The 131,949-nt window shown below is 37.4% G+C and overlaps 4 protein-coding genes across 5 annotated transcripts in view; 2 read left to right on the top strand and 2 right to left on the bottom strand.

Annotated features, from left to right (window-relative positions):
- LOC107602013 (uncharacterized protein C4orf22 homolog) overlaps window positions 1–20,668 on the top strand; it is a 62,714-nt gene extending 42,046 nt beyond the window's left edge. Inside the window, exons 4-6 of the mRNA XM_016294392.1 lie at window positions 13,372–13,514; window positions 19,091–19,220; window positions 20,474–20,668. Coding sequence (XP_016149878.1) covers window positions 13,372–13,514; window positions 19,091–19,220; window positions 20,474–20,596 — 396 coding nt within the window. The 3' untranslated portion in view covers window positions 20,597–20,668. The remainder of the gene's footprint in view (window positions 1–13,371; window positions 13,515–19,090; window positions 19,221–20,473) is intronic.
- A 2,609-nt stretch (window positions 20,669–23,277) lies between these two features.
- On the top strand, window positions 23,278–28,696 carry LOC107602012 (bone morphogenetic protein 3-like). Its single transcript, XM_016294391.1, has 3 exons — window positions 23,278–23,892; window positions 25,456–26,354; window positions 28,030–28,696. Exons 1-3 carry the CDS (start codon window positions 23,625–23,627, stop codon window positions 28,219–28,221), a joined length of 1,359 nt encoding a protein of 452 aa, XP_016149877.1. The 5' UTR covers window positions 23,278–23,624; the 3' UTR covers window positions 28,222–28,696.
- Window positions 28,697–31,866: 3,170 nt separating this feature from the next.
- Window positions 31,867–50,625, bottom strand: LOC107602032 (cGMP-dependent protein kinase 2-like). Of its 2 annotated transcripts, XM_016294420.1 has the most exons (20): window positions 50,562–50,604; window positions 49,851–49,984; window positions 46,509–47,005; window positions 43,067–43,233; window positions 42,796–42,909; window positions 41,982–42,087; window positions 41,258–41,321; window positions 39,840–39,917; window positions 38,363–38,457; window positions 38,046–38,114; window positions 37,862–37,960; window positions 37,262–37,415; window positions 36,615–36,751; window positions 36,235–36,324; window positions 36,018–36,159; window positions 35,775–35,938; window positions 35,087–35,209; window positions 34,907–34,969; window positions 34,272–34,338; window positions 31,867–32,614 (listed from the first exon to the last, which is right to left on the bottom strand). In XM_016294420.1, the coding sequence occupies exons 3-20, from the start codon at window positions 46,988–46,990 to the stop codon at window positions 32,519–32,521; spliced, it is 2,310 nt and encodes a 769-aa protein (XP_016149906.1). In that variant the 5' UTR covers window positions 46,991–47,005; window positions 49,851–49,984; window positions 50,562–50,604; the 3' UTR covers window positions 31,867–32,518. The 2 variants fall into 2 exon arrangements, with proteins under 2 accessions (XP_016149906.1, XP_016149907.1); XM_016294421.1 differs by lacking the exon at window positions 49,851–49,984 and having other exon boundaries at window positions 50,562–50,625.
- Window positions 50,626–53,800: 3,175 nt separating this feature from the next.
- On the bottom strand, window positions 53,801–117,383 carry LOC107602004 (ras-GEF domain-containing family member 1B-A-like). The gene is made up of 10 exons (XM_016294380.1): window positions 116,776–117,383; window positions 101,465–101,512; window positions 91,732–91,782; window positions 60,604–60,786; window positions 59,990–60,112; window positions 59,720–59,857; window positions 55,969–56,181; window positions 55,741–55,815; window positions 54,598–54,693; window positions 53,801–53,992 (listed from the first exon to the last, which is right to left on the bottom strand). The coding sequence occupies exons 1-10, from the start codon at window positions 116,842–116,844 to the stop codon at window positions 53,801–53,803; spliced, it is 1,188 nt and encodes a 395-aa protein (XP_016149866.1). The 5' UTR covers window positions 116,845–117,383.
- Between the last annotated feature and the right edge of the window lie 14,566 nt (window positions 117,384–131,949).

Genomic DNA, 131,949 nt, shown 5'->3' with positions numbered 1-131,949 from the left:
ATTTGTATAATGACATGGGTATGACATAGGTATTACAACGAGAAGGTGATTTATGAGGACATTTTGAGTGTCCCCCTATTTCAAAAGGCTTATAAATCATTCAGAATTAGTTTTTTTGAAAATCTAAAAATGCAGAAAGTTTCCTGCAAGGGTAGGTTTAGGTGTAGGGCAATAGAAAATACGGTTTGTACGGTATAAAAACCATTATGCCTATGGAATGTCCCCACAATTCACAAAAACAAACCTGTGTGTGTGTGTGTGTGTGGCTTTTTCAGTTACATATCATACATATAAAGGGACACTGTTACTCATTTGTGTTCCAGGATTGTGTTCTGGGAGCTACTTCATCTTGTATTTAAATTTCAGCCTCTAAATAAATTTGAAGCCGACAACTAAATATCCGGAGGCTAAACATTATGTCTTAAGTGAAACCAGAAATCACTTTATTTTGAGTACAGTCAGCTGCAACCATCAGACCAGTGTGCTTTGATGCTTTTAGCAGCCATTATGAATGAGATGCAGGGTGCAAACTACGGGGGAGCTCGGCTCCCCTTAATAAGACATGGGCTCCCTTGAAAACGGGATTTGTGAAATTTTGGGGGGTCTCAAAAAATATTGACAATGTGTTATTTTGACGTGCAATTTCAGTTTTGTGTAATGTGATCATCGTGGATTATTATGTGTAAAATTACTATAGGGTAGGGTAATCCTGTATAGTGATTTATCCTATATAATTCCCCCCCCCCCCCCCCATTAAATATGTTAAAAATTTTAACTTTATGATTTAATTGAATGTTTAATTAATTGTATTACATTTTTACTCCAAAAATGTGGACAAAATGTCTAACACATGGCAAATAGAAAAAAATGACATAGGCTAGTGGATTGTATATTCATTGCATATCCTTTCAACAGATCAGTGTGAATTAAAATGATACTGTAAATCTTCTAAAGAAACATGCAATTGTAAAAATTCTTGAAATAGCATATTGCATAAATATGCAATATAAAGTTATTGGTCTTCATAAAGTTAAGCTCAGTCTTACTTTGTAAATCATCAGTTTAGACTCAATACTCTGTCCTTTTCTGTGGGTGGTGGTGGTAAAGCTCCACTGTGGTTGTGGTAGGTGAGGTTTAGCCTGGTTTACCCATTAGTCACAGCGCTAATAAAGTTATTCATGTCTTCAACACTATGTCAGTCTACTACATTCTTTCAAACTCATATTCTGCCATATGGCTCATTGTCATCTTCACCGTTGTGTCTTATAAAATTCATTTAAAGTGATTTTCACTCTAAGGAAGAAGCCAAATTGGATGAAGTAATGGATTCCGTCTTAAATATAGGGCAAACTTGTCTTCCTTCTTAGGCCTATCATGCTTTTCAGTGGTCTAATCATAGCCTTGTTTCTCTACTGTTTATTTTTGTCTTCCTAACCTTTAATTACCAAGCTAAGAATCAATCTTTAACAGGTCTGTCATTTGTTAAATTGTTTTTGACCACTGAAATTATTATCTGGATTTAGCCTCCAATAAAATGTTACCACATTTGCAAGCACTTATGCAGACAAATATTTTTTTTTTTTAAGAAGATTGCAGATGGTTCAGGATTTAGATTGTTTCAGTATAGTAAATAATTGATCAAATTAGAATTTTCTAATTAAAATAATTAGCTTATAGGCCTGCTTGCTTGATTCTTGGCAGTTTTGAAACTTGTAAATTGGCTTGTATATTTGAAACATAATTCATCCAAGGACTATGCACTTTATTTTTATCCCTGCAATCCGTTTTATAGGTTCCCAAATGTAAGTTTCTTTTCTACATTGTTTGTTTTGTTTTGTTTTGAAAAATCCAAATATTGAAACAATTATTAAGTGTGTAATGTGTAGGAATTTACATTTATATCAAATTTACATATCTGTGGGATAGTCACTATGTCTGCTGTTAATTACACTGTAACTTTGTAACTTTTTCTTAAAGAAAACAAATTTTTAGTGTTAACTCAATGTTTATGTATTCTATAAGACTACTGCTAAATACGTGCCATCTGCAAACAGATCTTTTCAAAGCATGGATTTGAACCGAGGGTTTGTGTGCAGATTGTACCACACAAGTACTGTAGATATGGGAATTAGTCATCAAGAGCCCTGTTATGCCACTTGCTCTGTCACACCAATTAAATATAAATAGCACCACATGCAGTCCAGTGAAAGTAACCCTATGCTTAACTGAATGCATTTGAGTTTTATGGAAAACTGTAAAGGTGTTTACAGATGTGTGGCAACCACACTCAAGAGAATCTCATTTTAGAGTGTGATAAAAATCATGCATTAATAAACATTTTTATTACTTTCTTTTTCAAGTACTTGCAAATAACGATCTTTGCTTTCCCTACCATGACTGTTGGTATAGTCTGTTTGGAAGAATTGTTTCAAGGTGATTTTGTGTCTGTCTTTATTTAAGAATACAGTTTACCTTATGTACATAAATAATATGTAACAGGGACCAATTAATTCATCCGAAGCAGATTTTTTTCTTTTTGTGTGTCAGTTTGACAAAGTGAAGCTCTATAGAAAATAAAGGGAGCCCGTTGCAGTGAATGCATCCCTGAGGTAACATTATTTTAGACCTAGTAGCAGGAGTGGTCATTTGAGCTTCAGACTGTTGTATTAGGTGTTTAGGAAAATTAATTGAGGGATTAATATAACTTGAAATGAGAATTTCTGAGAGAAGTGTGTGATGTATTTCTTTTAAACAGTAGATCGTTAGATTGTTCAGAGCAGGGCCGCAAAGAGGCAAAAAATGAGAGGAATACAAGGAAATTCATGTGAGGTTAGAAATCATGAGAATGTTTAGGGGAGCTGAACAGAGGCTGCATAATGTTGAACTAAGAGCTGCTTTGATTATTTCATAATAAGCAAGTTTATAAGAACAAATGCCAAAAATAAATTAATAAATATCTATCTATACTTATACTTTTTCAAGTCATATTAGCTGGACTATGTTATTTAAGAAAGAACAACACTAACAGTTAGATACATTTGATGTAGAATCATAAATAAGAGTGTGTTTGATGACTTTTATGAAGTTATTTAAGGGACATTTTAATAATAGATAAAAAACCTTAGCTCTTTTAAGTAGTTTTTAACCACAAGTTCAAATTAGTCTTTTACAGTTATCAGATCTTCATGTATTATCAAGACTTCTTATCATAATGGGTAATGATGCTTAACATAAGAGGAATATATGGGGGGGGTTCTTAACCTTGTTAAGATAACAATGATATAAACATTTTTGGGTGGAAATTACACATTACACTCCACCCAGTGCTTTGAAGCCATGCATCATTTGTTTTGCATGCATCAACAAATCTTTCTTTCTTTTTCTTTCTTTCTTTCTTTCTTTCTTTCTTTCTTTCTTTCTTTCTTTCTTTCTTATCTTTATTTCTTTTTATTTTGCACTAATACATTTAATAATAAGATCTTGATATCTTTCTTTCTTTTTCTTTCTTTCTTTCTTTCTTTCTTTCTTTCTTTCTTTCTTTCTTTCTTTCTTTCTTTCTTATCTTTATTTCTTTTTATTTTGCACTAATACATTTAATAATAAGATCTTTAGTGCTCGTTAGAGCTTAAATATACTACTCACTGCTTATGTAAAAAATTGAGCTGACAATTTTTATGAACATTAACTGTGATCAGTTGGTGGTATGTGGTTCTGTATTATTATATCATATTATATTATACCAAGCACAGATAATGAAAAATTGTTTTAGTGAAGATTTCCATATTTTTTCCATGTGGCCATGGGGTTTAAACCATGCCATAGATTGTAATAATCTTTGCTTTCAGCTAAATTACTTGACCAATCTGAATGCAGTCCTAGCATTCCCCAAATGAATCCCCCAGGCCCAAATGGGCAGATGAAAAGCATTCCTTAACCTCTAACAGTACAGTAAATATCACAACACCCAACCCCATTTCATCACTATTGTGTCATTTACGGTCAAGAACATCAAAGATGACTTTAACCACATTGAGGGGAAAAAATGTGTGTGGCTTATTTTCAAACCAGTATGACCACTGCAAAAATGACTTCACACTGTCAGTAAATGAAGGCAGACAGTTAAACTGATCAAAAAGACAGTCTGTTATTACATTTTTTTTTATTTTTAAATTGTATATATATTGTATTGTTTTAATACATTTATTAGATTTTTTTATATTTACAGTATTTACATTTTAATATTGAACTAATATTTTCTTCAGTTTGTTGAAATGAGCTGTTTTTCTCATCATTAGTAGTTATTAAGGGATGATGAAATATAAAGTAATGTTTTCTTAACCAGCCATTATTTCCTTTTCCTCTTCAACTTTGCTATGGCTGAATATCCCTTAAAAACGATTTAAATACTCCAGTGGGTTGTTCTGAGCAGCCGTGTATGCTATACCCTTTGCACAGTGCTATAGCGAAAAGCAAAGCATTTTCCAAGAAAAAGAAGAAGGGAAAATAATTGCTTCTCAAGGGTTTTTGACAAGAGGCAGAGCGGACAACACCCTACTACCCCTTACAGTTTTAGTTTTTTTTCTTTCTTTCTCACCCTCTCTTCCTCTCTCCTAGGAAAAAAGCTGCCTGCACCTGTGTGGGCTCTTTTTAACACCTCCCGTGGCATTTCATAACCGCACTTCCCTCTGATCAAAGTGTCCAAGAACCGTCTTGAGCAGAGATATTAGATCTCACCTGCGATAAAGACAGTTGGTGTTTTCTTTTTTCAGTCTAGCTGAGAATAATGAGCCGCTGTTATAATAGACAGTTGAAGTGGCCCAGATGAACTTCTTCCCTCTCTCTTGCTGAGTGTTTTCTTTGTCAAACCACCTGTAGGTATGTAAACAGTCAGATGCAGAAAAAAAACATGCAAACGAACCTTCATGTGCATTGAGAACAGAATTTGAGTCCGTAGTCAGCATGGCAGAAGACCGTCCTGTGCGAGGCAGGAATGTTATCACGGTGCATTTGGGACTAGCCCTCCTAATTACAGGAGGGTAAGTTTGGTTAGGCCAGAGGCACTGTGTAATTACAATGATTGCAATGCTTTAGACATAAGTCTATCCTGGCCTACAGTTCCTTTTGAAGAATGAGGCCCAGAAAAGACACACTGTGTTAACTATATAAAATGTGTACCTTTTATTGTTAAAGCAGACACAGGCAGAGCAGTTATGAATTGAATGACCGCTGAATAGTGGTGATTGACAGTTGACCCCATAAGGGCACTGTGTATGTAATCAGTGTTTTCTGAAACCTAGAAAATGTGATATCATTTTACAGTGAGAAATGCATATTGAATATGAATTCAAAAGCTTTCTAATGTGCTATGAAACAGCTACAGATTATTCTGTCAAATATGAAATTAGTAGAAATCATCTGATGATAAGTCATATCCCCAGCAGCCTGGTTATTATAGGGTGACCATAAATCCTCTTTTTCCTGGACATGTTCTAAATTGCTTGATCCGGGTTTTATCTTTTTTTTCATGGCACCTTCTTGCATGCCATGATTGGCCAATTATGTATAATGCCTGCAAGCTATTGGTCAAACTACTTTACAGTCATTGCCTTCAGCAAGTATGAAAATAATAGAAAAACAAAGCCAGAACCCAGACATTTTAGGCAATTTAGAAAAAAATTGGATATAATGGTCACCCTAGTTATTGGAAACTTTCCCCTTGAACTGTTATTGCAAGGTTGCAAAGCAGTTCATAATTGCTTTCTCATTATTTCTTTATAGTTACTTTATATTATACTTAGTTACTTTATCGGTAACACTTTAAAATATTGTCCCATTAGTTAATGTTAGATATTAATGTAATTAAAAATCTTTGTTCATTGTTAGTTCATTGAGTTCAGGCCTAATAAATAAAACAATTGTATTAGGAAATATTAAAATGTACATTAAAATTAATAAATGCTTTAGAAGGTTTTTATTTTAATTTTTTTTATTAGTTCATGTTAACTAATTTTGTTAACTAATGTTAACAAATGGAACCTTTTTATTAAGTGTTACCACTCATGTCCAGCTAGTAGACATGTAAACAATAAAGACTGAGGTGGAGAGTTCAACATGATTTAGTTTAAATTACATCAAACATCACACTATATGAGCTTCATTTTTTGTTCTGCTCTCAGTTTAACACATTCTTCTCAAATAACAAGAAGGGAGTGCATTCCAAAATAAAGTTGTTTGTGGCCACCATTTATGTCCAGCCGAAGAATTCAAACTTTTTTATGCAGAAGTTCCTGCTACATTCAGTCAGGGGACACATAGCAGCTGTGAATGTGGTTTCAACCCTAGAACATTAAGTTTTAGTAACATGACTCATTTATCATTCTACTCCATTCATAAAAATTTTGAAGTCCATTGCATCAGACTTTCCTCCCAGTTCTTTGATTCACCACTAGTGGAAACCTTGTAATATTGTATCAAGTTAAAATCATAGCAACGGCCCTGCAGGTGTCTGAAGCAAAAATATTAGATTTTAACTCATCGTTAAACACGGCTACTGTTTGTTAAGTAAATGTTCAACAAAGGTCTGGTTACCTAGCTGCAATCCACAGGAATACAGAGCCCAGTATATAGCATGATCCTCTGAAAAATCAAGGGGGAGGTTATAATGAAAACAAGCCATGTGTCCTACATATGATCAGATTCATAAGCTTTCCCATCTTGACAAATTGCAGCACTACAGCTGGTCATTTGTACCCTGAACCAGCAAGGACAGCATACATATACACCATAAACCCGAGCAGTACTGCTAAAGGCTGGGATACACTACAGGATTTTTGCCCCGATTTTCCGCCGATTTAGTCTGGAGAAGTTGATTCAGTTGACAGATTTGATAGAAAATCACGTAGTGTATGATGGTCACATCTCAGGCTCCGATTTTTTTGTTTCAGGGGGACCCCTCACCCCGGACAGGTGGAGTACCCCGTGTTCGGGAGGAATTACCGAGCTCGGAGCCCTCTCTCCGGACAGGGGGACTACCCCAGGTTCGGGAGGAATTACCGAGCTCAGAGCCCACTACCCCGAACAGCACGCCAAATACGCATAACCTTTACTCTGTTTATTATATGTAAGTGTGAACTCGTGAAGGATAAAATGAGGAGTGATGACAGTGAAGGAAGGAGAGAGGACCAGGACTGGACTATTTATGTTGTTTTGGTTGTCGCTATTTTCAGTTTTGTGTTTTTTATTATTAAAGTTATGTTTAAATGTTCACCAGTTCTTGCCTCTTTCCCGATCTACGAACTTTGTTACATTGGTGCTGAAACCCGGTACTCGAGACCCGAGATAAGGTGTCCCTCCTTATCTTTCACTCCACCGGCCTCGCTCCGCTCCCACGGCTCTCGGCCCCGCCCCACTCGTCACATACCCCCATCGTCCCTCGCAGACTGGGGGGTACCCACGAGTCCCCCGTTCTCTGCTCCTCCCCATCATGGTGTATGGCAGCAGGCTCCGGCCTCAGGTGAACGACGGTTACTCCTCCGCTCCCTCACGGACGGCAGCCGTCCCTCCACATCCCAGGCGGCCGGCAGCGAGTTCGTCCGTCCTCCCAGCAACTCACTCCAGCCCACCGCCTCGAGCGTCCATGGCAGCAGTTTGCTCCGCCATGCTCAATAGCACCGCGGATTCACCACAGCGGCAAAGGATCTCTGGCAGTGTGTCCCTCCTTCCTACCGGATTTCGGCACCAATGTAACAAAGTTCGTAGATCAGGAAGAAGGAGGCGGAAACTGGCAAACATTTAAACATAACTTTAATAATAAAATACTCACAAAACTGAAAATAGCGCGACAGCCCCTCATGGACGACTGCCGCACACAAACAAAACCAAAACAACATAAATAGTCCAGGCCTGGTCCTCTCTCCTTCCTTCACTGTCATCACTCCTTCTTTTATCCTTCCAGAGCTCCTCCGTGGGACTCGAGACCGGTGTGTGGCGCAGGTGTCCCTCATTATCTTTCACTCCACCGGCCTCGCTTTGCTCCCACGGCTCTCGGCCCCACCCCACTCGCCACACTCAGTTGATGCAATTTAAACAATTACATTTTCTGAACAAGGAATTTAGTTTTACTTTTGTGTGGCGCACCATTTCTGATGAGACAAATCTTCAATTGTACAACTGCAGTTGTGATTCTTTTGTTTATTCTGAACTTCAGCATAAGTCTATGAGTTATGCATACAGGTGTATTTTTTAGGTTAGTATTTGTATTCAACAAAGTACTACTGCATCAAAATAATTGAAATTAAAAGCATTATGTATGGTGTATGTATTAAGTACAGTGCACTTAAATATTAGATCAAATAAAATTTTAACTTTTAAGTTTGACTTAATTGTAGTTTATAATAATTGTGTACTTAAAAGAATTTAGTTTTTTACTTTTATGTTTTGAGGTAATCGGCTACATCTGATTGATTTAAATGAGGGGGGGGGGGTTTAATGCAGGGGAAAAGATGAACTTTAAAGAACTTTCACTCAGATGACTCAAATCTCAAGCCCTGCAGTATTTGTATGAAGAGTATATGGAAAAGTGGTTATGTTTGTTTTCCAATTATGTCATTGTGAAATTATTTTGTTAATGAAACAGTGAAAATTATGTTCTTTCAGAGTTATTCATGCAGTGTCTAGGGGAGCTTAAGAGTTTGTTAAGCATTTTTGCATGTGTTCAGTCAGCTCTGGTTCACCTCCACTTTGCTTCGCTTCATGCGCTTGTGCAGGTGGTGTGCTTCAGTAATAAAGACAGGCTTTACAAACAATATTGTTTTTGTCTGTAGCCAAAAGAGAATTCTTGCTTAGTTTGCAAAAGGAATCCAGATTCACATAAGCAAGCCAGTCTGATTTTGGTCATTTTCAATGCCTTCTTAAATATAAGGTGTGTTATGTTAAACATTGTGATTGAAGGAACATTTGTAAGCCCATTAAAATATATGATGAATAAATATGAAGTTCTTCACACTCAAAAAACAAAGAGCAGAACATTGGGAAAATCTAAGTTGTTCATGACCTGTGGTGTTTTTTTTCCCGTGTCTGTGTTTTGTACTACCACTCAATGTGTAAGAAACATAAAATGTTATGACTTAGGAAAATTGATGAGCACTTAATCCATAAATGTCAGTCTTTGGAAAGGTTTCTCACAGGTTCATATATATGAATCTCTAAGTCCCTAAGGGCAGTGCTTTGCACATGTTTCAGATAAACTTACATTTTCCCAAAAGTAACATGGAAGCCAAAAGAATGTGGAAAAATGTTGTAGTAGTAGCTCTGCTGGGGAAAGCTAGCTGCGTGGAGTCACATTGGTATAGGAAATCTCAAAAGAGACTTAAACTCAACTGATTTGTGTGCTGACACTTTTGTTGACCCAAGGTGCTAGTTTCTGAAGCTATAATTCTCAACATATTTGAGCTTTTCCCTTGACAGTAGATACGCTGACTCTCCTCATCAATATAGACCTCTGAATTTAGCATTCAGATGGATTTTACTCAATCTGGAACATTTCCCACCTGTTGCACAGGCATTTGGTATTTAAAAGCTGTGTCTCTTGCAATTTATGCATGGTTTCTTTCTTTAAAAATGCATGAGCATGCATGTTTTTTTCAGATTGTTTAAGCAATGAATTGAAGTAAAACTTTTTTTTTTATCTGGATTGTACCATACAGCTTTAAAAAGCCCCCAATAATGGTCATTGGCAAAACATTTAATTTCATTAAATGAAATATAATTTATATGTTGCTTGGAAGAAGAAAAAAAGAACTTGATTAATTTCCAATGGCTGCCAACTAAGAAAATATAATTTTTGCCCCCATAAAGGTGTAATTACAGCATTTACCAGCAGGGGTTGTCTTAACCAGGCTGCTAACCAGCCAAATCTTGACCCCTTTGGTTAAAGCCACCTATTTTGTGGTTTGGTCTCTACTTGTTCAAATTCTGCTCCAACACTGTCTTTTTGCTTAGCTTTCTGCCCAACAGTGTCCACAGTTGTCGAACGCCATCTCAGTCCTCAGAGTGAAAACCAGCTCTTTTCAGGGTGTTTTATAGATGGCCAGAGGACACCTGCTCAGGCTCTGTTTATTTTCTTGCACAAACACCCAAGCAATGTGTTTATGATTGGAAAAGCCAAGCACATGAGTAAACATTTGCTTAAATCCCATCTCCCCTTCAACCTCTGTATAAACAACCCTATTTTGTCCTTTCCTCCTCTTTTTCTTTTTTGGGATTTTCTTGATATACATTCTTTTCTTCTCACAACCACAAAACTCGAAGCAATCCTATTTCTGTATTTCCCAAAAAGTCCTGTCCCAGTTCCACCACCTGCTTTGAATTTGCTGTCCCACAGTAACAAGATTTGATTCCTTTCTTTTCTTTCCTTCTCTCAGTTTCTTCTTGCGAATATATATCAAACTATTTTTAAAACTCAGAATTTCTCAAAGTAAATCCAGATTTGAATGTCCAGCTGCCAAAATGAGCAACCAGTCTTTCGGTATGGTTAAGTTGTACATTTTTGTTCCTCGTGCCAGAACATCTGTCTTCTGACACACCCTGTCATTATAAGAAAAAGGAAGCAGCATCTTTTGATTATTTTCATTCGTATTGCATAGATTGTTGTAGCCTCTCTCTGTGGTTGTGTCCTGTATTGAGATTTTTCAACCATTTTGAACACACACTGATTGTCAGCTATAGGCTGAGTAGGTTTGAAACGGTCAGATAAAAAAAAACCTTAAAAAACCCCTAAACACTTCAGTTTTTCAAGAAGCACTATTAAACACATTAAACATTTTTACTTCTTCTGTGGTCCAAAGATTCATGCACATGTTGGCCAGATTTAAATCACATGTACAGAATTACAGCCTTCTGTCAATGCAGGCTAAGAAAATTCCTGTGTGTGTTTATATATACACACATATGTTTCCACAGTATAAATATATAATTTATTCTATAATATTTTTATTTAATTTTAATATTTACCAACATATATGTATAACATATGTATATGTCTATGTATTCTTAGCCCTATAGGATAATGGCAAGTGGGTGGTTATGTGAGTTCAGAGGTGGTGCAATTTCTATGTTTTGAGTGAAAAGAAAAAAATGTGCATCACATTGCCAGATTAGAGGATTTTTGTTTGAAGTCCTGTGACCCTGAAGAGCACTTCCAGGCCCTCTTAGTTTTCTAAAGGCCAAATGCGATTCTGGCTGATCCCAACAGAAGCAGAACACCTCAGCACATCTGGATTCACCGCTGCATCTATTACACAAGCCCCACTATGTGAAGTCACGTCCAAGTCAAATAAGCAACTCCCCCTCCCCCCCTCAAGGAACACCTAAAGAGGGACAAGGGTAAGGCTGCCAAAAAAAAGGACTCCGACCTCAAGCATTCCTCTCATCCAGGTCATGTTTTCATTACCCCGACAAATTTACACAGTTGTTAGTGATGGCCTGGGATTCCTCCTAAAGCACAGCCCACCAATAATAAACAGAGGCCAGCTGACACCCTCAGACACCTGCAAGCCTCCCTGACAGTGCAGGATTGTTCCCAGGTGGAGAGCACCAAGAGGCCCTGCTTTCCTCTCAAAGTGTTATCCATTCGAGAGGGTGCCACCATACCACCTGGACACACACGTCCAAGCCTTGAAAGAAATGCGTCATCTGTAAATCCTACCGGAGGAAACATCCTCATGAACCATCCAGGCCGGTGATAAAAACCATTCAGTGCGTTCTCTTCATTCAATGCCACACTGCTCAAGAGTGGGTTTGTGAGAGTATCTCGCTTTCTTGAGTCGTCAGTCCTTTGACACTATCAAAACAGAAGCAGATGGATATTATGGATATTTTTGGATGTATTGTAAAATTGCTGATTTTAACTTTGTTTACTAAATTAATATTTAGAGACATTTAGAGAGAGCACAAACATAAAAATGCTGGCCGATATGTGAAGATGATTATTTTCATTAAAATGTATATAGTTGCAGTACTGTTCAAAGGTTTGGGGTCAGTAAGGGGTCTTTTTTCAGAAATGAATACTCTTATTCAGTAAGGATGCATTAAATTGATTAAAAGCCTTCAAAAAATGTATCAGATGTAAAAATAAATAAATAAATAAAATTTAAAAAGCACAACTGTTTTCAGCATTGATGAATTTTGCTTGAGCACCAGTTAGAATGATTTCTGAAGGATCGTGTGATAATGAAGACTGGAGTAATGGCTACAGGAAATTAATTATTGTGTTAAGTATTGTATACTATTTTGTCTAAATAAATTAAAAGATGAAAAAGTGAAAACTAAAATAAATTTAGTAAAACAAAAAAAACAAAAATAGGCATGGTACAAATGTGTATCCCTATTAATGTAGGAAGAGACAAAGACCAGATTGTAGTTTTGTGTAGTTTTGGTGAAGTAGATTTCTACAATTGAAAAAATTGTATTCTATCAGTACAATTCTCACCCCTTTCATTCTTTACTGACATAGTTTGTAAGTAATGTTTGCTCGTAAGAGGCTGATTCTTTATCAGATACAGTCAAAGGGGAAACTTCTTGAACGTGCAACACCTGTTCTGTTAAACTACAGGAAACTGGTGGAAACTTGGCCTGTGGACTTATGAGGGCGAGAGGAAACCTTTCTGCCATTGTATGACTGTGGGCTAGAGTGTTTTGATTCCTCTTCGGCAATCAAAAGATGATCTTCAATCCTTGCTCTGCCCACTGTAATTCCTCACCTTTGCCTGATGATTTCTTTTCAAGACTGACGGGGGCGCGCAAAAGCCACAGATAAGGTAGCTGGATCAGCCCCTGGCCAGCTGTGAACCTGATAGCATCTGTTTAAGGCATCTAAAGGAGGGCCGTTCCTTTTCAAGTCTGCAGTGCTACTTATCTCACTTTTATCCTGCACATGTAAGGGAAATCCACAGAAGGCCAGGGATCTGATAGAAATACAAATGTGATATCATTGCCTATGCTATCAAAAAAGGATGATTTCACAAAAGAAGTGTGACTCTGTATCTCGCTGTCTCTTAGAGGTAAACAGACAAGCCAAAACAAAGATCCTCTTCACAGCAGATGTGGTTGGAAGTCATTCTTTCATCATTAGCATCCAGACAAAACAACTGCTGACTGAACTCTGAACTGTGCAGTGTTTCTGTCTTCCATTCTGAATAACACTTTTTTAAAACTGATTCATGGTATGGGCTGTTACACAATTTTACTAAACGTGCATTTGTAACAGAATATTCTCTATAGAAATTATTTATATCTCTCCATTGTCTAGTTTGTCAGTATAGCATATTGCACTCCAGATTATTTATACAGTATGTCCTCCTGTTTTTCTTGCAGTCCATCATTTTCATAAGGGACCGAAATTCTCACGGACAGGAAATATCTGGGTATATAGACTACTCCCACCGACTAAAATTTGAAGACTTTGAACCATATTTCAGCGGAAAGAAAAGGCTTATGCCAAAACCAACTGACTTAAGGTAAGCCTACCTATATTATGACCCATCCGTGATGATTTCCGGTTACTATTGTTTTAGTAGATGTGCTGCTGAACATCTCAAAGGTTAGATGTTGTCAGATTAATGTGCATGCATCCTTCTGATCCCTGAAGCATTTGTCTTTCGAAAAAGAATATCCTCTCCAAAATATCAATATGCAGGGAATACAGTGAAAGCAAAACAGACTTCCTGTTCATAATGGAGGAAGAGGAGGCATCTTTTTGCCCTGGCCAGTGCATTAAAGGGGAGTGTGTCCATTATGAATAATTTAAATTGTAATAATATCTTACAAAATTACTGTTTTTTTACTGAACTTTTATCAAACATAAAACACTAAACATAAAACATATTTAAAAAACATCTTACCCCAAACTTTTGAATGGTAAAGTGTAGATGGACATATGGATAAAATATATATATATATGATTTCTATATATATATATACATGAAGTAGTGAACCTCAAATAAATATTGTAAAAATAAACTAAAACACAGTAAAATACTGCAATGGAAGATTGCAGTCTGCAATGCATATATTTAAGATTAAACTAAATGCAATAATTTAATATTGGGTTTGTTAAGACATCTAAAGCTGGTATATCCAGTATGCAAGTAAAGCCAGGAATAGATAGAGCTTGGAATAGCCAGGACAATTTTTAATATAACTCTGACTGGATTCATATACACCTGGGATGCTTCGAGGGTGAGTAAAACACAAGCTAATTTTCATTTTTAGGTGAACTCACCCTTTAACTGTCACAGCACATGATCTATTCAGAATAGGTAAAGGAAGTACACTACAGCATAAGCTGTGTACTCTCGGCCCCGTCTCTCTTTCTCTCCCTATTTCTCTTTTGGTCCTTTTCTCTCTCACTCGCTCTCTGTTCTCTCTTTCCTCCAACATCCTTCTCACGGGAACAATAACAGGCCGTGCTTGTGGTTGCCATTAAGATGGAGCAGATGCTGTGTTCTTCCCGTACAGATGCATGAATCCACACTACAGCTGACAGACTTTGACTGCCTCACCACAAAAATAAAAAGTACAAAAGTCATGGCCACCAGCTGAGGACAATCACCAAACCTTTAGTAATATAGACATACCTAGATGGGTAAATGGATGGATAGGTGGATAGATAGATATTTAACCCTCCTTTATATAGAGTAGACTGGTTTCTTTGGTTATATTGACTCAAAGCAGCACCTTTACAGATTTCTCACTAATTCTAGGTTACAAACCAGACTATTCTCTTTTTCCTTGATCCATAGTTACAGCTGGTGGATTTTTAAAACACTCTTAAAACATTCCTTCAGGCTTTAGTCTGGTAACTATGGAGCACTGAAGTACACAAACAGCCATTTCTCTGTCAGTGTTGTGTAGTGTAATGTTAAAGACACAGACCTGTTATTAACAGTACAATAATTGTTTCCACAAAGCCCAGGTCTTTCACACATTAGTAAGTTAGTGTGGGTGGGGTGCCATTCAGCTGCACTATGAATATTAAGCATTTCATGTTACTGTGCGACATCTCTGCAGGGACAAAATGGGACCAGAAGTGCCAAAGAATATGTCCAAATCACGTGTTGCCATGCTCATGCGTTTTCAATCACAAAATGAATAGCTCAGAAAGCCCAGCCGGTCTTCAAGCCTCTTCTGACTTGAACATTTAAAGGCTTTGGAGTATTTTTCTGCCCATCTTTTCATGTTCTCTGTTAAAATATCTCACATCTGTCCCGTTTCTTTGACCTAAAGTAAGTGGTTCGCCATTGCATAAAAGTGGTCAACCCAAAAATGCTAATTGCTATATGGCGTTTCAGTATAAATAGACACAGAAGATGCTGTCAAACATTATTTTAAAAAGGAGGAAGTGAATATGCATCTTTGCTTCTAAGTCCCTCACAGAGTTATATCGTGTATATGTTATAAACCATATGGAGGGAAGAAAAGTGAGGACCTTCTATTTTTTGTGAAGAGAAATCTATGTAGGACTAGAAAGTTTGATCCAAAGGCAAACAGAACAAGAGCTAAACTTGTCATTTCATGCATCACTGCATTTCTCCACAAAATCTGGCTCTTTGTATGGGTCTGCCATGTTTACCATGACGGCAGTCACTCCGATGGCAACCGAAGGAAGTCTTTCCTGTGATACAAAATGTCAAGCGGAGACCCTGCGAGGATGTTTAATTCAGACCATTACTTTTTGTTTACATCTTATTAGCCAGTATTTTCATTTTGTTTGCTTTGGTGACCAGCACTATGGTTTCTGGTTACCTTGACAGAAAATAGCGGACAGGGAAGTGTGAGGTGTCTTTCCATCATACGTTCTCTCTCTTACACACAGAGCCATATGTAATAAATTATGATAAACTGGAGTTCTTTCAAGATGGTACAGCCATAGGATGGGCCTACAGAGCACTAAAAAATGGGCTTTAATCGTTTCCTTTTTGTTAGATTTACTTACATTGGGTGTGTAAGAAAGAGCTGATCCAGACCAAGTGTTGCAGGGATACTAGCAACTGTCTTCCTGGGTTTTTAAGACTCAGAACATATGTTTAATTTGTATAGATACTTGACACCACAATGGAATTCATTCTGATCTAGTTAATAGATATATTAGTCATATATTAGATTAATGTCTCAGTGTCCAAATATCCAAGTGTCTTTATACTGCATCAGGGATTGTTACTGAACCAAATCCTCCATAACTTGAAATCAATCGAATGAGGTTAAAGTCATAACTTCTTATAAACAGCATCTGTTAAATGTTTTAGTAGCATTGCAGCAATACAAAATGTATAAAGCTTTGGCTGACATCCACAGTGTTATCATGACAGAAAATGAAATGCTCTTGCATACATGTGCCTCTCCCTTGGACTTATAAAGAGCCTCTCCCCAAAGTCCAGCTTTGTTCTTGGACCACAAACTACTGCTTGGGAAAAGCTGAGGTCCATTTGAGTAACCCTCGCTGCCTCAGAGTGTGACATTTGGAGTTGGTGTTTCTGCAAAGCAGCTGTCTTCCAGCAGTTGAGCTTGTGATGAGAACCACTAACACGGGCCAGACAGTCTATTTTTTTGTTATTGCTCATTGCGTGCATTAATTACATTTAGATCTTTTCTCACTGCCATTTTGAGTGGCCTGCTGGTTCTCAATCTTTACATTGATTAGTGCAGACGGAGGAATTTTTTGGTTGTAGCTGTGAGAAAGTGTTTTTTCCCTTTAGCCTGGAATGTCTTGAAAGCTTTGTAGAAGCTCATGTGTGAACAGATTTTTGAAGCTGGACATCTATTCTTGAACATCATTCAAATAAATATCCAAGAGTCTCTGTATTCAGTTAGAGGAAAACTGATATGTCATTGAAACTACTGTCTATAAAGGCCAAAATAGTAAAATGGCTACCTTTCCAAGTAACAAACCTTCCCTTTAAGAATTCACATGAAAAATTGAAGCACGTACACTGTAAGAAAAAAAAATACACAGAAAAGCAGAAAAGGTACTTGTAATTTTATGCCAGGCCCAGGACATTATTGCGATTTTACTTTTTTAATGTTAGTTAGTGTGTAATGTTGCTGTTTGAGCTAAAACAATATCTGCAAAGTTGCGGCACTGAAAGTTCAATGCAAACGGAGATATCATCTTTTAAAATTCTGGCAAATTAATGCCTACAAAAACGGCTGGCAGGGACTACAAGAAGTTACTTCCCGGGTTTATGACATCACAAACCCAGACAAACCCCGCCCCCAGGAGCATGCAACGAAGGGGGCGGGGCCATGCTGTGCTGCTTTAGAGAAGAGGAAAAGAAAACTAGGGGTGCACGTAAAAATCTATTCATATGAATCACGATTCTGTCTTCTAACGATTCTAATGGATTCACAAGTTTCAAAATCAATGTTCTAAAGCAGCGGTTCTTAATACTGTTCCTCGTGTTATAGCGAGCTCTACACACGCTCTGCATCTCTCTCTCTCTCTCTCTCTCTCTCTCTATTCATATGAATCACGATTCTGTCTTCTAACGATTCTAATGGATTCACAAGTTTCAAAATCAATGTTCTAAAGCAGCGGTTCTTAATACTGTTCCTCGTGTTATAGCGAGCTCTACACACGCTCTGCATCTCTCTCTCTCTCTCTCTCTCTCTCTCTCTCTCTCTCTCATTCAGCTCAGCTCCAACAATGAACTGTTCCATCTATACACTTATTTTCACATAGCTATGAGAAGTGTTATGCATGGACACACGTGCGGTTGCCGTACTGTATTAAACCTTTAATCAGCGTTAAATAAAACCATATATTAAAAGCTAACTGAAGCAGTAGCATTTACAAATAACAGCGTATCTAAAAGTATGAGACAACAACAAAAAACATACCATTAAGAGCCGTGCTTGCACAGGTTCTGCGCGATCCTCTTCACTAATATCCAATGCATTTCAATCGGACTCAAACTGATAAGCAATATTGACGATGCCATTGTTTACAATACAACCGGAGCACATGCCGCTGGGTTGAGGGGCGTGATGTTCAGATGCGCACTAGAGGCAGTTTAGTGAATCACAGCACACTGGGCCAGCTAACCAATCTGAGCCCATCACGCATTTCTGAGGGAGGGGCTTCATAAAAGCAGGAAATGATCATCGCGTTTATGGGAGAAGGGACAGAGCGGTGTAGAATAAATGTAAATTATGTGAAAAGTAATGCGTTTTTTTTAAACGAAGCATTAACACATGTTAGACTGCACCACATAAACACAATCAAGCCTAGAATAAAAAACAGTGAACCACCCCTTTACGTTTATGGACATTTCACACATGTGAAAAATCAATACAGAAATTTCTTCATATTTACACAGTACATGAATGACAAAATATACTAATCTTAAACATGTTTTACATTTAAAATACATGGTTTAAAACCCTGCATTTCTGATTCTTTCTGACACTGAAAAATCCTGATGTCTTGTAATTTGTGCTTAATACATTTAATAGCTATCAGTTCACCTTTCACTATTAGAATACATTAGTCCCTGCAGTTAAAAAATAATAATGCATTGTTTCCTTTCTTTTAACTGAATATGTTCTCCAGCCAAGTTTTTTTCGGTCATTTTCATAAAGGTGTTTCAGAAAGCAAACAAGCAACCCTTATATAATTTTGTGGATGTCAAGAGCATGATTGTTCACTTGTCTTCCACTTGTATCAATAGTGTAGAACAAGAATAGAGAAACACAATGAATGGCATTTGCTAGCTGGCTCTCTATTTTGGAGTCTAGAACATTGAACAGACTGAATTCCTTATATAGCCTACAACTTTACACCTGGCTTTCCAAGTGCTCCTTTTATCAAACTGGGAACAAATGTGTTATTTCATCTTTCTGTGAAAAGCACACAAAACACATGCTGACATTTTGTCAGGTGAACATTTTTTTTTTTTTACTTCGTAGTTTATATAATTCACTATATTCATCAAAGCCATTCATCCATTCTGTAGAGTTTTTCTGTCAACTCCTTTAAGCCATGCATTTTATTATCTGCAAAGCATTATAAACTCATTAATCCTAACTTTTTCTTCAGCTTCTACAACTGGGGTACACAGGTGGCCAAACATAATGCCAGCTCAAACTATGAGGTAATCACAGAGAATCCAAGCGGCCTGCTCTTCAAGTGCAAGAACGACAGGAAAATCTTGAATGTTGACCCAGAGGTGAGCATGTTTGATCTCAGCAGAACTTGTGAGACACTGGTAAACAGAGACTGCTGACCTCTCTCAGTCGTGCTTTATCTCTCACTTAACATCCATGAGTAAATGAACACCTGAACTATGTTAAACCGAGTATTTGTTTAATGAATAACTCAAGACTGATTACGATTTAATCAGGAGCATTGTATTGTCTCTGATACTACTACTATTAGATGCAGTGTCTAATCAGTTGATCATGACAAATAATCATGTACACATAAAAGCATAACAGCAATGTGAAGCATTTTTGGTCGTGATATCAAATAGCCTCCGTGTGAAGTGGAAAGATTGTATTGTTGCACCTGGGTAGCATTTTTGTTCCAATCTCTCGAAATATCCATCAGAGTGGGTTAGAACGAACCGCGAAATTCAGTCTTGGAACCTGTGCCACTATTTTTTTGCCTGTGTGCCCAGGAGCTATGGGTGCATGCTATTTTGGAAAAGAGGCAACACTGCAGACTGGCCTCTTGAACACAAACTCACCCAGGCTGCCTCGTTGAGGGCGAGATGGCAGAGGCTAGTATTGCCTGTGGTCGAGCACACCCCGACCAGGCCGGCTATTAAAAACGAGGGGAGGCTAAGGAACCCAGACACTGAAACCGCCCGTGCACCCAGAATCCAACCTCAGGCCCCCACCAGGCATGACCCTCATTGCCCATGTGGATGCATTCCTTCATACAAACTGAATTTGATTTGTTTGTTTGTTTTATCGCCCCTTTAGATATAGCCAATGTTGTGAACATTTCACAATTATAAACCCAAATTCTTCTTCTTTGGGTTATGTTCGCGTTTGATGAAAATATGTCCAAAGTAGCAGTTGGTGGTTTAGTTTGATAACAAGTCCTTATAACAGCTAATGCTTTATGCTGATTTTCAGCATATGTTTGCATTTATCTGTGCTCTAAACAAAATGAGTATGTTAGCTCAGACACGATGTACAGTAAATACATAGAATGAATGTAAACCTAAATCTTCTGACAGTTACCCTTCAATAACAGATCCCAGCTGGCTTAAGATCTTATTTATTCTTGGTGGAGGCACCCTATGGAGTATCAACTATTTTCATCAATTTAAACTTACTGCAGTTATGGAAAAATACAGTTATAAAGTACTTTCTTCTATTGCAATAAATTTGATCTGACATATCAAAACCTAGCCTATAAATGAAATTGTTCACATTTTAAACACTTTTTATTATTATTTCTTTAACCCAACAGGCAACACCTGGCGATAGCTCCATCCGAACTCCTGTCCAATGTGACCTATATGTGCATGTTGTCATTTATGACCACGTCACCAGAAAACCCGCAACCAGTTCCTGTGCACCGCTCTCCAATTAAATGTATTAAAAAGCACTTGGAGCCTCTAATTTCGTCTACATTAAAACAGTTTTCTATACTTCTGACTTCATATTGTGCACAACATTTGGATGTGTAGAGTGGCATAGCTGTGCATTTTGATATTCAGGGCCAAATGGACAGATAAAAAAATGAAAATAATAATAAGTTGCTATATTAATAAACTGACTTATTCATTTATATAAAATATTTCTATTCATTTAACAATGTCTGAATAACATTTTTTTATGTCATGTTATTTTTATGTTTTATTAATCACTGTGGCCATTTTAAAATATTTATCGTCTACAATCACACATTTGAGGCACTTATTTATATGGCTCTCGGAGACTGTCTGATGATGCAGCCACTTACTTGGGAACCTGAGCTTTTTATCTTATCTAAACAACTCAACAAATCAAAGATAAAGCCCTTTAGAAACTTAGTGGTTCTTTCATGTCCCCGCATGACTGCTTGAAGCTTCATTTTGACTAAAAGCTGCTAAACACTCCATGAAATGGACAATGACACCCATTCTACATGATTTCAAATCATGAGATATTGAAGTTCCGACATTAGATATCCATCAGTCGATAATTTTGTCTCTGCGAGTTTACAAAAAGGAGTCAGCAATATATTGCTATGGTGGTGGCTCATTGTACTTGTTGGTGTCATCGTGGTACTTGAATGGCTCCAGTTTACACTACTTTTTTTTTTTTGATGAAAAGAACTGCACTTATTTGAAATATAAATATTTTATACCATTTTAAAAGTCTATACCAGGGCTCCTCAAATCTTGCCCTGGAGGGCCAATGCGCTGCAGAGTTTAGCTCCAACCCTGATCAAACTCACCTACCTGTGACTTTCTAATGATCCTGAAGACATTGATTAGCATGCTCAGGTGTGTTTGATTAGGGTTAGAGCTAATCTCTGGAGGAAAGTGGATCTCGTGGGCCAGATTTGAGGATCCCTGGTCTATACTGTCACTTTTGATCAATTTAATGCACTTACTGACTTTTGTGTATATATTTCTAACAATATATATATATAGGCTCAAGAAGTGGGTGGTGATTCACCCACATTCATAACTGTTTTACTTAATAGGCCATAGTCCTCATTCATGTGGTGGAGTGGCAGTGTGATGAAACTGCCCACTCCAATCCCTCTCAGCGGCACAGCTCATTCAAACACCTACAAATCAACATAGCAGATGTGCTTGTGAAAATCTGGCTTCTTATCCTAAAGTGGACTTAGAGAGTTTGGTGGGAAATAAAACATGATAAATATAGGTTACTGAGGCAGGCCACATAATTTCTCACTACAGCAATTACACCTCGGACAGATCTGACAAAAGAAAATGTCTTGAAAATATGTCCACTGGCATCAGATGTCTGGGGTGGGAGTCAATCACCTCCTCCTCAATAATCCTGAAAGAGAGACTGTGACAGAGGATATTGAAGCCGTGCGCTATAGTGCGGAGGGGACGCGGTGCAGCTTCCGGATCAGACTCTGCTGTGCAGGATGTGTCTGCTCATCGCCACTGAGCTCAACTAAATGGGACAGAGAGCCCGTAATGCTCCCCATAAGCCATGTCATTCAGCGCGTCAGCCCAGACACACAGCTTTGCTGAGAGACGTTTCACGGATCTCACTATCGAGCATTATAAGTTAACACAGATCCACATGACTCACACAGTCGCTCAGAGACAGCTGAGAGAGTGGAGAGTGTACGAGGAAGATGTAAACGTTTGTTTTGACGCCCCAAACGTCCCCTAAGACGATAAAGAATGCATTTTTCACTTCGTGTTGTATTTTCAGTTTGGTAGGCTATATATTGCGAAAATAGCCTAGTTACTCCTCTCTTATTCTTTATTCTCATCTTAAATAATACATGCTTAAACTTTCCTCTCGCATTCTTCTCTTTGCGAAGAAGGGTGTCCGATTTTAGCAATCGGATCTTTTCAGGTAATCATTTGATAAGGTTCACAAAACTGGTCTAAAACGATTCGTTGTTGAATCGGACTGAGTGAGTAAGAACGGTTCTCTAACCGAGTCGATCGAAGTGGATCTTTTGAACAAGTCTGATTCTTAGTTGACAACTGAATCATTGAACCGAGAACTTTGTATTGACCAATGGTGCGAAAAGTACTACTACCGCTACTACTACTACTTCCGTAGCTGAATTTAATTCAATATTTTACAGCAATGTAATAATAATTTAATAGCAGAATTGAAAAGATTCTGTAGCCTATACAAGTTTAGAATTGGTTGTATGACCGTTTTATTAATAGGCATTTGAAACGGAGTTAGTTTTATTAGGCTACATTAGCTTTTATTAAACAAGCAAACACTTTTTAAACCAACGGACTTTAGTAGTGCTTAGTGTAAATGCAATTTACATATAGTTTCCAAATGGATTTATGTTTTTCTAAGCTGAATCATAGCTTCAGCAATGTGAGCAATGCTTACAATAAACACTCTCTAAACTAGTACAAAAAGACGAGGTTACAAAAAGGGACGCGTGATGACAGCAGAGTCTGTTTAGTGAACCGGTTCATTGAAACGAACCGTTCAAAAGAACCGATTCGCGGAAATCAGTCGGACTTCCCAACACTGTCCGACTGCTCTCATAAGCCCTATATATTACTAGCGCAACAAGCTTTACCTTCAATGAACGCAGGGAAGAGGCGCGATTGGCTGAGAACAGCATCGCTCAGACACAAAACCGAGGATCAAGCCTGACCATCCGGACTACAGCAGATCAAACTCACACGGACATCCTTGCACATTTTGCACAGGGACTGTGATAACTGCTGCATGAACGTCGATCTTTGGGATCGTGCATCTGGGCTATTCTTTTTGAGTACACCAAAGTGACATCTTGTTTAAGTTTCTCCTTTTTTCTCTCGCTCTGTTTGCCTTATTTTGGGGGTCCGTGTGATGCTCTCTCTCTCAAGAGACAAGAGTTTGGGAACGCATTCAGCACTGATATACTACACCTAGATCAGCTACAACAGTCCCGTACCACCAGCATGGATCTCTGTCAACGACTGTTTATCCTGCTGTTGGGATGGGGTTATCTGTTCTGTGGATATTGTGCTGTGCTTAAAACACCCTTCATGGGTTTCTCAAAAGACGTGCAGTTTGTACAAAAAGTGGAAGCGCAAGATAAGCAACACGCAAATAATAGCGAGCAGGACACGCTGTCAGAACACATGCAGATGCTCTACGCCAAATACACCAGCGCGGGATTCCCTCTCAAAGATGGAAACACTGTCCGCAGCTTCAAAGGACATTTGGGTAGGTGTTCAATTCGTTTGATAGTAAATGACTAAATGCAGTAATTGAGTTGTTAATACCACCTCACTTTTTCTCTTAAATTAGTTAAAACGCTGGTGTATTTATTTTGCGCTTGATGTCTTAAAGGGATAGTTCACCCCCAACTGAAAATCTCTTGTCATTTAGTCACCCTATTGTTTTTATCAAAATCGTGTTTAAGTGGAGGCGCAAGATAAGCAACATGCAAAGAATAGCGAGCAGGACACGCTGTCAGAACACATGCAGATGCTCTACGCCAAATACACCAGCGCGGGATTCCCTCTCAAAGATGGAAACACTGTCCGCAGCTTCAAAGGACATTTGGGTAGGTGTTCAATTCGTTTGATAGTAAATGACTAAATGCAGTAATTGAGTTGTTAATACCACCTCACTTTTTCTCTTAAATTAGTTAAAACGCTGGTGTGTTTATTTATTTTGCGCTTGATGTCTTAAAGGGATAGTTCACCCCCAACTGAAAATCTCTTGTCATTTAGTCACCCTATTGTTTTGATCAAAATCGTGTTCCCCCCCCCCATAAAACGCAAGAGAGATGCTTGGCAGCACGTTTACACTCACTTTAACGGCATCCTTTTCCAAATATGACAACGACTGAGGCTGTCAGTCCCGAACTTCTCCTGTATGTATAAATTACAGTTTTAAGTGAACTGACAGCTTGTGTTGCAGTCGGTAGAGTTACACCTGTTGATTTCAATTTGCGTGAGACATCAGCTCGAGGTGAATAGCTCATCCTATAGCGTTGAAATAGTTGTAGATGTTATTTGTAAGGCTTTTAAACGGATGTTATTAGATGTCGACAGACGTAATGACCCAACTCGTTGATCGTAAAACTAACGAGCGTTCGTCTTAATGTTTTTGCAAGTGTACTCAGCTTTTTTTTTTTTTAAATAAAATGTACTTTTAATATACTTTGTTCGCTGGTATGACTAGTAATGACTTTTCGCTCGCGCGGAGAAGTGCTGAGACGCTCGTATGATAGTCACACTGCGCCAGTGTTGCCAGATCTCTCATCAAAACAAGCTCAATTAAGCGACTTTCCACACCAAAGTAGCGTAGTCTCTTCAGTTATTATATAGTCATACAAATAAACTAGCATCGAAATCACTTAATAAATATATTTCGTGTACATTGATGCATCACTAAGATCGTGAAAGATGAATATGACATTATGTAAAGTGCAAGGTTTTAGTTATATTTTCGTACATAGTTCGAAAAAATCCACCCAAAAGCGCAACACGCGAATTTCCACATTTCCACAAGAGACTGACAAAATAAACAAGCCCAGAGTTGCTGATATCTAGTGGGCCAAGGCCGCACAGTACTGCACTCATACCGCCCTCTGCTGTTCAGTTCTCGACTAATTATGTTTGACATATGCATTGATTTCTTTCTTTATTAAAACGCAGTGGTCATATGTCAACGAGAAACCCATAGACAAAGTTTGTCTTTTGAAATATGTGTTTCAGCTGAAGAGCGATAATAATGCAATGCTTTTCTGAATTTGTGTGGGGGTTTTTTTCCTGTTAGGCACCATCAACGATAAGCAGTTACAGATCTTCAACCTCACCTCCCTCTCTAAGTCCGAGGACGTTCTCTCAGCAACGCTGCACTACTACATTGGTGACCTGCAGAACAGCAGCCACAGATGCACAAGGCACAAGAGTTGTGCTCACCATAACCTCAGAAGACAAGGTCATATTCACCTTAATATCTGGAGCTTCAGCTTTGTGAATAACACCACCAGAACAGTCGGCCATTTCTCCATTAACATCTCCACAATGTACCAGGACTTCATATCATGGCAGTGGAAAGACATTACTCGTGTAGTCAACCAAGCCAAGCGACACGGCCAGCTTCTCATAGGCATTGGCATTGACTCAAAAGGAAGTCAACCTTGGAAGAAACTCTTGTCTGATAGGTCTCCTTACATTCTGGTCTACGCAAATGACTCGGCTATCTCAGAGCCCGAGAGTGTCGTGTCCACCCTGCAGAGACACAAAAACAGACTGGTGCCAAATCTTCATATGCTCGAAATACATAATGGCAGTGCCTCCTCACAACATCGGTCCAGGCGGTCCGCCAACATCCTGCTACCGCTACAGAACAATGAGCTTCCAGGCCCAGAGTACCCTTATGAGATACCTACATGGGATGAGAGCAGCCCTTATGATCCAGTGGAGAGTAAACCAGTCAAGCGCCCTCGCAAGAAGCCTCGCAAGAATCCACGGCACAAGAACCCTCTCCTGCAGTTCGATGAGCAGACCATTAAGAAAGCACGTAAAAAGCAGTGGAACGAGCCAAAGAACTGTGCTCGCAGATATTTAAAGGTTGATTTTGCAGATATCGGCTGGAGCGAGTGGATTATCTCCCCCAAGTCTTTTGATGCGTACTACTGCTCGGGGTCATGCCAGTTCCCCATGCCAAAGGTATGTTACTTATTTATGGCTACAAAAATCTTACATTCCATACGTTTTTGTAGAAATCAGTTAGCTGGACTGTTTTGTTTTTAATTTAGCAAGAAGTCAAGCTGTTTGGTTAAATGAAGCATCCATTTTGTTGACACGTGCAACTTTTATTTGTTGTAATTCAACTAACTTAAGTATCTAGAGCAGAGGGGAAAAGGACGGCTGCAGGCATGAAAAGAAGTGATTTATAAGCACCACCTAGTGGCAGTCAGGAGAAAAGATGTAAATCATTCAGCTCGACACTGTGGGCAGCACAGCAGTTCATTACGCTTCCATTAGTACACCATTTATGTCCTCCTCGTTGTAAAACCTGCCCATTGCCACTTTGAGATGTTGCTAATGGTTTTCCCTCTTAAGTTAAAGAAACAAGAAGTCTTCAGTAATGTGGCAGTTTTACTAGGTTTTTACTACAGTTTTATGTTTCTGTAGTAAAGCTGATTATAGAAAACCAAGATCCAGTTGTTTCATATTCTAAAATGTGTGTGGCTGAACCCCTTACCATCCCTCCAGATAATTTACATTTTGATCTTGTTTTAGCAAATTAGGGATGCAGAGTGTATCAGTACCATATGAGATAAATGAGATATTAGAGATTTAAATGATCAGTGTCAGTGGTTCTTTAATAGCACATGCCCATTTCCTCTTTTTTCAGATGACCATTGTCTTAACAGTCACTTAAAGTTCATCTTTAAAAACCATAATAATGTAATAAGACACTTGATCAATCTCAAAAGGAATATCCGTTGTGACATTCACTTTTAGCTTTAAAAAAAGGTTTATTTTAGTTTTTAGTGTTTTATAACTAATTTATTTCGATCAAATATTATAGCATTTTAATTTCTGCAATTTATCAGTTATTGGACAAACTTGTAACATTGGTGCATTACCAATGTTATTTTTTACACACTATGTATGTACTATTATGATATTTATTTTCAGTTTAGTTTTAGTATTTGTATGTTTTTGTCATTTGTATTTGTTTTTGTTTTATTAAAAAGTACCAACATTTCTCATTTTCATTGCGTTTTCAGATATATCCGTTGTGACATTCACTTTTAGCTTTAAAAAAAGGTTTATTTTAGTTTTTAGTGTTTTATAACTAATTTATTTCGATCAAATATTATAGCATTTTAATTTCTGCAATTTATCAGTTATTGGACAAACTTGTAACATTGGTGCATTACCAATGTTATTTTTTACACACTATGTATGTACTATTATGATATTTATTTTCAGTTTAGTTTTAGTATTTGTATGTTTTTGTCATTTGTATTTGTTTTTGTTTTTGTTTTATTAAAAAGTACCAACATTTCTCATTTTCATTGCGTTTTCAGATTGTTTTTCTACTGTTTTTTATTTTATTTTATTTCACCTTTATTGTATTTAGCAATTTCTTAAGTAGTCTGTTTCAGTTTACAACACCTTGCATCACTACGGCAGACAGCCGTCCCATGTCAGGCTTGCTTTGCTCTTCGAATGATTGTATTGTGTATTGGAACATGGCTGGAATAGCCTGAACCCATACACAATGTTTTACTTCTTTTTACACCCCATGGTGCTTTTAACTGGTTTACCCAAAAACGAACTGTACTGTCCTAAACCCAATAATAGCTTCTGATCTTTTTACCTCCACCAGTCTTTGAAACCTTCAAACCACGCCACCATTCAGAGCATCGTGCGGGCAGTGGGGGTGGTCCCGGGCATCCCAGAGCCCTGCTGTGTACCGGAGAAGATGTCTTCCCTCAGCATCCTCTTCTTTGATGAAGACAAGAACGTGGTCCTCAAGGTCTACCCAAATATGACAGTGGACTCCTGTGCCTGTCGGTAAAAGCTTTGGTCTTTTCCACCAGCCTCCCTCCCTTAAACTGATTCCAAATGTTTGCACTGGAAGAAAGACTGAAGATGTTCATTTCATAACCCTTGAAGAACTATCTCCAGCTTTAAGGATTGTGAAGAGCAAAGTGCTTTTCCAGAAGGAATTCATTACTGTTAGCAGGAGGCGTCAAGCATCAGTAGAGATATGAGCATATGAAGAGACTGTCTGTCTGCGTTTGACCAGGATGTTCTCATGTTTCTATAACCTCAGCAGTTAAGCATACAGGGGACAAACATTTGCTGTCATCAATCATGTTTCTGTACAGTTTGTATAATCTGTCATTATTATAGCTATATTTTTGCTACAGAGGCATTGATTGACTCTTATTGTTCATATTCTATGGCTGCTATACTGAGGTAGATTTTACTCCAGAGCCCAAATATGCTGAAAACTGGACTTTTGAAAGAAAGAAAAAAGGAATCTTTTTTATATTAAATTTATATTAAAATGACTGCCTATATAAGTTACATATTCAGTTTTCCACATTAAGCATAAAACAGTGTTTGATTTCTGGGTGATTCTGTATTGAATGTCTTTAATCGTCAGAAAAAAAATATATATATATATATTTATTTTCTCCAAAAATGTGCATTGTTAGAAGTTTTCCTGTAATAGTGTTACATCACATTTTGTAAACGTAATTGTTTAGTCAGGCTTACATATTCAGTTTTCCACATTAAGCATAAAACAGTGTTTGATTTCTGGGTGATTCTGTATTGAATGTCTTTAATCGTCAGAAAAAAAAAAAAATATATATATATTTATTTTCTCCAAAAATGTGCATTGTTAGAAGTTTTCCTGTAATAGTGTTACATCACATTTTGTAAACGTAATTGTTTAGTCAGGATTTTATGCAATTGTAAATATGTTCAATCATGTTTCTGTCTGACCTACTAATACAAGGTTGCATCCTCACGTTCACCTGAATTCATAATGCATATGCACGCATTCAGAAAAAACAAAATTCTGTCATTCCTCTGAAAACTGCAAATAGATTTCAAAAGACCAGCCGCTATATTACGAGCAATGTTTCAAATGATATGTTCAGGAAGACGATTATGAAAATTGTATGTAGATTATATTAAGCATTTGTCTCTTTAACACAACTGCCTATATAAAGTGCCTTACCACATTAAAAGGATTCATCATACATTAAAATGAATATTCTACTAGAATATTTATATTTCACAAAGATGAGTGTAACTTATGTAATGTTTTATTTTTGCAGAATATTTTTAGTCTATCACTTTATTTAGATCAAATCTGATATTTTGTTCCAATGATGATTTCTGTATACATTTTGTACTGTTTTTACTTTGAAATTAGCATAAAACTAAAGCAAATACATATCATAAGCTGCATGTTCATGAACGGGGTGCGTTCAAGTTGGAGTTTTTTCTTGCTGTAAATTCAGCCTATGGACAACAGAGAAATGTACACATATATGTAAAAGTGGGCTATTATCTTAATATATAATACATACGTCAAGAAACACTATGTAAAGCACTCCTCTAGCATTTGTGTAATATATTTTTTGGAAGGCTTCCACCACACTGTGCGTTTTGTAAATGTTATGATGTGGGTGAAAGGATGTGCTTTGTATTATAAGCCTCATAAGAAATTATATTTGTATATGGAAATGACCTTTAAAAGCATTTATTTATTTTCTGTACGGTGCCTTCTGTATCTTATTTTTGTGAAGCACAGAGGGGCTTCATTAAATATTCATTGAGCTTTGCTGCACAAAGGTCAGACGGGGTGCAAAAGGAAGCAATCACACGACTCGTCAAATGAGTGAGAATGCTTATATTTGTAGCACATCTCCCTAGTTGAAAGAATCCCTTTTGGCAGAGCATTCAAAGAAAAAAAGTCAATAAAGTTTTACGAATTATGTAGCCACGTGTTTATTTGTCATGTGTTAAAGAACTCAGAACTTTAGTGAATATCGATCGCATTGTTATGCAATCAAAAATTATGTTGAGACTGTTGCATCATGGAACATGATGTAATTTGCTTAATGGGTCAATAAGGCCTTAGTTACCACACAAGTCCATTATTTAATAGATATTCTCATTTACAAATCGATACTGTGCAATGACTGCTGAACTTGAAATGTCCTGGGAACAAAAATGTAGATTTTCGCTGACATTTTTATATGCAGTTACTGTAAAACATCTTGTAGAATGACTTAAAAGAATCTAAATTCTCACGCTAAAAATGAAACATTTTCCACCTATTCACAAGGATAAAATAAGCAAGCTTCAAACATTACATCAACACAAACATATTTGGCTCAGGTGCAGAGGTTAGAGTCACCTGAAGTTCTTGAACTCTAGGAAAAGTCACTAAAAGACTACTTTTCACATAACTCTGCTTGAAATGTACAAACTGCAGTGCCAGTCACCCGCTGAGGTTAACCTTTGAAACCTCATCAGTGGCATTCACAGTCACAGGTGGTTATTACCGTACCTTCAGGAGCTCAAATACGTGACATCACCAATGCTTCTAAAACAAGGAACATCTCACCTTCCTGCCAAACCACAAACCCTTCTGCACTTCTAAAGGTAAATATTACCAATAGCTTCACACCAGCCTCTATGATGCCCCGGCTACATCATTCTCACAGACTGATCCTGCTCTGACATCTCAGTGGTACGGTTTCAGTCAAATACATTAATCATAACGATGTATGAGTACATCTGAACACTATGAAACAATTCCCTTCTTATGTCTGTGCCTCCCACAGCACTAACGGCAGCCTCCGGTCAAGGAGTCCACTGTTGCGACACATACACTGCTTCTGTTGGCTTCATGGTCTGAGGTTCCTTGGAAGAAAGGCTGGCATGTTGGAGATGACAAATGGCAGAAGGGTTCTGTTTAACTCACACTGTTTGAACACATGGGTGCACTGGGGGTTATGATGTAGGTGAAAGGATGTGCTTTGTATTATAAGCTTCATAAGAAATTATATTTGTATATGGAAATGACCTTTAAAAGCATTTATTTATTTTCTGTATGATGCCTTCTGTATCTTCATTTTGTGAAGCACAGAGGGGCTTCTTTAAATATTCATGGAGCTTTGCGGCACAAAGGTCAGACAGGGGTGCAAAAGGAAGCAATCACAGAATGCTTATTTTTGTAACATCTCCTTAGTTGAAAGAAGCCCTTTTGGCAGACCATTCAAAGAAAACTCAATAAAGTTTTAAGAATTATGTAGCCACGTGTTATCTGTCATGTATTGAAGGACTCAGCCCTCCGGCCAGCACAACTTTACTGAATATTGATTGCATTGTTATGCAATCAAAATTATGTTGAGACTGTTGCATCATGGAACATGATGTAAATGGCTTAATGGGTCAATGAGGACTGGAAAGTTACCACACAAACATCAAACTCCATTATTTAATAGATATTCTCATTTACAAATCGATACTGTGCAATGACTGCTGAACTTGAAATGTCCTGGGAACAAAAATGTAGATTTTCGCTGACATTTTTATATGCAGTTACTGTAAAACATCTTGTAGAATGACTTAAAAGAATCTAAATTCTCACGCTAAAAATGAAACATTTTCCACCTATTCACAAGGATAAAATAAGCAAGCGCCAAGCATTACATCAACACAAACATATTTGGCACAGGTGCAGAGGTTACGGTCACCTGAAGTACTTGAAAGAGCTCTAGGAAAAGTCACTAAAAATACTATTCACATATGTCTGCTTGAATTGCTAACCTTTGAAACTTCATCAGTGGCATTCACAGTCACAGGTGGTTATTACCTTCAGGAGCTCAAATATGTGACATAACCAGCAACATCTCACCTTCTTGACAAACCACTGACCCTTCTGCACTTCTAAAGGTAAATATTACCAATGGTTTCGCACTATCCTCTATAATGCCCCGGCTACATCATTCTCACAGACTGATCCTGCTCTGACATCTCAGTGGTACAGTTTCAGTCAAATACAGCAATGTTTATCATCACAATGTATGAGTATATCTGAACACGGTGAAACAATTCCCTTCTTATGTCTGTCCTCCTCTGCTGTGCCTCCCACAGCACTAACAGCAGCCTCCGGTCAAGGAGTCCATTGTTGCGGCACATACACTGCTTCTGTTGGCTTAATGGTCTGAGGTTCCTTGGAAGAAAGGCTGGCATGTTGGAGATGACAAATGGCAGAAGGGTTCTGTTTAACTCACACTGTTTGAACACATGGGTGCACTGGGGGGTGGGGGGTGGGGGGTCAGTTAGAAGTCTGTGTCCCAACCCGACATTTCATCTGGAGGGATTTCTTCTTCAGGAGGATAACTGTCAAAGTAACTGTGGTCAGTGGGTCCCTTCACCTGAAGAAAAAGAGAAAAAAAGATAATATTCAGATACACTACTAGTGATGTAAAGATTCACTCAACTCACGATTCGATTCGATTCACGATTTTGATTTCACGATTCGATTCATGGTTGTTGTTGTTTTTTTTACAAAATGAGATTTAAGACAAATTATAAATTAAATGTGTCCTTTTATTATTGCTTGGACAAAATGCTGCATGTTTCTTTGTGAAATTGAAATATAACACTATAATAATATACTAATATAGCACTTGTATATTATTGCTCTTTTGTTGGTTTTGATTGCTTCTATTGTCCTCATTTGTAAGTTGCTTTAGACAAAAGCGTCTGCTAAATAACACAATTTAAATATAATGTAAATGTAAATAACAAAACTACATTGACATTTTAAAACAAGCCCCAAATCAAATAAATAATTAACAAAAATAAAAGAAATCTCTTCATATAAACAAACTAAGGTTTGTCTGTGCTCTTTCCATTTAAAATGAGAGGCAACCACTGCATTTTAATCACGATCCAAACAAAGATGCTGCATACATGCAACATGAGCAGTTTTTAATCTAAATTAGATTGTATAATTTCGAAATTTGAAACAAAAACAGAATGGTTTGACTTCAGTTTTGTGAAACTATACATAAAAAATATCTGCATGAAACAGAAACAGCAGACGAGCTGAATGAGACGCAGATTCACTCTCTGCCAGCAGGTGGCGCTTTAAGCATTTCCTTGGTTTCCGTTGTAAACAAAGCAGCGCTGCACTTATGAACTTTAATATGCGTTATACAGAAGCAAGATGAAAAGAAAAAATACAATTTTTCAGTTTTTCTTTTTTAATAAATCTGCATAAATGTCAACAATTCTGTGTTTTTCTGTCAATATGGGGTGCTGTGTGTACATTAATGAGGAAAAAAAATTAACTTAAATGATTTTAGCAAATGGCTGCAATATAACAAAGAGTGAAAAATTTAAGGGGGTCTGAATACTTTCCGTACCCACTGTATTTGAATCGATTTTCAACCGGCTCGCGGTTAATCGTTACATCCCTATACTGTTCAAAAGGGTCAGTAATATTTTTAATTCTTTTAAAAGAATTAATACTTTTATTCAGCATTAAATTTGACCGAAAGTGACAAAACGTTTTAGACCCCGTTCACACCTGTATTTAGCGTTGTCCACTTGTGATCGGATCGACAAAAATGCATCTTAATACCAGGTGTAAACAGAGCCTAAGACTTTTACACTGTTACAGAAAAAGGTATATAAATGCTCAAATAAATGCTGTTCTTTTAAACGTTCTATTCATTAAAGAATCCTGATAACATGTTCCATGATTTCCATACAAATATTAAGCATTACAACTCTATTCAACAATAATAAATGTTTCTTGAGCTCCAAATCATCATATTAGGATGATCTCTGAAGGATCATGTGACACTGAAGACTGGAGTAATGTCTGCTGGAAATTCAGCTTCGCTATCAATATTACTGTTTCTACCATATTTTTGATCAAATAATTGGAGCCTTGGTGAGTGTAAGATAAAAAACAATTATTATACATGAATTATACATAAATTATCATAGGGTATTATACATGTAATTTTGACACAATCCTATAAAATAAATTATGTCCAGGTATGTGTGAGTGTGTTTTACCTCTCTTTTAAGTGGTGATATCAGACTTCTGGATTTCATACCACTCCAGCTAAATCCTGTAAACCATCTAAACACCAAAGAACAACATCATGAATTAAATCACCATTGTACAATTTTTGTAGGTGATAATGACACAGATTTCAAAATGAGTGTTTATGGATGCTTTCAAAAAGCTAAATGCAAATGTAAAGTTCCTAACATGATGGAAACCTGTCTGCAAGAAAACGCAAGACAGCGAAGTATCCACTGGACCTCTGGCTGTATAACTGTACATCCAAGAGCATGCCCGAAATAGCCAGAAAATCCATGGAGGTCAGGATTACAATCTCCTCAAGTTTACTGATTCATTTGTTAAAACATTCTCAGAGTAACTCGGTGGAACAATAAATCAAGCGACCTAAGGTTATTTTGGCTGCCATCATTACGAAAAACCAAGCATACTGTGGTTTTAGTTTTTAAAACATGAGAAATCTGAAAATCTTTCTGAAATGAAATAATATGAGCATTCTGGCCAATATTTTGCATTAGGGATTCATACTTTATACGTATGAGATGAGTATTTCAAATAAGACTTACAAACTTATGAGGACATTCTTTAGTCAAGCAGCACCAGATTGTGAGTGTTGTCCTCTCACCTGTGTTTTTTAATATCAGTTATTCCATTCTTCAAATTTCCCAGTCGCTCTGAAGGGTTTTGTCTTCATGGAAAAAGAGGACAGCAAAATCATATTATTATATATAGCAGTGGGACCTGAAGAGTTCCAGAAAACAGGTGAAAGACATGAGAATGCGTTAAGAATGATCCATGATCATACCTGCACAGCTTTCGAATAAGGTCACCTGGCCTCTTGGTGATCTTTTTAGGGAAGTCCATCTTCTCAATTCCTTTCAGAATGAATGTGTATATAATCATCTGGTCTGAGCCAGTAAAGGGGGGGCTTCAGGAACAATCAGATCACATATGTTTCATTATAATAATCAGAACAATCTTTTACACGCATCTGTATTATGAAATGTGACCCTGGACCACAAAACCAGTCATAAGGTTCAATTTTACAAAATTGAGATTTATACATCATATGAAAGCTGAATAAATAATCTTTCCATTGATGTATGGTTTGTTAGGATAGGACTAATATTTGGCCGAGATACAACTATTTGAAAATCTGGAATCTGAGGGTGCAAAAAAATCAAAATATTGAGAAAATCGCCTTTAAAGTTGTCCAAATGAAGTTCTTAGCAATGCATATTACTAATCAAAAATTAAGTTGTGATATATTTACGGTAGGAAATTTATAAAATATCTTCATGGAACATGATCTTTACTTAATATCCTAATGATTTTTGGCATAAAAGAAAAAACAATAATTTTGACCCATACAATGTATTTTTGGCTATTGCTACAAATATACCCCAGCGACTTAAGACTGATTTTGTGGTCCAGGGTCACAAATGTCTTCCAACACACAGGGTTTATGACAAGAAACCCAGGTTGATGCATACCTTCCTGTAAGAAGTTCAAAAATCAGGATTCCAAGAGACCAGAAGTCCACACTGAGACCATGACCTTTATTGAGAATGATTTCAGGCGCAACATACTCTGGAGTCCCACAGAACGTCCAGGTCTTCTGGCCACACTTGAGCTTCTTAGCAAAGCCAAAATCCACCTGAGAAAAGATGCTTTGAATTGATATCGCTGAACTGAGTTGACTGAGTGAAGTTTGCTGACTTAGCAGAGGAGCTTACCAACTTGACATATCCATCTGTGTCCAGCATGAGATTCTCAGGCTTCAGGTCTCTGTATATGATACCGTTGTTGTGGAGGTAGTCGAAGGCCTCTGTCACGCAGCCCACACAGAACTTGGCAGTGTACTCATCAAAACTCCCCCTGGATCAAAACAGGCACACTTTTAGCATATGCATTAAAACAGGGAAGTGGACACTGACATGAAATGGAGCTAACCTGTCTCTAAGAAGACTCCAGATCTCGCCACCCAAACACGCCTCCAACAGCATGTACACATACTTGTTGTCTTTAAAAGTGCGGTACATTCTAAGTGAAAAACATATAGATTAGATCTAAATAGAACAAATACGTTTTGAAATTCACGCCATGCTCAATATTACATCCACTGCCACTGGCTTTTCTCTTATATCTGGTTACGATCCTTCTCTCTTAATTCAATCATGTGAACACTAAGGGGATTCATGGGTATCTCTTTAAAAGCAATTAACAGTGAAATTCAATTCTCACTTTATTTTCAAGATGTTCCAATATTTCCTGAAACTCACAAGACTAAACAGGCATTACTAAAACAGTCTGATCATACTAGATGAACATACTTGACAATGAAAGGAGAGTTTGTCTCAAGCAAGATCCTCCTCTCGGAGTAAATGTGCTCTTCCTGTCTGTTATCCACAATGTGTCGTTTCTTGATGCATTTCAGAGCAAACGTCTCGTTCTCATTCTTCGCCTTCACCTAGAGCAAAACTGGCATCATTATTGCTCATATGTGACCCTGGAGCACAAAACCAGTCTTAAGTCGCTGGGGTATATTTGTAGCAATAGCCAAAAATTATTGATTTTTCTTTTATGCCAAAAATCATTAGGATATTAAGTAAAGATGTTCCATGAAGATATTTTGTAAATTTCCTACCGTAAATATATCACAACTTAATTTTTGATTAGTAATATGCATTGCTAAAACTTCATTTGGACAACTTTAAAGGCGATTTTCTCAATATTTAGATTTTTTCTGCACCCTCAGATTCCAGATTTTCAAATAGTTGTATCTCTGCCGAATATTGTCCTGTCCTAACAAACCATACATCAACGGAAAGCTTATTTATTCCGTTTTTGAAAAATTGGCCCTTATGACTGGTTTTGTGGTCCAGGGTCACATATTATTCCTTCACATTGTGTAAATTATTTTTTGTTTGAATGTTAAATAATGAAGAGAAAGTGTGATTATTTTCAACAAGTTTCTAACCAATTCAACTCTGCCAAAGCCTCCAACTCCCAACGTGGCAATAACCTCGAGGCAGCTGAAGGGTATGGTGCATGCAAAGTTGCTCTCTCTCTCTTTCAGCTCAATCATATCATGTGACACAGGTGTGGTGGGAGGAGTGCGGCTTCCTGACCTCCTAAAAGAATATCATTTAATATAATTAAATGAGCAAATTTGTGACATTGACCATTGTTCTGCTGATAAAGTAAAAAAAAAATGCAAACATTCAGAACAGAATAATTTTCCTAAGTGGATTTTCGAACCTCACTGTATATCAGAATAAATAGGTGGATTATGTCTGCAATATGTGCATATGTACATGTTATGAATTATATTCTTCAATTCTATCAATTGGAGATTGCTGGTAAATATCAGCCTATATTTAACTTAAAATTAATTAGTTGTTGAAACTAAAAAGTGATTTTTATTTTGGTTTGCATGCTTTTTTTAAGTAAGGTCAACTAATTCGTTTTTACAGTGTAAGCTATACACACTCGAAAACACTGTTTGACAGCACAATGGAGAGTCAAGAAGTCAAGAAAATTATCACCGTTTAAATAAAAAGAAACAGCTAGTACTTACTTAGCATTTCTTTTCTTATCGTCCCGTGCTAAAATTTCGACATAGCTCTGCAGGTACTTTTTAAGCTCATCAAAAGTTCCAACAGTCTGACTGAAGGTTCTGAGAAAAGACCGTTGTTACTGTCACTGAGTACCAAAAAAATCATAATCAAGTGAATGATGATGATCTTGAAGTGGGAACTCACTCTCGATCAATGACAAGGCATTCCACGCCATCCTCATCTGCGATTATACTCGCAGACCTGACATCATCGCTGTGGTTTGACAAAGCAGGAACACATTCAGTGAATTAGACATAAACTGAGCTAAAAATGGCTGCTAAAATGACAGTTTTATGGATTTGTTTGTAATAATATTCTGTTAAGTCATATACACGTTGACAAGACTAAGTTGCTCTCTGTTACAGCAGCAATACTAAAAGACCTCATTTACCAAAAGGTTACTGAAACAGGATTAAAGTGGGGAAATGAGAATTGAGCTGGGGATTGATGAAGGACAGCACCTGATGAGGGCCTTCTCTCCGAAATAATCCCCTTTCCCCAAGGTGTTGATGATCTGAGGCTCTTCATGATCCTGTGTGCTCTGTGTGACTTTAATCTGGGCAGCACAGAAAGGCAGAGGTTACATTTCAAAATGTACAAACCATTTCAGTTTAAGAGAACAACTGTATGTCTTATGATCTGTATTTTTTTATACTTGGGATTTATGGTCCAAATCTATTATTAATTATATAAATTTAATGTGTGTTGAGATGATGCATCACATATAGACTGCATCCTTCAATTCTAGGCAGCATGTAATCAATAATAACGATACTGAAGAAATGGAGTTAGTTCTCTGATTCATTCTCAATTCTGTAAAATGATCCAGAAAACCACGGTGACCCTCTTGACCTTTCTGATCAACCGCCAGTTTTTGGTGGCCAGCAGTAATGGCCTTATTCCCAACACGCTCTCGGACATGGTGGCGACAGGCTGACGAGAACCATCATTTCCGGTAATTAAATTCTCTCCCCCTCAGTAAAACATCTTCCTTCCCATCCCCATATTGAGCTACAGTGGAGCAGAAATCAACAGGGGATCTGAGCCTGACTAGCTCATGCTAAACAGTTCCTGTTGCTACCCAGTGGAGAGTCCTGTCTCTTAAACCCTTCAGTGTCGAATTACTGATTTATCTGAACGCGTTCGACCTCCCACAGACCCAGATCAGCATCTGCAGTGAAGTCCATGAGGATTAGTGGGGTGGAAAAATGGTGCCTCGAGTGGGTTAAATCACTTTTGTTTTTTTGGTGGTTTAGCATTTAATGGTGTGAGGATATAGCATAACCTCTATACTTGGCAGTAATACATACTTGTATGTATTCAGTGGGCTTGATAAAGGGCTATTCACTTTATTATTTGTGACCCTGGACGACAAAACCAGTCTTAAGTCGCTGGGGTATATTTGTAGCAATAGCCAAAAACACATTGTATGGGTCAAAATTATCGATTTTTCTTTTATGCCAAAAATCATTAGGATATTGAGTACAGATCATGTTCCGCAAATATATCAAAACTTAATTTTTGATTAGTAATATGCATTGCTAAGAACTTCATTTGGACAACTTTAAAGGTGATTCCAGATTTTCAAATACTTGTATCTCAGCCAATTTTGTCCTATCCTAACAAACCATACATCAACGGAAAGCTTATTTATTCAGCTTTCAGATTATGTATACATCTCAATTTAAAAAAATTGACCCTTGGTTTTGTGGTCCAAGGTCACATTTATTTATTATTACTAAAAGTTTCTGAATGATCATAAGACTAGAAAGGCACATCGAATATATTGAATACACTGAATATATATTGAATATCCACATTGAATATATTAATATCTCATTTTAAGTAAGCCCATGGAATGAGAAATAATGAAGTATAATACACTAAATATCATAAATACACAGAATCAAGCTTTGACAAAACTAATTGACTAATTACCTTTCCGTTGGCAATTATGTAAAAGGTGTTTCCTTCTTCTCCCTCCCGGATGATGTAGTCTCCTTTATTATAATATTCCTGATCAGAAAACACAAGACAAACTCATTTAGCTATTGATTTTACCATCAAGCCAGTGCTGTCATATTCCCGGAGAGATCCCCCCGAGGGAGACAACAGGAAGGCTGCCATGTCTGCTTCCACAGCGATACAAGTAGATACACCTACATTTATTGCTTACATACTTGGGTCAAATTTCCTAAAATGTGTTTCATGCCAGTTTTCACATTAGAAGCAGTTAGAAATTGTACTGTTGACATTAAGATTAACACTTCACTAACCATTAAAGCAGTTAAACTTCTTTATAATAAATAACAATAACAAAAAGGAGCATTTTAGCATCTAAAAAGCATTTTAGAGCTGGCTTCAAAACTCCAGAATAAGCAAAAATTTATTTTGATTATTTTTGTTGACTAGAGCTTGAGAACTCTGTGCCTGAACTGGTATTCCTCCAATTCAATTGGAGACCAAGAATGTTTTCAAGTGATTTGCAAAAATAATGTTCTATTGACAGTGGAATTGAACGATTCAGCTGAAAACTGAGATCAAATCTTGTTTAGAATGTTTCAAATTAGACTGAAATCTGAGTTTTGCCAAACGTAATCATTTAACCATTCTAGAACATTGTAGTGGTGCGTCAGAGACATTCCAAGACAGTGTTTGAGTCTTCATTTCTCTGGTCCATGTTCTCAACTGATCTCCATCCCCAACTGTCTTTCTGACAGAGCTCTGCTGTTTCATTAGAGAAGCTCTCTATGCATGCCACGCTCCTCTGAGGGTCTCAAAACATTTGTCTGCTCCCAGCGTCCCGTCTGCATTCCATTCCCCACTGTTTAATGATAGAGTTCCACATTATCTGCATGTTTCAGTCCAAAACATCTGGGCCACTATTGGGTTACATTGCTTCCTTACCCCTAGAGAAGGGAATATAATCAACTCCATCGGAGTGACTGAATAACGGCGTTCTCCCATTCAACCCCAGGGGCCGACAATCGAGAAGAATGTCCTTGATGTTTGTTCAGCATGGAAAAACACGAGGAGGCTTATTTGACATTGAGTTGACAAAGCCCACACTCTTTTAGAAAAACTCGCTTTAGCCCCTCATGGAGAAATGGAATAAATCAGTCAGCAGCCTATACTGGCTGCTACAAACATCTTTAACAAATCACTCGTCCCCTCGACTGAAGTGAACACTTCGCTCAGCCTTAGTCAAATAAGTATAGTAACAATATACTGGGTCAAGCGATGAAAGATGTAATATCGCCATTGTTTTTTCAAAATTGTCACTTTGGATCTAGACATTTGAAAACAAGTATTCACTACAGAAGTATACATAGGATCTGATGGGACTGGTTACTTACCACCTCTAAGCAGTCCACAATCTTAGTCAGTTTGTCACCAGGCAGACTGGCAAGAAGTGAAACACTAAAAATAAAATAATAAAGTAAAATAAAATAAAATAAAATAATCAAAAGGTTAGGACAGTTGCAGGAGACAAGCAATGAGGCAGCATTTGATTTTCTAAATATAACTTTTGCCATTTTTTCCCATTTATGTATTTAACTAACCATTCAATTTCAATTCTATGTTTATCTGTCTTAAAACATTTTGGTTTAAATGTTGATCTATGATTGTCATATGACTAAACTGATGCAGTCAATTTAAGACTGCCCCTTTGACTTGGATTGAACTGATGGTTATGGAGAACAGTTGTGTTAACTGAATCTTATATAAGATAATATCTCTCAATCTTTTCTTATTAGAATGTCTGCAAGAGCCCTCAAATTGAATTATTGTATTTTCCTCCTTTCATGTGTGCTATTTAAACCGATAGTTATACAAGCAAGGTCGCAGAGGTCACTTCAACCAGACCGTGAAGGCCACCGAACTGACCTTCATTATCAATAGCATGGCTAATGCCACCAAAAAAATCCTCGCTATGCTTTATTTGCTTGTTTGATCTCCACAACGTTTCATGTAATAATCACTTTTTGATGTTTTTTTGAGGCCCAGCTAATGCTTGGCTACACATTATGTGGTAGGATACCACAGTAAACAGCGGGAGGGATGAGCAGTTTGGATTACCTCCTCAGGAAGTTGCGGTATTGCTCTTGTCGAGCCTCGGCAGTCATCCGCATGATGTTGTGAAAGACTTCTCGATCGAGGGCCCATGTCTTCACATTGCTGGCAGCTGTGATCATAACAAAACAGCAGGTAAGGGAAATACCAGAAGCTTCCTCGTTCCTCGCGGAGTGGCATCCATTTAAACTTCAGTGATTCAGGAACCAGGAAACAACAGCTGCTTCCAATAGGGCCATTAGGAAATGATTAAAATTTTATTGTGGTGACTTGGGTAGAGGTTAAAAAAAGTCTACTATATTTTGAGTATCAAACTAGCTACAATGTAAGTGCAAACAATATTCTCGCTAACAGTCATTTAGTTAGTTAGTTTATATACATACATATATTAAGACTCTTAAAGGTCACATTAAGAATAAGAATTAACCACTAAAAAATGCACCAAAATGATTTAACATTACTGTTAATAATGCATGTTTCACTGCACATCAATGCTTTTTTTTCGAGTGGGAATAAAATATAAGGACAGGCATTTGACATCTGGCCGTGCAAACACAAAGAAACAAACAAAATTACTGACAACTCAATAAGATTAAGGCTACAAGACAAAACAATGGTGTTTTAGTTCTCACTGGTGAGATAGCCTGTGGCTACATGAGGCCAATCCATGGTCACAGCATGAACTAAGCACACAGAGAGCGGCAGTGCAGGGACAAATTTGTGATTGTCTCTGTTAACCAATTATATAACATATTCATCAGAAACAGCCCATACACATACATTGAGAGAGACAGAATGAAGTACAAAGGAAATACTTCACCTTTAACCGAGGCAGTCCTGGTGCAATTGTACAAGATGGCTAATTCACCAAATGTGATCCACACTGCTATTGATGTGAGCAGTTTGTTGTGCTGATAGACATCTAGCTTGCCATCTGTAAGAGAAAACAGCACTTAAACACAAATTCTTTCTTGCATTCTGAGTGAATTTGCACTAAAAGGGTTTTTAAATAGTACCTTATATTATCTTTATAATAATGCCTAACTGGTGTGATTATAATGGAATAATACAATCAGTTACTCAATTTGTACCTGCAAGCACAAACAGGTGGTTTCCTGGCTCTCCTTGTTTAATGACGAATTCTCCCTGCTGGTACGTTCTTTCATACATGCATTCCACCATGTCTTTGACTTGTTGCACTTCCAGTCTTCTCAGATACTGGTTCTTATTCAAAGCATCTGTGAGGAGCTTCTTTACACTGTTAGAAACACATTTGTCATAAGACAGGCTAATCAAAGAAAACAAATATGAAAGAATACTGTTTTGCTTGAAACTGTGATAGCGGCAGTTGTTATTCTTCTTATTAATTTATTCATAGAGCTGGGTAGATTACTTAATCCGTTACTGATTCCAAATTACGTAACACAAATTGTTGTTAGTAACGTAATCCATACATTACACATAATATAATCAGACTACTTTTTAATAACTTTTAGATTACTTTTAACCTAACTTTTTTATCACATTGATTTAAAGGGTTAGTTCACCCAAAAATGAAAATTAGGCTGTGTTTTACTCACCCCCGAGGTGTATATGACTTTCTTCTTTCAGACGAATCCAGTCGGAGTTATATTAAAAATTGTCCTGGCTATTCCAAGCTCTACCATTGCAGTCAGCGGGTGTTGCATTGCTTCAGACCAAAAGAAGTGAAATAAAAAGTGCCCATCCATTAAAAAAAAGTGTCTCACACGGCTCCGGGGGGTGAACAAAGGCCTTCTGTAGTGAATCGATGCGTTTTTGTAAGAAAAATATGCATATTCAAAACATAATAATCACTTGAATCTAGCTTGCGCTCACTGTTGTAAACAGAAGCAGTTCCGGGCGGATGACGTATGAGGTCGATTTTGCGCATGCGCTGCTCAGAAGTGACGCACACGGAAACGCAGGGGAGAGATCAGAACAAAACAACTGTCACTTATTAGAAGTACAAAATGAGAATTTGTAAAGAAGAATGTCAGAGGATTTCGATAGAAGCCAAGAGGTGAATGGATTTCCTTTGCTAAAGTAAGGAAACTTTGCTTCCTTTGATCCTGTTAACAAACGTTAGTTTTCACGAGACTCACCGGCACATGCGCAACGCTGAACTCATACGTCATCCGCCCGGAGCTGCTTCCGTGTACAACTGTTGGCGCAAGCTACATTAAAGTGATTATTACATTTTGAATATGGATATTTTTACGCATCGATTCGCTACAGGAGGCCTTTGTTCACCGCCCGGAGCCGTGTGAGACACTTTTTTATGGATGGGCGCTTTTTATTTAACTTCGTTTGGACTGAAGCACTGCAACACCCGTTAACTGCAATGATAGAGCTTGGAAAAGCCAGGACAATTTTTAATATAACTCCGACTGGATTCGTCTGAAAAAAGAAAGTCATATACACCTAGGATGCCTCTGGGGTGAGTAAAACAGCCTAATTTTCATTTTTGGGTGAACTAACCCTTTAAATAGGATAATCTTGTACCATATATTAATACAAAAATACAAAGATTAAGAAAATATATTCCATTAATTGAAATTAACAACATGAAGTGCATTAAACTTTACAAACTGGGGTACTGTAGGGGGTTTGTGAGTTTAATGAAAAGTTCATCATTAATTAAATCATAAAAATTAAAAATTTAAATAAATCATTTTAAAATAACATTAATCGAAATAAAAAACTTCTGAAAAAAAAAATATTTTATTTGTTTTCCTGCATGTCATGTGACCATTAACCAATGTCTGAGAACCATGAACATGCAAACTGATACTTTATTATTAAATATTTATTTAAAAATCTCAGGGGTACTTCAAGTAAATGTATAGGTGAAAGATGTTCAGATGGCAAAAAAGTTTGTGAATGCCTGGATTACATGTCAATAAGAAATAATGTGAATTTGTGCATTTTAATGTGTTTGAAAGACAAAAGTCTTCCAAAGACATTGTAATAGATGGTTAAATAACCTACTGAGAGATCATTCAAATAAACATGAATGTGTTCATCAGTAGGTGATGCAATGTTGAAACACCTGAAATGATTTTTGTAAATTTAGCGGTCAGATGCTGTGTAGCCACCTGACTGGTCTTTGTGTGAATGTCCACAAAACAGGAAGACTTTCTGAGTGTATATAAGCGGTAGGCTATTTTAAAAAGGAACAATTAAAAGATGAAAAAGAGGAATTTGGGAGAATAAATAAATTTTGAATAATGTATTGCTTTTTTGTGAATAATATGTAATCATGTAATAAATAAAAAAGTTACTGTAGTCTGATTACGAGTATTTTAAAATGTAATTTAATCTAATAAATACTTCCTTTTTGGAATCTGATTATGTAATCCAGATTACATTCAATCAGTTACTACCCAGCTCGGTTTATTCAAGCTGGACTAATTGGACAGTTCAGGCTATGAGGTGCACCAGTTGTTTCATTTTCAGTGTTACAGTAGAAACAAGACAATGAATCTCAGCATGGTGTTTTGCAGGCAGATTAGACCATAACATAAGCCTCCCAACATAATGAGCACCTACGCGCAAGGTCTCCCATAAATTTAGCATATGAAAAAAAAAACAGACTAATAGACACATCTATTTATTTAGCTCTTTGAGGATGCTTGATACTATAATGAATATTCCTGTTCAAATACAGACACATAGGCCTACAGTACACAGCATGTACACATAACATGACCACCTAAAGCATTAGAGTTCACAAACATAAACCACATTTAATCCTTATGATTTTAGCGAATAGTTATTAACCAATCCCTAATTCACACAAATCCGACTGTTAGGCCAGAAACAGCACAATGATTTTGCTTACGAAGTCGATCTTGCGCAGCTGAAAGCTAATAACCGAATGCAAGTGCGGATATTGGCGAAGCGTAGCGAGTAGCGACTGCGTTTGTGTATTTGCGTGGAGTATGTTTCTGGCTTTAGTACCACCGTTCCAAAAGCACCAGGACTTTTTACTGTTGGTATCATTCCGCTTATTTGTGTTTGTGCATTCAAAACTGTCACAGTCTGTGTGGTGAGGATTTACAGTGACTTCTACAAATGACTGTCTTTATGAGTAATTCATTCATTCAATCGATTCATTCAAAATGAACGAATGTAATACTTAGAAGTATTTTTTACTTAGAAGTATTTTGTTGGCCAAACAAAATATGCAAAATAACTGTCAATATTGTGTCTAAAAAGTTATTCAATATTAATTTATTACATGTTGCAGCCAGACACAAAAATATAACACAATATAATATAATGAATATAATATAATATAAATCCACTGTGAGATTATATGCCTCATCATCACATGAAAATGAGTACATGAGTAGCTCCTTAACAGATAGTCAACTAATTTAAATGACGCATTAGCACCAAAAATCACTGCTGTTTCTCCTTTCTCCTTATTACCGTAACCACAACTGTCAATCAAACTCTGTAAGGATTTACCTTTGGCATCACAAGCAGAAAATGGATCAAATCTCTCACCTTTGCTCTTTCCAGACTCGTGCACTCTCAAAGTAGAACTTTGGTACACCACTGGAATCATACGTTCTGGATGAAGGTTCTGCAGAAACTCCAGCTTTTGCTCCTTTCCTCCTATTGAGGGTATCTCTGAGCAGGCCAGTGCGACACTGACTGACCTTTTCCTTGATAGGTGATGGCAGGAGACCTAACTCGCCTTGATTCTTCAGTGCATCCTGGAGCTTGCTGAGGTGGAGACACTTGTTCCTTAAAGTGTCAGAAATCTCTGAGATGGTGTGTCTCTGCTGGGCCAGCTGCTCCTCTAGATGTTTGATCTGAATCTCCTTGGCATTCAGGTCTTCATCCTTCTTCTTCAGCTGATTCTCTAATTCTTCCACTCTAACTCTGAGAACTTGAGAAACTGAGCTTGATTCTCCATTGTTTTTGGATTTGCCAGAGCCACTGACCTGCTTAAGAGGGTTCAGCTTCATCGACCCATTTCCCATTTTGGCACTTTTATTCTACAATAAAAGATGATCAAGTTCAATTTGCAGTGGGATGACATCAAACAACATAATTAAAATAATTATAAAATTATATTATTAAAAATGATAAAATATTTAATATTTCAGTCTTAACCTTTATTTTTTCTTTTGAGGTCTTTTTTAAATTAATTAGTCACAGTTGGGGAAAGTTACTTTTAAAAGCAATGCATTACAATATTGCGTTACGCCATAAAAAGTAACTAATTGCATTTCTAAGTTACTTTTTATAAAAGTAAATCATTATGTTACACTTTGTCACCTGCTGGGCTTGCTTATTTATTTTTAATAACTAAAAAACCCAAAAGTGATCTTTTTGGCAACTGTAAAGGCCCTTTCACATCAAAAGTGAAATTAAAACACCTCATCCTACAGGAAGTGCCTCTACCTCTGTACCTCACTCCCAATTTCTCTCAATGCGGGTACAGGAGAAGTATCAGTGAATAAATGGGAAAACAAAGTAACTTGCGTTACTACTTATTTGAAAACAGAACTCAGATGTTTTCTTGTCAATTTACAATGAATGTGTTACTTTACTAGTTACTTGAAAAAAGTAATCTGATTACGTAACAGATCTGATTACATAATTGATTATGCATGGGACATCAGAGACCTAAAAAAAACAGGCCTATATCAATGCAATAAAATACAATAATTTTTGAAAAGTGGACTACTTTGTACTAAAACATATGAATAAAGATTGAATAATATCTTTGTTTCCATTGGGTCAAGTAAATTTAGTAAAATATTTGAGTTCAATTAAATGAATACTTTCCGTACCCACTGTATATATATATATATATATACACACTCTAGACAGCGTAAAAGGTTTCTATTTACAAAGTGTTTTACTGCGTTTAGCGTTGAATCCACTTCATCCAACGCTATTTGTTCTCTGTGTTCTTAAAAAGGGGTCATATGATGCTTTTTTAAAGATCATTATTTTGTGTATTTGGTGTAACAGAATATGTTGACATGCTTTAACGTTCAAAAAACACATTATTTTTCAAATACTGTACATTATTGTAGGTCCTCTATGCCCCGCCTCTCTCAAACGCTTCGTTTTCTACAAAGTCCCTCCTTCCAACAAGCGCAGTCTGCTCTGATTGGCCAGCTGACCCAGTGCATTGTGATTGGCCGAACACCGCAAGCACTCGTCGGAAATGTAACGCCCCTTACCATAATCGCGAGCTTCATCTTTCAAAATAAATGTAAAGACAGAGACCGAAAGGGGAACAGAGTCGCGTGACAGACACAGTGATTAAGTTGTTATGTGTTTGCAGTACACAAGCCACGGTTAAGACAACTGACTCCACTGTGATGTGACCTCGCTCTCTCTCTCTCTCAGCAAATATTTCCACAGTGATGTAGATATGTGGGGGCGTGTTAGAACGAGCCGTTTTAGGTAGGCGAGGTTGACTCTTAACTTTTATAAAGAATATCTCTTTGGTTTTGAGACTTTAGTCTTTGCAACTTTACAGATCTTCTTTATGCACCAAGAGCTTGTAACACTCCAAAGAGAAAGGAAAACTTGAAATCGCATCATATGACCCCTTCTTAAGTATTATTTTTGTTTTACTGACAGAGGAACGCTGAATGTGATTCAGCGAGAGAGCTGTCCGAACAAACGCGAATCGATTCAGGCCATTTTGCAAAAACGTTTAGTCAGTTCAGTGAAAGAACCTACTCAAAAGAATGATTACTCTATAATTAAAGTCATGGTTGTTTCAGTCGAATGAAATAGGCTACGGGACATACACATCTGCTGGAATATTTGCAGGGCAAACGTTTCTCCGGTCATTCTGAGTGCTCACGGTATGCACAGTGCCTACAGCCGTACATCTGCAGGTGCCACTGCTGATATTTGTCCCCTACAGAACACAACTTTGATGGTAAAGGTTAGTGGATCCTCCCAAGCCTTTCATCTACCTGTCATGCATCTCATTATGAGGGGCTTAGACAGACAGTGTCACAAGCAGTGTTGGGGGTAACGCACTACAAGTAACGCGAGTTACGTAATCAGATTACTTTTTTCAAGTAACTAGTAAAGTAACGCATTACTTTTTAATTTACAAGAGAATATCTGAGTTACTTTTTCAAATAAGTAACGCAAGTTACTTTTTTTCCCCCAATTTATTGACTGACAGCTCTCCTGTCCCCATGTTGAGAGAAATCAGAAGATGTTACTGTAGTTCTAAAATAAATATGAATATGCATTAATTCATCTCACTCGCAAAAAACAAACAGATTCAGTATTCCTCAAAATGAATAAAAATAATGCAACTCAGAATATGACACAAACCTGCAATAATTAAATGTTAAACAACACAAATATCCTTTATGTATTTAATCCCATTCTATTAACCAATGTCTTTGCTTCTGACCTTCGCTGATTCAGTTCAACCGTACTAATAAGCACAAACTACTCTAGACAAACATTTGTGTGTCTTTTTTTATTGCTGAAGTGTGTTGAAATGTCTTTTTCTGCATTCTGTACGGACGTAAATTTACTTTCCCTTCAGCCTGAGGCTGATTCATTTCACTTTTGGTGTGAAAAGGCTTTTATATTTGCCAAAATATAACTTTTTTATTTTAAAAACAAACAAGCAATCCCTGTCCAGATTTTAAAAATAACGCAAAAGTAATTTCCATAAAAAGTAACTAAGTAACGTAATTAGTTACTTTTTATGGAGTAACGCAATATTGTAATGCATTACTTTTAAAAGTAACTTTCCCCAACACTGGTCACAAGACACAGAATAGTCGTTCATATTTTCATATCTCAAACGGAGAGAGAGAGAGAGAGAGAGAGAGAGCGTTTTACCAGAGATCTGTTGGCCCCAGTGATTAAGACCTAATCAATAATTTAGAGGCACAGTAATAGCGGATGGCACCAGCACCCTGTGAGTGTGCAGTATGCTCTTTCCTGGACTATCTGGTGATGTCATTCTTTGCTGCCTTTCATTGATGGAAAAAAAATGAAATAAGATGTTTTGTAATTCGCTCTGGGTTACAAACGCACAATGGACACTGGACACTCCCACCACAGAGAAAAAATGTTTGAGCACAATCACAGTATTTACAGTACAAGAGCTCTGAGCAGACCTCTACACATCCCTACATCTCCACACATAAACTTTGTTAAACACAGCATGCAACTCAATAAAAGTGTTATTTTGTTTGCATCTAATCTGGATATTGAATTCACAGGATATTTGATTATCTTTATGTCCTTACATTCATGAGAGATGCATGTTATTTAATTTAGACAGGATGTGTACAATAGGAAATATATTCAAGGTAATCCACTTGCTATAAGCCAAACACAAACAAATACATACAATTATAAATAAACTTCTAATCGATATATTTTATATAAAAAAAAAATCCCTAACAATAAGTGTACTTGAAATGGTACTGGTGTTGCGTAAGACCTACTGACGTTACACCTGTTCCTCCGTTTTATCTTTTAACCAAACGCTACTGAGAAGCATAAAAGTTTCTGAATATTTTGAAATGGCATGAAAAACCCTACCGTTTTCGTGTACAGGACCTCTTCTTCGACAGCTGAAAGACAGTGTTGTGTTTGAGGCAGCAGCCCCGGTCAGCGGCACCGTTCACACTGTAGTTCTAAAATAAATATGACCTCAAACGGAACACCACACACACACTACACACACACACACACACACTTCACACACGTGTTATTTCTCCTCAATAACTTCACTCATTTCCTTTAGCTATCGTGATGTCTTCATGACAGCAGAATATTTTATTGATCTCTCTCTCTTTATATATAGCCTATATATATAATGTACTCAGTTATTCTTTGTTGTTTTCTGTTAAAATGTTATGAATTAATCAAAATGTTGTTAAATGATAAGTCACGTTTTAAATCATTTATCATTCAATATTTTTGTACATGACCTGTTAATTTTTTTTGCTTTCACTCTCTCTCTTTCATAACTGTTTCATATTACTGAAAAAAAGCCTTTTATAGGCTGTTTAGCAGCATGCTCCGTTGTGCCAACTCACCCGCACAGCATAAATGCATATCACAATCAGAAACGTTCTAAAAATGAAGCAATTCTATAAAAATTTGCTGAAGTAAAAAGTGTACAAACTAGTCATGAAACTGATTAGAACAAACTAGACTCTATCCCATCATTGCATTGATACCTAAATCATATCGACTGAGCCTGAGCTATAGAACTTTATAAGTACATTCATGTATCCACACCCACACACACAGAGAGAGAGAGAGAGAGAGAGAGAGAGAGAGAGTTCACAGTGCTATTAAAGCAATCCCAGAGACAGTTGAATTGATTTAACTGCATTTACGTGAATCAGTGCCAGTGACTTACATCAGAGCGGCTGAAGCTTCTTGCAACTGAAGTGACTAATATATCATTCAAAGCTGGCTGCCATTAATATGAACTGTGCATCACATTCAGCAAATATTACAGTGACAGCTCTACAGAACCACAGCAGTGTAGAAATAATAAAAAATGTAATAAAAAAATAAACATTAAATAATACACACACACACACACATATATATATATATAAACGCAACACTTTTGTTTTTGCCCCCATTTGACGGCTTTTTCTGCCATTTCTGCAGTGCCCTCCTCTTCTCAGTATACACATCATCACTTGGTGCTATCATCCTTCTGCTATATGAAGAAAACTCACAGCTCTACCTTGAATCTCAGGCTGGATAAATAAACATTTCCAGCTCAACATAAGCAAACAATTCATTACAACATCACTGTTGAGCTGAACTCAACAATAACACCCCCCAGGTCAGTCAGGATCTTTGGAGGACTGTTTGAAGAGCAGAACTTCACAGACTACACAGTACAATGCAAAGCCTATCATGAAGATTTATGATCTACCTCATCAGACCCTACCTTTCACTAATTGCTTATATATATTCATTGCTTATAACAGAGGATTGAAAGTTAAATTGATCAGGGCTGACAATAAAGACTTTTACATTGTTGCATTTTTTTTATTCCAAATAACTTTATAATCATCAAATAATCTTGAAAAAGCATCGCCTGTGTTTCATTTCTAACTACTGTCATGCTGAATTGATGCCCTTGAAACTTCATTTCAACAGATGTATACGTCAATGAACTAAATCTGGATGCTTCTGTTGCTATGTGACGGTGCTTTCTCAGCCATCCATTGTTATTCAGTAGCTGTGACGGCAGTTGTTTCTATGCATCATGTTAGCTTGTATGTACTGCCAAGCCAAGAATTACCTCAAAATTGACATGTCCGTTCAGGAGCCTGTTGGCACATCCTTCATTGAGGAAGTAAATGTCTTTAATCAAGAGACTGAAGAAAGGGATAACAATCTGGAAGGCAAAAAGGGAACACAAGATTATATAACAGCTATAACTGACCAAAAACCAAGAAAAAAAACATCTAAGGGTTATCATCACTGTAAGACTGCATTAGGGAACTGCTTTTACAACAGCTTCTAAAAGCCTACAGGGCACATCACAACTGGATCTACCACTTTGTAGGGCATTAACAATGATTCATGACACAAGGAAGCAGTGGTGTGTACGTGACACCGAATTCCCAACTCTATTTGTAGCAAATTTAGCTTCAACGTGATAAACAAAGGTGTCTTTCAAAATAGGTGTCACTTCTGTATTAAAAAAAAACAAACAAAAAAAACAATCCACCTCCCATTCGAGCTATGAGGTAGACATGCACATCAGATGTGGAAAACGATGATTCAAGACTAAATTAACTGAATATGTTGTGATCTGTATCTAAAATTCAGTCATTTCAGATTTTTCTTCCCCAGTTTTAAGCCTGAACAATAGCAGCAACACTATCTATTCATCTACAAAAGAGCCATCTGAGGCTTTAGTACCATTAGCAATCTGTCTATACTAACAGGTGTCAGGACCAGAGCTCCTTCGGCACTCTAACATGATACTAGAGCAAATTATCTTTCAGTCCTAGCCATACGCTGATGCTCCATTCACGTCACACAATGTACGCTGCCTCCAAAACACAGAAGCAGGAGTGATCAACCTTTCCCATGACTTGTTTGTTCTCTTTCAGTGACTTTAATATCAGCGCTCCATCTCCAGGGAGAGAGGCTTGTGTAAGAGCCCCGGCCTGTGGGCTCGTCTCCAGGGAATGACCAGGGAAAGGACAGCTGGTTCCACTCCCTCCCTCCCACAATCTCCCTCTCAATGAGTCTGTCCCTCACTCAGTCTATTGGATTGGTCAGCACCGACCATCTGCCTGAGGGATGCCTCTCCCTCGTTCCAGCTCTCGCTCACACAGGCTGAACAGCTGCCTCTTCTCCTGGCTCTCTCCACTCCTGTTCCCCTACCCATAATGCCTCAGACACAGGCCTGGGCGGGTGCTCAGAGAACTGAGTGAATGATTAATGTAAGCTGATCATTATTTTATTATATTATCGCTGGTAAAGTGTACTATATATTATCAGAAGGCTAACACAAACAACAAAATTGTTTGGAATATATTTTAGCTAAAGATTATCTGTAGATTATTGAACAATGGACCGGATAAAGATTAATCAAAATTAAGGCAAAAATTCATTATCTAAACCTCGACAAATAGCTAAAGAAGACTCTCCGCAGAGCTAAACAAACACACAAATAAAGTGATAAATTGTTTTGAAGAGTCTGTAAGAGGTTTGGCATTGTTGTGTGTGTTAAGTGTACAAGAGCAGAGATTAGAAAAGCAAACCAAATCCTGCCAAAACAGCTAACTGTATTATCCAAACTGATTTGTGGGGAACAAAAGAGCTTTCTGTAGCTGTAAGAACTGGAGCAAAGTGTAGCAAGGGACGGCAAAACACTCACTAATGATGGCCATGAGCGAGTTGAAGTTGCCAATGTTGAAGCATTCTCGTGCCACGTCGATGAAGAACTCGATGACTCGAGCCCGATGTTTCTTCTTTACAGGCTGCATGAGAAAACCAAGCAATATTTATGAACACCAAAAAAAAGTTATATTCATAGCTTCTGACTTAAAAGCTCATTAAATACTTAATAGTTTAGAAACTTTCATGATACAAAATCTAATGTTATCTACACAACCATTCAAAAGTTGGGGTCGGTAAGATTTTTTAACATGTTTTTGAAAGTCTCTGATGTTCACCAAGACTGCAATTATTGGATCAAAAATAGAATAAAAAGAGTACAATTGTGACATATTAAATATAATTTAAATATAATTAATTCCTGTCATGACAAAGCTGAATTTTCTTCAGTGTCACATGATCCATTTAATATGCCCATTTGCTCTTCAAGACACGTTTCTTATTATCTATGCTGAAAACAGTTGTGCTGCTTAATATTCTCGTGGAAACTGTGGTACAGTTTTTTCAGGGTTCTTTGATGAATAGAAAGAACAGCAGGACCTCATGAACTTACTGACTCTTTTGAAAGGTAGTGTATATTTTCTACAAGTTTTATATTTAAAACCACATTAGAATCACTAATTGTGCAACACAACCTGCAGAAATGCAAGTTGCTGGATGAGACAAAGCAATAAAAGCAGATTATTACCATGCAGATCTCTGTCGCCACCAGGTAGCTGAGCCTGTTGAACCACTCGACATAAGCCTCCAGGTTACTTGCTTTTTTGTGATCACCAAAGCATCTCTGCAAGAATTCACATTTCAAAAGGTCAATATCATCATTCTAATTACAATGAGGCCTGAGTTTGGTCAAGAGCTTCATTTAGGATATCGTGCCATAATGTTTTCCAGTTCACTTTTCAAATTGTCTTTATTAGGGATGCACATTTTAAGCAGCACCATATTGGTTAGCTGCCAATATCAGCATTTTTTATTTATCGGTACCAAACTAGCATAGATTTATAATATCTGCTATTTTAATTTACCTGTATCAGCCAGAATTTTGGGTGCATCTATTTTTCATCCTAAATTCTGAGCTCTAAAACGTTTGGCATGAATTTAAACAGTTCATCATCTGTGAAATATTGCTCTTTAAGTGATCTCACAGAACTTTGCATGCTGGGATCTGGGATTCCTACATTTCCATCCCAAGAACAAAGGCCTCTGAGATGACTGATGATCTCCAACAATGCACATTCAATCAGAGAGCTCACTGGGCCCTGTGCTATTATCTGTTTAGGGAATGTGTACAGACACTCTGTCTGAAAGCTTGGGTCACTCTAACCCTTCATTCCTCACATTCCTAAGGTCTGAGTCTGACTGTGCCTTCCATCACACAATGCCCAATCCACCCTACTCTACCTTTGACGGACAACATCAGAGAGCCATGGTGATGCACAAGGACCCTCTGGAGAGACGGCTACCAGAACAAAAGAGAAAATCGCACACGGGCTGTTGCCTAGCAGTTAGACAGCAACAGGCATTACAAGGCAGGGCTGAGCAAACTTTTGGCAGGTTATTGTGAGAAACCAGTTGCTATGCTTTGGCCACAACAGGACACTGTGTGGAACGTGACGAGGGAAGCTTGGACGATTGATAGATTAGACGAGGAATGTGCTGTGAATGCTGTGTGAAATAGGTGACACCACATTGAACCCAAGGGTTAACGTAAACATTGTGAGTATTGATTTGTCAGAGTCGGATATTTGTTTTCGTGAGAGCAAGACATAATATTGGAATTGTGTATATTTTCAGTTGACCTTGCTGACCATAAACAGGAAGGGACTGTTACCTTGTCGTTATCAAGAAGGTCTTTCTGAACAAACGCCTGAACAAACTCCTCTGGTCCGATGTAGCTCAGTCTTTCCTGAAAAATAAAGATGATGATATCAACTTAACATTTGCAGTGAGTCCAAATGGTCACCTTGAAAACAACTGCACAGATTATTGATTTAGTAAACAAATCAATCCAAACCCACAGTGAGCTGAGGAATGTAAGGTCATGTAAAGTTCCACTCACCAGTTCAATGTGTGTGAGTTGCTGCGCCAGGATGAAGGGGTCACTGCAGATGGTCAGAATGTCTCTCTGGATGGACTGAGGTTTGGTCTTCAGCACTGTGAGTCTGTCGGTCACAGAGGAGTTAATCTTGGCCAGAGCCTCCTCGTACTGACTCAGTGTGGTGAGCTTACGGATCAGTGTTTGTGTCATCTGTTGCACGGCCTTACGATAGAGCTGAAGAGAGACAGGGAGACAGAAGACGTGGATTTACAACCATGCTTTTAAGGTAATCATTCATCTGAAAAGACTGACAACAAAATGTGTCCCACACTGATAAGAAAGCTGAGGAAATGCACAAAGTATTTGCCCTGCAAACATCTAATGGATTTAAAGGCGTATAATGGCAGAAAAAAGCCCTTTCCTCTTGATTGGTCAGCTATGACGGTGGATCAGCTCGTTCCAAGATAGGGTCTTGAGTATATTACATAAACAGTTAATGCAGGATTACGAAACGGCAGCACTTCATTCATGTCCTTCAAAGGTTCACAAGAGTCCTGCATGCCTCCCATTCCCCCTCGTAACACAAGATTGGGTTGAGTTATCTAATAATAAGAGCCTGACACAGTTCTGGACTTCTGTTGCATAAGAACAGGACACCGACGGTCATGCCCTGTTGCTCAACATCAGTCAGACAAGTATCTACATCCTCTGTCTGCTTGACAATCATTGGGCTATAAGTAGTAGACCTCAAAAACACGCCGTGAATTTAAACCGGACTATTTGAGGGAAGCCTTACTTAAACAGGAGAAGAAAAACAAAAAAAAGGTATTTTACTAAATGTACTTTTTTTAACATCTTTTGTTTCTGTCAGGCTTCTGTACCCATTTCTGACGCATAGAAAATAAAAAGTGGCCCATTAATCTGTTGTGCAGGAGGTCAGTGGCACATAAATCCATCTGGCTCAGAACAACCTGCACTCTAGCACATTGTGCAGATGCAAGAATATTGATGATTTGACGAGAGAGAGAGAGAGTACAGGAGGAGTCCTTGCAGCACTTTAAAAGATCAGAGAAAATCTTAATATTCCCTCTCCAAGGTCCACCATATGCTGACACACACACACACGCAGTAAATAAAGATTATTTTTTAGCAGGAGTTCTTGGCGATAACTGCTTGACATTGTGAGCAGCGGATCAGACAACTCACTTGTTGTGGAAAAATAAAAAAGCTGCCTGTGTGCTGCCTCCACATTTTTAACCCTGGCACGAGTGTGGAACAGCCATCCACATGGCACAACCTCACAGTACAGATCACTCTGGCATTGACACACCACACCCAGGTCAAGGGTGAATGCTTTCACTTACTTTCAATAAACAGGATTTGTGCAAAAGGTGTCCAAATGTGCACCAAACAGCTGTGCCTGCAAATGCACAACTGTGCCCTGCCTTTCCTATACAAAATACTACATGCATAATGACAATCTAATCCGACCAGAAGCCTGAGGACCAAACTGTGGTCTGGAGACAGATGTTACGGCATCTATTCTCAGCTCCTGTGCTGAAAGCAAGAGATCTGTGACGCAACTGCCAGTAAAAAGACAGAAAACAGCAGGTCAACAAACTGCTGGCAAACTAGTCAGGACCATTGAGGTCCAGGAGAGGTCAAAACATAAAAGGCCTAACTGGAATCCACTTCATAGTGGTCTTGTTATGATGGGCTGCTAGCACTGGACATTACATTTGAAAATACACCACATTTGACTCAGATGGGCTCATGTCTAGCTATAAATACACATATTGTCTATTGTGTGTCTCTGACTGCTGTGAATCCCCCATCAATGCAGAGTCCGTGTTCCACAGTAACAGACACTCTCATTAACAAAATTCACGTACGAGTACATGCCGTTCGTATGGCGGGAGAAAAACAGCGACTGAATTACATAATACAGTCAAGATACTGATGGTATGAACGAATGCATTCTACACACTATGAGACACTCTTTTCATGCACTGATACACATCTACCAGACAGTCATAACTCAAAACACAGATTTCATTTGTCTCGCCTACATCCGTAAAGATCATAAAGATACTTTGACTTTTGAATAAAGAAAACATTAAGTGGTCACACTGTTAAAAATAAAATTTGATCATCATTATGGCTAACATATAAAACGGTATACAATAAAGGTAAAAAAACACTTTCAAAATCAAAAAAAAATTTATTTAAAGGCACTAAAAATGTCATGCATCATCATTAAAAAAAAAAAAAAAAACACATACATTGGGTCACATTCATTTTACAACCTGAATTAACCTTGCCTTGTCACTAAAAGGTCAAATTATCTAATATTTGATGAGACTTATTGACCTTGACACACAGTGTAAGATTACGCTAAACTACTTAAGGTTTTCTTTAAGAATTTCACCCTTTAATTAGGCTTTTTTATTCATTATATTCAGACAATTGTATAATCTTGACACTGACTTTACACAAAAATTAATTTTAATTCAGAAATTAAAAACTTGCTCAACATAAGAGGTATATTCAGGTTATTGTATGCATGAATAACATTTTAATTCATTTTCAAATAAAGAGGTCAACTATGTCATTGACCCTTACACACTTATAGTTCTCCATGTTGTTGTTTTTTGGTTTGCTGTACATGCAGTCTTATTATCTTATCGCCCCTTTCACTAGATTGAGGAGGCGGTACAACAAGCACACATTTCCTCTATGAGCTTAGCAAGGCCGCAGGAGGTCATCGATCTCCTGGGTCAGGATAAAGCAGATCAATAGTCACACATGTGTTTACTACACAAGTCACCAGAGGATGAATGCTTGTCTTTTCGAGTTAGTGAACCTCATTCGTTTGGATCTGATGGGGTGGCGTCTTCCATCTTAAACTGGCTATTCTAACTAGCGCCCTGCTGTTAGTCATTACACTAATGTTCGCCAGCCATGCGGGATGACCAGAGCTAGATTCAGCAAATCTCTTTTTTATTTCACTGTACATTTACAAAATCAAGAGTTCACGACAGGATGACTGTTCAGCTGTGGATTATAGAGAAAAAAGCTCACAGGGACGTTTGAGGACAACACTTGATGAGAGCTGCCAACTTTATCCAAATTCAAAATGAAGCTCTGGCTGACAGACGTCAAAAGGATGTGACCACAACGGAAGGATGACAACTAGATGTAAAAAATGTTATCTAATCAAATAAACACATAACAAAACCAGTGTAGCTTTGGTTTTTGTGCCCGGGAAGTTTTGAAAGCACTTTTGTATGAATGATGATCTCAAATGTGGTGAAAAATCCCTTTGATGGAAAAAAATGCTAAGCCAGAAACACGGTAACAAACGAGTCAGCGCTAATGGAACTATTTAAATGCAGTCTGTGGAAAAGCACCAGTGAAGACAAAAGCGGCTAAACAAAAGAGCCTTCTTCTCACTCCTCTTGTCAGAGTGCTTTAGGACTAAAGAAATCTCAGCCCCCATTGCTCAGGTGTTGACACTCTTCTCACCCAACTGTGTTACATCCTACGTCTTAACCAGTTGAATGTTAAAGAAGCCATGATAAGACTTATGCAAAGATGTTTTATTCTGTCTATGCTAATAGTGGTACTAAAGGCATAAGCTAATGTCTTTGCACCTTACAGGTGACTATTATTTTGAAAACGGCGTTGCCCTTTAGCTGACATTCCCTCAAGAATAAAAAACTCATTGTTTCCACTGAAATGATCTTCCAACACTTGGAAATGGCAGACTTACTTCATCTCCAGAACTCAGACGATGTGTTAGTTCCTTCAGGCTCTTCATCATCCTCTCATCCCTGAAGTCATAGGGAAACGTCTCCGTCCACTCAGTCAGCAACTGCAGGATCTTGGGAGCAATTTTCCTGACTCTTGCCTACAGATAAAGTAAACAACATTGTAATTGCAAATTATTGTCCTTGGTTCTTAAAATGACTTGTTAATGCTAGAGCAACCATGACGACTGAAGCCACCTTTTATGTCAATCAGTGTAAAGACACTCTTGTACCTTATCAGCCTGAGGATCAGTGAGTCTCTGCTGGTCCACACACAAATGGCACACTTTGGACATGAGCTCGTATGGGTGAATAAAGAGACGGGAACTGAGCAGGAATGTGAAGATGTACGTCCTCTGCGAGTCAATAAAAAAAAGAGATCAATGTTGGTGCAATAATACAAACCATTCATGTCTGTTTTTCAATATTCTAAACAAAACTAATGTTGGACTTAAACATTAAAACAGTGTTAACTACATAAAATGTATTTATATTTCTGGAAAATAGATGTGGTTAGCTAGACTACAAGCTCAAAAGGACAACATTTATTTTAAATAAAGTTCTTTATAATGTTACAAAAGATGTATCTCTTTATATCAATTTAATGTGTCCTTGGGATTAAAAGTTTTAATTTCTTTTTAAAAACCTTCCTGACACCAAATTTTTTAACAGTAGTGCATATTGCTGAATTTTAAGTAGAGACCAATTGCAAGGCACTTTTGTGGTCTCAGTGTTTTGACATTTAAAAAATAAATCTGTGATATAAAAATAAGCATGCATGTGTTTTCAATACTCAAAATCCAATATTGTGAACTGGCTTAATACTTTTGATACTATATACACTCACATCAGGATAGTAAGCCACCGTAGGGACCAAGTGCTCAATTAGAGCCTCCAAGGACCCTGACACCAGGTTGTTGTCATGGTAATACAGGCCTTCATAGTCCTCTTCCTTGGCCTTATAGAGATTCTTGTTGTAGCCATTAGACCCATACATTGCTGGAAAGGGAGGCGTTTGAGGCATTTTGTCCTGTTGAAGGATATAAAGAAGCATCAGTCTGAGGAGCCTCACCTAAATCCAAACACAATCAAAAACAGACATTGACGCATTAACTAATTCGTTAATGCTGAGCCTCCACCCTCAACTGAAAATTTAGTTTACCTTTGTGTAAAACACAAGGTCCACAGTATCATTATAGGAAGCTGAGTGGAAAATTACTCTTCCTCGGCTGGACGACTCATGGGGATGAATATGGCGATTAATCTCAATGTGCAAATACCTTCTTTGATTGAGCCTGTGAGAACTTGAGTTTAAATCTCCATTCGCTGCGTATTTCAGACTCACAGAGGCTCTTTTAACTTCGGTTCGATACAAAAAACACGATGACCTATGAGATCTAGTGCCTCTGAAAAGAAGCATTCTTATTTTCCCCCTCAAAACCAAAACGTGGGCCATTACAGATGAGAGTCCTATGAGTCGATCAGCATTAGCTAGAGGTGATAAGCAGCCAAAAGCAGTCCTTCACCCACACAAAGAGCTCTGGCTCACATTGCATCCCTCCCTCCTACTTCTGTATCTTCCAGGCTCTTGTGGAAAGGCAGAAAGTGAGTTTTGCACATGTCAATGCATCACCTAATCACGCGGATGGATCCAGCATGACAGCACGAGCTTCTGTGCCATTTCAGAGATCAGCCCGTGACTTTCAGTGAGATTCCTGGACACAGCACATATGGGCCCCTCAATGGAGGCATTCAAAGCTATGGCACGGGGCGTCAAGGGACACCCCAAACAATGCACAGTCCCAATGGCCGCCTGCCTATTCAGACCCACTGGCGTTTGGGTGCCAGAGTTGGACAGGAGTGCACAGGAGGGAGGGGGTGTTGTATGATGAGGTATATTCTCAGTCCAAGGCCCCCCACAGAGACCTCCTTCATAAAACCATTGGCATTAGCATCAAAATGGAGGCCCGAGAGGTCAAGGCAGCAAACGCCCCCTGCGCATCTGCTTTACCATGTGTTATACCATCTGAGCACGTCAATGAGATAAAAAGAGCGGAAGGCCAAATGATGTCAAGAATGATTTTGCGCTCATCACCAAAAATTGACTATTTGTCAAGTCCTATATGAATGATGCCTCTGGGAACCACATACAGTTTTATTCTCTCACTCATATTCTGCAACAGAATTTGTCTGAACTTTCATAAAAATAAACCATTTTATTGTTTTTGACCAAACAGTGTTGAATAAAGTCTCATCATATGGTCAAAAAGCAGGATCCCCCAGTGCATCTGCTCATGCAACCCTATTAGTGAAGCCCCCAGACAACAATGCAAATCTGCTAAAACAGCAAAAGTCAAAGCCCTTTTAAACACTCTAGGCGCACCAACTGCTGCTCGATTGAATTCCATGATGAAAACAAAGCTCAAGCTGATTAGTAGCAGGGATTCTGGATGTGTTTACTTTTTGGTTGCAGTTGTCAAGTACGGCCGGCCACATGTCCTCTCTCCTGTCCTGCTCAAACAAACACTGAGCACAGCCTTCACCACAGGGGCTGTATAGTGTATAAGCAAACAAAAAGGCCCTTGCTTTCACACAATTACTGCACTTTTTTTTTTGTCAGGGCTTTTATTTTGACCATATAGAATATTTGGCATCCTTGCACGGCTGCATTTTAGATAGTTATGACTGTCAGAAAGCTGAAAACATTCAGTCCCACCCACATGTTGACTGTAGTGTTGATTACTGTGGCTCTAAATCAAAACAGGCTTCCTCAAGCATAAAGCAACACTCAGCAAGATAAATAAACGGCATGATCTTCGGGGGTTCCCACACCTTTTGACCAATACATTTCCATGATTTTACACTCATTTAACCCTACTGGATAAGTTGATAAAATATTATAAATATTATTCTACATATACTATACACAAACATATATATTGTCATGGAAATGTCTTGAAATTTTCAATATTGTAAGTAAAATACTGAATAAATTGAAAAATACCTTTTGAAAAAATTGAACTTTTTATATAATTTAAATTGAATTAAAATAAAGTTATTTTTTTTATTTGTAGAATACGTATTCAATAAATAGAAAATTAAATTACAATTTTTACTTACATTATTGAAATTTCCATGATATTTCCATGACTTCTTAAGGTCAGTTTCATTGGAAATTTTAAAATTCCTTGATATTTACAGGTTTTCTGTGGCTGTGGGAACCCTGTCTAATGCAAATGTGGAGGGTAAAACAACAAAACCCAAATGCTCCGGACTGTTTTGAAACCATATCCTCAACAACAGGTTGTGTAGTGCTCACTGGCATGTTATTAGGAGTTGTAAAGTTGTTGTGGCAGTCTTGACTTTAAAGGAAACTTTATGCCGAATATAAAAAATACCAAGGATCAAGATTCTAACAAATAGGAAGGACTGCTGTGATGACAAGAAGAAATGATTCTCACTCACATTTCTCTTAAAAGATCCAAACAAACAAATGTCTGACGTATTCCAGAGACTGGAGCGTATACCATAAACAGAGTTCTGTGTAAATTGACAAATTACTATAAAAGGATGTTATGAATATTATGAAATGAGGAAATAAACGTGTTCATGGCCCTGTAACAGACACCAGTATGACACAACATTGTCGGCTTTCAATAAATTCAGCAAAAGGATCAAATTGAGTCTTGGTCTTTTGGTTTCTGTCAAAGTGGATTACACATTAGCCTTGGGAAATGAGCAGGTGTGTGTCCGTGTGTGTGTGTTTGTGTGTAAGACGGTGGGGGAAGGGAGCTACAACTTCACTGAAATTACACAAGTGTGTCTGAGTAAATAAAGGGCTTGGCTGGTGATACAGATTAGCGGGGCATAGTGTCCTTCCCAAGTATAAGCACTTCCAGCTGCCTGCATGACTGCTATCACAGAGGCAAAGTCCAGCCAAATCACAGCGACCTGATGCAGATCAGCATTTCAAAACAGAATCAAATGTCTCAAACACTCTTCTTTCCACAATCTTGACCAAAACGACCCTTCTTTTTGATAAAAAAAATAGAAAGAAGCACAATATAAGGCTGTTGATAAACAACACAGATTAATCAAGTAAGGTAAGACAATCTGCTTAAACCCCCAAATAGCTTACTTATTCGATAGTGGGGAAGAACACATGGGTAATGATCATCTGAAATCAACAAGGGAATATCAGCAACAACCCTCCAGTTCCCATACCCACCCACCACAAGACCACTACCATACTAATAAATATGAGAAATGAAAAATGATTTCCCCACTGAAAACTCTCAGCAAACACTACACTTCCATAAAGCTGCCATCTTCATCCTGCACACCATGTACACTCTATTTTTAAGCCAATTTACTGTAATTTTAGAACATCCTAAACGATAAAATACATAGACATTTACACGGGACTTTAAGATTTCACTAATCTCAATGTGTTTTATAGACTTGGAACTGCCGTTTTAAAATTCCTTCTTATAACCAGTTTTCCCTGACTGTGGGAACCTAGTATGGATGTAGCTAGTGAAGTAAATGAACATTACAGTCATTCAGTGAAATATTATACATTAAAGTACCATGCCAATACAACAAATAACCAATAGTATATAGCAATCATTCATTTCCATAGCAGTACATCAAATTACATGACGGCTTGGTTGTGTTCTACAATTGTTGTATATTTGCATATCGCACTTGTAAGAACTCCCACTCAAGACCACCAGCATACTAGCACCACAGGTCACATTCTCCATTAATAAGGTGAATATGATCAGCACGGAATATCTGTTGGTAACATATGTAAGTAAACCATTCCGTCTCGCTTGAAAGTAATTTATTGACTGACGAACACAGAGCAGGTCGAAAATAAAAAATCGAAATGCATGCAAACCAAGCCGCGTATTGAACGCATCGAGCGCTTCTGTAAACACAGACTGAGTTTCTCACCTCCGCTGTAGATCAGCCCTGCAGAAGTTTGGCGATAAATGGCTGCGCAAGATGAACCTCCGGACATATAACAATACACTTCAAAAAATTATTCTCAATTCATACGAAACTCAAAAGAAGTCACGCTGCGTATCTCCAGGTCATACGGATACTGACTGTGACACTCAAGCGCATGATCCTCAGAAATATACCCCAGGCAGTACGTGCGACGCGCTACTGCAAGTGCGCTGATCCACTGAGCGCGCGAATAGTAAATGATAGTAGGCGGCGCTGTGAAATCCAGACAGCCAATCAGCGGACAGCACCAGACACCCGCGTGCATGTCAGCGCGCGCCCATCAGCGTACGCTTGAAAACGAAAACATATGGGAATTTTACTAAAAGATAGAGACAACTGAAAGAAGAACTAGGCTAAATGCCTGTGTCAGCGAAAATCCCCTTCAAATAATCTTCATGGTTACTTACAAGTCCGCCATTATATCCTGAAAGTCTCATTTGAATCTAGCAGAAACACCTTTACAAAAAAGATGCAGGGCTAATGAATTTATAATTTCTCATAACCCACACAAATGCATTTATTTATTTATTTGTCCAAAAATACAGAATTTTATAAATGTCAGCATCACTGTGTAATGGAAATATTTTGGCGAATCTCCCTTATGGTAATATACTGAGACCATACCCTATACCAGGGGTGCCCAAACTCGGTCCTGGAGGGCCGGTGTCCTGCAGAGTTTAGCTCCAACTTGCCTCAACACACCTGCCTTCAAGTTTCTAGTATGCCTAGTAAGAGCTTGATTAGTTGGTTCAGGTGTGTTTAATTGGGGTTGGAGCTAAACTCTTCAGGACACCGGCCCTCCAGGACTGAGTTTGGGCACCCCTGCCCTACACTGATAATATATTTAAAAATTTTCCCCCACATTCTGGTATATGTAATGTTTACCTGCATTATCTTTTTATTTTTTTTTTAGGTTAAATTAAATCTGTGAAACACACTATATACTCACCCTGTCTCATTGTTGTAGAATTGTTATTGTGTTTTTTTTAAATGTGCTATTTATTCATGATAGTGCTTGTCTAAGAAACAATCAGGACACCTGGACTTGGATTTTCACTGATACTGGGTTGGAACCCCACACTAGACACTGCAGTGAATGACTGGCTTAATGTGTTTATGTAGTATGTTGGACTAGTTTAAGTGTTTATGTAGTTAATAAAACCTTACTTGTATCACACTTGACGTGTTCATTGTTTGCTCATAACCGGAGTCAATAATCATGCAGATTTATGTTACAAACTTATAGAATTGTACAGTAAGAAAGTTATTTCCTTTAACCAGGAAATTAACGTTCTTAGAATTGACAAGACGGTTGACCCTGAGTGGTCAGCTAAATATCTACAGTGGATCTAAAATATGAATAGTTAATTATAACTAGTTATGGTTAATTATTCATATTTCCCATGAGCTGATTCGCTACACCTGAAAGAGTTCACAGAGAGATTTTCCCTCTCTCGTTGCAGGTCAAGGGGCCGAGAGCTTGTCACCTCTCTCACCTGACGTGTGATAAATGAGTTTCAGTAGCATATTCTAACAACAATGGTCTCAATCGGTCTGTCATTTAAATTGACTGAACAAATTGATTCACCAGATAAACTTTCACTCACTCCATGGTTAACCTAACAATGCTTCTGAACATATAACTACACAGTTTCCACAGACCTATAGTTAAAATTATTCACTTGAAGGTAAGGACATTGCAAAAAAATATCACAAAGTCAATCCATGTGATAACTCAAAAATCATATTTCATGTCTATGTACTTATTTGTTAAGAAGCAGTGAAAAAGCAGGATAATGTGTGTGATGGGGTCCTGAATGTCCTCTCGGGGGTTATTTGCATTAATGGCTGGCTGACTCTCTTTAACAAAGTTATATTTTCATAAATGTGTGTGTATCAAATGTCTTAAGCAGACCAGCACCTTAAAATCATATTTTATATCAAACCAGTACATAAAAATAAAAAATAAAAAGCAAGCAGAATAGCACAAATTTGTAAAGCTTTAAAATAAAAGACATGAATGAATCATCTCTAAAATCTGCAAAGACTCTTTAAACGTGGTGTGAAAATTAGGATGTTTCTTCATGCCTGCTTTGACAACCAGTCTGAATAAAATCTGAATATGGGGAGCATTATGCTTGAAAACAACCATTCGCAGATCTCACATCTTGGCTAACATCTCCACAATGGGCCCACAGTTATGTAACCTCTGTGTATTCAAAGTCATTGTTCATCATGTAGAGTGTGTGGAGGAGTTCATAAAGATATGAAGAACTAACAGTTAAGCTCTCTGCAAAAGTTAACACTTCTATCAAGAACCAAACAGCAACAAAATGTTGAAGAGAAACAGCTACAAGTCCATTCAAGTCCAGCCGTTCTCCCCATTAAATACACATTTGAGGTTAGTCAGCACAGTCAGTTTCATGGTCTGCACTAACCTGGCCATCTTAATCTGTTATTTATTAATACTATATGTCTACTACTATTTACATCATTCAAATGTAGTATCACACTCTGGGAATGTTTTAGTGAAAAGGCTTTACCTATTCCTTGAAGTCCAGCTACTTAAACCCAACACTTTTCCTACCTCTTACAAAATATGCTGAGATGGACATGATCAATTTTACTCAAAGTCTGTATAGACTTGTTCACAAACATACCAGGGAAACCCCAACCGGCAAGTAAAGAATGGCTGAAGTACTTTCCCAGTCTATTTCTCTTAATGGCTTCAAGTTTTACTTTATGCTCCGCAAACTGATACAGATCACACAAGTGGACCCCTAACTACACAAGTCAGTTATAGTGAAATGCAACCTGATGATTAAAACCATATGAAAATATGACTGGATTTGATTTGCCAAGAATGTGGTCCATATATACGTTTCCAGAGTAATGTCTGAAGCACACATTTTTTCACAGTTGGCCTAGTTCACTGTTTGCATGAGCCCGAGGAGAACGCCTTCATGTCTCTGCCTGACAAAACCGCTCACATCCCAGAAACCAAAAAATAGGGCATCTCTAACTGCGAGATGTGACTTTTGAGAAACCTTGATGCGAAGTTCAGTAAATCCTCCCCCTAAAAAAGCTCAACAACAACAACAGTGAAAAAAAGTTCTGTCACAGAGATTTGTGTTTCTTCTGAGGTGACCTCAGCACTGACGGCTTTTCATTAGGATCGCTGCGACAGATAATAACCCACTGAACTCTTCCTTGAAGGTCACAAAGATCTCGCCTCTCCTCTCCCATTCTACAACAACAGATGCCACATGATACAACATGTCACAGATGGAGCAGATAAGATCAAAGGACAGGTGTAACAGCGACCAGAGACTTGGCTCGTATTCTGAGAGAATCAACAATCACTAAAGGGCAAACACTTTTATCATTGTTGTTGAAACTGTTCTTGTCTCAAAGTGTTTCAAGATAAATCTAAAAATTATATATTACATTAAAGTATTGGACATTAAAGTAAGCATAAATTAGAATCATAAAATCATACAAAATGCACGTTATTTTTTATTTAGTAGTGACCTGAACAAGGTATTTCATAAAATTCGCTTACATATATTCCACAAGAGAAAATAATAGTTGAATTTATAAAAATTACCCCGTTCAAAAGTTTACATATGTTTGATTCTTAATACTGTGTTGACTGTACCTGGATGATCCACAGCTGTGTTTTTTGTTTTGTTTTGTTATAGTTGTTCATGAGTCCATTGTTTGTCCTGAACAGTTAAACTGTCCGCTGCTCCTCAGAAAAATCCTTCAGGTCCAACAAATTCTTTGGTTTTTCAGCATCTTTTGCATATTTGAACCCTTTCCAACAATGACAGTATGATTTTGAAATCCATCGTTTTTCCACACTGAGGACAACTGAGGGACTATTACAGAATAATATTTGGATTATTGTTTGGATGTTTGGATCACCTTGTAAATAAACTGCACTTGGGTTCTCACTACGCTCGCCTCCAGTGGATTGATCGTTACATATATACACACAGTTGTGGTCAAAATTTTACATACACTTTGCAGTATCTGAAAAAGGTTAATTATTTTACCATAAGAGGTATCATAAAAAATGCACGTAATTTTTTTATGTAGAACTGACTTGAATAAGATTTCACAATTAAAGACGTTTACATATAGTCCACAAGAGAAAATAATAGTTGAATTTATAAAAATTACCCCGTTCAAAAGTTTACATATGTTTGATTCTTAATACTGTGTTGACTGTACCTGGATGATCCACAGCTGTGTTTTTTGTTTTGTTTTGTTATAGTTGTTCATGAGTCCATTGTTTGTCCTGAACAGTTAAACTGTCCGCTGCTCCTCAGAAAAATCCTTCAGGTCCAACAAATTCTTTGGTTTTTCAGCATCTTTTGCATATTTGAACCCTTTCCAACAATGACAGTATGATTTTGAAATCCATCGTTTTTCCACACTGAGGACAACTGAGGGACTATTACAGAATAATATACGCAACTATTACAGAAGGTTCAAACGCTCACTGATGCTCCAGAAGGAAACACAATGCATATTATATATATATATATATATATATATACACATTTATCTACATTATATTTGTATATTACTGGATACATATGTACACACACATACAAGCACAAACACAGAACTTTCCGCCCAGCAGGTGTGTGGGAGACTGGCTGCCAGCAAAATACTCAATGTTCTCTTGGTTACCACATTCACTGAAGGCCAAAGAACATGATCTCCCACCCATGTATCTCAGGGGTAAACACAATCACATGGTAGGGCTCAGACTTTACTGTAGGTTGTATATAAACAATTTTCCAAACACATCCGGATTACAATGTACACGCTATATTGTTTATGCGGTATGAATGTTCACACTACTGGGATGCATGCCATGAATTATGCAATATTTTCTTGTCAGTTCTGACACATTACAGCATTAACTGCTCTCAGCCATCACAACACTAACGTATAGGATGGGCTGCTGGTTTGTTAAGTCAGTCAGGGGGCAAAGGACTGTCTTGTGTCCATCTGTGACTTTGCTGTGTGAAGGAGTGCTGACATTTTAATTATCTTTGACAGAAGCAAGGGACGTAAGGCCTCAGTCTGGGGAAAAAATCTGCCTACAAAAGACGAAGGGTTGTAAAACTGTCTAAAGGACAAGCAAAAATAAATAAATAAATAAAATAAAATAAAGATTATCAAAATTCAATGATATAAGAAATGACTAAATTGACTCAAATCTCCAAAATAGAACCATGTTTAGTGCTTTGGGAGGGGTCCTAAAGCATATGAGACAGCACCTGGAAGACATTGCGTGTGTGCATGTGGATTGGCATTAATGTATGGGGGGAAGGTTAGGAAATGGAGGAAACTAGAAGACAACACCCAGACAAACTCCCTGTGACCCACATACCCTCCCTCTTCATCCCCCATCTCCCCTCCACCTTCTGGGTAGAGACGGCTTGAGAGCTGACATTCCATCCCAACCCCCCTCTGTCAAAACAAACAAGAAGACCACCTGAGGAAAAGGAATTGTTTTGTCACATTTTCAAGGGTTAATCTTAATCAGTCAGGGGTCCACATCACTTGCATGCCTTCAAATTACACTTCAGACTTGGGTACCCAAGACATACATGATAAATCAATTCTTGATATTCTATTAATAACTATGTTTCTACACTCTAAAAAAAATGCTGGGTTGGAGCTAAACTATACCTGGGTTAAAAATAACCCAGTGCTGGGTTAAAAAGGGACAAACTCAGCTATCGGGTTGTTTTGACCCAGCGGTTGGGTTGTTTTGAACCCAACCGCTGGGTCAAAACAACCCAATAGCTGGGTTTGTCCCTTTTTAACCAAGCATTTTTTAGACTGCATGTATGACACACTATTGCATAGCACTGAGGCATGCCGGAAGAAGTTAGTTTTTGTCCTGCTTTTGTGTCTTATGGGTGTTGTCATTCATCAGCAAAGGCTACAAAGATTACGCACTTCATAGAAAAGAAATTCGTAATTACGTAATGGGACAAATGTCACAAACATTGTAGTAAGTTGAACTACGGCAATCACCACGTTTACATGGATATTCAGAATTTGACAAGCATCATGCAAACACATTAACCAATATTAACAATAACCAAGATTAAGCCAATAATTTGGTTTCTAGAAATATAAACGTGGCTGACATATATACTACCATTCAAAAGACATTTTATTTGAAAGGAATTACTTTTATTTAACTAGAAAGCATTACATGAATCAAAAGTGACAGTAAATACATTCATCGTTTTACAAAAGGTTTTTATTTCAAATAAATGCTGTTCTTTTGAAGAATCCCAAAGAAAATTTTAAACTTTGCAGCATTGATAATAAGAAATGTTTCTTAAGCACCAAATCAGCATATCAGAATGATTTCTGAAGGATCATGTGACACTGAAGACTGGAGTATGGCTGCTGAAAATTCAGCTTTGACATCACAGAAATACATTACATTATAAAATATATTCAACCGTTGCCATTTTTTAAAACATATTCAACTGTTGAGTGTTTATGTATTGTATATGCCAATACACTGCAACTCTCAAATACAAAGCTAACTCTATTTTTGTTGTCTATTTGAATATAGTTTTAAAACATTCAACAGTTATTTTAAATTGCATTGGTGAGCATGAGAGACTGCTTCCAAAAACATTAATCAAATTGTACTGCCCCGTTACTTTTGAATGGTAGACACAGCTGTAAGGAAAGCTGTAGGGAAGAAAAACTTTTCAAAAACATTAAAAGAAACATCATTGCTTATATATTTAAATTTTTGTTAATGCTCTTGTGTGCTGCTCATGCACAAAAACAGAACATGGCCCGTAAAAGGACAGAATTTAAATTTTTGGTTGAACTATCCCTTTAATCAGAAAATAATGTGCATGTAACCATGGTCACTGTCACATTATAATGAGGTAGCTCACTTATCAGAACATGCATCCCACAGAGCATCACCATGAGATTCCACCCACAGATTTCAGAGAATGCTAAGTGGCTAAAATGTTGTTGTCAGCAGACGCTCATAATGATGTTCCCAGTAAAGGCTGGGGGAGACCGCCTCTTTCCACCATCCAACAGCTGAACAGGCCCACTTGTGTGTTTGTACTCTTTCATTAATTCCACCAATGCAGATGACACTTGCTCAGTCAACTGGCTGCAAAGCTGCCGTTTCTATTTTTCAAAGTCGTCTACTGGATAATCTCACATCGCTTAGGAATGGTCAGATATGATGTCACTGCCAGAGAATGAAGTAACGAGACAAAACAGTCCACCACACACAAACACATAAAAGATAATCTGTTCAGATTACATAAGAACTGTCCCTTTTCATGGCCTTCCAAGTCCACAGACAAGCACCACAGCCCACGCTTTCAGTCTGAGGCTCCACTGGCCACTCTGAGGCAGAGGAAAAGTAAAGAGGCCATAATTCAGACTATTTATGTAACAGCATGTAGCGATACACTCAGTTTCCATAAAAGTTTCTCTAGGTTGCGTTTGCCTATTCGAACGGGTCACTAGACAGTCTGCTCTGACCCTGCTCACAGCCTTCGCCATCATGCCACCAGTGCCTGAAACAATGCAAGCGCAGATGGCAGGCATGCCACGCCAAATGCCACACAAAGCAGTCCCAGATGGAGGCGGCCTTGGATTTATCTGCCTGATAAAAGGGTATGGAGAGATTGCACATTTTGCTGATTCAAAAAATAGCCAAATATCTGTGTAGGAACATATGACCTTTCCATCATGTCTCACTTCTTACTTCCAGACAAATTCTCCCTTTGATCTGCTAATGTTCAGACCTGAAAATTGGGACGGATTACACAAGATCTCCTGAAAAGGAGGGAAAGTTAGCCTGGATGGACAATGCACCTATTATGCACTTTGGTACGGTTTTGGGTTCTCAGACGCGAGCATGAGGCACTTTTTTCCCTTCCTGTTTAGCTTTTACAGCCACCATAAAAATATGTTTTGAATATGGTTTTCCTTAAAATAGCCATTGAGACAAAGTGATCAGTAAACACAGCTGTTTGCCATCCCACAGAATGGAAGTCTCCGATTTTGTGAAATCTCAATAAAAGTTAATTCATCAAAACCTCTCTCTACACAATATGAAATACATTTTCCTAACAAGATGGGGTGACAGAAAAACAAAAGCTTATTATTAGTCCTCATAAAATGTACTCTGACATCTGTACACGATTAGTATTATATAACATAACAGCGTGAAATCACAACTTTTTCAATGGAAATGCTAAAGTTAATATATAAAATTTAATCAAGAGTGGTAAAGTGATGAAAACTCTTCCTGAAATCCAACTCTTAGGAAAATACTGAGCACAGTTCAGCTGTGATGTGACCCTATGACCCAAACGCTGTGATGTGACCCTATGACCCAAACAATGCTATGAATTAATGCCTCTGTGAATCCATGTGGATGTTATAGTTTAAAAAGGATTGTTACAGTGTGATAAACTCTTATGAATTTAAGAAATTCTTTCAGAACAGAAATGTCCTTATTAGCAATTGAGGGTCCTTGTATTTTTCTGTAAACAGAGTGAAGATCTGCTGATCTGGTGATTCCTGCCTGTGTGTGCTCATGCTGTTTTCCCAGTGAGGTGAGGAGTGAAACGGAAGCTGTACAGCCCATCCCAACCAGAGAGAGCTATCAAAACACACCCTCCCTTTCATAATCTCTCTGCTTTGAAAAACTAAATAAAGTATCTAGGTTCTAAAGATCTATCTATCTATCTATCTATCTATCTATCTATCTATCCATGTGGATGTTATAGTTTAAAAAGGATTGTTACAGTGTGATAAACTCTTATGAATTTAAGAAATTCTTTCAGAACAGAAATGTCCTTATTAGCAATTGAGGGTCCTTGTATTTTTCTGTAAACAGAGTGAAGATCTGCTGATCTGGTGATTCCTGCCTGTGTGTGCTCATGCTGTTTTCCCAGTGAGGTGAGGAGTGAAACGGAAGCTGTACAGCCCATCCCAACCAGAGAGAGCTATCAAAACACACCCTCCCTTTCATAATCTCTCTGCTTTGAAAAACTAAATAAAGTATCTAGGTTCTAAAGATCTATCTATCTATCTATCTATCTATCTATCTATCTATCTATCTATCTATCTATCAACCATATAGCACTTCTCACACACTTCTGCAAAGGCAACATACAACAAGTAATCCTGACAACTGTACAGTACAGTAAAAAAACAACAACTGTCAGCTGTAGTTTCAAGAAATTCACTGTAAAAAAAAAACACACAAAGACACTGTTTCAGCATTACAGGATGGTGTTTTGGTGACTATTTTACGCTGTATATAATTAAATAATAAACCAACCTGCTTGAACTAAAATCTGCTTTACATCTTAAACACTTTTCATCTTTATCACTATAACACAAGGTAAAATAACTCTTTATTCACCAAAAATATATACAGTATTTACAGTCAAATGTATGCATGTCTTGTTAAATGTAATATATTTAACATGGTAAGGGTTATGTTACATTATTCACCCATTAAAATGACTAATATTTTTAAATAAAATCAACTGGACCAAACCACTACACAACCAGGATCTGTATCATATCCATAATCCATATCAGTTATGTAAAATCCTGTTATTGTATAGAGCAGTACCAGTGAGAATGATAACCCAACTTACATTTAAACACTATTTACGTAGACCGACTCCACAGGTTCAGATTATGCTGAACACTGATACTGCGGCCAAAAGGATATTGATATTTACTGTATACTTCAGTGAAATGCCTAGAAGCAAGAATAATAGAGCATGTTTAAAATGGTTGTCTGTTTAAAAGAAATTCAAAGCCTTTACCATCATGTTGTGTAGAAGTCACATAAAATATTTATTTGCAATAGGTGAACACCGTATGGCAGTGACATGAATAGCTCATTATTTATGAATGCGGCACTGGATCTATTCTGATGAAACTGTATGCTCAGTCATTGTGTGACCATTTTGAAACGCTGCCATCTGCCTCATGTACAATCTTAATCAAGTGATTCTCAGTGCTGCAATACGCCATGATGTAATACACACATAAACATAAGCTCAAAATGTAGAATCAGGATTAATGCTTACAACAGTGGTGTTCAACAGGGGGTCTGCAGCAGTACTGCAGGGAGTCCGCCAATTACTGTATGAAGTTATGACTAAAACATGCATAAACAAATTACAATATACTTCAACCAAAGCTAAAGTTAAAAAGGTAAAGATCAGTTTCATTGCACCTCTCACAATGTATTAAGTAAAATGAAAACACATTGAATATATGAATCTGAACACTGAAAAAATGGCTTTCAAAAATCTCACTCAGAAACAGCTAGTAAATTTCACAAATAATTACAAATTTTGAAGTTTAAAGACTGAAATTGTATTTTTTAACATGTATTGTACTCCAATGCAGTAATTTACAGTGACACATTAATACGCATTTTAACAGCTTTCAGTGTAAGCATCAAAACAAAGTATGCAAATACATTAATATCAAAGTCAGTGTCAACTTTATTGTCATTTTTAACACAGTTCCTTCAGGAAGCAACAGACACACGTATAGTAGACAGACACAAGGTTTAAAAAAACACCTTAAACCTGGACAATAAATACAGCAAATGGTGTCAAGGTACACAGAATAAAAAACAAAATTGTAGAATTGTAGTAATGTTAATAATATAATATGGTACTAGTGAGATAATATGGTACCACAACACTCCCTGTCTCTCTTTATTCATAGTGGGTCGCATGGCCTTAAAAATATACATGCATATCATTTTACATGTAATAATATGACAATTACCAATCTGTATCATTCATGACAGCTGTATGTCAGCTTGTTTGCCTGACAGTTAGGTGCTTTTATCCAAAGCAAAGTAAAATAACCTGCTTATAAAGATTGTTCCCCATAAAAACTGGGCTCCTTGCTGAAAGCACAACATTGACCGAGAGCTTTCAAAGCCCACCTCTGCCTGGGACACAAACCCCTGCTTTTGTGCTGTCAGTCAAGACACATCCACTAGTGCACCTGCTCATGTTCACTTTCTTCTCAGCATGGATGTCTGTACAACTTCATTTCAACAACCAAGAGAGGCAGCTTGCTGATATGTCTAGCTGTAATAAAAACTGTAAGAAGGGAGGAAAGCATGTATTTCACAGCTGTTGAAGTCATTACAAGATGCACTGACACATCAGTCAGCGCTGTATATTGCTCTGCTCTTTCTGGATAAATATGATACTTTTTTGCCATTAGAGTGCACATTGACCATGCAGATGGTGAGTAAAATATAATGGTGGGTGACGGTGGTGACAGCTGCTTGAGGAGGGTACAAATGGACCGACACGTTCATGAGCATTAGGAGATCGCATACAGCTGTTTTGATTAATGGTAATTTCTTTCATAAACTTCACTGTTCATTATTTCTATGTAAGAGAACAAAATAAAATATTTAGAATAGACTTCACAGATCACATCCATGATGTAAAATGTTAATGATCTTTATGCTGACCAGTAAGTGATTTTTTTTTTTTTTACTTCACATGAATATGACACCATACTGGATTCATAATGCTAGAAAATTACAGGACACATTTCAAGTATTTCAAGTAATTCCCTGTAATGCTACTTCAATTTCCATCCAGGGATGAACAGGTACATTTATATAACATAGTATGTATGGTATTTTTATGAAATGACTTTCTGAGGAGCATTTATGTTCCAAGATGGGGTCAGAACTTTTTCAATGCCAGGCAACTGAATGCCTAATATTTGACTGATGATTACACTGACCTCTCCTTTTGTCTATTTGGCTGTGTTTTGGAACAAACTGTGGTTTTATTAACGGTTTCCCGTGGTGACCACACTCTGTGTTCAGCCGCTTCCTGTTGGGTAACGTTTCTATGACAGTTGTTTACTGAGCAACATTCAGACTCGGTTTTATATGCTCATCCACAATACAACATGTAACAATATGAACCGATAAAATGATCTGAGATCAGTCTTAAAGAGCGACATAAGTTCTGTTGATTGATGAGAAAATCTGAAGAGGTAAAGGTTTAAATGACACTTTGTCATGGCTCACATGAGAGTGCTCTTACATAAAAGTGTATTTTGCTTGTATAGAAAAAACAAACACTTGCTTACATAACTAATATTATTCAGAACCAATACAACATAAGGGTATCTATAAGGCAAACTCATTTAAAATCTAGTTTAAAGCGTGCCAAATTGTTTCAAATCTACTCTTTGGCAGTTTATAAGTAAAGATTCTGCATGACCATATTTTAGACTCCTTTATCCTACCTCAACCTAAACTTAACCAATTACATTACTAACTATTAATAAGAACACACACACGTCTACTTGTGGGGACTCTCCATAGGCATAATGTTTTTTCTACTGTACAGACCGTATATTCTATTTTTAGATTTTCAAAAAACTTAATTCTGTGTGATTTATTAGCTTGTTTACCCGTGGGGACCTCAATTTAGGTCCCCACCGTGCCATGAGTCTGTGTGTATTCAGGTTTAAGTCCCCACCAGAATAGAAAAACAGGTACACACACACACACACACACACACACACACACCTAAATGAAACCTAAACAAAATGAATCTAAAAATAAATAGCCCAAGTATATCAGCCTCTCTGGCTGTTGCTGAATGAGTCCGATTTGATGAACATTTAATTTTTTTTTTGTCAATATTCAGTAGTTAATGACCACTCAACAGAATAATGTCGGTCTATAAAACTGACACTTTACTTTCACTCCCTGAGAACATGTTTTAGCTTCACGCTGTGGCACCCTTTGACAGACTAGACTGATCTAATATTGACTTGATTTTATCTAATATACAGGTGCATCTCAATAAATTAGAATGTCGTGGAAAAGTTAATTTATTTCAGTAATTCAACTCAAATTGTGAAACTTGTGTATTAAATAAATTAAATGCACACAGACTGAAGTAGTTTAAGTCTTTGGTTCTTTTAATTGTGATGATTTTGGCTCACATTTAACAAAAACCCACCAATTCACTATCTCAACAAATTAGAATATGGTGACATGCCAATCAGCTAATCAACTCAAAACACTTTCCTGAGCCTTCAAAAAGGTCTCTCAGTTTGGTTCACTAGGCTACACAATCATGGGGAAGACTGCTGATCTGACAGTTGCCCAGAAGACAATTCACAATTCACAAGGAGGGTAAGCCACAAACATTCATTGCCAAAGAAGCTGGCTGTTCACAGAGTGCTGTATCCAAGCATGTTAACAGAAAGTTGAGTGGAAGGAAAAAGTGTGGAAGAAAAAGATGCACAACCAACCAAGAGAACCGCAGCCTTATGAGGATTGTCAAGCAAAATCGATTCAAGAATTTGAGTGAACTTCACAAGGAATGGACTGAGGCTGGGGTCAAGGCACCAAGAGCCACCACACACAGACGTGTCAAGGAATTTGGCTACAGTTGTCGTATTCCTCTTGTTAAGCCACTCCTGAACCACAGACAACAACTGGAAACCTTGGCTTCCATACCACCTCAGCAGTGCCACAAACTGATCACCTTCATGCCACGCCGAATTGAGGCAGTAATTAAAGCAAAAGGAGCCCCTACCAAGTATTGAGTACAAGTACAGTAAACATACTTTCCAGAAGGCCAACCATTCACTAAAAATGTTTTTTTTTATTGGTCTTATGAAGTATTCTAATTTGTTGAGATAGTGAATTGGTGGGTTTTTGTTAAATGTGAGCCAAAATCATCACAATTAAAAGAACTTAAACTACTTCAGTCTGTGTGCATTGAATTTATTTAATACACGAGTTTCACAATTTGAGTTTAATTACTGAAATAAATGAACTTTTCCATGACATTCTAATTTATTGAGATGCACCTGTACAGTACCTAATAGCATTTTAGAGTTCAGAATTCGTTTTTAGAGTTCAGTAATACATTTTTACATGAATGTTTGTTTGTATCATCTTAGCATGGTAACCAAAAAACATCAACAATATGGAAGAAATATCAAATACAGTGGGGCAAAAAAGTATTTAGTCAGCCACCAATTGTGCAAGTTCTCCCACTTAAAAAGATGAGAGAGGCCTGTAATTTTCATCATAGGTATACCTCAACTATGAGAGACTAAATGAGAAAAAAAATCCAGAAAATCACATTGTAGGATTTTTAAAGAATTCATTGGTAAATTCCTCGGGAAAATAAGTATCTGGTCACCTACAAACAAGCAAGATTTCTGGCTCTCACAGACCTGTAACTTCTTCTTTAAGAGGCTCCTCTGTCCTCCACTCGTTACCTGTATTAATGGCATCTGTTTGAATTCATTATCAGTATAAAAGACACCTGTCCACAACCTCAAACAGTCACACTCCAAACTCCACTATGGCCAAGACCAAAGAGCTGTCAAAGGACACCAGAAACAAAATTGTAGACCTGCACCAGGCTGGGAAGACTGAATCTGCAATAGGTAAGCAGCTTGGTGTGAAGAAATCAACTGTGGGAGCAATTATTAGAAAATGGAAGACATACAAGACCACTGATAATCTCCCTCAATCTGGGGCTCCACGCAAGATCTCACCCTGTGGGGTCAAAATGATCACAAGAACTGTGAGCAAAAATCCCAGAACCACACGGGGGGACCTAGTGAATGACCTGCAGAGAGCTGGGACCAAAGTAACAAAGGCTACCATCAGTAAGACACTGCGCCGTCAGGGACTCAAATCCTGCAGTGCCAGACGTGTTCCCCTGCTTAAGCCAGTACATGTCCAGGCCCATCTGAAGTTTGCTAGAGAGCATTTGGATGATCCAGAAGAGGACTGGGAGAATGTCATATGGTCAGATGAAACCAAAATAGAACTTTTTGGTAAAAACTCAAGAGGAATTTACCAATTAATCCTTTAAAAATCCTACATTGTGTTTTTCTGGATTTTTTTTTCTCATTTTGTCTCTCATAGTTGAGGTATACCTATGATGAAAATTACAGGCCTCTCTCATCTTTTTAAGTGGGAGAACTTGCACAATTGGTGGCTGACTAAATACTTTTTTTCCCCACTGTAGATTAACAAAGAAAATCTACTTTTTACTGTGGCAGCTTTAAAACCCATAACTGTGGCCTTCTGCTGAACTTTCCCAAATTGCATCAGCACACTAAACCCCAACACCAAACCTGTAGAGACAGACAAGAAAGTCTGACATTGCCGCTTGACTCAAAGTCTCAAGCACGTCAATCAAACTCGTCAGCGAGGAGGAGAAAGAAGAAGGGATGTTTTCTCATCTATCCCGTAACCAGCAAGATTATGTGACATGGAACCCATGAGAATTATTTCCACATATCAGAAATCCAATAAATCTCTCACAAATTTATCAGTTGGTGGGTGAATGAGTTTCTAAGCCAGCGGCTACCTATTGGATTCAAAGGGCTGATTCGCTATGATGTAACTGGATATGAGCTCATTATGAGTCAGACAGACAGAGAGGATTGAGAAGAGAAGCGTGTATATGCTTCAGTAGGCTTGAAGACAAAGTACTTGCTCACACGCACGCGCACACACATACATTTGACAGTAATCGTTTTTGAGTCTCCCCCTTCTCTCATCTGTTGCCATTCAGACAGCAGTAAAAGCTGTGCCAGTGTCCCCAGTGAGACCTCGAGAAACACTCTCTGAAGTCAAAGGGAAAAAACATAGCTAAATCCACTGGAGATATTCAGGATTCTCTCCCAACAAAAAGACTGAATTACAGACACAGCAGTGCTCATACAAGCACCAGAGGTTCATTTGTACCTGTCTGTTCAGTATTTGGGTAATTATACTATTATATACATATTCATGTAAACTTCCAAAATGTTCCCTCTTAACTGGTTGTAAATCAGTGTATTTCAACATTTCTGTCATATTCTCCTAAGACCCAACAATTTCCTTCTGTTTTCTGCAGAGAACATTTGGTTGTTAAATGTTTGTGTAATTTATTTGGCCATGACAACTTTTAACTTCCTCCCTGAAAACAGCTGACTTAGAACGATAGATTGAATGACAGAACAATAAATAGAACTAAATAGTTAATAAATGCTAGAATGATAGAACGCTAGACAGACAGACAGACAGACAGTCAGACAGACAGACAGATAGAAAAAAACATTGATATATATCGTTATATCAATATGCTCATATATTAAATATCATGATTAAAATCAAGTTAGTAATATTAAGTCAGAAAGTAACAATAAATAACTAACTGAGCACATAAATTCAGTGTATTCCACATTAATATATACATACATTTAGTTTTTTTTTTCTTAAAAACAAACTGAAAGCAATCCCAAGATTAATCCACATAATTTATTAGATTCAGTAGGAATTAGAAAATATTTTAATAGATTTTCACAGTTTTAAGAAAGCAAAAAGTTTTCTGGAACCATGCTTCAGCACCCCTGTTGTGAATCACTTCTAAAACATTCCTAAAAATCTGCTCTCTGTATAAAAGTACTTCATGCTGAAATACCCATGGATGCTGTCCTAGATTTCATTTACAGTAACAATGTAATTTGTCCATCACTTGACAGTGAGAGTCACTTCATGGCGGGTTTAGAGTGAAAGGCACACTCCCATGAGTCAAAGTCACTCAACTCCCCCTCCAACCACACAGTCATCCTCCTCTCATCATTTCTGTCTTTTCTCTGTCCTACTCTGCCTCTCAGCGCCATTAGTCACAGTGTTGAGAGCGCAGTCGGCCCCTGCACCTGTTCTCTCCCGTTCTCACTCACACACCCGAGGGAACTATTATTGCCCCGGGAAGAGTCATCTGCTTGACTGCTCTCTCTTTATCACACACTGACACACTCATGCATGTAGAAAAGTCCTACTACATACCTCTAAGGTTTTAGCATTCATTTTTAGAAATCCTTTTTTTCCCCTCAGACTTTCACATATGGACAGAATAACTGTCTTTGGCCTCTGATTTGTAGCATGCATAAAATGACAACCTCGTGAGACACAGGTGCACCATTACCTTCATCTCCTTCAAACATCAATTTATGTGGTCACAGTCAGTTTAATGCAACTGAAATGGACACCTTTTATGACTACCCATAATCCTTTGTGGCACATGTGTGCCTTTCATTCAAATTGGGAGGGTTTTTTCCATTTTATTAGAGAAATATAAAGAACATATGTCTTTGAGTCTCATCTTGAAAGTTAAAAAATAAATTGTACTGGTTATGCACGGTTTAAAACTGTTTTTGGCAAAATAACAACAAATCTGATCTATTACTTAATAGTAGATGATGATGATGATGATGATGATTCTTTGATGTATCAGAGAGCGCGTGTTTCAACTGTCATGGTTTACATTTTCAGTTAACAGTCAACAAATGAGGCAAACAATTACCTATTTATGAGAGCAAACTTTTTTTTTGCAAGTTTTAAAGAACAACTGAACTGTGAATCCTCCAACTCTGATTCAGTAAAACAGATCAAAGCTGATCAAAACTCTTATTAAATGGGTTCCTACGTATGCATAAACATCTCCCATGCTATATTTAGAGCTTGATCTCCATTTAAGATTAGATTCTATTTACCTCATTATGTTTAAGATTTAAAAATGTCCCCATGCAACACATTCAAGTCAAACTTAATTGACTTTGTTCTCAAACACAAATGACCAGTTCAGAGCCTTATTTGTGCACTTCAAACTGAACATTAACATAAACACTCAAGTCATATTTGATCACACATACAGGCCTTCACTATATCTACCAGTGCTTCCATGCAAACGTCACTCTAATACTTTAGTAGACATTTTATTGGGTGGATGGATGTTTCATCACACCATCGCCGCATGACACTCAAAATACATGCAAGACAAAAGACTGCATGCCTGAAACCACAGTCTCCCGACTGAAGAACAAAGATCTGCCCCCCAACTGGACACGATTCACACATTTGGTCTCAATTCACAACCATGAGGAAAAACAGGATGCAACATGAATATAAATGATGCGGTATGTAGCAAAGAAATTAAATTACTATACTAGAGAATATTTTAATACTCTTACTAACACTATTATGTTACTATATGATTTTTATTTATTTTTTGGTGGCATAATCATATAAATACAAAAATATAGGTTTTATATTTAATGTACAGTGGGTACGGAAAATATTCAGACCCCCTTAAATTTTTCACTCTTTGTTATATACTTGTTGGGTCTTTCCCAAAAAGACTCATGGCTGTATTCGATCAAAAGGGTGCTTCTACTAAATACTGAGCAAAGGGTCTGAATACTTAGGACCATGTGATATTTCAGTTTTTCTTTTTTAATAAATCTGCAAAAATGTCAACAATTCTGTGTTTTTCTGTCAATATGGGGTGCTGTGTGTACATTAATGAGGAAAAAAAATAACTTAAATGATTTTAGCAAATGGCTGCAATATAACAAAGAGTGAAAAATTTAAGGGGGTCTGAATACTTTCCGTACCCACTGTATACAGTGCATATGACTATAACATAGTTGAGGCAAAAGGTTTATGATAAAGAGCTAATTTGTTGTTTCACAATACAGGACCTAAGAAGCCTTTAAACTTAAGAAATTAGAAATTTACAAAAACTAATAATAGATGCAAAGTGCACATTTCCATACAGCTCAGCTTTTCATAACCACAGGAGAAGGAAGTGATTATCTGCTGCTGCAGACCTATAGTTTGTCTTTGAAAGGTTTGTAAACATGAAGCAATTAAAGGCAACACACGCACGAAAATTTGAAGCCTATTATCCTGTTAAACAATTTATCAAATGACTTAACATATCCAATCTCATCTTGAATAAAAATTCTTAGCTTGCTACAGGCTATGGTACAGCATGAATAAAACATAATCTTTCTCGTTTTACTGAAAATAAAAGGGCAACGAATAATTCCTTCAGGCTAAACATACCATTTTTGTCTCCTCTAAACTGCTTAGTAAAGTAAAGCCATAGCTCAGTTTATCTTCTTTAATACTCAATGTTGCCAATAATCAGGTACATTATTCATGAATAAACCCTCTATTTGCATTTTTGCTTGTTAAAAGGGATTTCCCGTGATACAAGAAGTTCATCTAAAAGTGCATCCAGATTGAGTAAAATTTCAATCACGGAAAATTATTTTCTCCCCACAACCCAGAAATGTATGCAGTAAATGCCATGCCCTGAGGTTTCCAATCAGCTGCTTTACAGTTAAATTTGATTGACTTCATTATCTACAACACGATTCTCAAAGAATTAGGAGAAAGAGGAAATGAAAAGAGAATGTGGGGATTTCACAAGGGTGAGGTAACCATTTCTCTCTGTGAAACAATGCAATCGGACACATGACAGCTATTAGATGAAAGCAGGTTTTAGGTGCCTTAAAAACTACAATGAGTGGGAGTGAGGGGTTTTCCTGGGAGTTTCTAGTACTGATCTAATGTGCCACAAGTGAATCTGATGGACATGTGAAAGTCATCAGGTGAAACCAGGCAGTGAATTCCACATAAATTATCATTTAAAACGTTCTTTCAGTTAAAGTTTCTTTTAGAATACAGTTAGAATACAGTCCAAACAAAAGTACACCGATTTAAATCCATCAAGTAAGCCTGCCAGTAATAAAACCAACTGCTTAGTCAAACGGCAGTCGTCAACTTTATAAAGGAATGCCTTAAAAACTACAATGAGTGGGAGTGAGGGGTTTTCCTGGGAGTTTCTAGTACTGATCTAATGTGCCACAAGTGAATCTGATGGACATGTGAAAGTCATCAGGTGAAACCAGGCAGTGAATTCCACATAAATTATCATTTAAAACGTTCTTTCAGTTAAAGTTTCTTTTAGAATACTTGTTGTTCACTGACGAGCTGCGCAAAACCGCGTTCATATTCGCGCAATTTTTTGAGCAGCTCGTCAGCGAACAACGGCTCTGTGTAGTTAATGCTGCTCAATGTGAAAGCCCGCAGGTGATGGAGATTTACCGCTGATTACAAAACCGGCTTTCTGACAAGATGCGCGTTAAATATCGCATGCGATTTATCGTGCAGCCCTAGAATCTACTAAAAAAATTCTTCAGTGAAGCAGCTGAAAACAAGTATTTGGATACTTTTTTATTGTCAAAGTCGTTGTAAACACTGCTTAGAAAAGTTACATTCATTTTGAAATAAGCTCTGCCATCAATTGTTTGGCACCTGGTTTATTTTGTTAATGCAACGAAATTCATACATTCTTGAGTGTGGTTTAAGTGTCCAAATACTATTGAGGCCACTGTAAGTGGAAAGTAACTATAAAGATTTGGTGAAATTTGGTGTATTTTCTTTCATTTTGACCAGTATAACATTGCTCTTGATCATCGTTGCATTGAAAACAATTTTGGGCCTCAGGTTCATTGATACAAGATAACCCTTTAAATTTAGTTAATCCTCTAAAACTGTTCAATGGTATCTTGGCCACTGTTATTTCTAAGCCAGGTACGACTTTTTTATTGTCAAAGTCGTTGTAAACACTGCTTAGAAAAGTTACATTCATTTTGAAATAAGCTCTGCCATCAATTGTTTGGCACCTGGTTTATTTTGTTAATGCAACGAAATTCATACATTCTTGAGTGTGGTTTAAGTGTCCAAATACTTTTTGAGGCCACTGTAAGTGGAAAGTAACTATAAAGATTTGGTGAAATTTGGTGTATTTTCTTTCATTTTGACCAGTATAACATTGCTCTTGATCATTGTTGCATTGAAAACAATTTTGGGCCTCAGGTTCATTGATACAAGATAACCCTTTAAATTTAGTTAATCCTCTAAAACTGTTCAATGGTATCTTGGCCACTGTTATTTCTAAGCCAGGTACATAAGCCAAAGTTATGTCCTTCTGGATTGCTGAATGGAAGTGGGAAGAGCTTGGAGGCATGCAAATAACATCATTACAAAGAGCGATTTGAGCAGCCATGAAAGACTGAAAGATAATGCGTGTCAGACACAATCAGACTGCACAGATTCATTGAGATGTGTAATGGTTACATTCTTACAGATGGTCCTTACGTGAAGGCCATTTCACACGAGGTCAAGAGTGTTGCTGGACTTCAGGGCTGCTAAAGCTGTGTTGGGATGAAAATTGAGAAATTTCCAGACTTCATCTAATGTGGTGCTTGGGTCATGGGTTTGATGCCTAGGTAACACACAGTACATGTTTACATGCACTAATTTTTGCCAATTGGAATGAATCCAATCCAATTTCAAATGATAAAAGTTATGTTTATATGAACCTTATTCTTTACAATCCGATACACATTTTCATTTTCCTTTGAATTACATCCAAACAAAACTTATTGCCCAGATGCCGCGTTCAGAATGAGGAAAAGTACACTGCGATGTCACTGGATCTACCGCAAGTATAATTGTAATTTTTCTTTTATGACATCTAAAAAGTACGCTGAAATATATGTCTAATATATGTCAGTCTACTTCAATGACCAGTTTGAAAGACAAGAAACTAAAATAAATGTAGACATGTTCATAAGACGTAAAACGTATAGTAGTAAAACGTAAAAATATAGGCACTGTGCATGCGAACAAGGTATTTTTAAATCCGATTGAGAAGGTCTTTAGATTTAAGTGTTTACATGCTTAATTTTTTCTTCTTGATTGAAATTCATCTTAGGACGAGTCAGGTGCTGTAGTAGCCCATCCGTAACACAGGCATAATGCAGCCAGTACAAAAGCGCTGAGTCAGTTAGTCATCAAAGCAGCCTTTCCTTGGAAGACAAACATCCTCAGAGGAAGGTCACTTAGCCCAGCCCCATCCCCCCCCCCCCCCCCCCCCCCCCCAAAACCAACACTTTGTTTCATAATGTCAATGCCGTGTGAATTTAAAGCCTTCCTATTTTGTTTTTCCCTCTGACACGGGGTTGGTCCAATCACATTTATTTTTATGCATCTTTGTGCTGATGCGATCTGGTGCAGAGTGTGTTTGTGCCAACAGACACGTAAATCTTTTTTACAAGAGGATAAATTTACTTTATTGTATAAAGGCTGTGGGCCAAAGTGAACACTGCATTGTGTCTGTAAAAACATTGTTAATGATAAAGAGCACGTTATCTGCTGACAAATTTAAGAAATGTAGAACAACATAGAAACTGGTACTTCAAGTACAGGCATTGGAATTAAACTATATATGACACCTCTTTCCAAAAAAGCCAAAAACCTTATGAGCATGAGAAAGATTTATTTGCTTTCCTTGCTCAGTGTATTACAGTGTGTTGAAGCACCAGATGGTACATTTGACATTCAAGTACCTCATTCTGTCAGCACTAAACCTGAAGCAGGCGCATACAAGTGGGTATAGGTTATTCATACATATATACCTTAACCATCGCTCTTCAACTTCCATGCAGCTAACCACAGGAAAGTTCACATATTCACTCTGAGAACTAAAGAATCCTGTCTGAAAGAAGAAGAGGGTGAAGATGAGAGTTGCTCTAGACGAATGCTTCTCAAATGGCGTCAAAAGCAATATTATTCTAAGATCAAGAGGCAACCATTTATTAATAATACATTTGTCAAACAATACAGTTCAAAAAGTTTGGTGTCAGTAATATATATTTTAAAGAAATTAATACTTTTATTAATTAAGGACACATTTATTGATGACAGTAAAGACAATATATGTTGTTATAAAATATTTGAAATAAGTCTTGTACTTTTGAGCTTATTATACTGAAAGAAAAATGCTCCATGGTTTCCACAAAACTATTAAGCAGCACAACTGTTTCCAACACTGATAACTATAAGAAATGTTATGTTTAATGAGCACAAAATCAGCATATCAGAATGATTTCTGAAGGATCATGTGACTCTGAAGACAACAGTAACGGCTGCTGAAAATTCAACTTTGCCATCATGGGAATAAACAAAACTTAAAAATATATTAAAAGAGAAAACAGTTAAAACTGTAATAATATTTATCAATTGTACTGTTTCTACTGTATTTTGATCCAATAAGATACTTCTTTCAAAAACAGTTTAAAAAAGTGCTTATTTATAAATAAGTGACCACACAGAACACATTATCATTTATCATCAAGGACGCTGGGATGTCTTATAATTTGTCTAGCTTCTACCAAGTGACAATTTTCAACATATCAACAATAAAAGATATACGATCAATATTCTCTCATAAAGTTATCCTAATTATGTACTATTATATGGTTAGTTCCATCTTATTAATTGCATTGAGCATTGTTTTTTCCCCCCGTGCATCAGAACAGACTTCTGATTTTAGGCCATGATCCAGCAGTTGAGAAGCACTGTAGACCGAATGACGAGCTTAATAACAAGTCCTAACTCGTTACATAATGCATCATCGTTAGATTGACCGACCGGCATTGCATCAGTTGGCAGTACACCAGAGCCTGGCAGACTCCATGATAATCCTGGATTTCCCTGCACAAGCTGTGACATATATGTGCCCTTACTTCCAGGAAGCAAACCTCTTTGACGAATACGTCATTAAAAAAGTCTTATAATTTGTCTAGCTTCTACCAAGTGACAATTTTCAACATATCAACAATAAAAGATATACGATCAATATTCTCTCATAAAGTTATCCTAATTATGTACTATTATATGGTTAGTTCCATCTTATTAATTGCATTGAGCATTGTTTTTTCCCCCCGTGCATCAGAACAGACTTCTGATTTTAGGCCATGATCCAGCAGTTGAGAAGCACTGTAGACCGAATGACGAGCTTAATAACAAGTCCTAACTCGTTACATAATGCATCATCGTTAGATTGACCGACCGGCATTGCATCAGTTGGCAGTACACCAGAGCCTGGCAGACTCCAGAGCCTGGCAGACTCCATGATAATCCTGGATTTCCCTGCACAAGCTGTGACATATATGTGCCCTTACTTCCAGGAAGCAAACCTCTTTGACAAATACGTCATTAAAAAAAATATTTTCAAACCGTTTCATTATATATTGGCCATTTATGGAATTGCTGATGGTGACTGGTAATGTGATCAAATCTGCTATCTGGATTTATCATACGTTTTATACAAGTTGCTTTGCATTACTATGGGGAAAACAGGCCTCTGCATGATGTTGACTGTTTTGAATATGAAATGTGTCTTTCTGTCAGTACCAAAAAAAACATGCATTGGGTAAGTTACATGAAAAAAGCCATAATGAAAATACAAAAATGTTGAAATTAAGAGATATTAAGGAATAGTTCTGAGATACAAGTCAAAACTAAGACACAAAAAGTGGTCATAATTTTAACTTCATGTCATAATTCAGAATTTTTCTTTTTCTCATAATTATGAATTAATACCTCAATTTGACTTATGTCATAATTGTGTTTTTTTGTCATTACAATTTAAGAAGCCAGTTTTTTTCTTGTAGCAGAAGTGAGCTTCCATATTTGTGTCTCAAAATAGATATGAAGCCCTGACCAACATGCAGCACATTCACACAAACATACAAATACATGATTCACAATAATATGAGAAATCCAGAACTGTTCAACATGAGTAAAACATCTCTAGTTAAACTAAAATATGCCTAGAAAACACAGAGGTCTTATCAATGATGCAGCGTCGTCTGAAAATGATTTCTCCTCGTTTGAAGACTCACTATTTCAAAGGGTGCATGTGGGATAAAAGCTTTTGCTGTTGCCATAGCAATGCAGTCAGCTGCATGACATCAAATAACGCTTTTAACATTAGCTACTGCTGACCTAGAAAGACCTATGAATATGAAGACCCACAAGGCATCAAAACCAACAACTCATGAAAAAACGAAATCACACACATATCTAACAACCCAAGGTTTAAAGTACATAGATATGCTTTTTTAAAAAGTGTGCCATCATGAGATTTGTCAAAGTATAATAAACGATAGCTTCATAATGTTTGTATATTGTATTAAAGATGGATAGCTATCCTCTTATAATGAAATCAAAAGGTACTTCTTGTAGAGCTTGTAAGACTTTCTCCAACTTCCCTGTCATGCTGCTAAATTTGCCCAGCTCATTATGTTGGTGGTCACTACTGTATTATTCAGATGGTTCCATGAGCAGATGTGTTCTAAATATAAAGCTTGTCCTTAACTGGTCCAACGAATCAGACACCCCCCCCCTCAAAACTCACAAATACTGATTAAAATTCCAGAGCTCCAGCCGAGCTGTCCTGCCACTGTCATGGGACGCCAACCTAAATCAACAACCTCGGGCAGCTAGTCAATCATCAGTCAAATGTTCATGATACACTAATGGAACACAAATTGTCTCTCATTTCTGACGCACTTGCCATGACTATTATGCATGTGATTCTCTTGAAAACAATAATAATAAAAAAAACATTTTTACAAGTATAAAAGGAACTTTTTCACCAACAACAGGCATTTGACTTGGCATGTATGTATGTAGCAACAATAGACTAATAATTAACCAATCAAGTGTGCTGTAAATATTACATATAAAAGGGTTCATTTAGACAGTCACTTGTTTGTTCCTGAATAAATCAGTTTTTTGTACAAATGTTGTAGCTGTTATAATAAATAAAACTCACAGCTAAAATAATTTGAAATCCATGTTGTCTATAATAGGCTACTGAGCCAAAACTCCTACAGTCACATCAGGTGAATAGAAGGTCACCATGAAGTACAAGGCCAAAGACAATCATTCTAAAGACGAGTATTTTTTAAACAAATCTCTCATGATCTGCCTTCATCCCTATAGCAAACAGATCATACGTTACAGCAGAGAAGGTGGATGAGAGACTGGACTCATAGAACAAAAGCACTGCAAAAAATCAATTTGGCTTTGGCACATTGTAATTGTATTAATCCTTAAAACTCATCTCACTGGAGTTAAGCCTTCTGCACTGATCTCATGTGTCGACTGGCTCTGGTGCACAGTCCCGTGGAGAAAGCCATTGTTCGACACGCATATGTTAGCATAATATTAGGTCTTGATCCTCCTGTGTGTCTGTGGGCAAGCTAGATTCTCCCAGGTTTCATTAGGCAGAGAAAGCATGCGTGCTGCCCAAAACTTTGCTGAATACAATATGATCTCCAACTGTTAGTATCCTCAGGACTCAGAGTAAGTTGCTTCAAAGAGCAGCTGTTAGTCTGCTGCATGGCCCTGCACAGCTAAACATAAACCTAAATGAATGTCAACCACTTGAATATTAAATACTAGTTTGCAGTACTTAATTAATAAATTGAGTTTTGAAAGTTAATCAAAAACAGATGAGCCATCATAAGAAAATGCAGGCAAATTTTGAATTAATTAAAAAAGCATTTTTAAATACCACACACAAAAGAGGTGCAAATGTTCCTGTCTTCATTTGCATTTTACACACAAATGACAGATCAGTGAAGAATAACAACCCACCATAGGGCAAGTAAGTGGCAACATGACAAAATGTTATGACAAATTGATTATTTGTGTTGCATGAAGGATGTAGCTGCCTTTTTCTTCATGCACTTAGCTCCATAAGTAACTAAATAAGTCATTTGCTACTTGGCAAGCTTTGCATTCCTCCTTCTGATTCTGTATCAACTCTATCTGATGTGGTTAATTTGTCAAGAGGATCAGAATTACCTCTGTTGAAAATATTAAGGCATTATACTGAATATTGAAACTGGATGACTAACAATAAAGGAAATGGGCAACTTTTTACTAGAGCAAAAAGATTTTCTCCATTTCAAAGGTCAAACACAATCTCTGGGTTTACAGAAATAAGTATTTATGTAAATTGAAAGCTACATTATCAGTGACAGCAAAAACAGCAGTTTTGTTGCAACGTTCAGATGCTTGGTGCATAGTCAATACCACATTTGATCTAATACATCATTTCTTCTTCAAACATTCAGAATAAAGAGAATAAGATTTGCTTACTGCATTGTGATCCCCCAGCGATTTTTCAATCAGTGTCCCAAATATGGTGGGCTGCAAAAGAAAGTAGAAAATCAATCGATCGATCAATCAATCAATCGAGGAACAAAAGTTGACAGACAGGTCATGTGGAAAGTGTAACAAGTTTAAGTTTCCTTCAACATTAAATGAGGATGTATAAATATCACATGATAGTTGTCATGATCACAGGCGATTCAGACAGCTCACAGATAAGCCAGATTCAAAGCTGATACAAAGTCATTAGACAAAAGTTAGTTACTGCAAACTCAAGTTACATAAGGGCTCAAACTGCTTACATAGCTTTGAAAACAGAACACGACACAATCACACTATTCACATCCACTTATTTATACAAAATTTTCAGGATATTAAAGCTTAAAGATCGTTGACCATTACATTATTGTTTGCCTTTAACTGAGCTTTGCATAATGATTTATTAATCATATTTTGCATACCACAGAAGTATTTTTACTGCACAGCCAATATGCATCAGAACAATATTATGGACCGTCCTAGTATATCTATATCATTTCCCATGCTTAGTGGAATGTGTCAAGATATTTACACACGACATACTGCAAAAGTGACATGGACTCAACGATAAAACTGGGAAAAGAGATGCTGACCATTTAATATGTGAATGCTTTGTTTTATCAGCTTTATTGAACCATTCCATAAGTAAGCAACCACCATGGCCCAACATCAACCTTTGAGAGAATAATGAATAAATCAGACTGATTTATTAGTGTTACAGATTTCAGTGTTACTGCAGTAGAGTAATTTCCCCCAGTACAACATGTTTCCTGAGGCTGTTGTCCAGAACACAGAACGCTTCGACTCTAACAACTCTTGTGATATTTAATGAATATGGCTAAGGAATAATGACCATAATAAAAGAGCAGAATCCATTACTCGTGTGAGCAGGTGTGTATGTCAAGATTAATGGAAATTGTGTGACTGTAATACAGACATAGGAGAAAGAGGAGCTTGTTTGGCTAATTAAAGTCTAGAGCTTCAAATAACAAATGAGACAACATAGAAAGCATCTCACCCCACAAGTCCATCGGTCAGTGATCCAAAGCTATTAACGAAACAACAGTGCTGCATTACAGCACCCGGTGGCTCCGGCAGAGAATGAGAAAATGACAATAGGCAGCAAAGCAAGTCATGCATGTAATTAAAACCATTCCACTAATACAACGGCTGGAATCATAATGGACTACACTAACAATCCTTCTTCCCCTGCAAACTACTTGAGTTGCAAGTCCTGTCTTGCATTTATTGTAGTTGGCCAGGTCAGAAAGGTAATCCGTGTTGACTTAATCGGAAGGATGTTTGGAGTTTGGCACAGCTGGAAAGTATGTGATCTCATGGATAAACTGAGGGTTGGATCATTCATCGGCCTATTAATTATAATCTGTCTTCAGTCCCACATCCTGTTTTTAATACCATATTGTCAAGCTCAGCATGAATGGTAACACTTCACGACAAGGTTAACATTAGTTAATGCAATATCTATCTATCTATGCATGTGTGTGTAGCCGTGCGATAATACAGTTTATATGAAATAGTATAGTATACAGTATAGTGGCATAAGTAGTATATTTATAATATAACATTAACCTAGAACAATATATGCTGTCAAAATATTGTTGATTATTTCATGAGACCTAAAGTATAAACTAATGTTAACAAAATGAGTGTTATTGTAAAGTGTCTTAACGAAAGCATCAGGGACTTTAATTTCAAGCCACCGTGCTTCTTAATACTTAGAGGACTTGGCTTTAACACATTGTGTTTGCTTCAACAACTGCCAAGCATGTCCAGGGCTGCTTTAAGGCAAGATTCAAGTTTTCCGGTAATCTTCATAATCTTCAACCATGCAAACAACTCAGTCTGAAGGGCAGAACAGGAACCCGTCGTCATCAGGTGCTAGGAACCAGACATTTCTCACACAGTTTGCTCATTGGAACATCAGTCCCTGGCACTGAAGGAGCTAAACAGTGTCTACTGAGGTTTCTGCTTTAATGGAAACACTGGGGGAATCCATGCTGCTGCCACAGGTGCACCAGACCCCTCTAATCACACAGATGATTGCCTCTTCTGTCACACCGACGTCTGTGTGAAAAACAGATGCTCACCTATATGTTATCTCAGGAAACTGCACTCCCTATAATTCAAGAATCAACTATTCACTCTGCAAATATAGTGACAAATAAGACCAGCATAATGAAATCATCCTCCGACTGCCGTTTAAACTGTCAAAGCATAAACTCAACTCATCAGGTTGATTACAAGCTCCTTCTGTGTGTTTTAAATAAATGATTGACTGACTGCTTTTAACAACTTGACTTGAGCTTGTGAAACAATGTGAAGCTTGGTGAGCTCGAGTGAAATGTATACTATATGAATGGAATTAACAGTAAAAAGGGTCAAAGAAAGATTTCTCAGATGAATCGATCTCCAGTTTATTTCAGATTTAGACTTTAGACAGACAGGTCTGAATCAATCCACAGCATTGACTTATAAATCTCTGTCTGAGAGCAGACAGTTGAAGGATGTCTGGCAGGTTTGAAAGTTGTCGATTAGTCATCCTGAAGTGTTGTGTCTCTTCTGGGATTCATACATCAATTCACATTGCAATCGTGCTACCAGGGCCGGATTTACGCATAGGCATTCTAGGCATGTGCCTCTGCCCGCTCTTCCAGGGGGGCCCAAACACAGTGAAGAGATATATAACATTTTTGTTATACTATGGGATATCTACAACAGTAAAAGAACCAAAACCCCAGAAGACATTGAGCAAATAAATATAACAAACAATAGGGTAAAAATGACAAACTATTTTCATGTCTTCACCCTTTTTTATGTACGGAAATCATGCTTTTCTCCTCTCACAGATGCACACATAGTACAGACACGCACTCACGCACACACGTGGAGACGCAAACAGAACCTCGTTGTCAGAGCTGCGGCTGCCCCGTGAATTTATCAATAAAATAGTTTCGCAGCTGAAAAGCTATACATGACATTTCTCAGTAGCGAGGTTCTTGAAGCAGTTCAACTTAAAGATTCACTATTAGTAGACGCTGCTACTGAATACTGCTGAGAGACGCACAGACGCAAGTATTCACACGCACTTAATCTCTCTCTCTCTCCCTCTCTCGCTCTAATAACTGCATTAGACTGCATTAATAACTGCGTTAGCCTGCATATCAATGGCTAAAGCCTCTGTTATTAGCTCTAAAATTACGTTTTGGAATTTTCAACGGAAGGTTTGGGATGATGTGCGTAAAAAATTATCTAGTTCAACACACACGAGATTTCAGGACAGAAACATGTCAAATGTCTTGAAACATCATCTGAACAATTGATGTGTGATTGTGTCTCCAGGCCGTTAAAATTATTAGAGAAATAATGCACTCCCGTAGTGGTTATTATGTGGCCACGTCGCCTATTAATGGAATGGTCTTTCTCAGTTCTCAAACAAATTAAGAACTAGGCTACACTCAACCAAGCGCTTGTTGCGATAGAAAAAACACTAACGGTTTCCACGGATTAAGAAATATTTTTGTTTGCTTGGGTGGTAATATTAGGCCTATTATATTAATAAGGAAGGGGGGCCAAACAAAATTTGTTTTGCCTATGTCACGAAAGGGGTAAATCTGGCCCTGCATGCTACTCAAACTGAAGATATTTCTGAAATCATGCGAACACAAAATCAAAGAAGCTTAGTACTAGAGCCTGAAGAAACAGCCCGCTTAAACATCCACTTAAATACATTTTTCAGCAAGGATACATTAAATCAATCAAAAGAGTCAGTAGACATTTATAATGTTACAAAAGATTTCTATATTGAATAAATATTGTTCTTTTGAAAATATTCAAAGAAACCTGAAAAAATACATATATCCACAAAATATTAAGCAGCACAACTGTTTTCAATAATAATAATAAATGTTTCTTGAGCACCAAATCAGCATATCAGAATGATTTCTGAATAATCATGTGACACTGACAACTGCTGAAAACTCAGCTTTTCCATGACAGAAATAAATTACATTTTAAAATATAGTAAAATAATAAAACCGTTATTTGTAATATTAACAGTAATATTACACAATATTACTGTTCTTACCGTATTTCTTTATCAAATAGATGCAGCCTTGGTGAACATAAGAGACTTTGGTAGAGAGAGACTATCTGAAACATCAATAAACAAACAAAACAAAAAACAGTTATGTATATTACTCCACCTTATCTTGGTAACTCTGCTATCAGACACTTTCAGGTTGTATGAAATAATCATGGGATTTTTACATCAGCAAATAGAGGATTTCTACAAAACATTCAACCAGTAGCAAAACATTCAATGGGGGACGTAGGCGTCGTGCAAGACACATGAACTTCGTGACTCCCACTACAAGTTACACCCACTATCAACCACCCTACCTGAGAGACACTGAGAAACAATCCCAGAATCCCTAACACACAAGTCTGTGATAAGTGTTGATGAAGCTTATATTATTTACATGGCTGTCAAAGTGAAAGCGTTTTCTTATTAGATTAATGAAATATGTTTGCATGACAATTTTGCGGTTGTCTTATCTCAGTATGGAGCACTGAGAACACAGGCATATAAGTTTCCTTCAGACCGTGTCCAATACATAACACATAACAGTTAGCTGCATTCTGGCATACATGCTGCTAAAAAGGACAGTGCTGCCTCTTCTAGAGAGCGGTGTTTTTGAAGTAAAAGAAATAAGCACAGGAGACTCAGCTGCTTACTGTAACTCAATATGACCCAGTGTGCGATAACTTCAGCCGTGTTTATGTTGGGTCAAAGGTGAGCTCAAACTCACACTTTAGTGGCAAGCAGCTGCTATTAAAAACACTCATGGGTGTGTGTGCCTGTGTGTGTGAGTGAGTGAGTGAGTGCTTCAGCAGCATCTCAGATTCATCTCAGATTCCAGCACCTCAGATTGCTAAAGATAAACAAACTAAAAAAAAAAAAAAAAGTGGTTCTGGAATCCCTCCTTAGTCATATGTTTTATGAGCATAAAATATTTTCAGTTCTATCTGAGACCCAGACCATAACTCATTAACATATGCATGTTCAAAGTCAAAGTCAGCTTTACTGTCATAGTTAACACACTACAGAGGAAAAAGAAAAAGAAATGTGGTTCCTTCAGGAAATTGCAGCGCTGTCATGACACAAATATTACACAAGTAAAATAGTAAACAGACATTAAATACAGACAATAAGTAACAGTGCTAGACAGGAAACAACAGACGAAGGCATTACAATAGTTGAATAATGGATATGTATATATTACTAATATATTTCATTTTTAAATAAATTCAAATAGAAGAGAGATTTAAAATCGTAATAATACTACACAGTAACAAATACCAACCCAAACTTTTGAACAGGTGAAATATAATTATTACTTTTATTAATCATTAATTATACTTTATTGCCTACTAGTGAAGGCATTTATGTCAGATTGAATGAATATACATTACTGTCAATATAATATGGATTACACATTATAACATATTATGTGGTCTTGTAATCACAAATACAAATGCAAAAAAGTGATGTTCTTTTGAGTGGATTAATCAGATTTTTTCTTGCCACTCAATGCATCTTGCCTGTGAGTATAGAATTAGGATCAAAATGAGTTATTCCAAAACCAGTCAAACACAAATAATGGTAACACTTTACAATAAGGTTCATTAGTTAAACATTAGTTAATATATTAACTAACATGAACTAACCATGAGCAATACATTTGTTACAGTATTTATTAATCTACGCTAACGTTAGTTAATAAAAATACAGATGTTCATGTTAGTTCACAGTGCATTAACTAATGTTAACAAGATTTTAATAATGTATTAGTAAATGTTGAAATTAACATTAACAAAGATTAATAAACGCTGTATAAGTGCAGTTCATTATTAGTTCATGTTAACTAATGTAGTTAACTAATTAACCTTATTGTAAAGTGTTACCCAAATAATGTGTAACGGGCAGACAGTTTCCCGCTGGCATGGAATCTCACACAGGTCAGGACAAGTGCAAGCTAATTAGGCCAGCCATCCAATTCTTAATCAACTGGAGTAGAGGCTTGGCAGAGATCTGTGCGTGAAACACAACAACTGCATGCAGTGGCATAATGAGGGTCCGTTAAATCCTCATCCTCTAGTGACATGGAGGGGGAAAAAATCAATACTTTCCCGTTTTTAGCATCTCACCGTAGCACGTTTGTGCAGAGCACATGCCTGATTTATGCGGCCTAGCAGACATGCTAATGTTTTAAGGCCAATCAAAGTTCCAGTGACGGTCGATGCCGTTATTATGCGTTCAGCAACCTTTGGTATTGATGTAGGCCTATTGCTTTTATCCAAGCTGTCATTTTAACAGGTGTAAAATATGTTACAGCTAGTATGCCGCTATAGTTCCCCTTATGTGCCCGCTGACCTCTTAATTAGTCGAGTGCAAAGTGTCATCATTTAGATGTGAACGGACCACATCTGGTGTGACCAATACATAATCCAATAACACTGTATAATAATATAAAGGAAAGAGATTTGATAAATCAAATCACAGAGATTAGAGCATTTGATTTAACCCTTCATCCTCTCAGCAGCAAATCGTGAATCTTTTCAAAACTACAAATGTTTTATGGAGTTGCATCTCCACTATATAAATAAATTTTATTTTTGCTACATAAAAGTAACAAAAGATATTACAGATATTATATAGATATTATATAAACTAAATATTCATGTAACAACACCTCATAAAGAGCTCCAATTGTTTTAAAAAATAAGTACATGCATAATTTTTTTTTTATTTAGTTTTACTCTGCATAATGTACATATTCTAGGGCAAGGTAATAAATATGTAGTGCCATTTACTAAGCATTTTATGAATCTCACCGAATTAAGCACTCAAATCAAGCGATCATATAGCTAACAATATGAAGAAAGTGAAAGTGAAGTGACATGTGGCCATACTCAGAATTTGTGCCCTGCATTTAACCCATCCAAGTGCACACACAGCAGTGAGTAGCGAACACATACACACACCATGAACACACACCTGGAGCAGTGGGCAGCCATTTGCTGTGACACCCAGGGAGTAATTGAGGGTTCAGTGCCTTGCTCAAGGGCACCTCAGTCTTGAGTATTGAAGGTGGAAGAGAGCACTGTACATTCCTGCCGGTACTGAGACTCGAACCCACGACCTTTGGTTTACAAGTCCGACTCGTTAGCCCACGACTGCCCAAGAAAGTTTAAAAAAATCGAAAAAAGAACAGCTGTGTGCTAAACCTGAGGCTTCCACAGTAGATACAGAAGAACAAGGGAAAGGAATTTACATGGAATCAGTGTCTTCGGCCCACTGAAAGGTTTGCTTGCATAAACATACTTCCCAATTATATTATTGTATTAGTGGTTTGAATATTACGTTACAGTAGGTGTTATTTGCATTTACCAATAAAATGTATTGCGATCATGTGTTGGTTATAATAGAAATGTTGTGCACTCTAGCCCTCCAAGAGTTTGGACATTCTAGACAAACCGAGGTTTTGGACAATATCAGCAGAAATCTTTATCAAATATTAATGCAAAGTAACTTATCAAATAATAATACTGAAGACCAGCAATAACGATTTCCTGTTTGAGTACATAATAAAGGCAATAAATACAGTACCATTCAAAAGTTATATGTTTTTTGTTGTTGTTGTTGATTGTTTGTCGCTTATCAATGTAAAGTCATCACTAAGTAAGGATTTATGCTAATATTGTCCAAATCCTCTATTTGCCAAGGGAGTTTCCAGACTTGTGTGGTGTTCTTTTCATGGTCCTGTCGAAGTATAAAATATACATATATTAAATTAAAAGCTCCGCTTTGTCTTGATTAGTGAGGAATATGGTTTGATCACACAAGCAAAAGCAGTCACGCTAATCTTCCACTGGCAAAAAGGGGTGAGCTCATAAAGGAAAGGGTGCAACCAAAAACACAAGCCCAGTCCAAGGAGCCTTTTGATGTCAAAGAAACCACAGAATGAAACACGAGACCCCCGTAATGCTAGTCTCATACACCCAGGCCACAGTCCTTGTTTACCTTCTGTGAGAACTTTTTTTTTTTACTTAAAACTTCAGAGTAATTAAAGTTTGAGGCAGATTTCATGGGTCTAATTATTGTTGTCACTGCATAAATGCCCCTTTATGTCACTTTTTAATGAAGTGCTTTTATTACAATTTGGCTCTGTGAGCCAAGTGTAAGAGTCAGGTGAGTCTCATCAAAAGCTTTTGCAACACAATCCATCCGCCACATTCCCATCAGTTTTTTTTTCTTTCTGAACACGGCACCTTGCCTCAGAAAAAAAAAAAAAAAAAACTGGCATCAAATGCATAGTATCAAAAAGTCAGATAAACCCAGTCGACACGGCTTGCGGTTGAGCCTGGGCACGGCTGCCTTGAGAACAAGTGGAGCACAAGCTGACAGAAAGAGAATCTGAATTTGGGAAGATGAAAGTCGTGTTTAAGCATTCCTAGACGCTCTCTTCAGAAGGACCGTGAATGTATATGTGCGCGAGGATCAAAGCCTTGCCTCCAGTGCCGGGCTGATGGTGGAGTGTGTGGGGGCCACTGAGGTCCCTGTGTTAATGGGGACAGGGAGGGAAGAGCTCTGGGCTTTGATGGAGAGCTTGCGCCTGATCCCCCATCACTGCTGTATTGTCTGAAGAGCAGGGACAGTGGATCAGGCTACAGACTCACTATATGAAGTGCTGTGGTGTCACGCTGTTCACACAGGTGTTAAAAAAAGACCTTCTTCAACTCTTCATTAGACAGGCAACATCATGAGACTGAATGAAGTGAGAAATGATTAGATGTTGCTTTCAAGCAAACAAATGGTCTGATGAGTCATTTTCTCCATATTAAAATACCCGTATGCACGCTTAATTGGATAATTCACCCAAGAATGTCAATTCTGTCATCCTTTACTTACCCTCATGTTGTTCTAAAACCATTACACTTTTGTTCATCTTTGGAAGACAAATTAAGGTAATTGCGGTATTCTTTCATCATATTTTGTCCATTTTGTACACCAAGTAATGAAGATCTTATGGGTTTGGAATGATATGAGGGTGAGTAAATGAACAACTACAAATCAGTCATTCACAGCTTCATTTCTCAGAAGAGTGTGTTTGTGTGGCTCTGTGATGCTTTCAAAACATTGGGCTTCATTCACTAATAATTTTAAGAACTTTTGCATTTATGCACACAGGAAAAAGCACTCATGCAAAATTTCCTTCAGATTTACAAAAGGTTTGTACCAACACAAATGAGTTTTTACACTCATTCCAATGTTGATGAATTACGACGTCGTTTCAATTGGTTCTAAACTTTTATTTGAAAAATTATTTATAGCCAATATTAGTATTTTAGCTATTTGAAATCATACACTGCAGCTTTAAACACAGTTTTTCTCTCGCTCTGTGAATAGAATTCAGGTGTGCAATGCGGTATGTATAAATATACGTTTGATGTATTTTAGGTCTGACTGTCAAAAATCAGTGGTGGGAAAATATCAGTAATGTTTCCTGCCTCAAGGTAACTGCAGCTTGTGTTCCAAAATCAATAATTCCTGTTCCCTATAGGACATGACACAGAGAAGAGACTCAGATGGAGAACATACCCGTTGTTTGGTGACATGCCTCAGTCCGATGTGTGGCTGACTCCTGCACTGTGGAGGGAAAAAAGAGAGAATTTATTGCTCTAGTATACACACAAAGCTTGAAAAGACTTTGCTTTCTCACTTTCCAAAAATGCTTCAGAGAACAGTGAATATAATCTGGACTGAAATTTGTAGAAGTATTATAAACTGCATGACAGTTGTGAACACAAATCAAACATGGCAACCACACAAAGGTCATATGAACAGAAAACATTACATTTGACAGTACAGTTGTTTTCCTAGAACTGTACTCAATACACACTCCCAGAAAAAAAGGTACAAAAGCTGTCACTGGGGCAGTACCCTTTCAAAAGGTACTAATATGTACATTTTAGGTACTAATATGCACCCTATTGAAAAGGTACCGCCCCAAAGTCTTTTGATCAGTGAGTGAGTTTAAAAACTCAACCATCAACTTACCATCTTCACCTAAAAATAATTGAAAACAATTATTAGGGCAGTATGGCAAAATAAAATAAAAAATTAAATGCTATATTTTTTTGGAAAAATTATTTGAGCCCTAATGTTAGAACTGCAATATATATATTTTTTGGGGGGAAATTATTTGAGCCCTAATGTTAGAATTGCAATATATATATATATATATATAATTTTATATATAGTTTAATGTTCCTAAAAGCCAGAATACAGTAAACAACTACACAACATATCTTAACAGATTTTGAAAACACTTGGCATCACACTGTAGAACTTTGTTGTACAGAGAACAACTGGACATCACACACTATCAGACTTTGAAGTTGTTCCAAACACAATCTCACACAGAAACATGCACCTCATTGCTTAGAGATGCAGGACAAATGCAAATGAGTCCTAAAATCAGCTCAAAATATCAAATGTGTTTGATATTCTGCGGCTGGATAGTCTTAATCTAATTATACACTAGACAATATACACTATATACACTATACTATACATTTTATGTGTGAAATCTATCAAATTAGACTAATTAAAGAGTCTGTGGGAGCTGCTTCTTCCGGGGGTTTTTTTCTGTTTTGTTTGCAAGTATGTTGAGCTTTTTGAAACCTGTATATCACATTTCAAACGTGACGTGTGAAAGCAAACAAGCTTGGATTTTCTTTCCAAAGATGAGGCTCATAAACGAAAGTCAGCAGTTGAGTCTGTCACTGCTCAGAGCCTGCACTTCACCAGCTGCACAAACACACACAAAAATACCTTAACTGGCTCAAATCATGATACCTCCTCACAGAACCAAAAATTACCCTTCGTCTACTCACACACACAAACCACTAAACCACTCTGACAACCTCACTTAACTCATGTCTAAAGATTTAAACACTGACCTGAACCAGAGACCACCACTCTCTTTATTGGTGGGACAAAGCAATTACCAGGGAAACAGTTGATTTTTCGACTCTAGAGTGAATTTATTCAGCTGATGTAGACATAACATAGGGCCTGGGATAACAACACCTGCTCCAACCCATCAAAGATGATGGACATTTCCACAAGAGCTGACATTTAATTTACCTAATAGGCAAATATAAAATGAAAAATAAACCATTAGGATCCAAATCAATTACACAATAGAACAGAAACCAGTTACCATGTAAATTCATCAGTAAACTCAATATCTGAGAGCGAGACCCATGCACAAATCATGAGAGGAGACAGACAATTGCTAACAGAAACCACGTCACATAAGAGAACTTCATTATGAGGGAGCCCGGTTGCCTAGTTACCACAGCAGCCTGCTACGTGCATGTTTTTGGGCTGGTCTACATAATCTATGTCACGCTCCATTGTGACTGCAGCAGCCTGAGAGGCTAAACGCCTCCTTTAGGTAAAGCGTGTGTGTGTGTTTTAATGTGGGAGAGCATTCTCCAGGTCTTTGGCTAACATGGGTGATTACGTGCACAAGTGTTCAGGGGACTGAAATCTGCATGCAGGGAATCAAACATATGTTGGTTTTGTTCAAAAAGTCGCCTACCTGTATGTCATTTTAAGACATCATAAGCGCACACTCGACATGAAGGCTGTTACAAACGGTGCCCCATTTTGGCCAAATGATCAGGTGCCTCATTTTTGTAACCACTGCATGCGTCTTTCATGGAGAAACCCAGAATGCACAGCATCCAAGGCAGGGAAACAATTAGTCAAAAATGGCGGATGAAGTGAGAGCAATACTGATTATAAATGTAATTCATTCAACACCTAAAAGTATTTAAAAATATTTTAAATTCAGTCTAATGGCAATTTCACTTAATATGTACTTTTACACTTAGAATGGCATGATTTTATCCCACTAACAAGTTAAATTCAAATCCCGCAGTCAATTTCATTGGTCAGCTCAATCAAGCAGTCACCTGATAGGAAAACATTTTTCTAGACTTTTCTGGAGTCAGTCTAGAAATATCATGGATGAGTCTGGTCATAACAAACATTAGTCTATCTATTAGGATGTGTCTATTAATGTTAGGGGTTAGTATTTGTTGCAGGGTTTGCACTGAGGGGGGGGGGGGGGGGGGGCAATTCAGACTGTGCAATTGTCATTCACATGAATGAACACCGATTTGCCTCAAATTGCAGGCTTTTGTTGGCGATCACCAGAAAACAGTGAGTGAAAATTGTGCCCAAAATCATATAGTGTGTATATCCGGCATAAGGATCGTTGTTGCTGCTTTTAAACTTACATTTTTTCAGTATTGCAGGGTAGCACTGTTCATGCACCTTTTTATAGAAGCTGGGTTTTTTTAGGTATTCATAACCCGTGAGTAGCAGCTACAGTATCTCAAGGACATGGCGGATGACAACTAGTCTGATCTTACATTTCTGGTTAAAAGAAATGAGAGGAGATTAAAAGGGGTTGTGAATCTACAACAGCAATACAGCAGATATCCGAAACGTGTCATTTGTAGTCTTATTTATAGCTTTATTTCTAGGGTTCCTGCATTTAATACACATTTAATACACATGTGAATTCCAAAACAGTTGTCAACGCTACGATTTTCTGTCTGACTGTGGTGAGAGTTTAATAGATGGAGCAGAAAATAAGTTTAAATCCTTTAATCTCAACATATTCTTTAATTGAAGTGAATGCTCAATTTGTCAACATTTATAATAATAAAGAGTATTTTTGTATCTGATGGTGCTGATCCATAACAAATTTTCCATTTGCTTTTAAATGTAAAATTTGACTAACATTACAAACTTTTTTTTTAAATCCAATACTCCCTGGATAGAAATCATGTTACATTAGAGTCAACTAAATGCAAATATAGAATGCAAATGGAAGACTGCAGCTTGTGTTTTTAACATTTTCATTAAATATGTGTGGTTGAGAGGGGGTGCTGACATCATTAACCCGATTAATGGCAAGAACCAAACAAACCATACCCCAGACTGAGAAGATAATGTGAAATCATTTACATGCAAGACACAAATGTCAAGGACATCGAGGATCAAATGAGCATATATGAGCAGAAACCCAATGAAGTGCTGTAATTAATGCAATCAATAAATACAGCATGACCATTAGTTCAGTGGCTCGTCTAAAATTAAAAAATGTAATTCTGGAGCACAGTGTTTAATTATACAGCATCATTGCATTATTGTAATGTACAGAGCCAAAAGGTCTATAATACGTAGATCGAGTTATTTGTTAACATTCCCATTCATCTCAATGGCAGTTTCTTGCTAAGTACAAGACCGCCCAGGAAGTATGTGATTTGCCCTCTTTACATTTAGATTAGAGCTGTGCAATTAATCGAAATAGTTTCGATTTTGGCTTCCAATGATTATGAAAATACAATAATCAAGATTAAAAACAATTATTGTGGCCCATTCCACCCCTTTCTTACAGTGAAGAGAGTATGCTGTTTTATTTTACATTCAATTGTAGTAGGCTGTTAGCTGAATACTTTAGACTTGCATAAAAAACTTTAAGCACTGTTTGTTTCATTTGTATCTTTTTTTCCATTGTATTTGTCCTTTGCTTTTTTGTTTTTATTGTATTATTGGCTGTTTAATTAATTAAATAAATCACTAAAGTTTTGGTCATAAATGGCCCACTCATAATTGTGTTAAATAATCGTGATTACAATCTTGACCAAAATAATTGCGATTATGATTTTTGCAATAATCAAGCAGCCCTACTTTAGATCCAGCTACAGTAGGCTAAAATGGGTCATGCTAACAAACCAAACCTTGAACCTTTAAATGTCCAGCAGTCATTACTCCAGCCTTCAGTGTCACATGAACCTTCAGAAATCATTCTAATATTTATTATTATCAATGTTGAAAACATCTTTGCTGCTTAATATTTTTGTGTTAATTCATTTATTCAGGATTTTTTTTTCTGAATAAAAAATGTATAGGAACAGCATTTATCTAAAACGAATATATTTTTTGTAATAAATGTCAATTTTTTGCTGAATTTAAGTATGTCTAAAAAAAAAAATTACTGACCCCAATCTTTCGAATGGCAGTGTATATATTTCTCTTGAGGGACTTTGAAATGTTATATAAAGGAGTAAATCTGTTGATAATAATGCTTTCATAGCAACAACTGCTTTGGAAACACTTGTAGATAATCAAATACCAAAGTGTTTCTTCATCAGGGTCAAACAGAGCTATGCAGAATATTTCAGAGCACTGACAGAATTTGCTGACAGAATTAATATAAATATTTTCTTAAAATCAGTTCAACTATCCAAACAGGAGGTATATTACCACATTATCACGTACCATCTCCTTTCGCTCCGTTCTTTTTGAAACACATGAGCACCAGCACTTACATAAAGCTGACCTTGGCTAACACAGCCTGTTGAGGCTGGTAAAAGTGTGGACAGCACAGAGGAAGCCGCTCCATCCAGCGGACATCCATTTGATCAGTGTCAGGATGATGGAGTGCGTGGCTGTCATGGGGATGAGATACGGCAGACTGAGGTCCCATCTGATGTCCTGACTGTATCTGCTCACCCCTGGCCTGCCCAGCTGTGAGTCCTCCTCTCTCACAGTGTGTGACAAGCAGACTCAGGGGCAGCTAATGCACAGAACATGCCTCATAAAACAAAAGGAGTGAATAATGTAGAAGGGCTTTTTTACAGGTCAAGATAAATTACCTTGACATCTTGAGACAGGTCTTGAGAGAAAGCCAATATGAAGTTTTATAGCCCCAGTCTTGCTCTTGAAGGCTCACTGGAGTATTGGAGCTTTCATATAATTACAAAAGACTAACCTCCGGCTATTTTTATGGCATATTTCAAAAACTAAATAAAAATCTCACTGGCAAGAGATGGAAATCTCTAAAGGTTGCAGAGGTCAGAATATCATAGTCTTCAATATAAAAGATTCTGGCATTCAGAATCTCATCGAAATTATTTTCCAAAATAATTTCTACTAAATAAAATAACTATATATGGAAGTTTAGCTATAAACAGCTTTAGTTTTAGACACATTTCTCTCCACCTTTCAAAGTGGTCTTTGCACAGTTTAGAAATGTACAGAGCCCCCTTGTGGCTTATTTTAGAGGACTGATACAGAGTTTATACAAATGAACCAAGGGTTTGTGCAAATTAGACTCATCTTTTTATTTTGGTTGAGGGAGCTTCCCATAATTTAGAAACACAGCTGCTTAAGAAAGCACAAGAGGCATTAGACATGAAATGCAGGCACCCAAGTGTTCATTAAAAATCTTTTTGGCAAGCACCTTTTCGATTGTAAGTCCCTTCGCGTAATTCGCACGCCAAGATCTTGACTGATTAGCTTGTTATGTGTGAGTGACATGTCTCTCTTTTGAGACCTTGAGCCTGATGATTCCCCATTCCAAACAGCAGGTGCAGTGAGCGGGGCCTTTGTTCATGACTAACGAGACACAAAGAAGATTGACACATGGCATCGGGAGGAAAAGGTCTCCAAGGGAAGCGTTGTTTGATGAGATTATGCTTTGGAAATAAAACAGAGACTTTCATTGTGTTCCCAAGAAAAAAAAAATCTAATGAATTCACTGTGAGAGGAAACAGAACATTTATAAAGAATAGAGTGCTGAAGGTGTGTCAAAGTATCTGAAGAAATCCATTTCTGTGTCACTTTGGAAATAATTGTGATGCTGATGGTTGATCATATTCAGTATAAAAGGCCTAACTGAAAAAAAAATTTAACAGACGACAATCCATAACTAGACATTAAACAATAATGGTCTAGGTAAACCACTCTCTTCTCGGTAATGTCGTCAAGTGAAAAGCCACAATAACACCCAAGAAAAAGAGATCTGTTACCCCCAAGTCAAAAATATGTAATTAAAATGGAAATTGCCTCAGATAAGAGTCAATGAAGGTCAATTAAAAACTCTAATAGGGACAAAAAGAGATAAAGCCTTCAAAGCCTTTTCAGCAGAAAATAATTGCACATACTGTATGACAAACCCAGACCTCAGAGATACATTTACGAAAATGAAATCATTCCTACATGGAAAGCAGATAAGAATGAAAAATGTAATTCAAACCATTTTATTAGCTATTGTCAAGATTATGATTATTATAAGCCTGAATAGTCTGAACAGATTTCCACATTTTCAAAATTGCAATTATGGTGACATTATAAACCAAGCTATGAATAATATTAAAACATGGCTTCTAACAAATGTTACTTTAAAGGGGTCATATGATGCTGCTAAAAAGAACATTATTTTGTGTATTTGGTGTAATGAAGTGTTTATGCAGTTTAAGGTTCAAAAAACACATTATTTTCCACATACTGTACATTATTGTTTCTACTCTATGCCCCGCCTTTCTGAAATGCGTAGATTTTTACAAAGCTCATCGGTCTGAAAAGCGAGGTGTGCTCTGATTGGCCAGCTATCCAGTGCGTTGTGATTGGCCGAATACCTCAAGCGTGTGACGGAAATGTTACGCCCCTTACCACATTGTGATGCCCTGTCCAGCCGGCGCGACGAGACAAAAACATTAAAACCCATTATAAACGAGGCATTCGTTGCATCCAGTGGGGACATAATTAGGATTATAATGACTTATACTGTCTTTTTACACGTTGCGTTGCATCGCGCCGCGTAAACATAAAACCATGTCTGCATTTGTGATCGGAGAAATGACAAACAACAAACGCTACTCTACACTGCCCAAAAAAACTTGCGTTTGAATCGTCAGTGGCAAATTCTTTAAATATAAAAAACGTACTTACAGTCTGTGAGTCAGAACAGCCGGCATTGTAGTCTACTCTACCAGGATCAGGAAACAGTCCTCCATAAAATGCGCTGGACACATCTGAATATTTGAGTTAAACTGTTCTGGAAGTGTTGTAAATACAACTTAACCACTGATTTCTAGTCGTGTCCTCTTTTGGAAGACCAAACAAAGTAGTTTCGCTTTCACAACGAAAAAGCATCACACACCGCGGCCTTGAGTGAGCGGAGGTCGGCTTGAGTGAGCAGAGGCTGGTGGGCTTGAGAACGGCGCAGCCGGCGGATTCGGTGAAGGAGCGTCCGGCGGGCTTGCGGCAACCACATGTGACGACCCCGGGCTAGACTCCGCGTCGTCCACGGTGAAAGCCAATCCGGCGATCCACAGCGCGAAGTTGATGTATTTCCTCAGCGACCAGCACGGATCAGCTCTAGGCATCACTAAGCGGATATCGTCCTCTTTTGGAAGGCCAACCAAAGTAGTTTCGCTTTCACAACGAAACACAGCACCTTCACAACATGGCGGCGGCGGCAACAACAATACTACAGCGAGAATAAAAGTTACGCCTTCTTTTTTTGCGTTAACATTTGGGCGGCATTATGAAAATCTTCCCACATCGTGACGTAGCCATGTGGGGGCGTGTTAGAACGAGCCGTTTTATGTAGGAGTGGTTGACTCTTAACTTTTATAAAGAATATCTCTTTGGATTTGAGACTTTAGTCTTTGCAACTTTACCGATCTTCTTTATACACCAAGAGCTTGTAACACTCCAAAGAGAAAGGATCTTGTTTTGTTCACAAATTTCTTGGATCTTGTTTTGAAAATGGTTATATATATATAGCTATATATATATTAAAGGCTTAGTTCACTTTCATCCTATGGAAAAAGAAAATGCTATTTTCTGAGATAACTCCTCTTGTACTCCATACATACAAAACTGGCTGAGCATAAATGCCTTACTAGGCCACCAAAACCGAATAAAGCCCAACACAATAAAATACACACAACTCTGTACTACTCAGCATAAACTACATTGCCTTCTGATTAGAAAAAAAGGGTTTGTGGTTACCTCATGGTATATATATATATATATATATATATATATAGAAACTCACTAGTGGAATATGCTGATCAGGCTGAGAATGGCCAATGCTGGTCTTTTTTCTGCTTGTGTATGCTGGTCAGGATCTGTCTGTGACCTCCACATCCTTGAGAACGCACATCTAAACGCTGATCTCTACATGTGTGCAAGTTTTGTGAAGGAAGTAGTCTCGACCACATGTTCTCTTTTTTCATTAAACAAGCTAGAAGCACGTTTCTTTTAGACACTACTGCATGAAACCCACATATTAAGCAGATTACGGCGATAAAAAAAAAAACAAGAGACCCACACACACATAAAAATCTGTATTATAAACATTGGTTCTCATTTTTGAGATAGTCTCTGTAAACTCAGCCACACAGTGGAAGGATTAGGAGAAAAGAAAAGTTTTTCCAAAATGTCCTGATAAAAAAAAAAAGAAAACATTATATAGTTTCTATATAAAAGTTTATATCTGCACTACACTTTAAATAAATACTATGCTTTGATTATTCATGCTAAAATTGTTACACTAAATATATGTACTCAGTAAAATTCTATATTGATAGTAAAATTGTCTTTTAGCCTTGTTTGAATGAATGAAATGGGCATAGGCGGAGCATGTGCAAGGCTTGGCCATGGGGCCTTGGGGGATAAATGCCACCAAATTGGACAAAAATGCCCCTGCACAATTAAATTAAATCTATTACGTCTTTTGTGAACAAAGTGAAAATGAATGATGGGTCGATTACGGCATTAAATTAAGATCAGCTCATATTGCACCATATTTCTTTTTATGCGTTTTTACAGTGTTGCGCATTATAACCAATCACACACGATTCTGTTGAATTTATGAATGCAGTTGCCAATCAGAGGCATTCACATGAGTCACCGCAGAAACGCCGTTTTGTTTACTCGCTGGCTGAATTCTGCTCTCTTGCGAATTCTCTCATCATAAACAACAAAGTGCACTAGTGCAGATGTACATACAATGTATACAGTGTCCGAACTATACCGTGGACTTTGGGGGAGCCCACTTGTTTTTTTTTTTATAACGCTTCAAAAGGGGGCTTACAATGAATTACAAAGATACCAGCTACAAGTGTATGCATTACTTGCTTTATGCAAGCACTATATAGGACAAATCACTATACAGGATTTACCCTATTATACTTTATCGACACAAATTGATAGGTGAAACATCAAACAGCCACCCACAAATAGTCTATAAACAAAGCATCAGGCTGTCTTTGAGTTCACATGAACAACGGTTAAAGTTACTCATCGTCAGGCTACAGAAGAATACCATAATTCCTCCTTTCAAATAGACCTAAGACATCGAGAGTCACGAAGACCTATAACCCAGCCACAACACATAATTGCAAATAACATGCCTTACCTTAACACAGAATCGACCACAGAGTCCAACGTTTATATTTTTTCTACGAATCTTTGAGTTAACATGTACTAAACATGAGTGGAATTTGCACCGCAGTGCCCCCACACCTTGATGCTCATGACAAGAATAGCATGTATAGTTATCTTTATTGAAGTGAATTAGGTTTAAATCGCCGTCATGCATGAATGAATGAATATTTTTGAAATTTTACACATAATATTGCACGATGATCACATTACACAAAACTGAAATTGCATGTCAAAATAAAACATTGTCAATATTTTTTGAGACCCCTCAAAATTTCACAAATCACGTTTTCAGGGAAGCCCATGTCTTATTATGGGGAGCCGAGCTCCCCCGTAGTTCGCACCCTGAATGTATAGGAGATTCATTTCAGTGTAGACAGCTTCAGTGATAACGATAGGTTTTTTTTGAGAGAGAGAGCGAGAGGCAGTGCTTAAACTCACAAAGTTAGTGATAATATTCTACACACTTTTTCTATATGCCTAAAAAGACTGGTTTATGATGTTTGTGGTTAATAGATTACACTAACATTAGGCTACTTTTAGCCTTACCCTGGAGTTGGTTCACCTCCGCCTATGGAAATGGGCACTTTGAAAGAACTAGTAGCTACATTGGCAATTTTGCATATTTGCATATCAAAAGAAAAGGTGATCATAAAGTGTGTTTAAACGTATATAACAGCTTACAATATATAAATAAGCCACAACATTCCAGAGAAAATGAAAGAGATTGCTGCATAAATCCTTGTTATAAGGTCCAGTCATTTCTAAACTCACACCAGCCAAGTAGCAATTGTCAGTTTAAGGGAAGAAATGGATTGAGTTTTGGTTGGCAGTATTTCAGTGTCCACTCTAAAATGGCATGTTGAGAACACTGACAACCTGACATGGTTCTGATTAGGAGTGAAGCTGAGAGCATATGCCCTATAAATGAAAACTCTTCTCAGGATGGGACTTTTGCTTTTTCCATCCTCTTTATCTCAAAATCCATTTATGAGGTTGACATATTTGTTTGGGTGCTATTATACTCTACACATCTTTCAAACAGCTGGAAGATGTCATGGCAGTCCTGACTCACATGATGCCCTTTGCTAGATTAGACATGGGACAACACTGTTACCTTTTGAAATCCTTATAAATCCTTGATGGAAATTATACAAAATTTAGATACAGAGAAATGCACTGATTAATCTAAATGCTTGATTCCAATACACTACATTTATTTTAAAAAATGCCTGAAAAATGGCTTAAATACTAAAAAAAAATATTTAAAAAAAATTACAATTTGCTATAAATGTATCAAAATTTGGTTTGGATGCCTGCAGATAGAAGATTTACACTGCAGTTAAATTAATTTAGATATAATTTTTATACTCAACCAGTCAACTGTGTATGTGGGGATGTAATGTGTGGGTGTATGTGATTGTTTGTGTGTGTGTGTGTGTGTGTGTGTGTAGTCACCTTGCCTGACTCAAGCTCATGCTGAGAGTCAAACAAGTGACCACAGGACACTAATGAGGTCCAGATCTGAGCCAGCTCAACATTCAACACCTACACCCTCCACACCACAGTATTATGACCAGCCACAACTCCTTTACTGAACATTTCTAGAAACCTAAAACTAACCAAACTGAACCAATCTTCATTGAAACTCATTCAACCTTCTACAGGGAGAGAAAGATTGCAGAAAGACTAAAAACTAAAAATATAACAACTGGCATCTGGTTATGGTCGCTATTAAGGCATTTCTCATGTTATCTAACTGCAATTATAGTATAACTGTCTATCATCTAACGATAAACATTAACTATAACACGCTTTATAAAATACCACTACTGGCCAGATTTCAGAGGTCAACTAATGCGTTAAAATGTCAAAAAACAATGTAATTTCTTCAACATTCTGGCGAGTGTGCTTGAGAAACACTGAAATGAATGGGCTTCAATGCAGGAACTATTGGTTGTTTGTAATTATTGGCTGCTCCATGACACACTTTACTTCCGCATTCCTCAGTTCCTATGGAAGCCTATGGGAGTGTCGCAACTCTGTTTCTTAACGGCTTTGATTTGGACAAAAACATCGCTAGCGCTGTAACTAAATAAAAAGAAAATAGAAACGTTTTGAATGATGAAACATAAACCAATGCGCCTGTGACATTATATAGTTTATCTTTGTTCTTCAAACCATCTCAGGTATCTTCATAATGATTAAGTAGCCTATATTTGTGATCCATTGCTAATAGACATAGCCTTTATTACAGTATAGAATATATCTTCTGCATTATTCTATGACAAGAAGCCACAGCAGATCGCAAAAGGAAGTTATTTCAAACACTCGACTGATGTTGTGAAGTAAAACAAGTTATAATGTTCTCTTTTCTTGGACAACAGGTTTAGAAACACTTCTCATTGCAAGTCATTACAAGGAAAGGTGTTTGGCGTGTGTTGTTTTTTCAATTGCACGTTATAAGCGGGGAGGCATTTCCTCATCTCTGCGTGAGAACTCACGGGCACACAAACAGAGCCAACTCGTGGAGAGAAATAAAACATGGAAATTATTTAAATGCAAAACCACAATTCAGAAGCACGTATTGAACTGTGGATGTCATACCAAAAGGGTTTGATATATTGAGAATTGTGACATCCGTAATATATATATAATGAATTTAAAATCATCATATGGCCCCCTTGGAAGTCTCCTGAGGCCCCCAGGGGGCCCTGGACCCTGGACCCTGGTAGAGACCAGTGCTCTAACCCCAACTAATCCAAAACACCTAAAAGCCAACCAAAAACAAACAGACCTAAACCTAAATTTGACAAAACACAACTCTCTGTAGGCGTATTATTCTTACAATGTACCCTAACCAAATGTCAACTGGACTGGACTACTCCATCAGCAATGGCTTGGGACAGACAGCTGAAGAGATGGTGGTCCATATGAAGCCTAAAGGGACCACACTTGTATTGCCTAACATGCTCATGTTGGTTGGTCAAGCTCAGTTAAGATAAATGCAAAACAACAGGACAAAAGACAGAGCGTTTCAAATATACAGAGTAACACGGGAAGAAAGGCATGGTGCACTCATGAGATTAGAGGCAAAGGCTGATCTGATGACTTTGTGCAGATCAGATCCAAACAGAATATTCTCTTATATAACGGCCCGGGAGCTAATCCCTCAACACCACTGTGCTGCAGTTGTTCTTCACTCACTATAACTGCCATTACAGGCAGATTATGGCCATCAACATTTCAATAGATCAGTGGTTCTCAATTCCAGTCCTTGTGTACCACCGCTCTGCATATTTTGCATGTCTCTCTTATTTAACACACCTGATTCAGATAACCAGCTTGTTAGAAGAGAGCTCTATGCATGAACTTTGTTCTGATTGACATGGTCACAGTGTTCATTACTCCCTGAGCATGGGAAATCCGTTGAAGTTTACTTCCCTTCGTAACATTCATTCACGGATTTGCACTACGCCACGGCCTGCAGTGTCTTCACAAAGAGAGGAAACTTACTAGACAAGTGTGACATAATATACCTCTGTAAATAAATACAATTTAACATCTCGCACAATTTAATGCAATGAATAGAACGTATATGCTCCCTTCGAGCTAGAATCATGGCGGAATATCTTATCAATAGAACAAACATCTGAAGTGTTAAAGGGGTCATATGATGCGATTTCAAGTTTTCCTTTCTCTTTGGAGTGTTACAAGCTGATTGTGCATAGATAAGATCCCTGAAGTTGCAAAGACTAAAGTCTCAAAACCAAAGAGATATTCTTTATCAAAGTTAAGACTCTGCCACGCCCCCCTAAAACGGCTCGTTCTAACACGCCCCCACATATCTACCTCACTATGTGGAAATATTTGCATAATGACACCCAAATGTGCACGCAAAGAAAGAAGGTGTGGTTTCAGTAACCGCAGTTAGTGTTGAAGCAGCCATGTCAGGGAGATGCTGTGTGTTTCTAGGCGAAAGCAAAAGCACTTTATTTGGCCTTCCGAAAGTAGATGCATTTAGGAATCTTTAAGATGACTTACAACAGAACAGCAATGCATTTTTTGGACGACCGTTTCGTGAACCCAGGAGAGGAGGTAATTCTGACTTTGCTATGACAATCTGGCGCTTCTGAATCAGCTACGGTTTTGTTATTAGTTTAAGTATTTGCTATTGACTGTTCAAATGCAGAGTTTTGCGCATCGTGTGTGTGTGTGTGCGCGCGAGCGAGCAAGCCAGAGAGAGAGAGAGCACGAGAGACAGAGACAGAGCACGAGAGCGAGAGAGGGCGAGAGAGAGAGAGTCACATCACAGTGGAGTCAGCTGTCTTAACCGTGGCTTGTGTACTGCAAACACATATTCATCACTGTGTCTGTCACGAGACTCTATTTCCCTTTCGGGCTCTGTCTTTACATTTATTTTGAAAGATGAAGCTCGCGATTATGGTAAGGGGCGTTACATTTCCGACGAGTGCTTGTGGTGTTCGGCCAATCACAATGCACTGGGTCAGCTGGCCAATCAGAGCAGACTGCGCTTGTCGGGAGGAGGGACTTTGTAGAAAACTAAGCGTTTGAGAGAGGCGGGGCATAGAGGACCTACAATAATGTACAGTATTTGAAAAATAATGTGTTTTTTGAATATTAAAGCATGTCAACATATTCTGTTACACCAAATACACAAAATAATGATCTTTAAAAAAGCATCATATGACCCCTTTAAGAGATACATCCAAAATGTGCAAAGCGGTGGTAAGCAAGGACTGGAATTAAGAACCACTGCAATAGACAATTGAAACGCATTGGATTCAGCTGGTGCTCACACACACTAATTTGAAATAGCTTGATCTGGGGGATTATAAAGTAAATTAAGCCAAGCAGCAGTTGACATGATAAACAAATCATCCACACAAACATGTTTTCATTAGAATGGGAATATGTCACCCTCACAAGAAGCATATGTGTGATGCTTTACAAAGTATTTGCACTTAAATTCATAATCCATTTACTGCACAGTTGAAGAAGCACAATGCACAGCACACCTGTAAATGAAATGAATCAGACTGATTTATGCAGTTTTCATATTAAAATGATAGACCACTTAGGATTATGATTTGCAGTGAATTTAGTAATTCAGGTGAATTTCCCCTGGCACACTGACCCACAAACACACTGGAGCTTCTTATAGCCTACATGAAGGCTGACTCCTTTCCATCAACATTTTAAGATTTAGCTTTCATGCCCATCTGAACTCACTATGTTATACATCAAAATGATCATCATCATCTTATGTAAAAAGTTTATCTGATAATGTAAAAAGGACGTATTTTATAAGCTTTAACCATTATTTCAATGCTTGTAGCCACCCATTGTGTGTGGCAGCAGCATTAAACTGTTGTGAAGGTGCCAGTCATCCTCCAATAACAGCATCGCTTTAATAGCTTAAACAATCAAAGGACTACAAGCACTGCTTTAATTAAACGGAAAGTAAACCAGTAACATATTGAACCTTTAAAGATCTCAGATAATGAAACGCTCGGTCTAACATTGTGACACACTGGTAACACGAAAACAGACTTTAATCTCACCTCGAACATTGGAGATGCTCCTTTTTCGGGCAGTGTACATCCCAGCAGCTCGGCGAGGAACTTTGCCATGTAAATGTGCGTTGTGTGTTTCGCCGGTTGAAAACGCCGAGGGCTGGCTCTTGTTACTCTCACTACAGTGGCCACAGGTAGTCTTGTTCCAGCAGCGAGTTCCTACAGCACAACTGACCGATTTTTCGCTCCTTGGACTTTCCTTTCAGCATTTCTTTAACGCTGAACTCATAGGATTCATTGTAAAGGTGTGACAGCTCATTGTCTTTGTCTAGTGGAGAGCGCGTGTGTCTCGTGTGCATACAGCGGCTCGCGAGCGCAGTGGAGTCGGGCTCATTGAAAGCCACTTGTAATCCTCGTGTAGGGGAGGGAGGAATCGATGAGGGGACGCCAGACACAGATGTAAAGCCCCGACAGGTTGCCCGCTTCCCTCTTTCTGGAATCTCAAAGATATTTTTGGCCTGTTCGTCCTGAAGCACTTAAACCCTCAAAAACGTGCACTCGGCTTATGTAGTTAAATATTCATTCATTCAGCTTTATTCATGTCCCCCAAGGGGCAATTAGTTTTGCAGCAAGACATACAGACAAACATAAAAAGCACAAAAATAATACAAAAACACAAGCCTAATAATACAATTTACAACCTCACCCACACCACCAAAAAAAAAAAACACCACCATTACCTACATTTAGCATGAATATTGCAGTAGGAATAAATTAGCATCTGTAACAATTGCTCTTCACTAAAGGAAATCTAAGCCGCAAACCAGAAGGTAAAAACTCAGAGTACAGGGGATGATCACTGGCATCACCTGTCTATTATACAGGTCAGTAAGACTACTCTGCTCAGTACCTAAAATGTTACTGCTGACCTTTATTATTCTGGACAAAATGTTTTTAGCCTTTACACTAAGATTGCCATACCAACATATTATAGAAAATGTTAAAATGGACTCAATGTAAGATTTATAGAAAAATCTTATATACAGTGGGTACGGAAAGTATTCAGACCCCCTTACATTTTTCACTCTTTGTTATATTGCAGCCATTTGCTAAAATCATTTAAGTTAATTTTTTTCCTCATTAATGTACACACAGCACCCCATATTGACAGAAAAAACAGAATTGTTGACATTTTTGCAGATTTATTAAAAAAGAAAAACTGAAATATCACATGGTCCTAAGTATTCAGACCCTTTGCTGTGACACTCATATATTTAACTCAGGTGCTGTCCATTTCTTCTGATCATCCTTGAGATGGTTCTACACCTTCATTTGAGTCCAGCTGTGTGTGATTATACTGATTGGACTTGATTAGAAAAGCCACACACCTGTCTATATAAGACATTACCGCTCACAGTGCATGTCAGAGCAAATGAGAATCATAAGGTCAAAGGAACTGCCTGAAGAGCTCAGAGACAGAATTGTGGCAAAGCACAGATCTGGCCAAGGTTACAAAAAAATGTCTGCTGCACTTAAGGTTCCTAAGAGCACAGTGGCCTCCATAATCCTTAAATGGAAGACGTTTGGGACGACCAGAACCCTTCCTAGAGCTGGCCGTCCGGCCAAACTGAGCTATCGGGGGAGAAGAGCCTTGATGAGAGAGGTAAAGAAGAACCCAAAGATCACTGTGGCTGAGCGCCAGAGATGCAGGCGGGAGATGGGAGAAAGTTGTAGAAAGTCAACCATCACTGCAGCCCTCCACCAGTCGGGGCTTTATGGCAGAGTGGCCCGACGGAAGCCTCTCCTCAGTGCAAGACACATGAAAAAACACCTGAAGGACTCCAAGATGGTGAGAAATAAGATTCTCTGGTCGGATGAGGCCAAGATAGAACTTTTTGGCCTTAATTCTAAGCGGTATGTATGGAGAAAACCAGGCACTGCTCATCACCTGTCCAATACAGTCCCAACAAAGATGAATGCGGCCAAGTACTGGGATATCCTGGACGAAAACCTTCTCCAGAGTGCTCAGGACCTCAGACTGGGCCGAAGGTTTATCTTCCAACAAGACAATGACCCTAAGCACACAGCTAAAATAATGAAGGAGTGGCTTCACAACAACTCTGTGACTGTTCTTGAATGCCCCAGCTAGAGCCCTGACTTAAACCCAATTGAGCATCTCTGGAGAGACCTAAAAATGGCTGTCCACCAACGTTTACCATCCAACCTGACAGAACTGGAGAGGATCTGCAAGGAGGAATGGCAGAGGATCCCCAAATCCAGGTGTGAAAAACTTGTTGGATCTTTCCCAAAAAGACTCATGGCTGTATTAGATCAAAAGGGTGCTTCTACTAAATACTGAGCAAAGGGTCTGAATACTTAGGACCATGTGATATTTCAGTTTTTCTTTTTTAATAAATCTGCAAAAATGTCAACAATTCTGTGTTTTTCTGTCAATATGGGGTGCTGTGTGTACATTAATGAGGGAAAAAAATTAACTTAAATGATTTTAGCAAATGGCTGCAATATAACAAAGAGTGAAAAATGTAAGGGGGTCTGAATACTTTCCGTACCCACTGTATATTTAGGATTGTACATTGCAGACCATATTGCATGCAGATTAGTAATTTGTTTAATTAATTTAGTTGTCACTGGGTCCAATTTTCTTTTTTTCTTTTTGGATTGATGAGTGATTTTTGCCTAGCCTAATGAGTAGGCTATATGCATCGTTCTTTTGAGTGGATTGTTCATAGTGAATCTGTTGATCCGATAGATCTGAATGATCAGCAGACTGCAGATCATCTAGACTACTTTTATAGTGCTTTTGTGTGAATTTCGAAGCTTAAATACTGCAGTCCCCAATAATTCTGACTGCAAGGAAAATGGCAAGTACATAATTAAAATTTTTCTTGTGTTAAACAGAAGAAAGGAAGTCACAGATGTTTGGAATGACATGCGGGGGAGAAAATTATGACAGAATTTGTATTCTTTGGTGAACTTTTTCTTTAAGCGTTAGTACAATGTAGAATGCATTGGGCAAATTAGGCTACTGAATAAATATTAGAGAGTTATACAGATGGAGCATGATGTGAATAAGAGTTTCGATAATTAGGTTAATAATGCATGCGATGAGGAAATAATAAATAGCATTATTTATATAGTGGAATATGACTATTTGAGTGTGGTGCTGAGAGGTTGGCTTGCATTCAGACATAATGCTATTTGTTGTTGTAATTCAACAGCCTGCTGATGCGGGACCTGATGGCTGATGGAAGCAGTGAGAGCAGTCCATGGCTTAAGTGACTAGAGTCTCTGGAGATCCTCTTTCATCATGTCCAGGAGATGACCTGAATGCGAAAAAACCCAGAGTGAAAATCCTACTGTTAAAATCAAATGTGTTCCCAAATGTGTCTCCAAAGCTTTTTAACGTAGACTGATGGCCTGGTGAACATACATAATGCAAACAGAACAGCAGGATAAAGAGACTCGCACAGTTTGTCCCTGGCATGAAATCATAATTCACACTTTAATGTTTACCAAATGTGACTGAGAATCACAAATTAAATCATTGCCCAGGTTCAAGCTCACACGTGGGTGGTCATAAGCAGGCGTGTGACAGTGAGAGCGCTGGCAGGGTGTGATTAGGCACATTTGATGAAAATTGTGTTTTGCTGTCAGAAATCCAGCATCAAATGTGTCCTAAGGCTAGAGCTACTGCACCTCTGAACAAACCTTCACTTTATATGGCATAAGGATGCTTTCTATTACATTTCATTTATTCCCTTCTGTTTTAAAAACAGCAGCACTGGAGCTGCAGGAACTTTATGTGTAAAACCTGATGATCATGTTCTCCAGCATGATTTGAGAATGGGTTTCAATGAAAGAAAAACACCTCTTAGTAAAGGTAAAGGGATCCGGGGTATCTGATGCCGACTAATCCTTCATTCACACTTATACCCTATGAACAGAGTCCCATCTGTTTGCAGTAACCTTTCATGACCACAGTTTTGTTTTTTTGGATGAGCATGTGTGGCTTAATGACAAAAGAGGGGTTTAAATTCCCTTTCCATGCACTGTAAAAAATGACTGTGAATTTAACGGTAAAAAACTGTAAAAATGCTACAGTAAAAATCTATTAAATGGTTAAAACAGTAAATTCCCCTACTATATACGGTGAAAAAATGTATTGGACATTACATGCAATTTTTACGGTAGAATACCGTTTACAGTAAATAACCGTTAATTGACATTCCCAGAATTCCCTGTGTTACACAATAAAATTAGATGTTTTTTTGTTTAAATAATAGTTTTTTTTTCTTTTCTTTTTTCTTATCAGTTTTGTACAATAGGGTTGTATATTACATCTAATGTTGTTAAATGAATGTTTATTGCATTATTTAAGTTTCACGTGTCTTACCATGATGGTGTTTAGTGTTTGTGTGAATGACACTGTGTAGCTTCTATATATGTTAATATTTAAAAGCTGCTTGTAATAGGCTTTGATTCATCATGTGACTCTCATTATTACCTGCTTTTGGTGGTTATCCGTGTGTATTACAAAGATACAAAACAGATTTCCAGTACTTCAATAGGCTGGTATATTAACATTATATCAGTTAATGAAATTACGGTATTTAACTGTAAATTTAAGTTAAAAACGTATTACTAAAATGTAGCTACCATATTCTTTACGGTAAAATTCTGGCAACCACAGCTGCCATTTTTTTACCATACATTTTACGTTTTTTATTTTTTACAGTGTGTGTATTTTAGGGATTAAGGTTTAATTTTCTATAAACTTGCGAGGACGTCCTGTCAGTCTGTTACTGAACAGCTATCGGTCATATGCTTTATGTTCAGATACTGAAAATAACATAATTAACACTAAAGCTATAGAAACACTTTTGTGACTGTTGGATTTGAGAAATGTGTGTATGTACGAACCTGTCATATATTCTGTGGATGTGTGAATGTTTTTTAGTTTTAGGTGTCATAGGTAGGCATCCAACTCGCTGTCAGACAGCTCTGTCATGTACTCCGCTTTAAATTATCTGGTATCCAAGCAGCTGAAAGAGGTCTCCATGGTAATACTGCATTTGCTTTCTTGTGACATTGACTGTGATAATACCAGGAATGCACTGTTCCTTAGAAACACACAGTTCCTCAGAACTTCAATTACATTGTGATTTTTTTCAGATTGTGTGATATTTGTATAATGTTTAATTCACGGCTATCTGGTATACAGTTGAAATGATCTTTGGCAAAAGCACTGTCCTGTGGTCAGATATTTTTATATAATATACAGTAATTGACCATTGCCCTCACACATATTAAAATAATTTAATCTTAAAATATTGTCCATGCACTTATGTGGTAAACAGTTGTAGGTAGGATGTTTTTTTTTCAACTGAACCCATGTGGCCTAAATTATTTACTTGTATTACACTAAAAATGGTATAAAAACAATTCTCACTCAGAAATTGCTAAGACATTTTACAAACTACTACAAAGAAAAAGCAGGTAGCACATTAAAGGGAAAGTTCACCCAAAAATGTAAATTCTGTCATTAATTACTTACCCTCATGTCGTTCAAAGACCTCCGTTCATCTTCAGAACACAAATTAAGATATTTTTGATGCATTCTGACAGCTCTCTGACCCTCCCATAGACAGCAAGGGTACTACCACGATCAATTCGTCTCCAAGGAGATCGGTAAAATAATCAATGTGACATCAGGGGTTCAACCGTAATATTACGAAGCTACAAGAATACTTTGTGCGCAAAAGAAAAGCAAAATAACGACTTTATTCAACAATTCGTGTCCTCCGTGTCACCCTGGCGACATTTTGGAGAGTATACACTGAACGCAAACAGCGTACGTTGTTCTGCGTCAGCTGCGCCACACAGATCGTGGTAGTACCCTTGCTGTCTATGGGAGGGTCAGAGAGCTGTCAGAATGCATCAAAAATATCTTAAGTTGTGTGCCGAAGATGAACGGAGGTCTTACGGGTTGGGAACGACATGAGGGTAAGTAATTAATGACAGAATTTTCATTTTTGGGTGAACTATCCCTTTAAATTAAAAGTGAAATTCTGAAGTAGAAAAAATTAAATATAATTTTCTTGTTAAACATACTCCAATAACCTTGTTTTATTTACCTTTGAAAAATTATTCATTCAGTACATTTTTACAGAGATTTTAAATTACGATTGTAAGTTAACCGTTCAAAATATAATGAATTTAATATAGGTTGTGTTGTTTCTTTTCTTATTCTTATCACATTTTACACAGTATGTTTTACAATCTTTTTACAATATATATATATACACACACACATTTTTTTTTTTGGCTTTTATATATTTAATATTATTATTATTACTACTACTTTGTATTTTTACATTTAATCCAACATTGCCATTTCAATCACAATCTCCCCTCATGAAACCCTAGTGGTTTGTGAACCCCTTTTTAGAAGCCTAAATACAAACTGAACTAAAAAAAAAACATCAGAATGAAGGCAACAACAAAAACAGTTGTAAAACATAATTTTCTTTCATTTTCGTCCGTGTGTGTCTTGTCTGCAGGGTCTCCAGTGTCATGGAGTGGGTCTCATTGGAGGGAACGGTCCCTGTAGAGACAGGTGCGCCTCTGCTTTTCATGTGCAGGTGGCCTGCTGTTCAACCGGCTGCTGCTGACTAATTACACAAACACATATGCACACACATTGACTAAACGGATCAACTTTTTAAGCCTCATTTCAGGTCGCTTGATTGAAATGGTCATCCAGTGTCTCAAGCACTGCAGCTGATGAAGAAGACAAAAGTGTACGTGAGCTCCAAAGCGTGCAGTGATTTTAATAAAAGGGTTTTAGACAGATTCCATGTTGTGCCCTGAAGATGCTCCATATGGTCTCACAGCTGTAGGGTGCAGGATATCATGTCTCACAGCACACAGACTGACCCCCTAAAATCTCTTCAGGGACGAGTTCAAGAGAGTAAAAAAAAAAGATGAAGTCCTAAGGCTAGAGCTACTGCACCTCTGAACAAACCTTCACTTTATATGGCATAAGGATGCTTTCTATTACATTTCATTTATTCCCTTCTGTTTTAAAAACAGCAGCACTGGAGCTGCAGGAACTTTATGTGTAAAACCTGATGATCATGTTCTCCAGCATGATTTGAGAATGGGTTTCAATGAAAGAAAAACACCTCTTAGTAAAGGTAAAGGGATCCGGGGTATCTGATGCCGACTAATCCTTCATTCACACTTATACCCTATGAACAGAGTCCCATCTGTTTGCAGTAACCTTTCATGACCACAGTTTTGTTTTTTTGGATGAGCATGTGTGGCTTAATGACAAAAGAGGGGTTTAAATTCCCTTTCCATGCACTGTAAAAAATGACTGTGAATTTAACGGTAAAAAACTGTAAAAATGCTACAGTAAAAATCTATTAAATGGTTAAAACAGTAAATTCCCCTACTATATACGGTGAAAAAATGTATTGGACATTACATGCAATTTTTACGGTAGAATACCGTTTACAGTAAATAACCGTTAATTGACATTCCCAGAATTCCCTGTGTTACACAATAAAATTAGATGTTTTTTTGTTTAAATAATAGTTTTTTTTTCTTTTCTTTTTTCTTATCAGTTTTGTACAATAGGGTTGTATATTACATCTAATGTTGTTAAATGAATGTTTATTGCATTATTTAAGTTTCACGTGTCTTACCATGATGGTGTTTAGTGTTTGTGTGAATGACACTGTGTAGCTTCTATATATGTTAATATTTAAAAGCTGCTTGTAATAGGCTTTGATTCATCATGTGACTCTCATTACTACCTGCTTTTGGTGGTTATCCGTGTGTATTACAAAGATACAAAACAGATTTCCAGTACTTCAATAGGCTGGTATATTAACATTATATCAGTTAATGAAATTACGGTATTTAACTGTAAATTTAAGTTAAAAACGTATTACTAAAATGTAGCTACCATATTCTTTACGGTAAAATTCTGGCAACCACAGCTGCCATTTTTTTACCATACATTTTAAGTTTTTTATTTTTTACAGTGTGTGTATTTTAGGGATTAAGGTTTAATTTTCTATAAACTTGCGAGGACGTCCTGTCAGTCTGTTACTGAACAGCTATCGGTCATATGCTTTATGTTCAGATACTGAAAATAACATAATTAACACTAAAGCTATAGAAACACTTTTGTGACTGTTGGATTTGAGAAATGTGTGTATGTACGAACCTGTCATATATTCTGTGGATGTGTGAATGTTTTTTAGTTTTAGGTGTCATAGGTAGGCATCCAACTCGCTGTCAGACAGCTCTGTCATGTACTCCGCTTTAAATTATCTGGTATCCAAGCAGCTGAAAGAGGTCTCCATGGTAATACTGCATTTGCTTTCTTGTGACATTGACTGTGATAATACCAGGAATGCACTGTTCCTTAGAAACACACAGTTCCTCAGAACTTCAATTACATTGTGATTTTTTTCAGATTGTGTGATATTTGTATAATGTTTAATTCACGGCTATCTGGTATACAGTTGAAATGATCTTTGGCAAAAGCACTGTCCTGTGGTCAGATATTTTTATATAATATACAGTAATTGACCATTGCCCTCACACATATTAAAATAATTTAATCTTAAAATATTGTCCATGCACTTATGTGGTAAACAGTTGTAGGTAGGATGTTTTTTTTTCAACTGAACCCATGTGGCCTAAATTATTTACTTGTATTACACTAAAAATGGTATAAAAACAATTCTCACTCAGAAATTGCTAAGACATTTTACAAACTACTACAAAGAAAAAGCAGGTAGCACATTAAAGGGAATTAATGAAATTACGGTATTTAACTGTAAATTTAAGTTAAAAACGTATTACTAAAATGTAGCTACCATATTCTTTACGGTAAAATTCTGGCAACCACAGCTGCCATTTTTTTACCATACATTTTAAGTTTTTTATTTTTTACAGTGTGTGTATTTTAGGGATTAAGGTTTAATTTTCTATAAACTTGCGAGGACGTCCTGTCAGTCTGTTACTGAACAGCTATCGGTCATATGCTTTATGTTCAGATACTGAAAATAACATAATTAACACTAAAGCTATAGAAACACTTTTGTGACTGTTGGATTTGAGAAATGTGTGTATGTACGAACCTGTCATATATTCTGTGGATGTGTGAATGTTTTTTAGTTTTAGGTGTCATAGGTAGGCATCCAACTCGCTGTCAGACAGCTCTGTCATGTACTCCGCTTTAAATTATCTGGTATCCAAGCAGCTGAAAGAGGTCTCCATGGTAATACTGCATTTGCTTTCTTGTGACATTGACTGTGATAATACCAGGAATGCACTGTTCCTTAGAAACACACAGTTCCTCAGAACTTCAATTACATTGTGATTTTTTTCAGATTGTGTGATATTTGTATAATGTTTAATTCACGGCTATCTGGTATACAGTTGAAATGATCTTTGGCAAAAGCACTGTCCTGTGGTCAGATATTTTTATATAATATACAGTAATTGACCATTGCCCTCACACATATTAAAATAATTTAATCTTAAAATATTGTCCATGCACTTATGTGGTAAACAGTTGTAGGTAGGATGTTTTTTTTTCAACTGAACCCATGTGGCCTAAATTATTTACTTGTATTACACTAAAAATGGTATAAAAACAATTCTCACTCAGAAATTGCTAAGACATTTTACAAACTACTACAAAGAAAAAGCAGGTAGCACATTAAAGGGAAAGTTCACCCAAAAATGTAAATTCTGTCATTAATTACTTACCCTCATGTCGTTCAAAGACCTCCGTTCATCTTCAGAACACAAATTAAGATATTTTTGATGCATTCTGACAGCTCTCTGACCCTCCCATAGACAGCAAGGGTACTACCACGATCAATTCGTCTCCAAGGAGATCGGTAAAATAATCAATGTGACATCAGGGGTTCAACCGTAATATTACGAAGCTACAAGAATACTTTGTGCGCAAAAGAAAAGCAAAATAACGACTTTATTCAACAATTCGTGTCCTCCGTGTCACCCTGGCGACATTTTGGAGAGTATACACTGAACGCAAACAGCGTACGTTGTTCTGCGTCAGCTGCGCCACACAGATCGTGGTAGTACCCTTGCTGTCTATGGGAGGGTCAGAGAGCTGTCAGAATGCATCAAAAATATCTTAAGTTGTGTGCCGAAGATGAACGGAGGTCTTACGGGTTGGGAACGACATGAGGGTAAGTAATTAATGACAGAATTTTCATTTTTGGGTGAACTATCCCTTTAAATTAAAAGTGAAATTCTGAAGTAGAAAAAATTAAATATAATTTTCTTGTTAAACATACTCCAATAACCTTGTTTTATTTACCTTTGAAAAATTATTCATTCAGTACATTTTTACAGAGATTTTAAATTACGATTGTAAGTTAACCGTTCAAAATATAATGAATTTAATATAGGTTGTGTTGTTTCTTTTCTTATTCTTATCACATTTTACACAGTATGTTTTACAATCTTTTTACAATATATATATATACACACACACATTTTTTTTTTTGGCTTTTATATATTTAATATTATTATTATTACTACTACTTTGTATTTTTACATTTAATCCAACATTGCCATTTCAATCACAATCTCCCCTCATGAAACCCTAGTGGTTTGTGAACCCCTTTTTAGAAGCCTAAATACAAACTGAACTAAAAAAAAAACATCAGAATGAAGGCAACAACAAAAACAGTTGTAAAACATAATTTTCTTTCATTTTCGTCCGTGTGTGTCTTGTCTGCAGGGTCTCCAGTGTCATGGAGTGGGTCTCATTGGAGGGAACGGTCCCTGTAGAGACAGGTGCGCCTCTGCTTTTCATGTGCAGGTGGCCTGCTGTTCAACCGGCTGCTGCTGACTAATTACACAAACACATATGCACACACATTGACTAAACGGATCAACTTTTTAAGCCTCATTTCAGGTCGCTTGATTGAAATGGTCATCCAGTGTCTCAAGCACTGCAGCTGATGAAGAAGACAAAAGTGTACGTGAGCTCCAAAGCGTGCAGTGATTTTAATAAAAGGGTTTTAGACAGATTCCATGTTGTGCCCTGAAGATGCTCCATATGGTCTCACAGCTGTAGGGTGCAGGATATCATGTCTCACAGCACACAGACTGACCCCCTAAAATCTCTTCAGGGACGAGTTCAAGAGAGTAAAAAAAAAAGATGAAAGGAAATATTGAAGGCTTTCGCTTCTGCATCTGCATGTGGCAGTAAAAATCCGTCATGTGGGAGATTGTAGAGATAAACTCAGACATCATTCTCTTTCCGGCTTTCTCATCCCGCTGAGATGCTTAATGCAGTTCCTTTTCTCTTTCTGTCTCACAACTGCGGATATGCTGTGTGCCAAACTGGCATTGGGATAGGCCCATAAAGCAGTGGTGACTGCAGCAATGACACAGCAGTGCAGCAGCACCTGATTTATCGCCCCCAGCTGCTCTCAGGATGAGGGCAGGCCTATCAACAAATGAGCTTTAATTCACACTGGCAGTTCATCCCTTTCGAACCCTGCACCTCTTGCTTTCTATTCACTAGCACTATAGAGATGCTGATGGCACACATTTGGGCACTGAGCAAAGACAAACTTATAGGTTTTACACTGAATATAAGGGGCAAATGAAGCCACTGGCCAGAGCTTTCTTTTGAGCTTCTTTTTTGAATGTTTGCATTCACTGTCAGCTGTCATGTGTATTTTTTATCTATGAATTTTGGCAGCTACGTTTTTTTTTATCTTCACTTTCACACAGATAAGCCAAGTGTGAGCTGAGACACAGGGTGTGTGTGAGAAAGAAGGGGAAAACCATTATTAATATTAATGAAGCCAAATACCCACATCCCAGTCCACACACTAAGATAAACATGCATACGGCACGCTTCACATCTGTGCTGCATCTCAATTTATTTCAATAATTCAGAGACTCACAGCCCACATCATCGGCAAGGTTACTTTCAATGCATCAATGAGTAATGTCAAAAGCACAGCATCTGTGGAGGGAATCAGGGATATAGTATAGATGTAAACAATTGACCCCTGATGGCCTCCAAACTGTGGATACTTTATAGTCTAGACCAGGGGGTTTTAAATATTTACTAGAATATAAAGGAAAGTGTGTTAAATATTACACAATAAATTATAAAGAGAACATGCTATTAGCTAAATGGCATTTCTATTATCATTGAACTAATACACATATTTAGGAAATATTGTCTTTGTATGAAGCTATGCAAATAATAGTACATTATTTTGTACGTTAGTGGATTAGCTCTGGGATAGTCATGTATAGGGGATAAATATGTATTCTAGAATATTATAATGTAGATTCTAAACAGACATCTCAGCAAATATCTGTAGTATGTGCTCTACAGTGCACAGGCCATAATCACCACAGATCTGACTTCAACAGACTCTCCCCAATGAGGATTTGATTTGATCTTGCACAGAGGTAAGAGATTTTAAAAAATTGCGAGAAAGCGGCTCTGGAAAATTTTTCTATAACCGCAGAACATTCTACTGATCGTATTAGATTAAAGGTTTTTAAGATTCTAGGAGTTAACCACCACCAATTAAATCTATCAATATAAAATCCCCCACAGATGGGTGTGTACAATTATAGAATATCTATTTATGTCCATCCATCCATCCATTCATCTATATATCTCTTTTAATACTTTTATTTAGTAATGATGTTTTAAATGAATCAAAACCTGAAAAAAATGTATCACCAATACCAAAATAGTAAGCAGCAAAAATACATATTCAGCGAATATATATAACTCTATTATATCTAATGTACTTGACAGCTGTTGTCACCATTCACATTCATATATTTTCTGTTCACAGAAAATACTGTTTGACAGCTTGTCACCATTTACTTTCATAATATGGAAAACAGCAGCGTAGACATTCAGCTATTAATAACCCCTTTTGAAGAACGAAGCTACTGAGTTCCATTTGTTCCAGTAAACCTTAAATATTTTCATTTTATTCTTCATAACTGTCAGAGACCATTTACTTTCATAATATGGAAAACAGCAGCGTAGACATTCAGCTATTAATAACCCGTTTTGAAGAACGAAGCTACTGAGTTCCATTTGTTCCAGTAAACCTTAAATATTTTCATTTTATTCTTCATAACTGTCAGAGCCATCTTAAAGGGGTCATATGATGCGATTTCAATTTTTTTTATAATGGGGTTTAATGTTGTCTCGTCGCTCCGGCCGGACACGGCATCAACAGTATGTGAGGGGCGTAACATTTACGTCTCACGCTTGAGGTATTCAGCCAATCACAACGCACTGGATAGCTGGCCAATCACAGCACACTTCGCTTTTCAGAGCAATGAGCTTTGTAGAAATCGATGCGTTTCAAAAAGGCGGAGCATAGAGGAGTAATGATGTACAAACAATAATGTACAGTATGTGGAAAATAATGTGTTTTTTAAACTTTAAACTGCATAAACACATTTCATTACACCAAATACACAAAATAATGTTCTTTTTAGCAGCATCATATGACCCTTTAAGACTCGTCGGTTTCTGTCTTTGCTATATGTAACATCATTCCACAATCTATAATTAGAAATGGTGAGCATGATTTGACCAAGTATAACATGTTCCTGGATCAAAATCCTTGTTGATCCTGGAACATCATTCCAATCAACCAATCAGAATTGAGAGATAACTTTTCAGGAAATGTCCGTTTTAGGCGTACAATCAGGATTAGGCGCTTCTACACCCTTGTTAGCTATCATTTCCCTCTGATTTTAGGAATAAATTATGGGTAAGGTTAGGTTTAGGGGTGGGGATTGGGTTAAGTCTGTATTTTTGGACCGTAATGTTGATCCAGAATCAACAAAAGATGTTGATCCAGGAACATGTCTTACTTGGCAGAATCATGGCGACCAATTAGAAATACACAGAATACTACTGAAAAACATATAAACATTCCCTCAATATGGGTCACAATGTCATACTCCCTCTCCAGAACTCTGGTCCTCTGTTATGACTTGAGCTTTTCTAATTTTGTGTTTCTGCACTGCTGGTCTCTCTCTAATCAGATCTAATCCATCTCTGCTGCTCACTTAGACAGAAAGGGATTTGCCTAGCCTGCTAATGCAGCCTATGCTCCTTAAAAGACCTTCGCCACAGCCCTCTCTCCTCAGCCGCTCCTGATGTGTAAAGACTGAAGAGCAATTAAGAGCCACTCTACTAATTACAGATTAACAGGACGGGAAGTAGATGTGATGCTGACCTACTTCTGTCCCATTTCTGGCTCAGAACAGCGGGACGAAATTTGAAGAGGAACCGCAAGACGTTTTCTTCCATTTGATGGACGTTTTGATGTGGTCACATCATTACTGCACATAACGTTTTCTCAAAAATCAGACGGAAAGATAAAGAGCTGTCCGCTGCCATGAGATCAGATGATCCAGTGACACCTCCAAAGCAGTTCATAAGGCTAAAGAGCCTATTTCCCTCAGACCTTAGTTGGTATGGATTAGCAAACAAATTAGGAAACTTCCACTTTTTAAAGCAAGGGCCCGGTTTTGCCCTACAGCTTTTGGCCTGGATACTATGTTAATCTTGTAAACCTCTACAGTTAGTGCTGTGATAGTGAAATGAACTAGCCTGAACTTGAACCTGTGTGTTGTATGGAGTGTGTTGAAGCACGGGCCTGACCCCGGGTCATCAGGGAAGGATTATCTCTGTAATCCATTCCCCTCAATGAAGATGACTAAGATATTACAATGATTTTCACTTTAACTTTCATGAAGGATTCATCTCTCAGGAAATCAAAAACACTCACTGGATACACTTTAATATTATGTAACAGGGATTATAATGAGAATAAAACGCTGTGCTGGCGACATATGACTGCGGCTAGTTGCTGCTTCTAAATGATTGTATAAAAATACAGTTGATTAACTGTTGTTTTGACAGGTAGACAGGTTGGGCTGGCAGTACTTTACACAGACAAGAGATACAGACCACAGTCCCTGTAATCAGTGCACTGGCTGTTACTTTGTATTTAAATTGTTTAACACCTCCTCTCTTTTGGTGATGAACAATCTATGTCAATAGAATAATTTAGGCTGTCACTGATCATTATTTTTTTAATGACCAAGCCTATATTTATATATATATAT

The sequence above is a fragment of the Sinocyclocheilus grahami genome, unplaced genomic scaffold (genome assembly GCF_001515645.1).
Source record: "Sinocyclocheilus grahami isolate Dianchi unplaced genomic scaffold, SAMN03320097.WGS_v1.1 scaffold317.1, whole genome shotgun sequence".
Classification (NCBI taxonomy): Eukaryota; Metazoa; Chordata; class Actinopteri; order Cypriniformes; family Cyprinidae; genus Sinocyclocheilus; species Sinocyclocheilus grahami.
The sequence above is the reverse complement of the archived record's forward strand: the minus strand, read 5'-3'. Positions and strand labels throughout refer to the sequence as shown.

Excerpts from the sequence above, each read along its gene's own strand:
- LOC107602004 (XM_016294380.1), bottom strand. The coding sequence starts at position 116,844 with ATGGCAAAGTTCCTCGCCGAGCTGCTGGGATGTACACTGCCCGAAAAA. Across the intron at positions 60,787-91,731 it reads CGCTGGGGGATCACAATGCA|GACAAAATGCCTCAAACGCC; the intron begins GTAAGCAAATCT and ends ATCCTTCAACAG. Across the intron at positions 56,182-59,719 it reads GTCTGAGTTCTGGAGATGAA|CTCTATCGTAAGGCCGTGCA; the intron begins GTAAGTCTGCCA and ends GTCTCTCTTCAG.
- LOC107602012 (XM_016294391.1), top strand. The coding sequence starts at position 23,625 with ATGGATCTCTGTCAACGACTGTTTATCCTGCTGTTGGGATGGGGTTAT. Across the intron at positions 23,893-25,455 it reads CAGCTTCAAAGGACATTTGG|GCACCATCAACGATAAGCAG; the intron begins GTAGGTGTTCAA and ends TTTTCCTGTTAG. Across the intron at positions 26,355-28,029 it reads GCCAGTTCCCCATGCCAAAG|TCTTTGAAACCTTCAAACCA; the intron begins GTATGTTACTTA and ends TACCTCCACCAG.
- LOC107602032 (XM_016294421.1), bottom strand. The coding sequence starts at position 46,990 with ATGGGAAATGGGTCGATGAAGCTGAACCCTCTTAAGCAGGTCAGTGGC. Across the intron at positions 35,939-36,017 it reads CAGATGGATATGTCAAGTTG|GTGGATTTTGGCTTTGCTAA; the intron begins GTAAGCTCCTCT and ends ATCTTTTCTCAG. Across the intron at positions 34,339-34,906 it reads ACTGATATTAAAAAACACAG|ATGGTTTACAGGATTTAGCT; the intron begins GTGAGAGGACAA and ends TTTGGTGTTTAG.